The sequence below is a fragment of the Phacochoerus africanus genome, chromosome 8 (assembly GCF_016906955.1).
Source record: "Phacochoerus africanus isolate WHEZ1 chromosome 8, ROS_Pafr_v1, whole genome shotgun sequence".
NCBI lineage: Eukaryota > Metazoa > Chordata > Mammalia > Artiodactyla > Suidae > Phacochoerus > Phacochoerus africanus.
In genome coordinates this window covers 57,536,479-57,680,657 of record NC_062551.1, presented here as the reverse complement: position 1 = coordinate 57,680,657, position 144,179 = coordinate 57,536,479, and the positions used below count along the sequence as shown (strand labels likewise).

The 144,179-nt window shown below is 39.5% G+C and overlaps 1 protein-coding gene and 1 pseudogene across 1 annotated transcript; one reads left to right on the top strand and one right to left on the bottom strand.

The window, feature by feature from the left end:
• Positions 1-71,189: 71,189 nt before the first annotated feature.
• On the top strand, positions 71,190-105,438 carry LOC125133261 (vomeronasal type-1 receptor 4-like; annotated as a pseudogene).
• A 5,524-nt stretch (positions 105,439-110,962) lies between these two features.
• On the bottom strand, positions 110,963-127,543 carry LOC125132702 (zinc finger protein 664-like). Its single transcript, XM_047790345.1, has 4 exons — positions 127,378-127,543; positions 125,075-125,158; positions 123,622-123,748; positions 110,963-114,185 (listed from the first exon to the last, which is right to left on the bottom strand). The coding sequence occupies exons 2-4, from the start codon at positions 125,087-125,089 to the stop codon at positions 112,882-112,884; spliced, it is 1,446 nt and encodes a 481-aa protein (XP_047646301.1). The 5' UTR covers positions 125,090-125,158; positions 127,378-127,543; the 3' UTR covers positions 110,963-112,881.
• Between the last annotated feature and the right edge of the window lie 16,636 nt (positions 127,544-144,179).

Genomic DNA, 144,179 nt, shown 5'->3' with positions numbered 1-144,179 from the left:
TGTAGTACAGATAAAGTAGTTTAAAACCCAGGCTCTAATATTTAATAAAGGTTTAATAAAATATCTCAAAAAAGAGGAAGGGTCATATTATTTTTCTAAATAGATTTATGTGGTACATTCTATACTTTGCAAAAATATAGAAACACAGTATACAGTAAATAATAAATGATTCTTGCTCTTATGCTTACTATTCCATTAAACATGTAAAATCATGAAACACTGTCAGTTCAAAATTAAATATGAATTTTCACATTGCCTTACTTTCTCTCTGCTATTCAAAATTGTGGTTATTTTTAGCAGAGACTACAGCATCATCAGTTAAAACTGAGTTTGTTTAAAAAACGGAATTCAGGCTCCACCCCAGAACTTCTGAATCAGAATCTGCATTTTACAATATCCCCAGTGTACTGCCATGTCCATGAAAAATTGAAAGGCATATTTCTAGCTCACCATGTGCTTTCTTTTTATCATAAGGAAATGGTTTAGATTTATTATTATGTTTATTAAGTTATATTTGACTTACAGTATTTCTTCAATTTCTATTGTGCAGCAATGTGTCTCAGTCATACACAGTTCCTTATGCTATAGAGTAGGACTCCATGACCCATCCATTCCAAATACAAACGTTTGCATCCACCAACCCCAAACTCATCTATCCCACACCCTCCCTCTGTACTCTTTTCCACTGCGGTCTTTGGAAAGACCCACCAGCAGTGTAGGAGGGTTCCCTTTTACCCACACCTTCTCCAGCATTTATTGTTTGTAGACTTTTTGGAGATGGCCATTCTGGCTGGTGTAAGGTGGTACCTCATCGTAATTTTGATTTGCATTTCTCTAATAATTAGTGATGCTGAGCATTTTATGTGTTTTTTGGCCATCTGCATCATACATACATTTTTTATTTTTTTTCTGTTTTCTAAATGATTTTTATTTTTTCCATTATATCTGGTTTACAGGGTTCTGTCAACTTTCTACTATAGAGCAAAGTGACCCAGTCACACATACATGTATACATTCCTTTTCTTTCATTATCCTCCATCATGCTCCATCATAAGTGACTAGATATATTTCCCAGTGCTATACAGCAGGATCTCATTGCTTATCCATTCCTAAAGCAATAGTTTGCATCTATTAACCCCAGATTCCCAGTCCGTCCCACTCTCTCCCCCTCCCCCTTGACAACCACAAGTCTGTTTTCCAAGTCCACAAGTTTCTTTTCTGGTGAAAGGTTTATTTGTGCCATATATTAGATTCCAGATATAATGATATCATACGGTATTTGTCTTTCTCTTTCTGACTCACTTCACTTAGTATGAGAGCCTCTAGTTCCATCCATGATGCTGAAAATGGCATTATTTTGTTCTTTTTATGGCTGAGGAGTATTCCTTTGTGTATATATACCACATTTTCTTAATGTAGTCATCTGTCACTGGACATTTAGGTTTTTCCATGTCTTGGCTATTGTGAATAGTGCTGCAATGAACATACAGGTGCATGTATTATTTCAAGGAAAGTTTTGTCCAGATATATGCCCAAGAGTGGGATTGCTGGGTCATATGGTAGTTTTAGATTTAGTTTCCTAAGGCACCTCCATACTGTTTTCCTTAGTGGTATACCAATTTACATTCCCACCAACAGTGTAGGATCATACATACATTTAAATGGATAATTTATAGATATTAAAAGTGATACTGAAGAAAATGTTCATGTCAATAAAATTAAGATCATGTCTGAATAAATTTTATACATCTATTTGTGGATTATACTCTTTTAAAAATACACTAAGGTAAATAAACTGGCATATTTGTTTTGACTATTAGTTTTTGAAAATCTATCATTTGTGCTGGGCTATATATTAGAAATTGAACATTTTTGAAAAGACCTTAGTCATATGATTCTTGCAATCTTTTTTGAAAATACAAAGATGTGATAAAGGATATCATGTCTGCATTTTGATTGTAGAGTATCACATGCTATCAAAATCTAGGCTTGACTGATGTAAACTTCCACTGACAAAATGCAGTATCTGGACCACAGTGCATGTGGTCCATGTTTCAGAACCAACAACAAACAAAGAGAAACTAAAAAGAAATGGGAGTTTCCATATTAGTTGGGATGGTTTATGGACATCCCACCCTAAATACTTTCAAGACACTTATTAAAGGTAAATAGAAAAAACATGAACTTCTTAGTGCTAGCATCTCAGTAAAAACACCTGAACCCAGTAAAGCTCAAGAATTTTAGGATAAATGGATAGCAGATAAGTGAAGCACACAGAAAGACACATTATCACTGCTTGGGTACTTTTGCAAAAATAACAAAATCATTATCTAAATTTGTCATGAAAGATGTGTTTTATGCAAGTTTCAATCCACATAAAACTCCCACGTTCTGTATTCATAAGAGTTCATATAAATAGTAAGATATTTTTAATGATATAGCATGATCTATCCTATTTTTTCAGAACTTTATGAGGTATTCAAGACTAGTAAAGTCAACCTGATTATAGGCACATTTTCTTAATCTTGCTCCAAATATAATATGTTGCATCCAAATATAAATAACTACAGTTTTACCTATTTCCCTAAAATACCAACATTGAATCCCATCCCACTGGAAATCTTGGAAACCAATATATTCCCTTGTTAACATCTCACCAAGGGAATATTTTCCAAACTTGAAAGTTAGTAATTAGTTATAATTCTTCATGTTCTATGAGGAACCTGGATGCCGACAATGGAGAAAAGCCTCTGGTGCAAAGGAGAGAGTAGTTTAAATAGCTGGTCATGACCATCATAATGATAAAACAAAAAAATAAGTAGTTGGAAACAACCTCACAAAGTAAGAATATCAGAAGTAGAAAACTAAAGATTTGTATGTTCTCAATCAGAGGGACTTCGTGAGGAAAAGCAAATACAGGCCAGGATATTTACCTGAGAAGTTGCCATTTCCTCATCCTCGTCCTCCTGCCCTGGGTCATTTTCTTCTCAATACTGTCTGGAGGAACTCCATCAGCATCTTGAGACTAGAGCTTCAAAGCTGTCATCACAGCTCCTTCCACTGCTCCCACACCACCCACAAGTCCAGCTTTGAAAGATGAATTCAAAATGCTGAAAAAGCCAACATCTCCTAGACTTGCTTTCAGGAGAGAGGCAGGGGCAGGGAGCTCCTGCCCAGAGACCAAACTGAGTTTCTTCTTTGTCGTCTACAAATGATCTCTCCTCGCACAGAAGTCCTAGAATTCCACTCATACCTGGTAGGTGAGCTGCACTGATCTCCCACTTCCAAATCTATGTAGAACAGACCCCTGCTACTTCTAAAGTCTGCCCTCAACTCCGGAAATGAACCCAGGAGACTCCCTGGTTAACCCTGCCATCTCTTTAGGATCACGTGTGGCTCTTAATGCAAATAACCCTGATGATCCCTCCAAACCAAAAGACACGCCCTCCGGGAGCACACAGGTGATGGTATTTCTTAATGTTGATCACATGATCCTAATGGGAAACCTGAGGGAAACCACTCAGCCAATTTTTCCCCCTGAGGCTGTAAAATGAAACAAATTACTCTGGGATAAATATCTCTATGAAGTTATGAATCTGCCAGTTTCAGATGGGGCTCATAAATGACATAGTTAACAAGTTCCCTGTTGGTTCTGATGTTGCTCCTGAAAGACTTGTTTTTATTTACTCTAAGAGCTTTAAAATTCAGCACACCTGAGACCACTTAGTAGTATGAGCATTTGGGGCTGGTACTTCCAGAATCACAGTTTCCATCTAAACAGATAATATTCACTATGCTTCTGGATAAAAACATTTGAACTAGGATTTAATGAAAAATACTGAAATATATTAAAGATCATATAGAAAAAGCCCAGTTTTCATTATAATCAACACTGAAGACTGAAAGCTATTTCTTTATAATCAAGAAAAACTGAAGAATATACTACACACATTGACAACTTTGATTCAACACAGTACTCAATTTTCTCATAAAAATTAATAGACAAGGATAAAGGCGTCAAAACAAGAAAAAAAGCAGAAAATCTATCTTTACAGATTTTTAAAAATGTCCATTTAAAATACATTAGTTATAAACTAATTTAGAAAAAATACAAAATACAAAATCAAACAACAATTAGTAGTTTCTATAACTTCAAATAAAGTATTCTAAGAAAGATATTAAAATATATTTACATTTATCCTAGTATCAGAGAGGAGAAAATACTTAGGAGTTAACAAACTTATTGAAAGACTGTGTGATGAAAATATAAATATTGCTGGAAATAATCAGAGAAGATACAAATAAACACATTCCTTGTGCCTATACTGGAATATGGAATATTACTGTCAATTTTACATAAAGCAATCTATATAAGCAATGACTTTCAAAATCCCATTGACAATTTTAGTAAAACTTAAAAAGTCCTCCTAAAATGTATATGGAATGCCACAGGTGTGGCCCTTAAAAAATAAAATAAAATGTGAAATATTACAATACAATAAATTTTCAAAATATTATTGTAAAGACAATATAAATTTTGATTCATGACACTTCCTAATATTAAAAGATACTATAAAACTATAGTTATAAAAAAACAGAATAATGGCTCAAAGTGGAGAGCACAGATACCAGCTCTCTCATATTTATGGTGCAGTAATTTTCATCAAGGCAGCCTATACCACACAATGTGAAAAGGACAGTCTTAAATTTTGTCCTAGGAAAGTTGCATGTCCACATGTGAAAGAATGACGTGTCCCTATCTTACACATATACATGTTAACTCATATAGATAACAGGTTGAAACCTTAAAGATAAACCTGTAACTATAAATATCCTGGAAAAAACATAAGGGAAAGTTTTATGACATTTGATTTAGCAATGATTTCTGTGATATGAAACCAAAACCCCAGTCAACAAATCCAAATAGGGAGTTCCAGTTGTGGCTCACAGTTTAAGAGCCTGACAAATACCCATGAGGATGTGGGTTTGATCCTTGGTCTCACTCAGTGGGTTAAGGACCCAGCATTGCCATGAGCTGTCTTGTAGATCACAGACTTAGCTCAGATCTGATGTTGCTGTGGTGGTGATGAAGGCTGGCGGCTGCAGCTCCAGTCTGACCTCTAGCCTGTGAACCCCCATATACCACAGGTGTGGCCCTAAAAATAAAAAAGAGTCAAATGGGATCTTATCACATGTAAAATTTTGTGAACATATGAAGAAATAATCAATGGGGTGAAAAGGCAAACTGCAGACTGAAAGAAAATTTTTGCAAAACATGGACCTGATAAGTGGTTAAAGTCTATCAATACTCATACAACAACAACAAAAAAATCAAGAAACAAAAAAATAAATGGGGAAATGATTTAATAGACATTAAGTAAAATAAGATACACAAATGAGCAACAGAGATATGAAAGATGTCCCAAATCGGTAATCATTTGGTAAATAAAAAACAAAGCCATAATGAGTCACCACCTCCATCCCATTAGGACTATAGAAAATAATACGAATAATACTAATAAGATACTAAATACTTGCTATCTATATAATATAGATATAAGTATACATATAACTATATGTATACTATATGTATAACTGAAAATATTACATATACACACATACATGCACAAGCATACAAACATAATGTTGTCAAGATTGTGAATAAATTGGAATCCTTATGAATTGCTAAAGGAAATGTGAAATAGTGCAACCACTATAAAAATGGAAGTGGAGTTCCCGTCGTGGCTCAGTGGTTAACGAATCCGACTAGGAACCATGAGCTTGTGGGTTCGGTCTCTGCCCTTGCTCAGTGGGTTAACGATCTGGCGTTGCTGTGAGCTGTGGTGTGGGTTGCAGACGCAGCTCGGATCCCCTGTTGCTGTGGCTCTGGCGTAGGCCGGTGGCTACAGCTCCGATTCGACCCCTAGCTTGGGAACCTCCATATGCCGCAGGAGCGGCCCAAGAAATAGCAAAAAGACAAAATAAATAAATAAATAAATAAATAAATAAAATAAAAATGGATAATGTCAAAAAAATTATGACATTATCCAGACATCCCACTTCTAGGTACATATACAAAAGACTTCAAGGGAGGATCTGCAAGAGATATTTGCATCCCCAGACATATTGTTCCATTATTTACAAAACCAATAAATCAATGAAACAGCCCAAAGTTCATGGATGCAAGAATGGGTAAAGAAAAGGCAGTGCATACATAAAATGGATTATTATTTAGTTTGAAAAAGAAGTGCCTCTTGTCACATGATACATGAATAAAGCTTGAGGATATTATGTTGTGAAATAGAAGAGTCACAAAGGGACAGACTCTGTATGATTTCACTTCTGTAAGTAATCTAATGTAGCCAACCTCATAGGGGATAAAAGAGGGTGAATGGGGTTTTCCAGGAACTTGGAGTAGAGGGAAGTGAGAAAGTGGTATTTTAATGAGTCTTGAGTCAGTTTTACAAAGTTAAAATTTCCAAAGCTCAGTAAAACAAACACACTAAGATAACTAGCACACTGGATTATAAATTTTAAATGGTTAAGATGATAAATTTCATGTTACTTTCCCCCAGAATTACTCAAGTGACACCTAGAAATGGATAGAACATAAGCTTTTCAAAAATTACTTTTGGGAGTTCCTGTCATGGCGCAGTGGTTAACGAATCCGACTAGGAACCATGAGGTTGCGGGTTCAGTCCCTGCCCTTGCTCAGTGGGTTAACGATCTGGCGTTGCCGTGAGCTGTGGTGTAGGTTGCAGACGCGGCTCGGATCCCGTGTTGCTGTGGCTCTGGCGTAGGCCAGTGGCTACAGCTCCGATTCAACCCCTAGCCTGGGAACCTCCATATGCCGCGGGAGGGGCCCAAAGAAATAGCAAAAACACACAAAAAAAAATTACTTTCAACTCAAAAAATCCCTCTTTTACAAAAATATAAATTCATCTGTAAATAGAGGTGAAATTAAGACAGTTTTGATACCTACTCACCAAGAGAAACTAAAACACTGATCATTAACTGAGAAGATGAATAAATTACATAAATCATGAGCAATATATGGGTAATAATTAAACAAACACTCATATAGTTTTGTTGGCAACAGACCTATGGGAGATTCAAATATGAATTCAAGGCCATGTTGTCTTAAATATATTGAGCTTAAAACTGTCATTTACATTCATGGTATATAACTAAAAACAAAAATGAAATTAACTAATTTTGGGGAATCTATCATAAAAAGGAAGCAAATTGTTATGGAACTGCTAAGCAAGAAAAGAACAAATTTTATTGTTCTACATCTGAATACAACATATACATATATATATATATATAATTAAAGATAATCCTCACAAATAATGATAATTTTCAATTGTGATTGTGCACCCATAAAAAGCAAACTCTGGATCCTTAAACCACTGAGTGAGGCCCGGGATTGAAACCACATCCTCATGGACATTATGTCAGGTTTTTAAACTACTGAGTCACAAAGAGAACTCAAAACACAAACATTTTGAATCACTGATATCTGTGGCAAAACAGGAGAGTTTTACATAAAATGCAATACAATCATTCATATAAAGCTCTAATGAAAAAATCTGAATGAATAGGCATTTAAATGACAGCAATTTAATGTTACTAACATATTGCTGCTAGACATATAAAAATATCAAGCTTATAACTCACACTTTATTTTATTATTATTATTTTTTTGTCTTTTTTGCCATTTCTTGGGCTGCTCCCACAGCACATGGGATGTTCCCAGGCTAGGGGTCTAATCGGAGCTGTAGCTGCCAGCCTACGCCAGAGCCACAGCAATGTGGGATCCGAGCCGCGTCTGCAACCTACACCACAGCTCACGGCAACGCCGGATCGTTAACCCACTGAGCAAGGGCGGGGATCGAACCCACAACCTCATGGTTCCCAGTCGGATTCGTTAACCACTGCACCACGACGGGAACTCCTATAACTCACACTTTAAAACAAAAATTAAACATTCTTTATAAATAAAGGAACAAAATTAAAGTTGTAACATATGCAGAGAATTACATGTTAACTCATGTAGGAACATGTTGATGCCTTAAAGAGAAACCTGTAACTATAAATATCCTGGAAGAAAACATAGGAGAAAGTTTTGTGACATTCAACTTAGTAATTATTTCTAGAATATGAACCATTTGAAAGTAGATTATATCATGATTCAGATATATGTTGAGGGAAGTAGATGAAAAACTGATTATCTGTTGCTTGAAGTTACGAACCAAATGTTTTCATGAATACAAAGTGCCTACAAGTTATCCAACTCACTTCTTACCAAACATGAGCTCATTCCATCCTATTAGCTGTTTTGAACTGAAAATTAGAGATTACTTTGATATAAATTAATCAGAAAGTGAAAACATAGGGTACAGTGCTGGGAAGTTATAATATGAACAAGACAAACTTACAAAATAAAATAGCTATTAAGAAAAAAAAATATGACTTTAAAATATTGTGGGTGGTGTTCTAAGTTCCCCATGCCTGAATTTATTTAACAATTATGAGAGTAAATAGATATATTATTATAGCATGAGGATTTGGGCAACTACACTTAAAATGTCTAATGTTAGCTGATTCAAAATAAAGGAAATAATGAAGTAAAATTGAGGATTACATTTTATCATTTTGGTGAGCTGCTTTACATTCAGATGTAATTATTTGTTCTGAACTTTGTAGGTTCATATTTGAAGTTTTGACAGGATTGGAAAATTATAAAGGAGAAAAGGTAGTATCTACCCCCAGTATTCCTGGAATTTTGGCATGAAATTCCAGAATCTCCACAACTCCCCTCACATGCTTCTGACTGGAGGCAGAACCAGAACTTTACACAAAGGGCTTAACATAACATAGAATTATTCAGAAATATGGACAGCTTTTCCTGGGACCCAAAAGAAATGGAAAAATACACAGATAATGCAGGACCTCACAGACCAAGGGGAAGATCTGTGCTGTCACTGTGATTTTGAGTTAATCATTGAGCCAAAGGAGAACACACGGTTTCAGAGTACAAGATTCAGAAAGGCAATGTCCCTTTTTTTCAGCAACAGAAATAAACCTAAGCTCAGAAGTAATTTCTACTGAAGCAGATATTTTCCAACTATAAGGTTTGCAATCCCCTGTGATCTTTGGACCTCTCACCTGCAATCATCAGCTCCATCCATTCACACTTACCTAGGCTATTTTCTCCTTTCCATTCACACTCCAGGGATCTTTCATTTACTCTAAAAATGTGACCAGGTCTGGCTTAGATACAAGACCAGTTCATGAGGAAAAGCAACATAAGTTTTGCTGGAGATTCCCCATTGTTCAATTAAGTGTTGTACTCAGGTGAGAGAAGGCACTGTAGAATGTTAAAATAGTCTAGAAAATGATTTCCCAAAAGACTGTTTTCTGAAAGCACCTTTGCTATTAGGCAACTGTTAAAAAGTGAGGTCCTAAAACTCTACTTAAAAGAGACACATGCACCCACATGTTCATTGCAGCACTATTCACAATAGCCAAGACATGGAAACAACCCAAATGTCATCGACAGAGGATTGGATTTGGAAGATGTGGTATATAGACACAATGGAATACTACTCAGCCATAAAAAAGAATGACATAATGCCATTTGCAGCAACATGGATGGAACTAGAGAATCTCATACTGAGTGAAATGAGACAGAAAGACAAAGACAAATACCATATGATATCACTTATAACTGGAATCTAATATCCAGCACAAATGAACATCTCCTCAGAAAAGAAAATCATGGACTTGGAGAATAGACTTGGCTGCCCAACGGGAGAGGGAGGGAGTAGGAGGGATTGGGAGCTTGGGGTTATCAGACACAACTTAGAATAGATTTACAAGGAGATCCTGCTGAGTAGCATTGAGAACTATGTCTAGATACTCATATTGCAACAGAACAAAGGGTGGGGGGAAAATGTATACATGTAAGAGTAACTTGATCCCCAAGCTATATAGACGGGGGACAAAAAATCAGGTCCTGACATCCACGTCCACGTACTACTGAGTCAAAAATAAGGAGAATCTGATTTTATGGTGATGGCAACACTATTTTATACCACTGCACTTACAGAATTACTATTAATCCAATGAAGGATGTATATTACATCAAGAGAAAAGAATGCGAGAGGACAAGATGGCGGAGGAGTAGGGGGACACGCTTGCCCTCTCCCACAAACACAACAAAAAAAGCACATCTACAGAATAAATGACTCGCACAGAACAACAACCAATTGCTGGCAGAAGAACCTAAACTCCAATAACGGCAAGAAGTTCGTGACATTACTGGACAGAACAGGAGAAAAGAGGAGAGTGAGAGAAGGTGAATCTGAGCAGGACGGGTGCTCCCGAAAGGGAACTGTGAAGGAGAAAGGGATCCCGCACCCTGGAAAGTCACCTACACGGGAGAAAGATCAAATGAACCGGAGGAATCTCCAGATGCAGAGAAGAGTGTAGCAGTAAGTTGGAGTACGGAAAAGCCGATCAAGAACTGAACGGACCATCTGAACTACGGGCACAGTCACCAAAAATTGAGATGCTTGGGTGGGGGCTGGGCACCGAATCCTCAGCTCCAGAGGTTAGTCCCCGAGAAAGGGCCGGGGGATGCCTGGGTGGGGCTGGGCACCGAGACCAGAGGTTAGTCCCCGGGCTGGGGGGGCGGGACGGAGCGGAAACTGCTTGGGAGGTCTAGAAACCATTTGACAGGGCAGAGACTGCCTGGGAGACTAGAAAACAAAGCTGTCGCAGAGGAAAGGAGCAATACTCTAGGGGCGGGGAAGTGGAAAGCAGCATCAGAGGGAACCTGGGAGAAGAGCCTGGTCTGCACCCGTGCTGGGGAGGGGAGAGAAAAAGGGGTGGTCCCCATAGATACCCCCCATGCCACAGCAAGCTTACAGGCCCGCTAGCTAGCTGAAAGCTGTGCTTCCCAGTGCATCCCCTCCCCCCACCCCCACCCCCCCCTACACTCTCGCTGAACCTGGGGCTGCCTGCCATCCAGGAGGGCTGGCCTCAACAATTGCCTGAAGCCTACCACCGCAGGGGCTGTCCCTGCACAGGCCTGCTTGCCGTTTGGAGGGGCTACACTTCCGCAGAGTAGCACCAAACACCACCAGCCCCCGAGAAAAGGCCCGCAGCCCAGAAAAGCTAGAACAAGCCTAGCCAGGCCGTGAATAGATCTGCCTAATTCTCAGACGGTTTTTCTGAGTCGGGCTGCCCCAGGGAGGAGCCTCTTGGATTTCCAGCGGCCCTGCTACCCGCCCAAGCCCCCAGGGGGTGCCCTAGTGGATCAGCTGCATAGGACTGCCAGCTCCAGGCAGGACCCCCTACAGCCCAGAAAAGCTGCAACAAGCCTGGCCAAGTCGGGAAAAGATCTCAGACGGTCTTTCTGAGTCGGGCTGCCCTGGGGAGGAGCCTCTTGGGTTTCCGGTGGCCCTGCTACCCGCCCAAGCCCGCAGGGGTGCCCCACTCCCGTGGAATAGCTGCTCAGCACCACCAGCCCCCTGGAGGAGCCCCTGCAGCCCAGAAAAGCTGCAACAAGCTTGGCCAGACTGTGAAAAGATCTGCCTACATTCGTAGGCCGTCCTTCTGAGGTGGGCTGCCCTAGGGAAGAGCCTCTTAGGTTCTCAGTGACCCAGATAGCTGCTCCAGCCCCTAGGGGGTGCTGCACTCCTGAGGAACAGATGCCCAACACCGCCAACCCCTTGCAAGAATCCCACAGCCTAAAAACACCAGAGCAAGCTCTGCATGACCAAGTGAAATCTGCTACCATCGTGGTGTGGACCTCCCAGTCCTGTCTGCCCTCAGGAAGTCCTCCTTTGCTTCAAAGAAACACTGTTAGCCCCATCAACACTCCAGAAAAGCCACACTACCTCAAAAAAGATTGACCAACAACGCCAGCCCTCAGGAAATATTCCACGGCAGTGACAAGGCAAACACTGCCTGATAACGGACAGTACAACTCCCTCAGGAGAAAGAAAACAACAAGCAAGATGAAGAAGCTGAGAAACCACCCCCAGTCAAACCAACAGGAGAACTCACCTAAAACAGTCAACAATGAAACAGATCTCTGCAGTCTGACAGACCTGGAGTTCAAAAGAGAAATAGTGAAAACACTGAAGGAATTAAGAGAAGATCTGAACAGTAATGCAGACACCCTCAGAAAGGAAACTAGAAAATATGGAGGAGCCAAGAAAAGAAAAACTAGAACATTCGCTTTGCAGAGATGCAACACTAACTGGGCACGTAAAACCAGAATGTGGAGAACGAACATCCGTGTGTGGAGTAGTATGGAATCACCCAAAACACCCGGTCCAGACAGCACCATCAAAAAGCAGCTCTGGAGCTCCTAACATGGGTATAAAGCCGGCCATCTACGCATAATGGAATTCCAGAGGGTCAGAAAAGTAGGGATGGAATATTTGAGAGAAATTTCGCTGGAACGTCCCAAATCTGGTCATGGTTCAGATGCAAGCAGCAGGGGCCCCCCCCCACTGAACCCAAATAGCCCACAGGAAGACCACTCCTTAAAATGGCGCGTTGTGTTAAAGAGCGGTCCTAACGGCAGCAAGAGAAAACAGTGTACCTACCGGGAACCCCCCCTAGTTATCCGCTGTTTCTCTACCCGAAACACTCCGCCGGAGGAGATGGCCGAGATATTTAGTGCATGCACCTGCCCCCTGATCTCTATCCACCAGATATCATTTAATCGAGGGGAAATAAATTTTTTTCCACCCCCCCCACTAGAACTACGCAACACACCTCCGGTTGGATTTGAAGGGCTTCTCTAACACACCGGAAGGGAAAGGGGAAGAAGAGGGAAGAGGGAAGACTGGACTGCGGGACCGCAGTCCCTCAAAATGCCGCATACACGTTTCTCTGACTGCTTCCCACTATTAGAATAACGAGTCCTCCCCTTAAATGTGGGCAAGGGTGTTAGGAGTTAACCCTTTTTGTTTGTTTGTTTGTTGTTTCTCTTCTTATTTTATTATGAATGGTGTTTGCTTACGGACCTCGGCTAAACCCTTATGGGGGGGTTGCATACTTACACGGTCAACCACAAGCCAAAACCAAATATTGCATTTGCAAAAAATGAAAAAAAAGTACACTAAGCACATAATACAGGAGACCATCCAACCAAAAACAAGAAAGGAAGAATGGAGAACCATAGAATCAACTGGAACCGAGGTTCAAATGGCATAAAATAACTACTATCAATTATCACCTTAAATGTCAATGGACTGAACCCCAATCAAAAGACACAGAGTGGCTGAGTGGATAAAAAGGCAAAAACCTTCCATATGCTGTCTATAAGAAACTACCTTAGGACAAAAGATACATATGATTGAAAGTGAAGGGTGGGGAAAAATATTCACGCCAATAGACTTGACAGAAAAGCAGGGGTCACAACACTCATATCAGACAAAATAGACTTTAAAACAAAAGACATAAAGAAAGACAAAAGGACACTATTTATGATTACGGGATCCATCCAGGAGAAGTTACTATCGTCAACATATATGCCCCAAATATAGGAGCACCCAGACACATACAATAAATATTAACAGACATAAAGGGAGAAATTGATGGGAATACAATCATAGTAGAGACTTGAATACCCCACTCACATCAATGGACGATATCTCGACAGAAAACCAATAAAGCAACAGAGATCCTAAAGGAAACAATAGAAAAGTTAGACTTAATTAATATCTTCAGGACACTACATCCAAAAATCAGAATACACATTCTTTCAAACGCTCATGGAACATTCTCAAGAATCGACCACATATTGGGACACAAAGCTAATCTCAATAAATTTAGGAGCATAGAAATTATCTCAAGTATTTTCTCTGACCACAATGCCATGAAATTAGAAATCACCATGGGAAAAGGAAGAGAAAAAACCTACTACATGGAGACTAACAACTGCTACTAAAAAAACCAATGGGTCAATGAGGAAATCAAGAAGGAAATTAAAAACTACCTTGAGACAAATGATAATGAAGACACAAACCTCTCAAAACTCTGGGACACTGCAAAAGCAGTGCTCAGAGGGAAATTTATAGCAATACAGGCCTTTCTCAAAAAGAAGAAAGATCCCAATTGACAACTTACCCCTCACTTAAATGAATAGAAAAAGAAGAACAAAAAAAATCCTAAAGTCAGCAGAAGGAAGGAAATTAAAGATCAAAGAAAGAAATCAATAAAATAGAGACTCAAAAAACAATAGAGAAAATTATAAACCAGAGCTGGTTCTTTGAAAAGGTGAACAAAACTGACAAACCCCTGGCCAGACTCACTAAAAAGAGGGAGAAAGAACCCAAATACACAAATTATAAATGAAAAAGGAGAAATCACACGGATACAGCAGAAATACAAAAAACCATAAGAGAATACTATGAACAACTATATGGCAGCAAGTTTGACAATCTGGAAGAAATGGACAATTTTCTAGAATCTTACAGCCTGCCAAAACTGAACAGTAGAAAACAGACCAACTGAACAGAACGATCACTAGAAATGAAATTGAAGAGGTCATAAAATCACTCCCTACAAATAAAAGTCCAGGACCAGATGGCTTCACAGGTGAATTTATCAAACATATAAAGAGGAATTGGTGCCCATCCTCCTTAAACTCTTTCAAAAGGTTGAAGAAGAAGGATACTCCCAAAGACATTCTATGATGCCACCATCACCCTCACTTCCAAAACCAGACAGAGTACCACCAAAAAAGAAAAACTATCGCCCCATATCATTGATGAATATAGATGCAAAAATTCTCAACACAAATCTTAGCCAACCGAATCCAACAACATACAAAAAAATTATACACCATGACCAGGTTGGGTTCATCCCAGGTTCACAAGGATGGTTCAACATACGCAAATCAATCAGCATCATAGGCCACATTAACAAAAAGAAAAAGTCAAATCATATGATCATCTAATAGACGCAGAAAAAGCATTTGACAAAATCCAACATCCATTCATGATCAGACCCTCGCCAAAGTGGGGATAGAGGGAACATTCCTGATATAATCAAAGCCCTTATGATAAACCCAAGCAATATAATACTCAATGGGGGGAAAACTGAAAGCCTTCTCACTCAAATCTGGAACAAGACAGGGATGCCCACTCTCACCCATGTCTTCAACATAGTTTTGGAAGTCCTAGCCACAGCAATTAGACAAACAAAAGATAAAAGGCATCCATATAGGGAGACAAGAGATAAAACTTTCACTGTATGCGGATGACTGATATCTATACATAGAACCCTAGGACTCAACCCAAAAACTACTTGAACTGATTCATAAATTCAGCAAAGTAGCAGGATTAAGATTAACATTCAGAAGTCAGTTGCATTTCTCTTACCAGCAATGAAATATTAGAAAAGGAATACAAAAATATAATACCTTTTTAAATTGCACCTCACAAAATCAAATACCTCGGAATACACCTGACCAAGGAGGTAAAGGACTTATATGCCAAGAAGAAACTATAAAACATTAATCAAAGAAATAAAAGAAGATGTAAAGAAATGGAAAGATATCATGTTCCTGGATTGGGAAAATCAATATTTTAAAAATGGCCATACTACCCAAAGCAATCTACAGATTCAATGCAATCCCTATCAATTACCCAGGACATTTTTCACAGAACTACAACAAACAATCCAAACATTTTTATTGGAACCACAAAAGACCCAGAATCACCAAGCAATCCTGAAGAACAAAAACCAGCAGGAGGCATAACTCTCCCAGACTTCAAGAAATACTACAAAGCCACAGTCATCAAACAGTGTTGGTACTGGTATCAAAAACAGACAGACAACAAATGGAACAGAATAGAGAATCCGGAAATAAACCCTGACACTCTGGCACATTAATCTTTACAAGGAGGCAAGACATAAAATGGGAAAAAAAGAAGTCTATTCAGCAAGCATTGCTGGGAAACCTGGTCAGCTGCATGCAAAGCAATGAAACTAGAACACACCCTCACACCATGCCACAAAAATACACTCCAAATGGCTGAAAGACTTAAATATAAGACAGGACACCATCAAACTCCTAGAAGAAAACATGGGCAAAACACTCTCTGACATCAACATCATGAGTATTTTCTCAGATCAGTCTCCAAAGCAATAGAAATTAGAGCAAAAATAAACCCATGGGACCTCATCAAACTGAAAAGCTTTTGCACAGCAAAGGAAACCCAAAAGAAAACAAAAAGACAACTACAGAATGGGAGAAAATAGTTTCAAATGATGCAACCGACAAGGGCTTAATCTCTAGAATATATAAGCAACTTATACAACCCAACAGCAAAAAAGCCAATCAATCAATGGAGAAATGGGCAAAAGACCTGAATAGACATTTCTCCAAAGAAGATATACAGATGGCCAACAAACACATGAAAAAATGCTCAACATCGCTGTTATAAGAGAAATGCAAATCAAACTGCCATGAGATATCACCTCACACCAGTCAGAATGGCCATCATTAATAAATCCACAAATAACAAGTGCTGGAGGGGCTGTGGAGAAAAGGGAACCCTCCTGCACTGTTGGTGGGAATGTAAACTTGTACAGCCACTATGGAGAACAGTTTGGAGATACCTTAGAAATCTATACATAGAACTTCCATATGACCCTGCAATCCCACTCTTGGGCATTTATCCAGACAAAACTCTCCTTAAAAGAGACACGTGCACCCGCATGTTCATTGCAGCACTATTCACAATAGCCAGGACATGGAAACAACCCAAATGTCCATCGACAGATGATTGGATTCGGAAGAAGTGGTATATATACACAGTGGAATACTACTCAGCCATAAAAAAGAATGACATAATGCCATTTGCAGCAACATGGATGGAGCTAGAGAATCTCATCCTGAGTGAAATGAGCCAGAAAGACAAAGACAAATACCATATGATATCACTTATAACTGGAATCTAATATCCAGCACAAATGAACATCTCCTCAGAAAAGAAAATCATGGACTTGGAGAAGAGACTTGTGGCTGCCTGATGGGAGGGGGAGGGGGAGGGAGTGGGAGGGATTGGGAGCTTGGGGTTATCAGACACAACTTAGAATAGATTTACAAGGAGATCCTGCTGAATAGCATTGAGAACTTTGTCTAGATACTCATGTTGCAACAGAAGAAAGGCTGGGGGAAAAATGTAAGTGTAATGTATACATGTAAGGATAACCTGACCCCCTTGCTGTACAGTGGGAAAATAAAAAAAAATAAAATAAATAAAAAAAGAGAGAGAAGAATGCCCACAACCTCTCAGTTTTTCCTAAAAAGCTGGAATCTGAATCTCTACTGAAGGAAGCAGAAGTTTCAGGAGAACTGTAAAAATGAATGAACCCATAACCTCCACGTAGGTAAGGAATTCTGGAAGGAAGTTATTCTAACCTAAGGAGACCAGATTCCTCTCCATCTCTAACATCACATCCCTGCATAATTTCTGTCGAGTGTGTTACAGGCATTCCCACTCCTCTTAGGAGGAATCTATGGCCACATCCTGGAATGTATACAGTCCTAGAAATAAAAAGTACGGATAACATGTAGACTCAGGAAGAGTTCATTTTGTGACCCAAGATGAAATCAGAAAAATAAGAGAACGGATTTTCATTCAGGAGAATGTCTTGAACTAGGCAAAAATATAATTTTTTTGCACAGTAATATCCTCTACTCTATTTCCAGCTACTGTAAAAGAGGATGACATTGATTCACAAAACCGCTGTAGAGACACACCTGGAAGAGAAATTATAAAGTGCTGTCATAAACACAGGTGTATGCATTTTTGAGGGTTTTATTTATATCATATTGGAGGAAATGTGTATCTTTCTCAGGTGGGAAAGACATTTTGATTTAAAAGTGTATCTTTTAATTTTTAATAGATGTGCAAGTGCAAGAGGGATATTGTAAAAATGCAGGTTCTGATTGTGTAGTTCTGGGATGGGGCCTGAGTTCCTTCTTCTTAACAAGCTCATTTTTAACTAGAGATGCAGAAATTTCTGGTCCATGAATCACAATTTTGGATGGGGAGAGATAATACAATGAGGTAAGAATTTATAGTTAAATTTGACAAACATGAATTTTAACCTGTTTAATAGCACAGTAAGGATAACAGCAATAATCCTTTTTGAATGTTTACTATATACCATATGTCTTTCCAACTTTTTTTTTTACATAGTATTATATATACTACATAAGTAGTTTAAGAAAACAGTATTATTGTTCCTTACTTGATATTTTCTCAAATAGTAAATATCAGAGATTGGGTTTACTCCAGTTTACCTCATCTAGAATTTATCTAAAAGGAACAGAGAAACAATACACAAAGATAACCCTTGTTAATATTTAGAGGACTTCCTGTAACTGGGTAAAGCAACACAAACAAGAAAAAAATGGATCAGACAACATCAACATAACATGCACACAGTTATATATAAAAAGGGCAACTTTGGAGTTCCCGTTGTGGCGCAGTGGTTAACGAATCCGACTAGGAACCATGAGGTTGCGGGTTCAGTCCCTGCCCTTGCTCAGTGGGTTAACGATCCGGCGTTGCCGTCAGCTGTGGTGTAGGTTGCAGACGCGGCTCGGATCCCGCGTTGCTGTGGCTCTGGCGTAGGCCGGTGGCTACAGCTCCTATTCAACCCTTAGTCTGGGAACCTCCATATGCCGCGGGAGCGGCCCAAGAAATAGCAACAACAACAACAACAACAACAAAAAAGACAAAAGACAAAAAAAAAAAAGGGCAACTTTGTACATATTAAAAGGTATGGAGAAGAAATACACATGTCAGTGAAATCTATATTAATTTAACTGGGTAAGTCTTATGAATCTATTTTCAGAAAATAATATAGTAGGGTGAGTCCACACACAGATATAAAATCTTCTGTTTCCTTGAAAATTTTATTATTATAAAATCTTTTGTTTCTTTTGAAAATTTTATTATTTATTATTTATACAGTATTAAACCATATTTTAGAAACTGAACACTGTTGAATATATCTTAGTAATACAATTCCTATAAATTTTTGGAAAATTCAAAGTGAAAAAGAATTATACGTCTGCAACATGATTGTGGAAAATAAGGGACATGAGCAAAAATGAGGGTTCACTGATGAAAACTTCTGCTTATAAAAGCCAGTACATCTACCAAACACAGCTGAGCATTCCTACTTCAGAGACAACTACGAGGAAAAAAAAGAAAATAAAAAAAGAAACGGAGCTAAGAGTTGGAGTTCCCATTATGGATCAGTGGAAATGATTCCGACTAGTATCCATGAGGATTCAGGTTCAATCCCTGGCCTTGCTCAGTGGGTTAAGGATCCAGCATTGCCATGAACTGTGATGTAGGTTGCAGACATAGCTCAGATACTGTGGTTTTGTGGCTGTGATGTAGGCCAGTGGCTACAGCTCTGATTCAGCTGCTAGCCTGGGAACCTCCATGTGCCACAGGTGCAGTCCTAAAAAGAAAAAAAAAAAAAACAAACAAACCAAGAGCATATGTGATGGTTTACACACCTAACTCACTATATATTTCCCAGATGGTTGTTAAAGATATGTCCAAACAAATATGGACTTCATAGTGCTGGAATCTTGCAGAAAGCATGTGAACATTTTCAGATATAATAGAATAAATGGATAACAGGTGACAAGCACAAAGATGCATAGTCACTAATTGGGTGTATGTGGCAAACATGAGAAAATCATAATCTGAATCGACTCTGGAAAAATGTCATTTTAAAGCAAATTTCATTACTTTATATCTCACATACTCTATAATCCTATGACTGCGCTTAAATAGGAAGCCCTTCTTAACTCTATAGAAAAGAGTCTGACAATGAAATAACATTTTACCAAATTTTCTGAAGGAATTAAAGATCTCTAAGGTCATCCTGTTTAGATTTGCATTTTCAAAATCCTGTTCTAAACTGCTGATGTTGTATCTAGATGTAAATGGATCATTATATTTCCCCCTACTTCCTTTGACCCCAACACCCAAACCCATTCCCATGGAAGCTTGGATACCAGTGCCTTCCTGTGCTCATCTCTCACCAAGGGAGGATTTGCAATGGTTAAAATTCTTAATTCATAGTGAGAATTCCTCATGCTCTATAGGGAGCCTGGGTGCAGACAGTGGAGGAAAGATTCTGGGATAGAAGAGAGAAGCATTTTAAAGAACTGAGCTTGACTATCATGGGAATAAAAGGGGGAAAAAAGCAGTTGAAAACAATATCACTAGGCAGGAACATCAGAAGCAGAAAATTAAAGAATCGTACATTCTCAATCCATGGCATTTCAGGAGGAAAAGCAGACACTACATTTGGCCTATGACAGGACATTTACTCAAGAAGTTGCCATTTCTTCCTCTTCTTCCTCCTGCTCTGGGTGGTTTTCTCCTTGAACTTGTGTCAAGGAATCACATTAGCATCTCAGGAAAACACCTTCACCTGCTCCCAAAACACCCACAGGAAGAAAGACCTTGAAATGCTGAAAAGACCAATTTCTCCTGATCTTTCTCTCAGGAGAGATTCAGGAAAATTAAGCTTCTACATGGAGACTAAACTGCAGATGTGTTCCTTGTTGTCTACATGTGTTCTCTCCTCATAAGTATCCCAAATACTGCTGACACAGGCTGTATAGACTGTCCCACTTCAATCCCCCATAGAGTCATCCCTGTTGCCTCTCCTCAGACTAAAGATTGTCCCCAACACTCAGAAACATTCCCAGGAGACCATGCACTTAATGCTGGCATCTTGCTAGAATCAGCTGGAGCCCTTAACTGAATCAACACTGATGCTCTTAGGGGACCAATAGCCAGAATCTACAGGGAAGTCATAGGTGATGCTATTTATTAATACTTTTCATGTGATCTTAAAGGGAAAGTAGATAGGACCCACTTAGATTTTTTTCCCCCTGCGGCTTTAAAATGAATACAATCCCTTTGGGATTTGCTCCCACCCTAAGAAATTATGAATCTGGAGATTGAAAGTGGGACACATAAATGAATGAATTTTTAGCTATTTTTCCTGTTGGTGCTGAAGTTGCACCAAGACCTGTTTCAGTTGCACAAGCTACAGACATCACACAGCACAGCTGGACCTCTCAGAAGCATGAGGGTTTGGGGCTGGAACTTCTGGAAACAGAGGCTCTGTTGGCCTGCTTCCCTGTGAAGGGGCATCTCCTGGAATGTGCAATTGCCAAGTGCATATCTGTTTGGGGAAGGGAAGCTGAAATCTTCCCAAAGTGATCTTGAGCCCTTAGGTCCCCTGGCCCCCTCCCCTCAGTGGAGCCATCTGCATTCACAGGAAGATTTGCAAGGTGACCCCCCCTGCCTGCAGCTGAGGGAGCCTCCATCTTCAGAGACCAGATTTTGTAGGCATTTCCATCATGACTTTCTTTGGATAAACCAAAGGCAGCAAAGCAGGATGGATTAAAACTATTTGCTTGGAAGGAACAAAAGCCTTTGAAAAGGATGCCTTAAATGCACATTTGATGATACACAATGGATATTATCTATGATAAGTAACATGGAGCATTATCAATGAATTAACAGATGGGAGTCTGTTGTTGCTCCACTGTGACTGGTTATTTATATATTTTATCAATTATGTCGATAGAGTTTTCTCCCCTCACTATGAACTTCTATTTTATGGCATATTTAAAGTACATCGACTGAGGAAAAAAATGGGAGAATAGTTGCCTATCCATTTTTCAAATATTCTTTGACATACCTTAATCTTTTAAAATAGCTATCAAGTGTGCATGCACCAATAGCAATATATATATTTTTTAACTGTAAAGATTCTTTAAACACAAAGTTTAGTTTCATGGCAAAATTGAGAGTAAGGTACAAAACTTTCCCATATACTTCTTGTTCCCACACTGGAACAGCCTCTCTACTTATCGTCATCCCCCCTCAGATGGGTACCTTTGTTACCATTGATGAATACACACTGATATCACAAATATTTAAAGCCCACGGTTTACATTATTTTTCACTTTTAGGAATATTCAATATACAGTTTTGGATTCATCTAAAATGACATTTGTCCATCATTATAATTTCACAGGGTATATTTACATTTTTTTAGCCTCCAGATATTCCTAGCCCTAACTCTGCCAAACAATGGCAACCATTGAAATTTATACTGTCTTACACATATGCCTTCAACACACATTATATTTAAAAACCATACATTAAGTAGCCTTTTCAAATTGGCTTATTCCACATGGAAATATGCATTGAAGGAGGGTCCACATATTTTCACACCTTGAAAAGTTCATTTTATACTTACTTCTGAGTAGTATTCCATTCCAGAACGTATCAGAGTATATTTATCAACTCACATACTGAAGGACATCTTTATTTTTTTCAAATTCTGGCAATTATTATATAGTGCTATAAATATCCCTCAGGCTGCTGTGGCTGTGGGAAATATGCTGGTTGGATTTCCTTCCTCCACTTACTTGAAATACCAAGAAGTGCTCTTTCAAGTGGGCTATTTCTCTCTCAAAGGCTATCAGAGCCCTGAGGCCAACATACCCATGCCACTCCATTCAAACCCTCAATTGCCGACCCATCAGGTCATGACAGCCTTTGTCCTTTTTTTACATATACCTGCACTTATATATTTATGAATTTAGGTGTGTATATATGGAACTATTGATTTTTTCTTAATTTTTCAACTGTTATGCCTTCATTCACAAAGTCTTGCTCATTTTCTTTAAATTTTCTCTTTCCCTCTTTCTTTCTTACTTTATTGATCCCACTTGAAGCGTGCATGAGTTGTATACCAATTGATGGTTTTTAAGGCACATAGGTAACCAAACCCACCAAGCAAAAAAGACAGATCTTTTACCCGGGGAGCCAGGAGGGATCTCCATGAGAGCTTTCTTTATATCAATCTACTGACATTAATTCACCCCACCTGGCTTCTGATCAGGTCTTCATACCACAGGTATAGAGAGAACAAATGAGGCTCACATAGAAAGACAAGAACAGGAATTTCAAGAGACCTCTTGAACACAAAAGCATAGGGATTAGTGCAGCTACTCACCAAAATATCACCATTTTACTACCTTCCATGCACAACCCACAGGCACTTTATCCATATCTCAAAACAAAGACATATTGGGGTCTCAAACCTATCAGCTTGACAACTGATAACACCGAAGAACGAAACAAAACAAACAGCCCAATTGAAAAATGGGCAAAACACCTGAATAGGCATTTCCATAAACCAGATACACGGAGAGCAACAAGCACTGGCAAAAATGATCACCATCACTCATTAGGAGAGAAAAGCAAATAAAAACAACTCTGAGGTACCACCACACACCTGTCCAAATGGAAATTATTAGTAAGTCCACAAATAACAAATCCTGGAGAGGGTGTCAAGAGGAAGGTGTCTTCCTACAGTGTGAGTGGGTATTTAAATGGGTGTAACCACTATGGACAATAGGATCGAGGAAAATCTGAAAAATAAATAAAGAACCACTCTATTACCCAGCAATCCCACTCTTCAGCATATATATGGAAAACTGTTCTTTGAAAAAAGGTAAAGACCCCTCTATGTTCATTTCAGCACTATACACAATAGCCAAGACATGGAAACAAACACAGTGTCCATCGACAGATAAATGTTTAACATACACACAGTGGAATAACACTCATTTTAAAACAAGAATAAAAAAATGCCATTCACGACCACATAGATGAAACTAGACATTCCCATACAAAGTGAAATGAGTGCAGAGAGAAAGAAGAATACCATGGGATACCCTTTCTATATGCAATATAACAAATGGCACAAATGAACCCCTCTACACAGAAGAAACTCATGGACTGGAAAACAGATTTGTTGTTGCCAGATTGGAGGTGGAGTTGGTGGGAAGAACAGGGATTTGGGGGTTAATACATGCACACCCTTGCACAAGGATTTGGTAGGCCATGAGATCCTTCTTCAAACCACATGGGACTAAGTATAGTCATTTTTTTGGGAACAAGATGGAGGATGAGAAAAAGAATATGTATATACATGTATGTCTCATTAACTTGGCTGTCAAAGAGAAATTGAGTAATATATATGTTATAATTTATAAAAAATGATAAAAATAACCCAAGTTACCTGCTCATCGTTCACCAGAGAAGGAGTCCAGACTCCTGCTTCTTGAGAAAAAAAAATAGGCAAACTGTCTCCATTGTTCCTGTCAATATTTCTTGGCAATGTGACATCCAACCAGAAGTAATTACCTAGGGTGTATAAATTTATTTCTACATAAACAATTTTATTCATTTTTAAACTTACCTACTTATTTTTCGCACCAATTTGTGGCATGCAGATACTGTCTAGGGAGGAATTGAATCCACGCCACGGCTGTACAACCCCAGGCTTGTGCATAAATACCTCTAACACCGGAATTATAGTGTCTGGAGTACCTCTATTATTTTCTTATATAATCAATTTCCCTAGCTACTCTGTAGGAATGTATATATGTATTTCTTGACTTCTAGATCAATTGATCTCATTCTTTTCATTATCTATTTTTATTTATAAATTTATTTGTATGCCACCTGTGACAATGGGAGGTTGTCTGGCTAGGGTTTGATTTTCCCAACTCAGCACTTACCACAACCACAGCAATGACAGAGAGAGACTCTTAAGCCAGGCAGCCATGAGACAAACAGCTGAGAGCTTCCTTGATGGTACAAATCAACCCTGCCTAATTCATCAGACAGGCCTCCCTCCATACACTGAGTCTGTACTGAAACATAAGGCTCATCTCAAAATGCAAGAAATGTTTTTCACTAGGTCTCTTTAGGGAAAAGGACAGGAATTTTTCACAGCTGCCCATTATAATTTCAGTGAAGTCCCGCATTCATTCATCAACCTCTAAGCCTCTCTCCACATACCTAAACCCCTAATGGTAAGACACTTGAAAATTGTCAGCTCATGATTCAACACAGATGCTGTGTGGGCCTCAGCACATACATCTAGAGGAATACAGGGCATTCCAAAACCCAGCAAATCCCTCATGCATTCTGAACACACTGCCACCCAACCAGGTGGCCAATCCACAACACATCCTGAAGAGACACCTCTGTCTTCTGCCTGACATGATGCATCTTGGAGCAGAGAGTCCCAGCTGCCCAGAAAACAACTCCAAAACTCTGGGTGCTTGCTGTGGGTTCCACCCTACACACTATCATTTGCAACACTGAGCCTGCACCTGCAGCCTTGGAGCTGCACCTGGGTCCAGAAGGGACTCTGTCACCATCTTGTGAACATCTGCTCTAACAACAATTCTCAGGTTTTCCTCCTCTCTCTGGCTCTGCAGCCCCAGCAGCTGCATTGGCCATGGGCAATAAAGGGCTGCTTGGATTTATTTCCTCCACTTTCTGGAAATACCAAGAAGTGCCCTTCTAAGTGGGCTAATTATGTCTCAAAGACTTTCAGAGCCCTAAGGCAAACCTACCCCTTGCCATTCCATTCAATACTCAGCTCATGACCCATCATTTCCTGACAGCTTTCCTTTTTATATATTCTTACACTTATGTAGTTATTAAGTTGGGTGTGTATATATGTATTTTTTTCTTAATTTTCCAACTGTTATGCCTTCATTCATACAATAATGTCTTCTTTTTTCTTTCTTTTTTATTTTTTCTCTCTTTCATTCTTTCCTTCTTACTTTATTGACCCCACATGAAGTTGTATGCCATCAATGGTTTTGGAGCCACATAGGGTACCAAACCACTACAGCGCCAAAGACAAATCTTTTACCCAGGGATCCAAGAGGGATCTCCCTGACAGCTTTTTTGTATCAACCTACCAGGTTTTTTCACCAGACATGGCTTTTCATAGGGTCTTAATACCACATGTATAGAGAGAACAATGAGGCTCGCATAGATAGAAAAGGATAGAGCATCAAGAGACCTCTTGAGAGAAAAAGCACAGATGAGCGTGGCTGCTCACCAAAATATCACTGTTTTACCACCTTCCTTGCACAACCCGCAGGCACTTTTACTGGATCCCAATGCCAGGTCAGGCTTGGGTCTCAAAATTACCAGCTTGACAGGTGCTGCCACCCAAGAGTAAAACAAAACCAACAACCAATGTGAAAAATGGGCAAAGCACCTTAATAGACATTTCCCTAAGCAAGATATACAGAGGGCAACAGGCACTAGAAAAAATGATTACCATTATCCATTAGGAGAGATGTGCAAACCAAAACTACTCTGAGGTACCACCATACAACTATGTGAATGGCCATTATTAGCAAGTCTACAAATAACAATTCCCGGAGAGGGTGTTGAGAAGAGGGTGCCCTCCTACAGTGTGGGTGGGTATGTAAATTGGTACAGTCACTAGGGAAAACAGTATCAAGGCAAATCTGAAAAAAAATAATAATAAAGAACCACTCTATTACCCAGCAATCCCACTCTTGGTCATATATCTGGAAAAAATGTTCTTTGAAAAAAGTAAAAAATAAACAAATGGGAACTACTCAAACTTCAAAGGTGCTGCAAAGGAAACCCTAAACAACACAAAAAGATGACCCACAGAATGGGAGAAATCTTTGCAAGTCAATCGACTGACAAGGGATTCATCTCCAAAATTTATAAACAACTTCTGCAGCTCCATACCAAAAAAACAAACAACCCCATCCAAAAATGGGCAGAAGATCTAAACAGACAATTCTCCAAAGAAGACATACAGATGGCCGAGAAACACATGAAAAGATGTTCAGCGTCACTCATTCTTAGAGAAATGCAAATCAAAACCACGATGAGATACCACCTTATACCAGCCAGAATGGCCATCATCCAAAAGTCTACAAACAATAAGTGATGGAGAGGGTGTGGATAAAAAGGAACACTAGTACACTGTTGGGATTGTAAATTTGTGCAACCACTGTGGAAAGCGGTATGGAGATTCCTCAGAAAACTAAACAGAGAACTACCATCTGATCCAGCAATCCCACTCCTAGGCATCTATCCAGAGAAAACCATGACTCGCAAAGACACATGTACTCCAATGTTCATTGTAGCACTATTTACATTAGCCAAGACATGGAAACAACCTAAATGTCCATCGACAGAGGAGTGGATCCAGAAGATGTGGTACACAGACACAATGGAATATTACTCAGCCATCAAAAAGAATGAAATACCAGCATTTTTTGCAACACAGATGGACCTAGAAACTATCATGCTAAGTGAAGTCAGCCATACAATGAGACACCAACATCCAATGCTTTCACTGACATGTGGAATCTGAAAAAAGGACAGAATGAACTTCTTTGCAGAACAGATGCTGACTCACAGACATTGAAAAACTTATGGTCTCTTGAGGAGACAGTTTGGGGGGTGGGGGGATGTGCCTTGGCTGTGGGATGGAAATCCTGTGAAATTAGATTGTTATGATCATTATACAACTACATATGTGATAAATTCATTTGAGTAATAAAAAAAAATAAAGAAAAAAGTAAAGGCCCTGTGATGTTCATTTCAGCCCTACTCACAATATCCAAGGCACAGAACAAACACAATGTCCATCGACAGATGAATGGAATAGGTAGATGTACATATACACAATGGAAAACCATTCAGCCATCATATAAGAACAAAAAAATGCCACTCACAGCTACATAGATGGAACCAAAACCGCCCATACTAAGTGAAATAAGTGAAAGGTAAAGACAAATATCACAGGATACCCCTTATGTCTGGAATCTAATGTACGGCACAAAAGAACCTCTCTACACAAAATAAATTTGTGGACTTTAAAACAGATTTTTGGTTGCCAGATTGGAGCAGGAGTGTGTGGGAAGGACTGGGATTTGGGGGTTCATAGATGCCAACTCTTGCACTTGAAGTGCATAAGCAATGAGATCCCATTGCATAGCACAGGAACTATATCTAGTCCCTTTTTTGGAACAAGATGGGGGATAATGTGATAAAAAGAACATGTATATACATGTATGTCTGGTTCACTTTCCTGCCAAAGGGAAATTGAACACTAAATCAGCTATATTTGAAATTTTAGAAAAATGATTAAATAAAAACATCAAAATTACCTCCTCAGCAGTAACCACAGAAGGTGTCTGGGTTCAGACCCCTGCCTCTCAAGAGGAAAACAGCAAAATGATTCCATTGCACTTGTCAAGATTTCTTAGCAATGTGACATCCGACCAGAGGTATTTATCTAGGGTGTGTGAATTTATTTCTACATTAACATCTTTATTTATTTTGTTTTTACTTACCTATTTATTTTTCTGCACCCATTTGTGGCATGCAGATACTCTCTGGGCAGGAATTGAATACACGGCACTGCTGTATAACTCTAGGCTCTTACATAAAACCCTCTGCCACCTAAGGCATAGTGTCAGGAGATCCTTTCTTATTGCCTTACCTATCAATTCCCTTAGGTACTATGTAGGAATGTGTATATGTATTTCTTGACTTATCAATTGAGCTCATTCATTTCAGTGTCTATTTTTCTTTATGAATTTGTTTGGGTGCCACCTGTGATACTGGGAGGTTGTCAGGCCAGGGTTTGATTTCCCAAAGCAGTTCATAGTACAGCCACAGAAGTGAAAGAGTGAGACTCTTAAATCAGGCAGCCAAGGGGGAAACCCATGAGAGTATTCTTGATGATACCAATCAACCCTGCTTAACTCATCACACCTGGTTTCAGTCTGGCTTCCATATCCTGATGCTGGACCAAAAAGAGGGGCTAAACCTGAAGGGGAAGAAGAAAATTTCTCTAGGTCTCTTGAGCAAACAAATCACAGGAATTAGCACAGCTGCCCACCATAATACCAGCAAAGTCCCCCATTCATTCATCAGCCCATACCTCTCTCTCCACATACCTAAGCACATGACAGTCAGGGGCTTGAAAATGGCCAGCTCACCATTCAATACTGATCCTGTGTGGGTCTCAGGTCATACGTCTTGAGGAACACAAGGCACTCTGAAATCCAGTGAAACCCACATGCATTCTGAAAAAAAAACTGGCATCCAACCAGGCGGCCTATCCACATCAAATTCTGAAGGGACACATATATCCTCTGCCTGACATTAGGCATCTTGGAGCAGAGAGTCCCAGTTGCCCAGAAAACAACCACAAACCTCTGGGTGCTTGCTGTGTGTTCCACCCGACACACCATCAACTGCAACACTGAGCCTGCACCTGCAGTCTTGGAGCTGCACCTGGGTCCAGAGGGTACTCTGGTGCCATCTTGTGGATCTCTGCTCTAACAGCAACTCTCAGGTTTTCCTCCTCTCTCTGGCTCTGCAGCTCCAGTGGCTGCATTGGCCATTGGCAATATGCTCACTGGATTTTCTTCCTCCACGTTTTTGAAACACCAAGAAGTGCCCTTCCAAGTGGGCTATTTCTCTCTCAGAGACTTTCAGAGCCCTGAGGCCAACTTACTCCAAGCTACACCAATCAAACATCCATCATTTCATGACATCATTCTTCCTTTCTTTTTCTTTTTTTTTTTTGTCTTTTTTGGCATTTCTTGGGCCACTCTTGCAGCATATGGAGGTTTCCAGGCCAGGGGTTGAATCGGAGCTGTAGCCACTGGCCTACGCCAGAGCCACAGCAATGCGGGATCTGAGCCACGTCTGCAACCTGCATCACAGCTCATGGCAATGCTGGATCCTTAACCCAATGAGCAAGGCCAGGGATTGAACCCACAACCTCATGGTTCCTAGTCGGATTTGTTAACCACTGTGCCACGACAGGAACTCCCATCATTCTTCCTTTTTATATATTCCTGCACTTATGTATTTATGAAGTTAATTGTGTATACCTCTAACTACTGAATTTTTCTTAATTTTACAACTGTTATGCCTTCATTCACACAATAAAGTCTTGCTTCTTTATTTTTCTCTTTCTCATTCCCTCTTTCTTACTTTATTGACCCCACCTGCATCATGCATGAGTTGTATGTCCATTGATGGTTTTCAAGCTGCAGATGTTACCAAACCCACCACAGTGCCAAAGACAGATCTTTTACTCAGGGGTCCAAGAGGTATCTCTATCAGAGATTTCTTTATATCAATCTAACAGGCTTAATTCACCAGACCCAGTTTTTGATCAGGTCTTCACACCACGTGTATAGAGAGAACAAATGAGGCTCACATGGATAGAAAAGGACAGATTTTCAGGAGACCTCTTGAGAGGAAAAGCACAGGGATGAGCGCAGCTGCTCCCCAAAATATCACCATCTTACCACCTTCTTTCACAACCCACAGGTTTGATCTGGATCCCAAACCAGCAGAGGCCTGGGTTTTGATATTAACAGCTCGACATATGATACCACACCACAGCAAAACAAAAGCAACAACCCAACTAAAAAATGGACAAAACTCCAGAATGTATATTTCCCTACACCAGATACATAGAGAGCAACGAGCACCAGAATAATGATCAACATCACACATTAGGAGAGAGATGCAAGTCAAAACAACTCCGAGGTATCACCACATACCTGTCTGAAAGGCCATAACTAGTAAGTCTACAAACAACCAACACTGGAGAGTGTGTTGAGAAGAGGGTCCTGTGCCACAACGTGGGTGGGTATGTAAACTGGTACAACCACTAGGGACAACAGTATTGAGGTAAATCCAAAAAATAAATCTAGAACCGCTCTCTTACCCAGCAATCCCACTCTTGGTCATGTATCTGGAAAACTGTTCTTTGAAAAAAGGTAAAGGCCCCTCTATGTTCATTTCGGCACTATTCACAAGAGACAAGACATGGAAAAAAACAAAATGTCCATCGACAGATGATGGATTAGTTAGATGTTGTACAAATATACAATGGAATACAACTCAGCCATAAAATAAGAATAAAAAGTGCCATTCACTGCCACACTGATGAAACTAGAAATTCCCAAAACAAGTGATATAAGAGCGATAAAGAAAAATACCCTAGGTTACCCCTTCTATCTGCAATCTACCAAATGGTACAAATGAACCCCTCTACAGAAAAGAAACTCATGGATTGGAAAACAGTATTTAAGTTGTCAGATTGGACAGGGAGTGTGAGGGAAGGACTGGGAAATGGTTGTTAATGGATGTGAATTCTTGCACCTCAAGTGAGTAAGCAATGTGATCCTGCTGAATAGAAAACTATACCTAGCCAATTTTTGGTAAAAAATGGAGGATAATATAAGAAAAAGAATATGTATAAACATGTATATCTGGTTTACTGTTCTGGCAAAGAGAATTTGAGCACTATATGGTATCTATTATTGAAAAAAAAGATTTAAAAAATTACCATTTCATTGTTCAGCAGTGTAGGTCTCTGGGTCCATACTCCTGCACTTGGAAAAAAAAAAAAAAAGAGGGAAACTGACTCCATTGAACCTGTCAGGATTTCTTAGCAATGTGACATATGACCAGAAGTATTTACTTAGGGTGTATTGAATTATTTCTATACTAACTTATTTCTTTTTTTTTTAAACTTACCTATTTATGTTCCTGCACCCATTTGTGGCATTCAGATACTGTCTGGCCAGTTTAATCAATGCCACTTCTGTACAACCCCATGCCCTTACTAATACACACTGCCATCAGAGGTATAGGGTCAGGAGATCCCTTATTACTGCTTTATCTATCAATTCACTCAGCTGCTATGTAGGTATGTACATAAGTATTTATTGAATTATTTTTCAATAGAGCTCATTCTTCTCAATATCGTTTTTATTTATAAGAATACTTCAGTGTCACCTGCGATATTGGGATGTTCTCTGACAAGGGCGGGCTCTCCGAACGCAGGGATTACCACAGCCTCCGCAGTGAAAGTGAGAGACTCTTGAGCCAGGCAGCCATCAGGGCACACCCTCAGAGGCTTCCTGAAGATACCAATCAGCCCCGCCTAACTCAGCTGACCTGGCTTCTGTCAAACTTCCATACCCTGGCGCTGGACTCAAAAGAGAAGCTCATCTCTCAAGGCCAGAAGGAAATAGCACTAAGTCCATGGAGGGGGAAAAAAAAAAAAAAAAAGCACAGGGATGGCACTGCTGCCAGCCTGAATGCCCCCACTCTCCCACATTCATGCATCAGCACCAGCCTCACTCTCTCCACATCCCGAAAACCTGGCCAGGCAGGGCTTCGGAAATGGCCAGCTCACGATTCAACACAGAGACTCTGTGGACCTCGGCTCCAGCCTCTGGACGAACACAAGGCATGGAGAAACCCAGGGAATCCCTCAAGTACTCCAAGCACACTGCCACCCCACCAGACTGCCTCTCCACCAAGGAGTGTGGAAGAGACACCTAGAGTCCTCTGCCTGACATCAGGCATCTTGGGGCCGAGAGTCCCCCGTGCCCAGAAAACAACCTCAAACCTCTGGCTGCTGGCTGTGGCTGCTGCCCAACCCAGCCGCCACCACACGCCTGAGCATATGCGCCTGCCGCCTCAGAGCTGCACCTGGGGCCAGAAGGCACTCTGGCGCCGTCTTGTGGACATCTGCTCTAACAGCACCTCTCAGGGTTTCCTCCTCTGGCTGGCTCAGCAACACCTGGGCTGCACTGGCCCTGGGCAATAGGTTGGCTCCATATTATTCTTTCTCCTTATGGAACTATCAACAAGTGCCCTTCCCAGTGGGTTCTTTCCCTCTCCCTCTCCAAGGCCACCCTAACCTAAGCCACACCGTTCAAACACTAAGCTCCAGACCCATTATGTCAGGACAGCATTTTTCCGTTTTGTCTTTTAATAAATACCTGTTTTTCTTTATTTCTGAATATAGGTTTTTATGTATTAAGCTATGAATTTTTTCTTTATTTTCCAAAATCATTCCTTCATTCATAAAGTCTTGCTTCTTTAATTTTTTTAATTTTTTACCTTTTTTCCTTTTTCCTCATTCTTCCTTGCTTAATTTACTCCACATGGCACATGTATGAGCTCTCTGCCCAGCAATGTTTTTCAAGCCACATGTATCATGAAACCCATGAAAGGTACCAAGACAGGTCTTTTACCCAGGGACCCAAGAGGAACCTCTCTGAGAAGTTACTTTATATAGTTTCTTTATATATATATATATATATATATATATATATCTTCCTTAATTCACTCACCATTTCTTAAATCAGGTTTTCATATCAGCTGTATTTTGGTGAGAAATAAATGAGGGTCACATGGAAAGCTAAACAGGGAATTTCAGGTGACATCTTGAGAGAAAATGCAGCTGCTCATCAAAATATCACCATTTTACCACTTTCTATGTACAAACCATTGGAACTTCTTCCAGATAACAAAGCCCAGGTCAGCGTGGGGTTTCAAAATTACCAGCCCAACAGCTGATACCACCCAACAGGAAAAAAACCCAACAACCCAATTAAAAAATGGACAAAGATCTGTATAGACATTTTCCTAAACCAGATATACAGTCAGCAAATAGAACCAGAAAAATGATCAACCATTACTCATTAGGAGAGAAATGCAAATCACATCTAGGGTGAGGTACCACCTCAACCCTGTCCAAAGCATCATCGTTAGTAAGTCTACAAATAACAAATCATTGAGAGGGTGTGGAGAAAGGGGGCTGCTCTAAAGTGAGCGCAGGTATGAAAAATGGTGCAACAGCTATGGACCAGAGGATTGAGGTCTGCCTGAAAAAAATTTTAGAACCACAATGTGATCCAGCACTCACACTGTTTAGCATATATCATGAAAATGTTTCTTGAAAATTTTTAAATGTCCTGCTATGTTCATGCAGGACTACTCAGAAAAGCAATACATGGAAACCAACTAAATCTCCAGTGATAGATGATAGGATTAGAAGGTTTTGTACATATACACAATGGAATAATACTCAGCCTAAATAAAAAACAAAAAAAAATGCTTTTTGTAGCCACAGAGAAAGTAATGGAAATGCTCATACGAAGTGAGGTAAGTCCAAAAGAGAAAGAGGAATAACATAGGTACCCCTTGTATTGAGAATCTAACAAATGGCACTAATGAAACTCTGTGCAGAAAAGAAATTCATGGACTGGAAAACAGATTTGTGGGGGCCAGATTGGAGGGGGAGAGTATAGGAATGACTGGGATTTGTGGTGTAATAGATCCGAACTCTTGCACTTCCTGTGATTAAGCAATGAGATCCTGCTCTATAGCACAGGGAATGACATCTACTCATTTCGTTTTTGGAATAAGATAGAGGATAATTGAGGAAAAAGATATGTATATGCAAGAACGACAGGATCACTTTGCTGTTAAAGGGAAATTGACATCATAAATTAGGTTTAAAGATAATAAAAAATGATAAAAATAAACCCATAATTGCCTGTTCAGCGTTCACCAGAGAATGCATCTGGGTCCAGATTCCTGTGACTCGAGAAAAACAAAAGAAAACAAAACAAAACAGGCAAAATGACTCCATTGAACCTGTCAAGTTTTCTTAGCAATGTAACACCTGACCAGATGTAATTACCTAGTGTGTATAAATTATTTATATAATCACATTTTTAGTATTTTTTTTTACTTGTACATTATGTGTCTGCACCAATTTTTGGCATGCAGATACTGTCTGCCCAGGTCTTGAATCCATGCCATGGCTGGACACACCCCAGGTGCACAGTGAAAACCCCCTGCCACCTGAGGTATTGTGTCGGGTGAGCCTTTATCATTGCCTTCTCTATCAACTCCCTTAACTACACTTTAGGAATATATGTATGTATGTACTGACTTATCAATTGAGCTCATTCTTTTCAATATCTGTTTTTATTTATATATATATATATTTGGGTGTCACTTGTGACATTGGGATGTTGTCTGGCCAGGATTGGAGCTCCCCGTGCAGCTCTTACCACAGCTACAGCAGTGACAGAGAGACTCTTAAGCCAGGCAGCTATGAGGGAACTCCCTCAGAGCTTTCCTGAAGATACCAATCAACCCTGCCTAATTCATCAGACCTGGATTCAGTCAAGCCTCCACAAGCTGGTGCCTAACTGAAAAGAGAGGCTCATCTCAAAAGGCAAGAAGGAAATTTCACTAGGACTCTGGAGCAAAAAAAGCACAGGGATTATTACAGCTGCCCAGCCTGATGCCCCCACAGTCCCCCATTCATTCATCATCACCATTCTCTCTCGCCACATACCTGTCACCACAACAGGATGGAGTTTGAAAATGGGCCAGCTCATCATTCAACAGAGATGCTGGCTGTACTCCAGTGTTTCAATAAGTATAAATTTCCAAGTTGAAATCTTTCATATTTTCCCACATGCACTTTTGGGAACACATCTTCCACGCTGGGCTTCTTTGGCCTCAAAATCTGGCTGCCATGAATGGACACCACTGAAAGATAATGCCCAAAATTCAATTGTTTCACATACTATTCTCAGTGAATTACTAAACATTTTTATATAATGTTGGTGAAACTTTATATAGATGAAGATTTAAAAAGAGAGGTATCCACTATAATTGGAAGGGAATGTAGAGACAATGTAAGTTACTCCATAGATGTAAAACCAGAGGAATACACTGTAAATACACTGACAAAGTGAATGTATTGAAAATCAAATGAATTCTTCAAAAGGTACTAACTATGTGCCCATTAGTTTAAAGGAATACAAAAAAAAATCACAACAATGCCTTAACTCTTTAGACAGAAAAGTAAATTTATAAAAATTCCAAATAAAGAAATACCCTGGGCTTGATGAATTAACTGTATAATTCTGGCAATATTTCAAGAAAAATTAACACCAACTCTCAACAACAATTTCCCTAGTGTGAAGAGAAGCATAATTTCAAATCCCTTCCTATACAACCTGTGCTCACCCAATACTAAAGCCATGGACAATACAAATTAAAAAAAAAAAAACAACCCATACACAGAGTGACAAAATGATAAGGCAGTATGTGATGTATATTGATGCACATCTTTAATAAAATGATAGAAAAAAATCTAGAAGCACATAAAATGTATTATGCATCATGAAATATTCAGCATGTTTTGGAGAATTCAAAGGCCTTTCAACAAATGAATTTTTTGGAGAAAATTGAAAGAACACTGTAAACCAAATGCACCAGAAAAAAAAATCACTTTAAAATAAATACTGAGAGAAAATAAACAGATTGAAAGTCATACCACACAATTATCAAATGATACAGAAAAATAAACGATACACATATTCTGTCATAATAAAAACACACAAAATTGGACTTGACAAAATATTAAAAGGTAATAAAGGCCCTATATGAAAAGAATTTTTACACTTAAGAAGAGGGATTGTGCGGTTTTTTCTCTATATTCAAATTTGTTAAAAGTGCACACTCTACAACTCTGAGTCAAATTAGTACTGGTTTTTCTACAGAGATGAAGCAAGGGAAAAAACATAACACAAAGAAGAAAGGAAAGAGTAAGATAGCCTTTCAAAAAACAAAGAATTTTATGAAAAAATCTTAAGCATCCCAATGAAAGAACTAATCAGCAGAGAAATCATAAACAAACTAGGCAAAACTCAGAATAAATAAGCAAATATTACTTGTGTTCTATACACTAACTGAAAATCCAGGAAGGATATTAAGAATATGTTTTCATGCATATTTCTCATTAAAGAGAACCAATATTAGGAGTTAACATAAATGAAGGCAATAAATGATTTCTATGATAAAAAATGATTAATATTGTAGGAAGTAACGAGAGAATATTAAACTATGTAAATCCTATTTCTGGACAGGAATATTTAAGATCATTAATGGTCAACAGGATTTGGGCTGATCAATCACTTTCAAAGCAATCTCAAAGTCCCAATGACAGTTTTTGGCAAGAATCAAATAGCTGCTTCTAAAATGTATGTGGATCAGCACAAAACACCACATATCCAAAACAATCATAGAAAGAAGGTACAAATGTAAAGGCATGATAACACAGAAACACATACATACATATGCATGTAATATATTCAGGTATGATAGCAATCATATGAAGACACTGGAATATTTTTGCTTTCTTAAAGAAAATTAAGAGTATATAACCTATAATACCTAGGGATAAACCTACCTAAAGAACAAAAGATGAACACTCTGAAAAGTGTAAGATGCTCATGATAAAAATCAAAGATGACACAAACAAATGGAATGATATACCATGTTCTGGGTAAGAAGAGTCAATATGGTCAAATGACTACTTTATTGAAGGCAATATACACATTCAGTGCAATCACTTATCAAGATACAAAGGACATCCTTCACAGAACCAGAACAAAGCTTTTAAAATTTGTGTGGAATCACAAAAGACCTCAAATAGCCAAAGCCATCATGGAAAAGAAGAACACAATGGAGGAATCGAGCTCCCGAACCTCAGAATATAGTACAAAGCTACAGTCAGCACAACAGTATGGTACTGACACAAAAACAGAAATATCAATCAATGGAACAGGAGAGAGAGACAGCAATAAACCCAACACACCTGGGGTCAACTAATCTATGACAAAGGAGGCAAGAACATACCGTGGAAGACAGTCCCTTCAATGAGTCCTGATCAGAAAACTGGACAGCTATATATACACGAGAGAAAGTGGAACACTCCCTAACACCATACTCAAAAATAAACTCAAAATGGATGAAAGACATAAATATAATGCCAGCTATTTTAAAACTCCCATAGGAAAACAAAGGCAGAATAGTCTGTGACAAAAATCATAGCAATATCTCTCTTGATCCATCCCCTAAAATAAGGTCAATAGAAACCAAAACAAACTAATGGGACCTAATTAAACTCAAAAGCTTTGCACCAAAAAGGAAACCATTGAAAAGAGGAAAAGAAAACCCATCGCATGGGACAGAATCTTTGCAAATGATGCAACAGACAAGGGCCTAAACTCCAAAATATATAAAAAACTCATAACTGAAAAACAAAAACAAAAACCCAAACAAACCCAAACCAAACAGCCCAATGGAAAAATGGGCAGAAGATCTAAATAGATATTTCTCCAATGAAAACTTACAGTTAGCCAGTAGGCATATGAAAAAATGAGGGTGTGGAGAAAAGGGGGCCCTCCTTCACTGTTGGGTGGAATGTAAATTGGTACAAGCATGATGGTAAACAGTATGGAGCTTCCTCCAAAAACTAAATATAGAATGGCCATGTGATCCAACAATCTCATTCCTGGGCATATATCCAGACAAAACTACAAATCAAAAATTCATGCACCACTACAGTCACTGAAGCACCATTCACAATAGCCAAAACATGAAAACAACCTAAATATCCATCAACAGATAAATGGATTAAGAAGAAGTGGTACATATACACAATGGAATAATATTCAGTCATAAAAAGGACAAAATAAGGCCATGTGCAGCAACATGGAGGCAGCTAGATGTTCTCCTACTAAGTGAAGTAAGTCAGAAAGAGCAAGATAAATACCTAATGATATCACTTACATGTGGAAAATGAGATATGGCACAAATGATCCCATCTCCAAAAGAGAAATGGATCCTGGACATGGAGAGAAGACTTGTGGTTGCCAGGAAGAGTCAGGATGCAGTGAGCTGAATGGGGATTTGGGAGTTAGTAGGTGTACACTGCTCCATTTGGAAAGGATAAGCAATGGGGGTCCTAGTGTACAGCACTGGGCATGATCTCCAAACTCCCTGGGTTAGAACATAATGGAAGACAGTTATAAAGAAAAAAAAAATAATGCACATGTGTATATGACTGGGTCAATTTGTTGTACAACAGATATTTAAATACCACAGTAAGTCAAAGATATATTAATTAAAATAAAAAAATCTCTGAAATAGAATTTTTTAATTCACATAAATACTTTTCAATTCATTAAACTTTTTCTCACATCAAATAGGAATTCATTGAAAAGCATTCATGAATTGAAAGTTAATTCTGACTCTTTACCAAGGCATTAAATGCAAACACTGATCCCTAACAAAGAAGGCAAATAAATTAGGTAATTCACGAACAGAGTAGGTATAATAATTAAACCAATCACATGATTTTATTGGCAGTCCACATATGGGAGATGAAAATGTGAGTTCAACACAATGTTTTCTTAATTGTACTGACTTAAAATCATCATTTACATTCATGAAATGTAGGTAAAAATAATAAAATTATCATTTACATTCATGAAATATAGGTAAAAATAAGCAAAATTAATTAACTTGAGGGAACCCAACAAAAAGAAGGAATCAAATGGACATGGAAGTACTATAAAAGAGAAATATTATTGCCCCAAATCTGAACACAACACACTATGTGCTATTATAAAAGAATCATTCTCAATAATGATAATTTTCAGTTGTGACTCTGAACACATAAAAATCAACCATTCTAGTCACTTCCACATGTTTCAGGGCAGAAACTTTTTTAAATGCTTTAAAAAATTTGTATAAAACTCTGATAAAATCACATGAAGGAGCATTTAAGTGAGAGTAGACAAACTTGACATCTTGTTAACAACTGCTGATAACATAAACACAATAACAAGTGTGTAATTCATAGTTTACAACAATGATATAACGTCATTATAATAAGAGAAAAACCTGAATATTGTTGAACATATAGATAATCACTGATACATACTCAAAAAATTTAAGATAAATTACACCATATTTCAAATACAAGTTGATGGAAGGGAAAAACCTAACAATAATTTTTGGAATGAAATTATCTTATAATTGTGAACAGAATGTTTTCATCAATAAAGGCTGCCTATGAGTTATCTAACTCACTTCTTACCTACCATACGCTCATCCAAGGAACTCATCTTAGCTCTTTTCAATCTAAAATCCTGGATGATTTGATAGGCCCTGATCAGAATGTGACAACCTCTGAGACAAGGATTTACACTCTCATGGAGAATGAGAAAGATAATCGCAGGAGCTAAAGGAGAACACATGGAGGATTTAACAGTGAACAATCAGGTAGCACATGTCCCTCTACACCAGCAAAGGAACAAACTTAGCCCCCTCAAACATACACACACAATTCTAGTGAAGCAGATCTTCCCACGCCACACTGCAAGCTCTGAAAATCTCTCTGGTCTTTGCACCTCTCCTCTGTGTCATGGCTTCACCCACAATCACATACCTGGGTGCATGGCTCTTGCCTCCACTCTGGTCACACTCCAGGGATCCTTCATTTGCTCCAAAAAGATGACCACGTCTGGCTTAGAGGCAACAAGACCTGTTCATTCAAAAAGGAAACCAAAGTTTAGCTGGAAAACCTCCCATTTCCAATCCAATATTGTACTCAGGTGACAAGAGAAGGCACTGTAGAATGTTCAAAATGTCTAGAGAAGGATTGCTCCAGATAATGCATTGAAAGCACCTCTACTCCATTAGGCAACAGTGAAAAATATGACCCTGGGATACACTACCCAAGTAATACCGCATCAAAAACACCCATGGAAATCCCATTTGAAGAGGTGGGAAGCAGTGTTTTCTCTCTCTCAACTGCTACAATTACCACTAAGTGAGAGTGAAAGAAGCAGATTACCTTAAGAAAGAGGAAAATTAGGATCATGGTGAATCATCCCAAAGCCTTTGTTTCTCAACTTACGATGCCTTTTCCTTTTTCTCTTTCCCCAACACAGGGATCTGAAAGTCTTGGTTGGAAGTAGGTTCCAGCAGATGTTCCACTAACGAAGGAACCAAAACCCTCTGGGTGGATAAGGAGTTACGCAAGGAAGTGATCCTCACCCAAGGAGACCAGGTTCCCATAGGTCTCCAACATCACATCCCTGTACAATTTCCGGTGACCTAGGTCCAGGCATTCCCACTCCTCTTGAGAGAAATCAATGGCCACATCCTGGAATGTCAACAGTCCCTGAAATAGAAAGGACATTTCCCAAGGGCCCATGGGAACAGGGCAGCTTGTGACCCAAGAGGAAAACTCAGAGTTAAGAGAACAGGTCACATTTAGGGGAGTCTATGCGTTCATCTGGGAAAAGAAACGTGGAAACAGTAAGATTCACAACCAGATGTCTAACTCCAAGCAAATGAATGACTAATGATCCATCAAACCACTCTAGAGATGAGAATTCTGTGGTAGACAAATCATAACCTGATGCCACAGCCATGGGCATGGGCATTTTTCAGCATGGTCCTTCTATCATACAGGACAAATCGTGTGCATTTCTAAGATGAAATGTCATGATGTGATCGAGGTGTATTTTTCCATTTCTCATTGGTATTAATCAAACAGGGGATATTGTAAAAAAATGTAAGTTCTGATTCAGGAGTTCTGGAATGGAGTCAGATCATAACTAGTGAGGCCAAATCCTTTGGTCCATGAACCAAAATTTCATATAGAGTAGGCAAAGGGACAAATACACAGTTCATTTTGAACTGAAAATGTTTCACAGATTCTACACATTTAATAGGAACCATAAGTACATCCTTTCTGAATATTACTATATAGTCTTTATAGAATTTTTCACATATTTGAATGAACCACGTGAATTATTTAAGAAAAGATGACTCTCACTTTGTAATATTGCGTCAAACATTCATTAAAAATTAGCATTGGTTCTACTCCACTTTACTTGAAATAACATTTATGTAAAATGAACACATCCTGATTCACAGAGACATTCTCGGTGAAGCTTTATAGCAGTCTCTGGAACTGAAAAATAGTAGAAAGCAAAAAAGCAAAGTGATCATTTATTTTTGCCATTTCATGTACACATAGTTAAGTGAGCTCTTTTTACATATTTAAAGTGATGTTGAAGAAAACATTCAGGTCTTTGGTATCAAAGACACTTAGTTGTGTCTATTAATATTCATGTACAATAATTGAGAGCACTTGGGCTTGAATCTTTTATTTCTTTGAATCTGTAACATTTCTGCTATGCTAGATTTAAATAAAACTGAACAGAAACATAGGTCAGTCATAGTATTCTTGTAAACTTTTTGGGAAATAAAAAAAGGGGGGATAAAGATGAGCATATCTGTGACAGGAGTGTGGAGGAGAATGGAATCATCAAACCTAGAAATCACCTGAAGTGGTGAGCATCAGGAGTAAGGCATCAGGAAATGAAGCACAAAGCCAGAAAAAATATCACTGCTTGTGTGCCTCAAACAGTGCATTTAACTTGTAAAGCTTTCCAAGAAAATAATGAAATAATAAATAAATAGTAATGTATCTTTATCAATATAGGAAAGAGACTACCCAACATTTTTGCTTGTTTTGTTTCTAGAACTCTGAGGCATCCAAGACCACTAAGTTGGTATTTATAGGTACATTTTTGAAATCCTATCCAGAAAGCTGATAATGATCCAAATATAAGCTTAACACTACATTATATCTCTCTTACCTAAATAGCCCAAACCCAACTCTATATCCACCATGCATTCCTGGGTTCATCTCTCACAAAGGGAGTATTACCAATACTTACAAATCATTAATTCATTTTGAGAATTTTTCATTCTGTATAAGAAGCCCTGAGGCAGTCTATTGAGGAAAGATGGTACAAAAGAGAATTATCTCTAAAATATAGCTCTTGGAGTTCCCATACTGGCTCGGTGGTTAATGAATCTGACTAGGAACCATGAGGTTGCAGGTTCAATCCCTGGCCTTGCTCAGTGGGTTAAGTATCCAGCGTTGCTGAGCTGTGGTGTAGGTCACAGAGGAAGCTCAGATCCCACGTTGCCATGGCTCAGGCATAGTCTGGCAGCTACAGCTCTGATTTGACCCCTAGCCTGGGACCTCCATATGCCAAGAGTGTGACCCTAGCAAAGACAAAAAATAAAAATTAAAAAAATAAAAAAATATGGCTCTTGACTATCTAAAGAATAAATGGGGGAGACAGGAGAGAAGTACTTGGAAAAAACTTCACTAAGCAGGATCACACCAAATAGAGAATGAGTTTTTCGGGGTCTCAATCCAAGGTATTTTAAGAGGAAAAGCAGGCACAAGCTTCTGAAGCAAACAGAAACATTACCTTGGAATCTGCCATTTCCTCCTCTTTTTCCTCCTGCTCGATTCCTTTTCTCATCAGTGTTATGTTGAGAAATCACATCAAAATCTTGATTATATACCTTCGAATGGTATCAACACGGATCCTTCATTGCCTCCCAAAACATTCGCAGGTGGAAAGATATGGAAATGCTGAAAAGGCCACTTCTCCAGTGCTTTGCCTCAAGAGAGGCCCAGGAACAATCTCCTCCTACATGGAGACCACACTGCTTAGTTTTCTCTGTTGTCTGCACAAGGTCTTTCCTCACATAGATGTCCCAGCAGTCTCCTAACATGGGCTGGGTGGGCTGCACTGACTTTCCCTTGCAAGCAAAAACACAGCAGACACTGCTGCCTCTCCTTGCATGAAAACCTTGGCTGACCTCTCTGAAACATACCAAAAGCCTAAGTATTTAACCCTGGCCTCGGCTCAGAATCACCTGGAGCACCTATTTAAAAGACCACTGATGCTCCCCCAGACCGATAAACAGGTGCTGTGGGAAGGGGTCAGGTGAGGATGTTTATTCATACTGGTCTTCTGCCCCTAAGGGGAAACCAGAAGAAAAACTCTGTGCCTAACTTATTTTTTTCTGGAGATGTACAGTGAATAAGAGAAGCTGTCCACTTTAAGAAGTCTGCATCTCCAGGTGTGTGGTGGCGCCCCCAAATGACAAATTTAACAGAGTCCATCTTGGGGCTGTCTCTTCTACAATACCTGTATTCATGGTTATGGTACTAGAGATATCACACCCAGCACACCTGACCTCTGAGAGTGTGTGGGAATTTGGGGCTGGAACTTCTGGAAAGACAGGTTCCTTCAGCCTGATTCCCTGGAGAGGGGCTCTTCCTGGAATGGGGGTTGTCCTGTCACTGCCTAATGCATAAAAATTTGGGGAAGGGGACCTTTGAGGTGTGTGATTGTCAGGACTCACATGGGGGCTCTGAGAGGCTTTTCTCTCAGAAATCTTCCCCAAATTTACCCTGAGTCCTTAGGTCCTTTCACCTTCTTCCCTCCCTATACCACCTGTACTCACAGAATATTGTGCAGTGGGACCAGTTGTCTGCAGGTGAGGGTGCTTCCATCTTCAGAGACCAGGGGCTTGAAGTGCTTTCCACTGAAGCACTCTTGGCAAAGAAGCCGAAGACCACAATGGAGGATGGGTTATATTTGGGCACTGAGAAGGGACAAAACCTATTGTGTATGATGCCATCAATGTACACTTATTAATCAACAACCTTAACTGTGTTCTCTTAATTCATGTCACATTACAAGTGAATGAACACATGAGAATATCGTTGTTGTTGTTGCTCAACATTGTACATTATTTGTTTCTATTTTTTTTGAATTATGGGCTACCAATTGTTTTCCCTGCCCCCCTGCAGTTGTATTTTCTCAAACCTAACAACTGTAATAAATAAGGGAAAATTAATGAGAAACACATCCATTTTGATCATATTATTTAAGATCACAGAATTTTTAAAATATTAAGTTGCATGTGCCAATACAAAAGCATTTTTAAGTTTGTTTTTTTGTTTGTTTTTTGGGGGATTTTTTTTTAAACAAATGGTTTATATTCACAGCAAATGAGAGTACGGTAAAGAGTTTTCCTATATACACTCTCACATAGGAATCCCTTACCATCATCCCCACCAGAGTGGTACATTTCTTAACATCGATGAATCTAGAGTGATATTAAATATTTAAACGCCGCAGTTTCTTTTCTTTCACCTTTAGGGATATGCTTTCTATAAGTCCAGGTTAATGTATAATAGCATGCATCAATCGTTACAATATTAAGCAGATTAATTTTATTATCCTGAAAATCATCTAGACTCAGAATACCCATAGCCCCACATTTGCCAATCACAGGCAAATACTGGTATTTTTTCTTGTCTTCTACATTAGCCTACAAAATGTCATCTTGTTAAAATCATAGTTTTGTAGCATTTTCAGATTGTTTTCTTTCGCTTAGCCATATATATATATATAATGACAATCAATGTATTTTATATCTTGATAGGTTTAAACATTTAGTGCTGAATAGCATTCCATTCCCAGAATATACCATACAATACTTATCAATTTACCTACTGAAAGCACACCTTTTTTACTTCCAGGTTTTGATATTAGGACAGATTTTCTATAAATATCCATGCACATTATTTTGTGTGCAAATATGATTTACACTCTGTTCACTAAACATCAAGGACAACACTTGCTAGAGTCTGTAATATGTTTAATACTGTAAAAATTTCCAATCTCTCTTCCAGTGAAGACTTTTTTTTCTTTTTTGGATTCCAAGTGGCAATGAGAGTTCTCATGGCTCCACATCCACCACAGCATTTGATATTGTCAGTGTTCTCAACTGTGGCTGTTCTAAGAGGCATATAGTGGTATGTAATTGCAGTTTTAACTTGCATTTCTCTTTTGACAGATCATGGGGCTTATCTTTCCATATAGCTATATGCCCAGATTCTATCTTCCTTGGTGGGGTATCTGTTAAATATATTAGCCCATTTTTTTACATTTCAGTTTCTTCTTTTCTTATTTTTTTCTTCCTGCCCAATTTGTCTTTTATTTTATTTACTCTCCTTGTCTAATTGCATAGCATAATTTTCTTGTACAATATTGAAAATATTTGGGGAAAGGGGACAACCTTGCTTCCTACATGAACTTAGGGGTAAAATTTCTTCATTCTTATCATTCAGTGTGAGATATGCCTTAAGTTTTTGTATCTCTATTTAACAAAATGAACTAGAACACTTTTTTCATTTTTACGGAAAAAAAAAAGACTCAATTTGCAGAATAAATATTGAGTAAGAACAGAGCTAGATGAATCAATCTTCCTGATTTCACATTATACTATGAATGTACATTCATTAAAAGAGTATGGTACTGACATAAAAACAGACATCTAGATTAATGGAACAAGAGAGAAACCCAGAAACAGACCCATGCAGGTACAGTCAATGGATATTTAACAATGAAGATGAGAAAAGACAGTCTTTTCAATAACTGGTGCTAGGAAAACTGGACAGCTCCATGTAAGAGAATACAATGAGTATGTCCTCTAACACCATGTACAAAAATAAACTCAAAATAGATGAAAGGCATAAATGAAAGACTGGATACTCTAAAACTCTCAGAGGAAAACATCAGCAGAACACTCTTTCACAGAAAACATGGCAATAGTTTTTGAATCCATCTCTTAGAGTAATGGAAATAAAAATAAAAATAAACAAATGAGACTTTAAACATAAAGGATTTTGCATAAAAATTATAAAAAGAGATAAAATGAAAAGTTAGCCTTTGGACAGGGAGAAAATATTAGCAAATAATGTTACCAACAAGGGATAAAATCTCCAAATTATATAAAGAGCACATAAGGCTTAATATCAAAAAAAAATTGCCCAGTCAAAAATTGGGCAGAAGGCCTTATTTATCCAAAGAAGATATACAGATAGCCAATAGGCACATGAAAAGATGCTCCACATCACTATTAGGAAAAGAAAATGAAAACAGCATTGTGATATCACCACACCAAACTGAATGGTCACCTCAAAGAAGTCTACAGATAATCAGTGCTGGAGAGGATATGGAGAAAAGGGAACCCTCTTATAGTGCTGGTGGGAATGTAGTCTGGTACAGCTACTATGTACAGCTCTATCAAGGGATCTTAAAAATTAAAAATAGAGTTACCATATGATCCTACAATCTCACTCCTGAACGTATATCCAGAGAAAACTCTAATATGAAAAAATACATTCACTTCTATGTTCATAGGAGCACTATTTACAATAGCAAGACATAGAATCAAATTAAATGCCCAATGACAGATAAATATATAAAGATGTAGTATATAGGAGTTCCCATCATGGCTCAGTGGTTAATGAATCCAACTAGGAACCATGAGGTTGTGGGTTTGATCCCTGGCCTTGCTCAGTGGGTTAAGGATCCAGCATTGCCATGAGCTGTGGTGTAGTTTGCAGACACAGCTTGGATCTGGTGTGTTGCTGTGGCTGTGGCCTAGGCCAGCAGCTTCAGCTCTGATTAAACCCCTAGCCTGGGAATCTCCATATGCTGCCGATGCAGCCCTAGAAAAAGACAAAAAAAAAAAAAGATGTAGTATATAAATACAAGGGAATATTATTCAGCCATTAAAAAGAATGAAATAATACCATTTCCAGTACCATGAATGAACCTAGCAATTATTTGATAAAGTGAAACAAATCAAAGACAAATAATCATGATATCACTCTATGTGGAATCTAAAAAAAAATGTATATATGAAATGATTTACAAAACTTAAATAGACTCACAGAAATAGATATCAAACCCATTATTATCAAATTGTAAAGAATGTGGGGAGAATGGTAAAAACAATTTGGGATTGTCACACAGCCACAACCCATGTGAAAATTACTGTGGAGAAAATTATGGTGATTCCTTCAAAAACTAAATATAGACTTACAATATCATCCAGAAATCCCACTCTTAGGCATATGTCTGGACAAAACCATAATTTTTTTAAGTGGTTTTTTTTTTTGTCTTTTTGCTATTTCTCTGGGCCACTCTCGCGGCATATGGAGGTTCCCAGACTAGGGGTTGAATCGGAGCTGTAGCCACTGGCCTATGCCAGAGCCACAGCAACGCGGGATCCGAGCCGCGTCTGCAACCTACACCACAGCTCATGGCAACGCCGGATTGTTAACCCACTGAGCAAGGGTAGGGACCGAACCCGCAACCTCATGGTTCCTAGTCGGATTCGTTAACCACTGCGCCACGACGGGAACTCCCTAAACCATAATTTGAACACACACATGAACTATAATATTCATTACAGCAGTATTTACAATAACCAGAGAAGGAAGCATTCTGAAGGTCCATTGACAGAGGAATGGATAAAGAAGATATGGTAAATATTTACAATGCACTATTACCCAGCCACAAAAATAGAATGAAATAGTGACATTGAAAGAAATATAAATGGAGATAGAGATTATCATAGGAAATGATGTACGTCAGATAAAGATAAATATCATATGATATCACTTATATGAGGAATATTTTTTATTAAAGTAGATTTGATTTATAATGTGCCAAATTCTGCTGTACAGCAAAGTGATCCACTCATATATATATGATAGTGATATACAATAATATACAATATCAATGATCATTAATGATTTAATGATCATTAATGACAATATATGATATATAATAATATTATACTTTTTTTCTCATATTATGTTCCATCATGTTCTATGCCAAGATATTGGACAGAGTTCCCTGTTCTAATGGAAAAAAGAATTTTTATAAAACAGAAACAAATTCAATTTCAAATTCAAACTGAGGGTACCGGGGGGAAATCATGATGGGGAGAGATATATTAGGACCATGAGAATAACATAAACACACTACTTTATAAAATAGACAATTAATAAGCACATACTCTAGAGTACAAGAAAATGTACTTAAGAGTTTGTAAAAACTTAATTGGGGAAAATGAATGGATATGTGTGTGTGTAACTGATTCACTTAGCTGTCCACCTGAAACAACATTTTAAATTCAATGCACTCCATTAAAATTTTTAAATAAAATTTTTAAAAGAACCAATCAAACAAAAACAAAAACAAAAAACAAAACCCCTCTCCATCACACTGCCACTAATTTAGGCCTGAAAAAAAATTATAATAACCTCTGACTAATAACAGGATCAGTTCCTCAGTGTTGCCCAGAGTACTGTGAAATCAGGAAAGTGAAGTTGATTTGCCACATCCTCAAAATTCCACATATGCCATGTCTCCATCTCTGTCGTTTGTGCATCAGAGGACACCACCACTAGCCACCTAAGACCTTGAAGTGATAAAAGGGAGCATCCAGGCACTTTCCATCACACATTTCCAAGGAGCTCTCCATATTTGTTTCAAGTCATATACTCCTAAAAATAACAGCAACACCATAGTTTACTGCTCTTCACATCTCTCTCAGTCCTTACTGCCTGAATTAAAACTACAATCTGTGGACATGTTCCACTCTTATCTCAATTACATGATTGGAATATTACTTTGAAATGTGATAAGTGGCCTCAAGCCCTTCAATTAAAATTAAATTCTCATTGCTTTAGAAAAATACAAAAGCACTCATTAAAATGCAAAATGTCCTGCATGGATGACACAAGGTGAGAACACCATAGTCATAGCCCAGACAAAGAAGGATCATGACTGTGAATCAAATGTACCAAAATAAGAAAATAAAATAAGTACAAAAACTGGCAGTAATTAGGAAGTGAAACAAGTATATTTCCCTCCTAAACCCAGAAAGTCATTTGTGTAAAAAGAGAACAGGTATCCTCTCTCCTAATGAAGAATTCATGGAATGCTTCCTCCTGTGTATTCTTTGCCTCTGACTTCACATTATTGCATTGCTATTGGAGTATTGTTCCTATAACAAATCTATTATACACTATTCATCTTCACCTGTGTCTATGCACTTCCTATAATTGCCTAAACAGATGCATGAATTACGAATTTCCCAGGGTTTCTCATGGTTGCTTTATGAAAGAAACACGATTAACTTTGATGAAGTCATGTAGGAGTGTAAGATACAATGAACAAAAAGCATTGTCAAAGTGATCTTCTGCAATTTACAATGAGGAAATGAAATGTATTAATTAAACAAAATCAATTTCATATGCCCACTGGAGAATAATTCTCATCTTGAAGTTCCTTCCTACCAACATTAAATGAAATAAAAAACTATTCCCAAAATCCTTGAGCAGATGATATACATAATAGTTTATGAGTTTTGAACTAATAAAACATAAAGGAAATTTTTCATAATTAATAGGCTAGTAAACAAGATGGGTTCTGCATGGGGAGACTCTACAAACAAGGGTCATGACATCTGGGAGAAATGAATTCAATGAAAATACACAAAATAGATTTACTTTTCAAATCTGTATGGTTTTAGTAAATCAGCAAAATTTTTGAAATTACCAGTGTTGGGGACATGGCTCGGATCGTCAATGTTGAAAAATGAGACACATGAACATGGGGAGATCTCAACAAGGGTCTTTACTTCTGCAGAAGGGCACAGGTAGTCCAAAAAGCACACCTGCCAAACAAAGGACCCTCCCCTATTTATCCCTAATGCAGATGACTTACCTGTCCCCTTCCCATAGGTCAGGTCAGGGCACACATTCTTCCCAGTTGACTAATTTGAAACAAATTTTTACTGGGAGAAGAGAGAAAGAGGAGGGGGGGGTCGCAGGAAGGCAAACAGAAGTAAAATGGAGTAACCAAGATTTCCTTTGATAGAAAAGACATTACGTTACTTTCCACACCAGTTTGGAATTAATATTTCTAAATTCCTTGAAAGAAGTGTACAAACATACACACACATGCTCTTCCTTCTCTAGGTTTCCTATTCCTTAAGAATATCTTCATGTACAATTTGCCTTTGATGTATTTCAAAGCCATAAAAAACGCTATACCATAAGCCAAGACAAAGAACACGTACAAAGAAATACATAAGATGTGTATATAATTTTTTTCACAAGCACGGCTTCTCATTAAATTGATTGTGAATTTGTTAAATTTACATTAGTTACAATGAGGCCCAGCAGTGCATGGAGAGTCTCAGATCTACATAAGACCACAAATGGAAATTGTAGGAGGGGGGTTTATGACTCACAGGTTCTTAGAGAATTAAGGTCAAGACGTGGGGGCTCACTGAGGGAGCCCAAGGCAAGAACGAGGCAGAGAAATTGGCAGGCCTTTATAAATAACAAGAGGTGAACTGCTGTGGGCTTGGTTATCCAAACCAAGATTTTGTTAAGCTCTGTGTGGGTGTCATGGAAGGGGTGCATTTGAGGTTGAACCTGGGATTAAGGAAGACTGTTCATCTCAAGCAAAGTTGTCACATAGTACATGTGCTCAGAGGACTGACAATCTGATGTCATTTCAAGGTGCCTGCCAGCTCCCAGCTACACAAAACTAATGTAGCAACATCATGGAGCCATACAAGTAAACACTCAACAATAACATTTAATGTTTATTATAATCACCACAATGCCCCAGTAGTTACAGAAAGGAAGATAATATATGATACACAAATTATGGAAAACACATTAACACATAATTTGAGGTTTAAGGCCAGTAAGAAAACTAATTACTACTGATGATATCTGAATACACTACCAAATAGTTTAGTGTCACCATCTGTCCCCTACAATTTTATTTGTTTTAGGGTCACACCCACATCATATGGAAGTTCCTAGGCTAGGGATTGAATCAGAGCTGTAGCCGTTGGCCTAAACCACAGCCACAGCAACATGGGATCTGAGCTGTGTCTGTGACCTACCCCACAACTCATGGCAATGCCAGATCCTTAAACCACGGAGTGAGGCCAGGGATCAAACCCAAATCCTCATGGATCCTAGTTGGGTTTGTTAACCACTGAGACATGAAGAGAACTCCCCTACAATTTTAAATGAGGTGGGAGAGGTTAATGATGTTGGTGGATAACACTTCCTTCATTACACATCAATTTAACACTTAATAATCACTCAGCCTTGTTAATTAACGTATCTTAACTTCACATATAGTCTAAAAAATACCTTTTACATACAGGCCAATTTCACTGATGAACATCGATGCAAAAATCCTCAACAAAATACTAGCAAACCAAATCCAACAATCCATTAAAAGGATTGTACATCATGATCAAGTGGGATTTATCCCAGGGATGCAAGGGTTCTTCAATATCCACAAATCCATCAGTGTGATACACCACATTAACAAACTGAAGAATAAAAACCATATGATCTTCTCAAAAGATGCGGAAAAAGCCTTTGACAAAATCCAACACCCATTTCTGATAAAAACCTTTCAGAGAGTGGGCATAACGGGAACCTACCTCAACATGATAAAGGCCATATACGACAAATCCACAGCGAACATCATTCTCAATGGTGAAAAGATGAAAGAATTCCCGCTGAGATCAGGAACAAGACAAGGATGTTGGCTCTCGCCACTACTCTTCAACATAGTTCTGGAAGTCCTAGCCACAGCAATCAGAGAAGTAAAAGAAATAAAAGGAATCCAAATTGGAAAGGAAGAAGTAAAACTATCCCTATTTGCAGATGACATGATACTATATCTAGAGAATTCTAGAGACTCTACCAGAAAACTGTTAGAGCTCATCCACGAATTTGGCAAAGTTGCAGGATACAAAATCAATACACATAAATTGACAGCATTTCTATACACAAACAATGAAAGAGCAGAAAGAGAAATTAGGGAAGCAATCCCATTTACCATTGCATCCAAAAGAATAAAATACCTAAGGAGTAAACCTACCTAAAGAGACAAAAGACCTGTACTCTGAAAACTATAAGACACTGATGAAAGAAATCAAAGATGACACAAACAGATGGAAAGATATACCATGCTCGTAGATTGGAAGAGTTAATATTATCAAAATGACTATACTACCTAAGGCAATCCTTATAAAATTACCAAGGACATTTTTCACAGAACTCAAACAAAATGTTTTAAAGGTTGTTTTGAAGCACAAAAGACCCAGAATAGCCAAAGACATCCTGAAAAAGAAAAATGGAGCTGGAGGAATCAGGCTCCCGGACTTCAGGCTATACTACAAAGCAACAATCATCAAAACTGCATGGTACTGGCACAAAGACAGACATATAGATCAGTGGAATAGGATAGAAAGCCCAGAATTAAACCCACACACCTACAGCCAACTCATCTATGACAAAGGAGGCAAGAATATACAATGGAGAAAAGACATCTTGTTCAATAAGTGCTGCTGGGAAAACTGGACAGCCACATGGAAAAGAATGAAATTAGAACACTCCCAAACACCATACACAAAAATCAACTCAAAATGGACTAAAGACCTAGATATAAGACCAGACACTATAAAAACTCTTAGAGGAAAACATAGGCCTAACACTCTCTGACATAAACAACAGCAACATCTCAGATCCACCTATCAGAGTATTGACAACAAAAACAAAAATAAACAAATGGAACCTAATCAAACTTCAAAGTTTCTGCACAGCAAAGGAAACTCTAAACAAAACAAAAAGACAACCCAAAGAATGGGAGAAAATCTTTGCAAGTGAATTGACTGACAAGGGATTAATCTCCAAAATTTATAAACAACTTCTGCAACTCAATACCAAAAAAACAAACAACTCCATCAAAAAATGGGCAGAAGATCTAAACAGACAATTCTCCAAAGAAGACATACAGATGGCCAAAAAACACATGAAAAGGTGTTCAACATCATGCATAATTAGAGAAATGCAAATCAAACCCACAATGAGGTACCACCTTACACCAGCCAGAATGGCCATCATCAAAAAGTCGACAAACAATAGGAGTTCCCATCATGGCTCAGTGGCTAACGAATCTGACTAGGAACCATGAGGTTGTGGGTTCAATCCCTGGCCTCGCTCAATGGGTTAAGGATCTGGCATTGCCATGAGCCGTGGTGTAGGTTGCAGACGTGGCTCAGATTCCATGTTGCTGTGGCTCTGGCATAGGCTGGTGGCTATAGCTCTGATTAGACTCCTAGCCTGGGAACCTCCATATGCCATGGAAGCAGCCCTAGAAAAGGCAAAAAAGACCAAAAAAAAAGTCAATAAACCATAAGTGCTGGAGAGGGTGTGGAGAAAAGGGAACCCTATTACACTGTTGGTGGAAATGTTAACTGGTGCAACCACTGTGGAAAACAATATGGAGGGTCCTCAAAAAACTAAACATAGAACTACCATTTGATCCAGCAATCCCACTCCTGGGCATCTATCCAGAGAAAACCATGACTCACAAAGACACATATACTCCAATTTTCATTGCAACACTATCTGCAATAGCCAAGATATGGAAACAACCTAAATGTCCAACGACAGAGGAGTGGATCCAGAAGATGTGGTACATACACACAATGGATTATTACTCAGCCATTAAAAGGAATGCAATACTGGCATTTTTAGCAACATGGATGGACCTAGAAATCATCATGCTAAGTGAAGTCAGTCAGCGATGATACAATGAGACACCAACATCCAATGCTTTCACTGACATGTGGGATCTGAAAAAAGGACAGAATGAACTTCTTTGCAGAACAGATACTGACTCACAGATTTTGAAAAACTTACGGTTTCCAAAGGAGACAGCTCGGGGGTTGGGGGGATGCACTGGGGCTGTGGGATGGAAATCCTATAAAATTAGATTGTGATGATCATTGTACAACTACAAATGTAATAAACTCATTTTTAAAAAAAATACGTGGGTGGGATAAAAGAAAAGACAAGGAAATATTGGAAGCCTGAGTGTTAGGCTGGGGAATGTGTCTTATATCTGCACTGATTTATTTATTTAAGAGAAGGAATGGATGCACAAATGGCATAACATTTATCTTGTTAAATCTAGATTGTCTGTCCATGTGTATCTGGGGTTTTTTTGGGGGGGAAGGATGTTTGAATTATTGCACAATAAAAAAACATAATAAAGAATATTGGATTCAGGTTTAAAACAAAAAAGAAGGAAGATAATGAAAATACTTAAGGAATTAAGGCTTAACATCAAATAATTAAGAGCAGAGAGAAAAAGTAATGCAGATTCCTTTAGAAAGGAACTAGGAAATATAAGGAGGAACATAGAAAAATTAGAAAATTCATTTGCAGAGATGCAAACTGAGCTAAAGGCAATAAAGAGCAGAAAGAATAATACAGAGGAATGAATTAGTGACTTGGAAGACAGAGTAATGGAAATCACCCAATCAGGACAGCAGACAGAAAACCAAATGAAAAAACATGACAGCAATATAAGAGATCTATGGAATAATACAAGCAGGCCGATATATGCATAATAGGAATTCCAGAAGGAGAAGAAAAAGAAAGGGGGATTGAAAATATATTTGAAGAAATTGTGTCTGAAGACTTTTCAAATCTAGAGGAAACATATCAAGATACAGGAAGCACAGAGGGCCCCAAACATGGTGAGCCCAAATAGGCCCACACCAAGACATATTGTAATAAAAATGGCAAAAGTTAAGGTTAAAAAGAGGATTCTGAAGGCAACAAGAGAAAAACCAAGTGCTAATTATAAGGGAACCCCCATATGGCTATCAGCTAATTTCTCTACAGAAGCACTACAGGCCAGAAGGGAGTGGAAAGATATATTTACATCCTGAAAGGAAAAAACTTGCACCCTAGAATACTCTATCCAGCAAGAATATCATTTAAAATAGAAGGGGAAATAAAGAATTTTTCCAACAAACAAAAGCTAAAAGATTACAGTAATACTAAACCCATTCTACAAGATGTACTGAATGAGCTTCTCTAAATAAAAAAGAAGTAAGAAGAAATAGGATGGAGGAAACCACCGTTGGAAAGCAATCACTTAAATAAGCCAGCATATAGATCTAAAAAATGGGGGGAAAAAACTACTGTAAAAGCAATGATAAACATGAGGAACAGCAAAAGGATACACATGAAGATGTTAACAAAAGACTACAAAATCATAGAATGAGGGGGAGGAAAGTAAGAAAATATAGAGTCATTTTTCTTTTTCTTTTTTCCTTTTTTTAAAAAATAATGTGTTTGAGCCTATATCAGTCTAAAGCAAGCAGATATAGGAAGGGGTTAACATAATTAAAAAACAGGGCAACCACAAATCAAAAAATCTGAACATTACATTCACAAAAACTACAAAGAAGAGTACTCAAATATAAAATAAATGGAAATCATCCAAACCCCCCCCCCAAAAAAGAGAAGAAAGGACAAACAGAATCAACTGGAAAACAAGGTTTAAAATGGCAATAAATACATATCTATCAATAATTACCTTAAATGTCAATGGGCTGAATGCTCCAATCAAGACACAGAGTGGCTGATTGGATAAAAAAGCAAAAACCTTCAATCTTCTGTCTACAAGAAACTCACCTTAGGGCAAAGGACACATATAGATTGAAAGTGAGGGGGTGGGAAAAGGTATTTAATGTCAATGGACAAGACAGGAAAGCAGGAGTTGCATTACTCGTATCAGACAAAAAAGACTTCAAAATGAAAGCCATAAAGAAAGACAAAGAAGAACACTATTTAATGGTTAAAGGATCCATTCAATAAGAGGATATTATAATTGTCAATATATATAACCCTAATATAGAAGCACCCAGATACTTATGACAAATACTAACAGACATAAAAGGAGAAATTGATGGGAATTCAATCATAGTAGGAGACTTTAAGAGCCTACTCACATCAATGGACTGATCCTCTAGACAGAAAATAAATAAAGCAACAGAGATCCTAAATGACACAATAGAAAAATTAGACTTAATTGACATTTTCAGGACATTACATCCAAAAAAATCAGAATACACAGTCAACTCAAGTGCACATGGAACATTCTCAAGGATTGATCATGTACTGGGGCACAAAGCTAATCTTAATAAATTTAAGAATATAGAAATTATTTCAAGTATCTTCTCTGACCACCATGGCATGAAACTAGAAATCAACTACAGGAAAAGAAATGAGAAAAAACTTACTACATGGAGACTAAACAACATGCTACTGAAAAACCAATTCGGCAAAGAGGCAAGATGGCAGAAGAGTAGGGGGACACACTCGCCTTCGCCAACAAACACAACAAAAAAACACATCTACACAGAAAATGACTCACACAGGACATCAACTGAAGGCTGGCGGAAGAACTTAACCTCCAAAAATGGCAAGAATCTCTTCCCATAACTGGGTAAAACAAGAGAAAAGAGGAGAGAGAGAGAAGGGGAATCAGGACTGGACTAGCACTCCTGAGAGGGAGATGTGAAGGAGAAAGAGAACCCACACCCTGGAAAGTCACCTAATGGACGGAAAGATCAACCAAGTTGGAGGGATCTCCAGATGCTAAAAAAAGCACAGCAGCAGGTCTGAGAACTGAAAAGCAGAGTGAGAGCCACACAGATCATTTAAACCACTGGCACAGACACCAAAGACTGAGACGCTCAGGTGGGGGTTGGGCTCTGAGACCTAGGCTCTGGAGGTTAGTCCCTGGGAGTGGGCTGGAGTTGGCTGTGTGGAGACAGCCTAAACCAGGAAGCAGTGCCTCCTGGGCAGAGGGAGCAATACACTAAGGGCTGGGGAGTGGAAAGCCACAACAGTGGGAAACCAGGAGAGGGTCTGGACCCAAAGGAGAGACAAGGTCCAGTGTTGGGGAGGGGAGAGGAGGAGGGGTGGGCCACCCTAGAATACTCCTTGCACCCCAGCGTGCATGCTTGCCTGTCAGCCAGCAGATTCAAGATACAGGAACACAGAGAGCCCCAAACAAGTTGAACCCAAATAGACCCACACAAAGACATGTTATAATAAAAATGCCAAAAGTTAATGATAAAGAGAGGATCCTAAAGGCAGCAAGAGAAAAGCAAAGTGTCAATTATAAGGGAACCCCCATAAAGCTATCAGCTGATTTCTCTATGGAAACACTACAGGCCATGAGGGAATGGCAAGAGATATTTAAAGTGCTGAAAGGAAAAAATCTGCAATCTAGAATAATCTATCCAGCAAGAATATAATTTAAAATAGAAGGGGAAATAAAACCACATGATATGTCAATAGGTGCAGAAAAAGCATTTGACAAAGTAGAACATCCATTTATGATAAAAACTCTCACCAAAGTGGGAGATAGAGGGAACATTCCTTAACATAAAGCAATGTATGACAAACCCACGGCAAATATAATACTTGATGGAGAAAAGCTGAAAACCTTCCCGCTAAAATCTGGAAGAAGACAAGGATGCTCACTCTCACCACTGCTATTCAACATAGTATTGGAAGTCCTAGCCACAGCAATTAGACAAACAAAAGAAATAAAAGGTATCCAAATAGGAAGAGAAGAGATAAAACTGTCACTGTATGCAGATGACATGATACTATATATAGAAAACCCTAAGGACTCAATCCAAAAACAAATTGAACTGATCAAAAAAATCAGCAAAAAAGCAGGATATAAGATTAACATTGAGAAATCAGTCACATTTCTGTATACTAACAATGAAACTTTAGAAAAGGAATGCAAAAACTCAATACCTTTTAAAATTGCATCCCAAAAAATCAAATACCTGGGAATACACCTGACTAAGAAGGCAAAGGACTTAGATAGTCAAGACATAGAAACAACCCGAATGTCCATCGACAAATGAATGGATTAGGAAGATCTGGTATATATACACAATGGAATACTACTCAGCCATAGAAAAGAATGACATAATGCCATTTGCAGCAACATGGATGGAACTAGAGACTCTCAAACTAAGTGAAGTTAATCAGAAAAAGAAAGACAAATAGCATAGGATCTCACTTATATCTGGAATCTAATATATGGCACGAATGAACCTTTCCACAGAAAAGAAAATCATGGACATGGAGAACCGTCTTGTGGTTGCCAAGAGAGAGGGGGAGGGGGTATGAGGGGACTGGGAATTTGGGGTTAATAGATGCAAACTATTGCCTTTGGAATGGATAAGCAATGGGATCCTGCTGCATAGCACTGGGAAATATGTCTGGTCACTTGTGATGGAGCATGATCATGTGAGAAAAAAGAAAGTATACATGTATGTGTCACCTCGCTGTGCAGTAGAAAATTGACAGAACACTGTAAATCAGCTATAGTGGAAAAAATAAAAATCATTATTTTAAAAAGAAATAAATGTGAGAGCTGTATAACACTCATTTTGGCTTTCAAATAAACTCAAATAATGTCAAGATAAATAAGGATACAATGATAATAATTGTACTTGTCTGAATATCACCCATTTTATCCTGTGATCTAGAAAGAACATCAGTCTTTATGTTTTATCTATGGATTACTTTCTATACTATTCTAGGTTAGAGCAATTCTAGAAAAGAGTTACTGACTGGGGGCTTTCTCATATGTATTCCCTGTATTAATATATATTTTTTGGTTTTTGATTAAATAATTGTCTGTATTTTTATATCATTCGAGTATCTTTCCAGTAAGAACAGTCTAGTGATTTTTAAACTGTATATTTAGGACAAACCATTTTCACCACTTATTATATTTATAGGGTTTCTCTCCAGTATGTACTCTCTGATGTCTAGATAGGCCATAGCTCTGAGTAAAGGCTTTACACCATACTTATATTTGTAAGGTTTCTCTCCAGTGTGAATTCACTGATGGAGAGTAAGTTTAAAGAATACTTAAAAGCCTTACCACAGTCTGTATATATTTGTAAGGCTTCTGTGCAGTGTAAATTACCTGATGTTGAATAAGATTTGAGCTACTTCTAAATGCTTTCCACATTTTTTATATTCATGTAGTTTTTCCCCAGTATGAATTCCCTGGTGTTAAATTAGGCTTGAATGCCAGATAAAGGCTATATCACATTCTGTACATTTGTAAGGTTTCTCCCCAGTGTGAATTTGTGATATTTAGTAATATTTGAGCTATGATTAAAGGCTTTGCCACATTCTGTACATTTGTAAGGCTTCTCTGCAGTATGAATTATCAAATGTTTTGTAATATTTGAGCAAATTCTAAAGGCTTTGCCACATTCTTTACTTTTATAAGATTCTCCCCAGTATGAATTCTGTGATGGTCAATAAGGCTGGCAGGCCAGTTAAAGGCTTTGCCATATTCTTTACATTTGTATAGTTTATCCCCACTATGAGTTCTATGATGTTAAGTTAGGCTTACATGCCAGATAAAGGCTTTACCACATTCAGTACCTTTATAAGGTTTCTCCCCAGTATGAAATTGCTGATGTTCACTAAGGCTTGCAGTTCTGTTAAAGGCTTTGTCACATTCCTTATATTTATAACATTTCTCTCCAGTGAAATGTGTGGATTTTCCTCGTCTACTTAGAGCTGATGATTTGTTAAAGACTTTTCCACATTTATTACACTTATAACATTTCTGTCCAGTATGAATACTCTGATGTTGGCTGAGGTTTGAAGAACGGTTAAAAACTCCTCTGTCTTTATGACAATTATGAGTCTTCTCTCCAATATGACTACTCTCACAGAAAGTAGGATTTGAACTTTGATAATAGACAGTCCTACATTTTTCCCTTCTATAATTGTTCTCTGAAAATTGAGTTCCCTGATGTTTCATAAGACTTGAGTCTTGGTCAACGTCATGCCCAGATTCATTGCATGAATAACTTCCTCCTCTGTTATAAATATACTTGTACCTATTGAAAGTGGAGCTCTTGCTTAAGACTTTGCTTGTTTTATTACATATGCCAAGCTCTGCCACACTAACTATTCCACCATATGTATTAAACAATATTCGTTGGATAAATTCTCTTTGATTACTCTCTTTTTAAAAGGGAGAAGATATGTGGGGTTGGTTGAATGATAATAGACCTTTTCATAAGGATCCCTCAAATTGATTACATTGAGATAGTCTTCATTTTTCAGTTCCTCATTTTCAGATATGTTAGAATGTTTAATGGAGGCTTCTGTTCAGAATGTTTTGAAGGACTATTTGCAGTACTAACTAGATGACTATCCAGATGTTCCAAATTTCGTTTTAGAGAGCTTGTATGTTTCAAAAATGATGTGTGTCTCTGTTGACAAACATTTTTTTTCTGCAAATGTTAATGACTTAAATTGGTGATTTTCCAAATTTGATTCATATCCTTGATTTCCTTTGGCACTAATATTTGCCTTACAGGAAACCGACCCGCTGCGGTAATGTTCACAATTATATTCTTTCTGCCTGTCATAGTCCCTTGTGTACTCCCAGTCTTTCACTGAGAATACATTTCAAAGGCAAAATAATTAATATTTTCCCAGATGAACTGTTGGGAGTAGATCTTCTAAGCTGGGCTTTTTTGGCATCAAACACTGGTTGTCATGAGCAGACACAGCTGAAATATATTACCAAAAAATAAATTATTTCACATACTATTCTCTGTGAATATACTAAGTGGTTTTATAGGACATTGATGAAACCTTAACTAGATTAAGAATAAAACAGAAAAGAATCACCCAAAATCAAAACTGAAAGAAGAGACCCTGTAAATTACTCCATAGATATGAAAGCAATTATAGGAATTCACTATGAATACAGCAACAAACTGGATGCCTTGAAAAAAAAGCATGAATTTCTAGAAAGATACAAACTACACAAACATTAGAATGAAGGAATACAAAAAAAACCCACACACAACAAACCTACAACTCTTTAGACTGAAAAATTATTTTATAAGAATTCTCAACAAAGAAATTTCTTAGACTTGAATTAACTGTATAATTCTGGCAACACTTCAAGAAAAAATAATACCAATTCTCAATGCCTATTTCTAAAGTGTGAAGAGAAGCATAAGTTATCAAAGCAGGTCCTGTGAGAGCAGTGTTAACCCAATATTAAAGCCAAAGAAAGACAATAAAAAGTAAAAAAAACAAAAACAAGCACACAACACACACACACACACGCACGCAAAACTATAAGCCAGTATGTGATATATACTGGTGAAAAAGTCTTAAATAAAACAGTAGAAAAATAAATTTAGAAACACACACAAAGCATTGTTCATCATGAAAATTCAGCATGTCTTGGAGAATTCAAAGGTGTTTCAACATATGAATTTTTTTTTAATATTGAGAGCAAATACACAGAATGAAAATGGTACCACACAATTATATCAAATGATTCAGATGAAGGAACAATAATCCTTATTCACAATATCCAAGACATGGAAACAACCTAAATGTCCATCAACAGATGAATGGATTAAGAAGATGTGGTATATACACACAATGGAATACTACTCAGCCATAAAAAAGAAAAAAATAATGCCATTTGCAGCAACACAGATGCAACTAGAGATTCTCATACTAAGAAAGAGAAAGAAAAATACCATATGATATCACATATCTGTAATTTGATATATAGCACAAATGAACCTTTCCACAGAAAAGAAACCCATGGACTTGGAGAACAGACTTGTGGTTGTGAAGGGGGAGGGGAAGAGGGTGGGATGGACTGGGAGTTTGGTGTTGATAGTTGCAAACTATTGCATTTGGAGTGGATAAGCAATGAGATCCTGCTATATAGCCCAGGGAACTATATCTTGTCACTTATGATGGAATATGATGGCGGATAATATGAGAAAAAAAATATATATATAATAGTAAATCAACTATAATGGAAAAAATTAAAATCTTAATAAAAAATAAAACAAAAAAATGAACAATACCCCTTATCCTATCATGATAAATAAACCAAAATTGGAACTGACAAAATATCAAAAGGTAACAAAGATAGTATATGAAAAGAACAGTGTTTTCCTTATGCTCAACAGGGAAAGACCGAAAGTTTTTTCTCCATATTCAAAACGATGTTAAGAATGCACACCCTCATTCACACACTCAAGGAAAGGTTCTATCCCTTTCCTCACTCAGTGGGTTAAGGATCTGGCATTGCTGTGAGCTGTGGTGTAGTTTGCAGACATGGCTTGGATCCTGCATTGCTATGGCTGTGGTGTAGGCTGGCAGCTGCAGCTCTGATTTGACCCCTAGCCTGGGAACTTCCGTGTGCTGCAGGTGTGGCCCTAAAAAGTACAATAAAAATAAAATAAAATGTTAGTATAGTTGACTTACAGTATTGTGACAAACTCTGTACAGCATAGTTACCCAGCCATATATACACATATATACATTATTTTTCTCACATTATCCCCCAGCATGGTCTATCCCAAGACACTGGATATAGTTCCCTGTGCTATGCAATAGAACTCCAGTGCCCACTCTTTCTAGACATAATAGTTTGCATCTACCAACCTCAAACTCCCCACCCATCCCACTTCCTCCCCTCTCCCTGTTGGCAACCACAAGTCTGTTATCTACTTCTGTGAATCAGCCAAGTAGATGCAACTAGAGATTTGCAAACTAAGCAAAGTCAAGTCAGAAAGAGAAAGACAAGTACCATATGATAGCACTTACATGTGGAATATAAAATAAAGCTTTACTCTTAATTGACATTGACTTAAAGAGTTAATCTTTATACACAAATAGTATTTTATCATTTTGATCTTAAAATCTAACAATCTACAGTACAATGTCAGGGCATAATATGTAAAACTAAATATAGGAGTGAATTATTTGGAAATCCAGCTGTCTTGAATTATTAGGGTAACAAAGTGGTTATGGCCACAGTATTTCTACCAGTCCAGCCACTGCATCCCTAAGTAGGATGTGCATTACATAAAAGAAATACCACACAATGCCACATCACATAGTTGTGAATATTAAAAAGTGCATCATATGTACAATGTTCATACCAGTGATACATTCAAAGTGTTATTTAAATATTAAAATGATCAAAAATCGGAGACCTCAACATAGTAAAACAATGTAAGTATTTTTGAAAAGGAATTAACAGTAAACATAGAATATTGTATTGCAATTGACATGATACATGTAATTCATGCCTCAAATTCCCAGGTAGGACTGGCAGGCCATGAAGAGAAATATCAGTCCCCTGGAACTGGCAGCATGGCCTCCAGAAATATGGCAATAGGAATGATCTTTTTATTGCAGAATGTAGTTGGAATCCTGGGGAATTTCCTTTTTCTTTACCCCTATATCTTTGTTCACTACACTGGACACAAGTTAAGGTCAACAGATTTCATTCTTCAACACTTGACCATAGCCAACTCCTTGGTTATTCTCTCTAAAGGGATCACCAATACAATGGCAGCATTTGGGTGGGCCCATTTTCTCAGTGATAGTGGATGCAAACTCGTTTTCTATGTTCACAGAGTGGGCAGGGGTGTGTCCGTTGGTACCACCTGCCTCCTGGGCATCTTCTGGTTCATCACAGTTAGCCATATGAACTCCATGTGGACAGAAATTAATGTAAAAATTCCCAGGTATATTGGGTCCTCCAAAATGCCGTTCTGGATGCTATGCATGTTAATAAATTTATTTCCTCCTCTATATATACCTGGCAAATGGAGTAGCAAAAACATTACAAACAGAAAAGATTTTGGATACTATTCTGCTGTGTTTCAGGACAAAATTACACAAACTCACTATTTATGTCATTGTTATTATTCCCTGATATTTTATGTTTGAGGTTTCTGCCCTGGACCAGCAGCTCCATGGTTTTCATCCTATTCAGGCATAAGCAGCAGGTCAGGTATATTCATAGGACAAGTACTCCTGCAAATCAGCCCCTGAGACTAGAGGTTCCCAGAGCATCCTTGTCCTGGTGAGCACCTTTGTATCCTTTTATACCATCTCCTCCATCTTTCACCTGTGTTTAGCTGTTTCCAGTAATCCCAACTTGTGGTTTGTGAATGTCTCTGTACTAACTGATGCATGTTTCCCAATGGTCAGCCCCTACATTCTAATGAGCCGTGAGTCTGGAGTGTCTTTGCCCTTCTCTGCCTGGATAAGAAATATAAAATCCTCTACAAGTATTGGAAAAGTGTAAATTGGATATTTTTTTCAATATTCAGTTTTTCATTCACTCATCCCTCTCCCAGCCCTAAGCAGGATTTTGAAGCTGTCACATGGGTGAGCAGTAAGACCCAGATAGCTTGACTTTTTCCCCAGGAGTAAAAAAGAAACTGTTATAATGACTATAGGGGAAAGGTTATACTTTTATTATCTAGACATTTACATAATTGTTATTAATGCCTATAACAGAGAAGTTCAGACACTTTGGAAATAATAAAACAGCATGTTCTTAAACAATCTAGAGATTATGGAGAAATATTTAAATATGCTACTTCAATCTGACAAATCAAAATTTCCAAATGTTAACTCGGCATGAGATTTTATGAGAAATTTCATCAAAAAGAAAGAGCATATGCCAAGATCATTCAGGAAACTGGGGCAAAACCAACTGACCCAGGGAAAAGTGAATTAGTCTGGGATCAAGCTGATGACATATTCAGGATCATGTCACAGAGAAACTGAGGACTAAGTTATGGACTTTACACATCAGAACCTAGAAATGATATTCATTTGAAATATAAATGAATATTAGGGGGAGATTACCATATTTTTAAAATTTTGATGTAGAGAATAAGTGTATTGCACTGGTTTGTGGCAAAGGAGAACTCAAAAAGGTGTTTTTACTAATTTTTAAAAGATATCAGGTCAGATTCAAAATTTTTTTAAACATGTAGGAATAAACTTCATGGATTCTGGATCACTAAAAGTAAATTTTTTGTATAGTGATTATGATAGTTGTCTATATTGGTAATGTAACTATGGGTTTTTAGGGTACATTCCCATGATTTCAAAGTGAAAAATAAGTTTATGGTGAAAGTTTACATTACATTGAAGAAGGGATAAACAATCATTAGTAGAGGAGAAGTTACAAATCCATTTTGGTTTTGGAAAGCTTGTGGATTGTAGATTTCTATGGGAGGAAAGTGAATATTTCCTCAATATCTGAAATATTTTAACATAGTAAAATGTTTAAAGTGTCTATGTAAAATGTTTAAAAGCTGATTTAAAATATTAAGCATTCAAAAATTAGACAAAACGACTTGACAGATATATATTTCAAAACCTTTGGCATAAAAGCGAAGGAACAATGGTTTTGCAAGCTCGGGAGCTAAGACTATTTCTTACAACATTTTTCTCAGTTGTTAACTAGCAAAGACAAATACAACTTTCCATTATGATGTGACAGAACACTAAAGAAACTGTTAGTGTTTGGGAGAAGCCCTTTCCTTTCCTTCACCTTTTTTTTTTTTTTGTCTTTTTGTTGTTGTTGTTATTGTTGTTGTTGTTGCTATTTCTTGGGCCGCTCCCGCGGCATATGGAGGTTCCCAGGCTAGGGGTCGAATCGGAGCTGTAGCCACCGGCCTACGCCAGAGCCACAGCAACGCGGGATCCGAGCCGCGTCTGCAACCTACACCACAGCTCACAGCAACGCCAGATTGTTAACCCACTGAGCAAGGGCAGGGACCAAACCCGCAACCTCATGGTTCCTATTCGGATTCGTTAACCACTGCGCCACGACGGGAACTCCTCCTTCACCTCTTGAAGCAATGTCTCTCCTGGAGAGGAGCAGATAATGCTGAGGTCTGAAACAAGAAGAATGGATAGAAAAGCTTGTTTGTTCCAATGTGCGTGCCTGAGAAATTCTTCCACCAGAGATTCAGTTCCTCCCTAAAATTCAGACCACTGAAATGCACCATGAATACTGTGAGCAGAATTGGAATCAAATGAATAACCTAAGAAAGATTTTCTTTGACAAAACAATTAAAATGATGGAAATGATGCTGATAGTTGACATTAGCCTAATTTGCACAACTCAAATTAGGCAAACTCATTTAGAAATTAGATAAGATGGACATTTGGTGGGAAAAATAATTTCACAATATTGACCAAAGTTATAAGAGAGATTCTCTCTTGCAGTATTGTAGAAAACAGAAGGAAAGTTACAAAAGTGTCTCACAAAATAAAGGCCAGACTTTAACTTTTAACAGGCAGACTTTACCACTTTTTAAATATCAGAGAAGTCAGTTCTGCTTATTCAGTTGAAAGTATTAAACATTTACAACAGTTTTCACACTGATTTATTTTTTTGTCTTTTGTCCTTTTAGGGCCACACCCACAGCATATGGAGGTTCCCAGGCTAGGGGTCTAATTGGTGGTGTTGCTGCTGGCCTACGCCACAGCCACAGCAGCACGGGGTCCGAGCCACATCTGTGACCCACACAGCTCACCACAATGCCGGATCCTTAACCCACTGAGGGAGGCCATGGATTGAACCCGCAACCTCATCGTTCCTAGTTGGATTTATTTCTGCTGCACCACGACAGGAACTCCCCTCACACTGATTTTTAATTGAATGTCCACTAAGCTTTCTCTTATAATTAATGAAGAAATATAAATTGAGTGAATCAATCTTTCACATCTCAACCAAATCCACATTCCCCTTGTCCTATATCCAAAGCCACCACAGTTTACAAGGCATAGATTGAGCCATAACAGTGGATAACACATGTTTTATACACAAATACTCACACCAGACACACAAACAGGCAAATCACACACATGTATGGACACATCCACATGCACTCACATACATACACTCAGTCACACACATGGTTACATATCTCTCACACACTCCACTCTCCCCATACATATTCATGCACACACTCACAGACACTCTTACAGAAGCTTACAACAACAGAAATTCACAGAGCTATGCTCAGGTTTATAAAGCCGTATTCAAACAATCACCATAAGTCAGCATAGCTCAAAAAGGTATTACTACAGTACTCTGGTTACCTGAACATAGAGGCCCCTTCCACCATTCATGGAACATCCAACACTACAACAACCCATACAGAAATTGTTTCCAATGCATAGAATTTTAAAAGTATAGTTGGTCCTCCCTATCTGCAGATTTGATTGTAGTTTGTTGAATCTCTAGATGCAGAACCCGTGGTTAGCATGGGCCAACTCTACTATGCCATTTTATGTAAAGGACTTGAGCGTCCCAGGATTCTGGTATACATTGGGGTCCTGGAACCAATCCCCTGTGGATACTGAGATACCACTTTAGGTTGGGAGAGTCCAAGTGTTTGGACAATGACAGGGTGTGGGTGAAGAAGATGACAGAGTGAAAAAAAGATGGCACAGGGAAAAGGGACATAAGGATAAATTGGAACTGCAGAAACTAGGTTCCACAGGGTAACAGAGCACAGGGCAAGAGGTTACCAAGGATCTATAGCAAATTGCTGTAACAAACTACCACAAACTGAGTGGCTTAGAACTACAGAAATGTATTCTTTCACAATTCTGAAAGCAACAAGACTAAAATTGAGTTGCTGTCAGGGCCATGCTCTGTCTTAGGGCTCTAGGGGTGAGTCTTGGCTCTTTTGGACTCCATGTGCAGGTCAGTATTCTTGGCCTCCCTTGGCTTACAGATTCATCATTCTAGTGTCTGCCTCCATCATCAAGGTGATCCCTATATGCCTGTGTGTCCCAATTTCCCTCTTCTTTGAAGGATCCCAGTCATTGAATTAGGACCTATTCTAATCCAGTATGACCTCATTTCAACTTGAGCATGTCTGAAAAGACCCTAATTCCAAATGAGTTTATGGCTACAGATACTACAGGTTAGGATTTTAACATATTTATTTATTTTTATATGATTTTTATTTTTTCCATTATAGTCAATTTACAATGTTCTGTCAATTTCTACTGTACATCAAAGTGACCCAGTCATATATACATTCTTTTCCTCACATTATCCTCCATTATGTTCCATCACAAGTGATTAGATATAGTTCCCTGTGCTATACAGCAGGACCTCATTGCTTTTCCACTCCAAATGCAATAATTTGCATCTACTAACCCCAAACTCCCAGTCCATCCCACTTCCTTCCCTTCCCCCTTGGCAACCACAAGTCTGTTCTCCAAGTCCATGAGTTTCTTTTCTGTGGAAAGGTTCCTTTGTGCCATATATTAGATTCCAGATATAAGTGAAATCATATGGTATATGTCTTCCTCTTTCTGACTTACTACACTTAGTATGAGAGTCTCCAGTTCCATCCATGTTGTTGCAAATAGCCTTATTTTGTTCTTTTTAATGGCTGAGTCGTAATAATGTATTTATTTGAGAGGCATGATTTGATATACTACAGGGCTAAAAAGCACAAAAGAGTTAAATGTCTCTAAGGGATTGAAGTGCACTGCAGGGTTTAAGGGTAAAGGGGTGAAGAGTGTGTTGAGGGGTTGAGGGTGTGAAGATGGTCAAGGGAATGAGGGGGACAATGGAGATGAGGAGTTAATTGGCAAAAAAGGGTGCAAGACAAGGTTGGATAAAAGATACAGAAATATTAATGTCTATGCAGGTTTAGAGGACACAGAGGTGGAAAAGGGATAATTGGTTGTGAATGGAGTCCCATTTAGTTTTCTAAACAGAGATAAAGCCTGGTACATAACGGACACGGGCAGTTAAAGTGGTGGAGGAAGATGAAGGGAGTTCCATCATTTCCTGTTTCATGGAGGCCACTCCATTTCAGTGGTCCCCATGAAATAAAAGGCTCAGTAGAAATTGTTAGGAATTGTAGGGTTTGGGGTCATGGCTACAGCATTATAGGAAAGCTGTGGATCTTGACATTATGGTGGGCACATATGATGGAAGTTGGACATAGAAGACACAGAAATGGGCTGAACTCACTGGAGTAGGGGGAGGATAAATATCAAGGGAGGATATAGGGTTCAGAAGTAATGGAAGGTCAGAAAGGTTGGGCTGAGGGCTCAGGAGACAAAAAGACAATGGTTTCTTGGGGATGGAGGTCTAAAGTACACAGGATGGAGGTGGAGATCACTACAGGAGTCCAGAATGGCCATTTGGAAGGGAAGAATGAGACCCGGGATGTGGTTCAAGGTCACTAGGGCGGAGAGGTTGACATCACAATGGGGGTTAACATAGGAGATGGGAAGAGACAGAGTTAAGGCATGGAGATTGTGGGAGGCTGATTGGAGGTCACCTACTTATTTTCCCAATCATTAATTTTCTGACCTGCATTTGATTCACAAATTACTTGTGAATAGTTTTTCACTGTAGCCTTGAGGCAGTAATTCCATTTCTATAAAATATTCCTAGCAATCCCTTTACTTGAACATACTGTAGAGGACCCCAGTAGAATTTTGAATGAGAAGAGAGCCAAAAATTCCTTCTCCTTTTTGAGGATACCACTACCAAGGTGTGACCATGGAAGGGTCATGTGAAAATCATGAGAAGGAAATGAATTCTGGCAATAAGCTGAATGGCCCCAGAAATGGATTTTTACCTAGAAGCTGCAAATAAGAGCTTAAGAGCTATGTTTGCTAAAACCTCGATTTCAACCTTGTGAGGTTGTAAGGTGCTAAATACTATCTTATGACAGTGGTAGAGAACTACTTTATGGAGGATAAAGTTTGATTTTGAAAAAATAATTTATAAAATAAGTATAAAGTAACAGCATTAAAGTTCCCATTAATAACTCCACAATCTATAATAATTTAATCTACAGATGAAACAGCCTTACCACTCTGAGATGTATTCTCCTTCTTGCACTATTTCAGAGTGTATCTCAAACTGCAACTGAAATTTCATAATATATACACAAATGAAGGAAACCAGAATATGTCATTCCAAAATATGCCTGGTTGACATAAAATTATCTTGAGTTGAACTCAACTATGATGCAATAAATGCAGTAAAATTTCTCCCTATGCTGCCCAGACATGAGAAATAAATATTCCTTTTTCTGAAGACAGATTCATCAGCCCAGAGATGGCGCCAGGGTAACATGCAAACAGACTTTGTTAGGATAAGCACTATCTAAACTGCCTCTAGCCCAAACCCCTTTGTCTTGCCAATTCTTCTAAAATTTATTATTTTTCTAAAAGGTATAAAAGCTTTCTGTTCTGGTCACTTCTCTTTGGTTTTCATTTTCTTGTGAAAACTCCATGTACAGGTAAAAATTTAATAAAAAGTGTATTCTTTCCTCCTGTTAATTTGTCTTCCACTAGTTTAATTCTTAGGTTCAGCCAGAGACCCAAAGAGGGTAAAGAATTTCCCAAAACACATACGCAAAAATATTATTTTCATGGTTCAACAGTCTTACAAATATTGTCATAGCAAATTATCAAATTGCTTTCCTTAAGCAATGATAAATTAAGGTGATATTTTCACACCAGAATAAATGGATCTACTGCATTTCCTAAACCACAAATTCCATGGTAATTATGAATAAAACATATCTATTGAAGCATTTCCCATTTACACATTTACAGAGTTGAATGTGCATGTTTACTGCTATCATATATATGTATCATAAAATATAGACCATTTGTTTGTGCATATATGGATTTCAGGGTGTTTCTAGGTTCCAGATCCTGCATCACCATGACTGAACACACTCACTGTGGGTGAATGACTGCGAAAATCTCCTTGCAAATGGGTAGAAAGCCTAACATTCCACCAAATATGATTCTACATCGCCCCACTTTTCATCTCACCTGGTGCATTTATGCTACCCCCACACAGGTAGTCTATGCAAAGAGGGACCGCAACCACTTCCCCCTGATTGGCGTGGGCCCCCCTACAATATACTGGCACATACGTCCCTCGTTTGACCAGACTTCACCAGTAGTAATCGCTCAGCATGGCGCATGCACAGAGTTCCCCGCCACCGTCACATCCTGCACATGCGCACAAAGTGCTTCTGACACCGCCCCTCCCAGGATCAAAGCCTGAAGCCACTAGCTCTTCCCAGTCTCGTTTCCAGACTACCAGCTTTGACTCCTGCCTCAAGCCCACACGCCTTATTTCAGACGTAAGCTGGGATGACAGTCTGTAACAAAGAAGAGTCCTCCCTCCAACCTGCCTTGTTACCCCCAGGGTACTGGACAACCTCTCACATTTATGCCTTTTCCATTTGCACAGATCTTCATGTATTCACACTCGAGTAATGCAGGTGAACCCTTCAAGGGTCTGAATCCAGCACCTCCAACAAAACAGATGATCCCAGAGCAGACTGGCGATCAGGGACTGGTCACCCAGAGCTGCCCCTGTATAATATAAAAGCATAAGGTGCCCATTGGTTCCTCCTCTAGTGTGGGCCTCTGATGTCCCCAGATTCCTAATACTTCAGGCCCAACACGGGGGAACAGCTCAACTGCCCTAGAATTTGCTCCAGAAATAAGGCTCTGTCGCTGAGCGGGACCCTTTGAGGCCTTCCCAGAACAGACCTCAAACTGTGTCCTCTGCCTGCCTTTTTGTCTATAGGAAAACTTTAATCAAGGAATCAATTTAATCAGAGTCATGAGAAAATACAGAGAAAAATAAATCACTCATGTAAGACAAAATAATAGTAGGTTAGCCATTCAACAAAGTCAAAAACATAGTTTTTTCTCAAGTACTATCAATAATATTCTGAGCCATGTCCTTGGAGCATTTTGGCAGGTGCTGAAGCTCCTACCAGGTGGGAAAAGTTAACTGGATGCTGCCCAAAAGCAGGTAGATCCCAGACTGTTTGGAACTAGAAGGTTGATGATGCTGACTCCAAATGACCTCACCACCCACCGATCAGGAAAAATGTCCATGAGCTGATCACACCCTGCTCCTCCAACACTCTAAGACTCCTCACTAACCCCTGGGGGGCGGGGGGCGCACAGTCATTGAGGCGCTAGCCTGCTGTGTTCCCTGTCTGCCTGGAAATTAAAGCTACTTGTTGCTTCCTCCAATTCTGCCTCCACGTTTCTGTTCGGCCTTGGAGTACAGAAGTAGCAGATTTTGGCAACAGTCCCTCTGTCTAATGGAGTTTGCAGAGCCTAATACAAAATCTCCAATTCAGTTTCTATTGAAAAAGACCTCAGACCAAGAAGTAGCCCTGTCTTTGCTCTGCCCTGATCGCCCCTTCCCTGCTCAGAACCACTCAGAGAACAAAGTTCTGGGTACTTCCACTTTGTCTCAGAGCTGGGATTCACAATTCCCTGGCACTAGGCTTTGGTAAGGAATAGAAACTTAAAGGACCAAGTCTTGACTAATTTAGAACCTTTATTAAATTTACTTAAGTAGAACCTTTATCTCCAGTAAACAAAGGTGAAAGCCTTAACTTTCCAAAGCAAACTACAGCAAAGAGGAGCTAAGATGAAAGGGGAGCTTCCCGATTAAATTTAATGATTTCTGCATATCTTTCAGTAAATTTGTCTAAGCTCCTTATGAAGGACAAAAGGAAGAATATTAACCCTATAGTAGAGGAAGCTGGCAAAGAGCATCTGAACCAAATAAACAACAGCAGCTGTGATGGGACAAACTGATATCAAGTGCCTGATGTTTGCTGAAAGACACTCTATTACTGTTACTGTACTGTTAGCAAAAGAAAAGAAAAGAAATTGAACTTCATAATATGGATCTCATCCTGAGAAAACAGCAGTTTTATGCAAAATTTAAGCTGCAGCTAGGTCCCATGTCCTATAATCTTTAGTGTTTTTTTTTTCTTTTTTGGCCACACCTACAGTAAATGAAAGCTTCTGGGTCAGGGATTGGAATGGTAACACCACAGAGACAAGCCAGATCATAAACCCACCACACCACAGTGGGAACTCCACTTTACTGTGTTTTTTTGTTTGTTTCTTTTTTCTTTTTAGGGCCACACCTGCGGTTCATGGAGGTTCCCAGGCTAGGGGTCTTATTGGAGCTGTAGCCGCTGGCCTACACCAGAGCCACAGCAATTCCAGATCTGAGCCTTGTCTGCAACCTGCACCACAGCTCATGGCAATGCTGGATCCTTAACCCACTGAGCAAGGCCAGGGATTGAACCCGCAACCACATGGTTGCTAGTCGGATTTGTTTCCACTGAGCCACGATGGGAACTCCCACTTTACTGTATTTTAAATAGAAGTCTTTCTTTAATGTTCTAGAGAGAAAGCCTTTCTTTCTGTTTCAGAACTTTCCGAGATAGTCCAGGCTACATAACTATGCTGTTGTGCATTTTCTTAATCCTGGCTTACACAGAGCCGATAAAGGAATCATATGGAACCCAAACACGAAATTTTTTTTAAACTGATATCCCAAAATCTAACCCCATCCTCAATAAAAATATTGGATTCAATGCCTTCTTCTGTTGCTCTGTTAATGGGACAGATCAAGAGAAAATTTTCAGCAGTTGCACCCATGCCCGCAGCATATGGAGGTTCCCAGGTTAGGAGTTGAATCAGAGCTACAGCTGCCAGCCTCACCACAGCCACAGCAGTGGTCTGCAACCTAAACCACAGCTTATGGCAACACCAGATCCTTAACCAACTGAGCAGGCCGGGGATTGAACCTGCAACCTCAGAGTTTCTAGTCAAGTTCATTAACCACTGAGCCATGAAGGGAACCCCTGCACCTCATCTTAATTCAAGGTGTGGGTTCTTCCTTCCATGTAGGAAGCCTGGATTGAGAGAATGGAGAAGCTATGGGAGAGAGGAGAGAATTACTCTGAAGAACTAACTTCAAGTATCATTAAAATAAAATTTTTTAAAATAGCTGAAAACACTCAGAAGACAGGAACATTCAGAAGTAGAGAAATAAGCATTTGTAACATCGAAATGCATGGCATTTCAGAAGGAAAAGATGACATAGCCTCTGACCTGGGACCTAAGAACCTGCCATTTCTTTCTCCTCCTCCTTCTCTGGGTTTCTCTCGTATAGAGAAGTCATATTGCATCTTGAGAATATACCTTTGAGCCACCAGCAAAACCTCTTTACCTGATAACACCTCACCCACAGGCAGGACTTTGCAGAAAAAGAGTTCCCATTGTGGCTCAGTGGTAATGAACCTGACTAGTATTCATGAGGACTTGGGTTCCATCCCAGACAGGGCCCAGATTCTGCATTGCTGTGGCTGTGGCATAGGCTGGCAGCTATAGCTCCAAATTCATCCCCTAGCCTGGGAACTTCCATGTACTGCATCGCTGCCCTAAAATACAAATAGAAATACAACAAAATGCAGAAAAGCCCAAATTTTCCAGTCCTTTGTCACCGTAGAGGTTTAGAAACATGAATTCCTACTTGAGACCAGCATGTGAGTTTCTCCTCCCCTGTCATCAAGGGCTCTCCCCATGCACATCGGCCCACGAATTCCACTACAGCAATGGGAAACATCACCACACTCACCTGCCCTTTCCTGGCTCCTGTAGAGCAGATCCTGTTACCTCCCCTTGGACAAATGCCTGCAAGCAATGCTCATAAGTTACCAGAGAGTGCTCGTGCTCAACCTGATCTCGCCTTAGAATTACTTGGAGCACTTAATTAAGACAACATGAATGTTCTGCCCAGATGAATATGTTGAGTAGAGCACAGGTAAAGATCATTTTTAAAACTCCACTTAAGATCTTAATTGAAAGCCTGGGCCAAGAAATGCTTATCTACACCTTGCTTCTCAAGCTTTAATGTACATATGAATCACTTGTGTTTTGTTCCCCACGCTAAAAAACTGTGATTCTACAGGTTTGAAGTGGGGCCTTATGAGGTGGCATCTTAACAAGTTCCATGTTAGTGCTGATGTTGGACCACCTAGACCCATTATAAGTTGCACTAAGCTGGAGAAAGTGTAGATAACACACCTGAGCTCCTTACACCCACTATATCATCCCAGCACAGCACTGTGGGTTCTCAGTGAAGACTAGCAATCACTGTCCTAAAACAGCCCATTCTCTGCTGGCCCTTTAAAGTTTAAAGAAACCTTGAGATGGCAGCAATGTCGGAGCAAGTCTGTATTTGGAAAATAAAGTCAATATAGCATCAAAGCAGTGTTTATTGAGCATTTACTATGTACTCATAAGTAGGTTACAGTGCACAGTGCTGGGAACCTCGCATGCATTTATGTGAATTAATGCTCATAAATCTTTATGGTTGGGTACTAGGTGTCCTATATTTTCCCCAAGGCTGTTTCTGTTTCTTCCACTCCTTCCTAGCTTGAAACCAAGCAGGACTCTGTGGGGCTTCTGGGCACAGAAGCCTTTCAACATCCCCTATTTCTTATTTGCAAGGAATAGACTTCAGCCTCCATGACCTTCCCTGAGTTCCAAAGGGTAGGTTCAAACAGTTGCTAATCAGGAAAGGGAGGGCATGCAGAGTCCAGGGAGGAGCAGTCAAGAAACAACAGTGAGGTGCAGCCACTGTGGAAAACAATATGGAGGGTCCTCAAAAAACTAAACATAGAACTACCATTTGATCCAACAATCCCACTCCTGGGCATCTATCCAGAGAAAACCATGACTCGCAAAGACACATGTACTCCAATGTTCATTGCAGCACTATTTGTAATAGCCAAGACATGAAAACAACCTAAATGTTCATCGACAGAGGAGTGGATCAAGAAGATGTGGTGCATGTACACAATGGAATATTACTCATCCATTAAAAGGAATGAAATACCAGCATTTTTAGCAACATGGATGGACCTAGAAATTATCATGCTAAGTGAAGTCAGTCAGCCATACAATGAGACACCAACATCCAATGCTTTCACTGACATGTGGGATCTGAAAAAAGGACAGAATGAACTTCTTTGCAGAACAGATACTGACTCAAAGACTTTGGAAAACTTATGGTCTCCAAAGGAGACAGTTTGGGGGGTGGGGGGATGCGCTGGGGTTATGGGATGAAAATCCTATAAAATTAGATTGTGGTGATCATTGTACAACTACAAATGTAATAAATTCATTGAGTAATAAAAAAAGAAAGAAACAACAGTGAAGGAGTTCCCTGGTGGCTCGACAGGTTAAGGATCTGCATTGACTCTGTGGTTCTCATTACAGCTGTGGAGCGTGTTCATCCCTGGGCCAGGAACTTCCACGTGTATTGGGCACAGCCAAAAAAATAAAGGAAAAACCATAATGACAATTAAAGTAGACAAACTATTTAAGAAACTTCCCTATACACACACACAAACACACACATACATTCACATTAATGGCCTTCAGTTCAAAAATAATCCACATATAAATGGGCATATTTGGGGGTTATGTATTCTGCTCGCCCTCAAATGAGTTTCAAAATTTTTAATGAATCCATATATGTTCAAAATGCAAGAATGGCTCAACCTAAGAAAACCAATCAATGCTAATGCACACCATTAACAGAATAAAAAGGGAAAAGACATAATGACATTTGAGGTAGAAAAACTATAAGAAAATTCAGTATTCTTCCATGTTAAACCCTCCATACACACACACACACTCACAACATTCAACAAACTCGAAACTGAGCAAAAATACCTGGGAGATAATTAAAAATGTATGTATTGACTTCTGCTCCCAATTGCTGGCACAGAGCACCTGTCATTTCCTTAGTGATAAAAACACTGGGAGCATCTCTTGTTCTAACACTTGGTCTTTGACCCTGTCCTTGACGCTGAGCCCTGAAACCCTTGTAAATTCCTAAGTGAAAACGGCACTAGGAGCACCTATTTTTTTCTAATGAGATGACTCTAAAAGGGCTTCCGGCTGGCTGCTGGAGGGGGGCTAATCACCAGAAAGACCAAGCCATGATTAAAAGCTTGGAATTTTCAGCCCCACTCTCCATCATCCTGAGAGGAAAGAGGAACTGGAAATGAAGCTGATAATTTATCATGCCTACAGGATAAAGCCTGCAAAAAATCCCAAGAGTAGGAGAGTTCCCTTGTGGTTCAGCGTGTTCAGTATCCAGCATGGTCACTGAAGCAGCTTGGGTCACTGCTGTGGCACAGGCTCAGTCCCTGGCCTGGGAACTTCCACCGCTGTGGGCACAGCCAAAAAAAAAAAAAAAATCCCAAGAGTAGAGAGTTTGGAGGTCTTCTGGGTTGGTTAACATGGAAATTTAGGAAGAATGGCACATGCAGAGAAAGCATGGAAGCTCCATTCCAGTTTCCCATTCCTTGTCCTGTGAATTTCTGCCATCTGGCTGTTCCTAAGTTAAATTATTTCATAATCAACTGGCTCCCTCTTGAGTAAACGGGTTTCCTGAGGTCTGATCTAGCAAAGTAAATGAACCCAGGTAAAGGATCATGGGAACCTCTGATTTTATAGCCAGTTGCTCAGAACAACAGGTAAACAAGTGAGCTTAAAACTGGCATTCTGAGTTGAGGGGGATTTTTGGAACCTCCAATTTGTAGCTAGTGAGTCAAAAGCACAGGTAACAATCCTGAAAATGGTGTCTGAATTGGAGGGCAGTCTTGTGGAATTGATCCATCTGGGTAGATAGTGTCAGAATTGAGCGGTTGTAGTACACCCAGCTAGCATCTGGGGAATCACTGTGTAGTGTGGGGGAACCCTCCCTCCACACATCGGAATCGGTGTCAGTGCCTTTGACTACTTGAATATAATTAAGGTCATATATGAACAATCCACAACTAAGAAATAATCAATGATAGAAAAAAAAACTGAGGGGTTCCCATTGTGGCTCAGCAGTAACAATGCTGTATCCCTGAGGACATGGGTTCAATCCCTGGCCTCACTCAGTGGGTTAAGGATCCAATGTTGCTGAAAGCTGTGGCATAGGTCACAGATGCAGCTCTGATCACACATTGCTGTGGCTGTGGGGTAGGACAGCAGCTGCAGCTCCAATTCAACCCCTAGCCTGGGAACCTCCATATACCTCAGGTACAGCCCTAAAATGCAAAAAACAAAAAGACCAAAAAAAAAAAAAAAAACTGAAAGCTTTTCCATCTAAGATCAGGAACAAGAAAGTGGTGCCTATTTTCACCATTTGTATTTGACATAGGGCCAGAAATTCTAGCCAGAACACCCATGCAAGAAAAAGACAAAAAGATACAAATTGGAAAGTAAAACTATCTCTGTGCACAGATGACATGATTTTATATGAAGAGAACCCTAAAAATTACACACACACACACACACACACACACACACACACCCTGTTAGAATAAACTAGTTCAGCAAAGATGCAGGATATAAAATCAACATAGAAAATCAATTGTGTTTCTATACACTAATGAAAAAGTGAGTTGGAGTTCCCACTGTGGTGCAGTGGGTTAAGAATCTGACTACAGCAGCTGGGGTCACTGCAGAGGCACAGATTTGATCCCCAGCCCGGTGTGATGGGTTAAAGGATCTGGCATTGCTGCAGCTGTGGTGTAGGTGGCATCTGTGGCTCAGGTTCAGTTCCTGGCCTGGGAACTTCCATGTGCCATGGGTGTAGCCAAGAAAATAAATAAGTTAAAAAACAATTTAACTTATAATAGGATCAAAAAGAATAAAATGGCTAGCAATTATCTTAACCAAGGAGGTAAAAGACTTGCACACTAAAAACACCAGAATGTTACTAAGTCAAATTTTTAAAAATACATATACATGGAAAGAAACCCTGCATTCACAGATGGGAGACTTAATATCATTAAGATGTAAAGAATTATTAAAATGATAATAATTTCTCTGCAATATTTATCAATTTCCCTAGGATGTTTTTTGCAGAAGTATAAAAACCCATTACAAAGTTAATATGGACTCTCAAGGGATCCCAACTAGTCAAAATAATTGTGAGAATGACAAAGTAGTAGAATTATAGTTGCTAATTTCAAAACTTACCATAAAAGTACAATAATTAAAACAGGGTACTATTGGGGTGAAAAAGCAAACATATGGACTAATAAAATAGAATAGAAAAATCAGAGATAAACCCTCACATATTTAAACAAAAAGATTTGTGACAAAGTGCAAAGACCATTTGATGTAGAAGAGTCTTTTCAACAAATGGTTCCAGTAAAACTGCATATCTACATTCAAAAGAATAAAATTGGACCTCTACCTTACACTTTATACCAAAATTAACACAAAATGTATCGAAGACCTAAATAGGACCTCAAACAATAAAATTCCTAGGTGAAAACATAAAGGAAAAGCTTTGCAAATTGGATTTGCCATTTATCTCCTGGATATGACACCAAAAGCACAAGCAGAAATAGACTGATTGATGATAGCTAGATGGATGGATGGATGGATGGATGGATGGATGGATGGATGGATGGATGGATAGATAGATAGATAGATAGATAGATAGATAGACAGACAGATAGATAGATAAATGATAGGTAGTAGATAGAAAGATAGGATTTCATTTAAAAATTTTGCACGTGAAAGAATATAGTGAAAATATAGCTCATAAAGTGGGAGAAAATATTTGCAAGTCATATATCTGATGAAGGATTAATATCCAGAACATAAAGAATTCTTACAATTCAGTGAAAAAATCAAACAGCCCAATTTTTAAGAGGATAAAAGAGAGTTCCCTCATGGCTCGTGGGTTAAGCATCCAGCATTTTCATTGCTGTGGCTCTGGTTATTGCTATGGCAAGGGTTCAACCTAGTACAGGAACTTCTGCATGCCATGGGGGTGGCCAAAAAAAAAAAAAAAAAAAGACAAAGGACTTAAATAGATACCTCTCCAAAGATACAAAAGTGAATACTAAACACATAAAAAGATATGCTACATTACTAATCATTAGAGAAATGTAAATCAAAACCACAATGAGACACAACTTCACACTCATTAGGATGGCTATTACTTTTAAAAAATTCTGCTACTAATAAGTGTTAGCAAAGATTAGAACCCATGTCCGTTTCTGGTGAGAATGTAAAATGATGCACCATGTTGAAAGATACTATGATTGTCTCTCAAAAATATAAACATATAATTACCATATGAAAATGTTTGATTGCTTTTCAACTAAAAAAAAATGACCATATGATTCAGCGATTCCACTTCTAGGTATATATCTAAAAGAATATATACCTAAAATATTCAATCTATAAGAATTGAAAGAGATTCAGACATTTGCACATGCGTTTTCATTGTAGCGATATTCATAGCATACAAAAGATTTAAAAAACCCAAATGTCCATGGAGAGATTACACACCCACCCCCCCCACACACACACACCCACACCCACACCTGTACACACAATGGAATGTTATTCAGCCTTTAAAAGGAAAAAAAATTCTGGAGTTCCCATCCTGGCTCAGTGGTTAACGAACCTGACTAGTATCCAAGAGGACACAGGTTTGATCCCTGGCCTTGTTCACTGGGTTAAGGATCCAGCATGGCTGTGAGCGGTGATGTGGGTTGCAGACACAGCTCGGATCCTGAGTTGCTGTGGCTGTGGTGTAGGCCAGCAGCTGAAGCTCCGATTTGACCTCTAGCCTGGGAACCTCCATATGCCACAGATGCAGCCTTAAAAAGAAAAAAGACAAAAATAAATAAATAAATATAAATGGACAAAAAATTCTGAAACATGCTACAGGGGTAAACCTTAAAGACAGTGAACTAAGTAAAATAAACCAGAAAAAAAAAGACAAGTATTCTACGCTTCCACTTATATCAGGTGCCAAGAACTGTCAAATCCACGAAGACAGAAAATGGGAGAGTAGTTACCATGTGATAAAATGGGGGGAAAGGGAGTCAACGTTTAATGGGTACAGGGTTTCGGTTTGAGATGCAGCTCTACAGTGATAATGATTGGAAAACAGTGCAAGTGCACTTGATAACACTGAATTTACACTCCAAAAGAGTTATGTCAGTAAATGTTATGCAATGTATATTTTAGTACAATTTTTTTTTAATGACACAGACTTTCGCTTATAGCCATGATGGAGTAACAGAGTACAGATTTACCTTCTTCTGGAAACTACAAACACAAAGAGAAATAACACATGCCACAATGGTATTCAAGAAACTAGACATCAAGCAATGAAGGAAAATGATCCTTGAGAAATAGGAACCAAGGATGTGAGCCCCACCCCCAGATTATCCCCCAAGAAGAAGTTCAGCAGGTGAGCTAAAGAAATCATGGCAATGCAACCATATCTGACCTAATAATCTTTTGATCTTCCCAGATTTGACAATATATTTTATTTGGTTTTTCTTTTCCTTTACTACGGCATTGCATAAACTTTTTTCCCTCTTTTAAAGTTTTATTGACGTAGAGTCAATTTACAATGTTGTGATGGTTTCCTTTGGACAAAAAAGTGATTCGGTTACACCTGTACACACATTTCTTTCTCATTCAGATTCTTTTCCTACAGAGACCATCACAGACTATTGGACAGAGTTCTCTGTGCTATATATCAGGGCCCCACTGACCAGTCATTCCATATACCTCAGTGTGCATATGCTAATCCCAAACCCCTAGCCATCCCTCCCCACCCACAACCTGTTCCCTTTGGTAACCGTAAGTCTGTCAGTTTCTGTTCTGCAAATAAGTTAATTTATATCCTTCTTAAAATTCCACGTATAAGTGATCCCATATTATGTTTGTCTTTCACTAACTTCGCTTAATATGATCATCTCTAGGTCCATCCCTGTTGCTACAAATGGCATTATTTCATTCTTTTTTATGGCTCATATTCCATTGAATATAGGTAGCACATCTTCTGTCGATGGACTTTAGGTTGCGCAAACTTACTTCTGAAATAATATACTATAATTCAATGTCTGCCATTCCCAAGCAGTTAAAATTTTTAACATATACACATTTAACAATAAACACTACTTTCTGAACGTTTATAATTTTTATAGATATCTAAATAGACTGTTTCATGGAGCATTTTTCCTTTGCTCTCAAATACTTGTTTCTTAACTATATTTCCATGTTGACGTATGTATCTCTAGTTCATGGAGTTTCACCACTGTTTATTGTTTGTGAGGCTGTGCTGGTGAATATTTTGCTTTCACTAGTGAGGCTGCAACAAATGTTCCTGGGCACATCCTGCTGCTGTGAACAGTGAGGAGTAGAAGTGCTGGATTGCCAATTTTGTGCATCTTCAAGTTTAGTCCATATACCACGTCTGTCCTCCAAGGTGATTAAATCAATAACACCTCTGCTCTCACTGAGGGAGCATCTCAGTCTCCCTACGTCAAGCACACACTGGGTAGCGTGTGCATTTTTATAAACTGTATGTGTGTGACATACTATTGTTGATTTCATCTGCATTCATTTTATTATTAATGCCATTTATATTGCCATTTATTATTCTCCACATGACATAGTACTGATTTATGAATAATCAGGTCATACTCATTTTTCCATTATTTGTGGGTTGTCTTCCTTTTAGGAGTGGTAGAAAATTTTTTAAAGTCTAATCTGAACACTACTTTTTTCTCTGAGTGTTCAGCATTGTAAATATATCCTTCTATTTTTGTAGCTGGCTGCCACTTCTATTTTCAAACATCATTTAGTAACTTAAATGTTATAGTTTTTACCATGTCCTATGTGGTCTGCATTTTATATCTTCTCTTTTTTGGGGCCCATTCCTGCAGAATATGGAATTTCCTGGGCCAGGGAAAAAACCTAAGCCACAGCAGTGACCTGGGCTGTTGCAGTGACAATACCAGGTCCCTGACCAACTGCGCCACATGGGAAATCCCTGTATTTTATATATTCTTAAAGAAATTGTCTTCCACCCTGAAATAATAAAATGTTTATTCTAAATTTTCTATTGAATGTTTTTCTGTATTTCTATTTTCTGTGTGTTGTTCTGTCTAATTGGAACTTAGCCACATATATTATTTAAGGTAGGGATATAATGAAAGTTGTATCCATCTATGACTTTTTTTGTCTTTTTTTAGGGCCGCACCTGCGGCATATGGGAGTTCCCAGGCTAGGGGTCAGATTGGAGCTGTAGCCATTGGCCTATGCACAGCCACAGCAATGTGGGATCCGAGCTGCATCTATGACCTATACCACAGCTCACAGCAATGCTGGATCCTTAACCCACTGAGCGAGGTCAGGGATCGAACCTGCATCCTCATGGATATTAGTCAGATTCGTTTCCACGGAGCCACAATGGGAACGCCCATCTATGATTATTGAATGACCCCTATTTCTTTACCAATGAGCAAATCCACCTCAGACATTTCAGTATTATATGTGAAAGTTGGCTTAGGGGATAAATGTTCTGGTTCATTAATCTCAGGGTAAATATTATTGCATCACTAACTTCATTTTGCTATACTTCATTACAAAAATCATAGTGTCTGCTAGGAGAAGTCCTTACATACTGCTTTATTTTTTTACTTTTATTTTCTCTATTTTTGGCACTTTGGTTTTATCAGTTAATTTTCCAACTTTTTTTTATATTCTCATTAAAATGTGTTGGTATTTTGATTGAAGCCTACTGAATCACACATTAGTTTGGCAATAATTTACATTGTTAAAATGTATTTCCCTTTTTTATAATTTGTTATTGTTATTTCCCCAATACAATTTTTTTTCTGAGACTAGGTTTGTGATTTGTCTAAATACAGGTAGTCAGGGCTGGAATATGGGTTGCCTTTTTAAAATGTTTGTGTTTTCCATTGCACTATACTCTCATAACTCTTTTGTGGTCTTTAAATAAATATATGATAGGAATAAACATGTTCATATTTGAAATTTGTTTTATGTGTGAGTGTATAAATTTTTCATTTTTTAAAAATATTTGGTCTTGGAGTTCCCATCATGGCTCAGGTGTTAATGAACGCGACTATCATCCATGAAGACACAGGTTCGATCCCTGGCCTTGCTCAGTGGGTTAAGGTTCAGGCATTGCTGTGAGCTGTGGTGTAGGTTGCAGACACTGCTCGGATCCCACGTTGCTGCGGCTCTGGCATAGGCCGGCGGCTACAACTCCGATTGGACCCCTATCCTGTGAACCTCCATATGCCATGGGTGTGGCCCTAAAAAGAAAAAAAGACCAAAAAAAATAAAATAAAATATTTGGTCTTTTTATCAGTATTACTTGTGAATAAAAATTGAAAAGTCTTAATAAAATATAGATACACCAGACATTTTTTTCATGACCAAACTGGATATATGGGTCAATATTTAAATAGCAACAGATATAATCACACCTTTTTTGCCAGTGGTACTCACCATAGAACGTATCATATAATATTAGGCTTTGCTCTGAGCTATGGTATTTGACATTTTAAGAAGTAATAAAATATTTAGAATAGGATCTAAATTATTCCACATTGATGAACATAAAATGATCTAATTGTTTTAGAAAAATAGAGATTTGAATATGAGATTTGAAAGATAATAAAACACAAACAAGTATAAAAAATGGAATTTGGAGTCAGGAAATCTTGTGCATTTTATATATTGAAATAGGAGAAACACAAGGCTAAGCCTGAAAAATGGCATTCGAATTTTATAAACAATAGAAAATGTCACAAGAAACATTTGATCCTGGAAAGTGCTGAAATCCTTATTTTTTCTACTGTCTGAATCCCTCAAGTGTAAAGTTAGATTTCTCCTGAAGTCTCCTTTCCTATTTACTTCAGGAAGGAAGCTTGTCCTACCTTGGCCAACAGACCACAATTAATTTCAGGAGAGAGCTAATTACTATCTCCATTAAACACATCCAAACTCAATACCAGACAAATAATTATACTTCAGCAAATGTCATTTAGTTCCATTTTTAATACAGAGATGAAGGATTAAGTTAGCTCCATCAAATTCATTACCACATACATAGACCTTTTACTGAAATAACTGTACTAATTATGGAAACTTCTCCGTAATTTGTATAGAGCATATTGAACATTAGATTAATTTCTAAACTAGTCTTCAAGAACATAAAAATTAGACTTTATTACTACCTGGAAGAAATCCCAACAATCAATGGGGGTTACATTAAAATACGTAAGCAGGAGTTCCCTTCATGGCTCAATGGTTAATGAATCTGACTAGCATCCATAAGGATGCAGGTTTGATCCCTGACCTTGCTCAGTGGGTTAAGGATCTGGTGTTGCCATGAGCTGTGGTGTAGGTCGCTGCTGGAGACCCCTGAACTGCCGAACTCTGTAGAAGGCAAACGTGGCTCACATGCAAAAGCACCACAAGCTAAGGAATGCTGATGCAGAGTTCTAAGGTACAGGGTCTCCTTCAAAGACAAGATAAGGGAGTTATACATTAACCAGGAGCAGCTGCACTATCCCCTAGAGGGATGTACCTGTAACTAGTTTCTTTTTTATTCAGTAAGAGATGGCTTTGTCATTGCCTGCACCTGATTTTGCTCTTTTCCCTACATCACCTTCCCTCATAAAAGTCATGAGGGCTAAAGCCTAGGCACCTTTGTCCTGCAGAACAGAGTGCCTCCTGGTCCGCCACTTTCTAAATGTAAAAGAGTCTTGTGTGTTTTGTCATACACGCCGCCCCTCTTTCAGGATCTCCCTTTGCCCTGCAGCGCGGGACATGAAAGGTCGCAGACCTGTCTCAGATCCTGCGTTGCTATGGCTGTGGTGTAGGCTGGCAGGTACAGCTCTGATTAGACCCTTAGCCTGGGACTCTTCATATGCCGCAGGTGCAGCACCCCCCCAAAAAAAAATACGTAAGCAATGAGGTCCTTCAGTGTAGCACAGGGAACTATATCCGATCTCTTGGGATAGAACATGATGGAAGAGAATATAAGAAAAAGAATGTATATCTATGTATGACTGGGTCATTCAGCTGTCAGAAGAAATTGACACAACACAGTAAATCAACTGTACTCTAATAAAAATAACTTTTTAAAAATATGTTAGGAGCAGTTAGCGATTGGTTTGGGGTCTCAGACCTCCATTCTCACTTCACAAGCTCAGCCTGGGCGTCACGGATGTGATACTTTCCTACATGGGCCTGGCACTGAACCAGCCTCTATTCCAGAAAAGTCCCTTTTCCAGAGATGAAGACTGATGCAGACACAGATGCTGGTGCATTCCATTTCCGTTCCATGATTATTCCATTCTATATTCTGAGTAGAAAATACTCACCTGACTCCTTTCTTCTGCCAGGACAGTGGACTCCGTGTGACAGTCACAATGCCCTCTGCTTGTCTGAGAAGGAAGCAGCCAGACCATGAGATAAGGGATTGTAATTCTGTGACCTCACGCCCCCAACGAAATACAGTTATCACTCTACCGGTACATTCAATGACACTGCACAATTAGGCATTTGAGACTATGTCTTCAAAAGTTCTTCCCCAGTTCTCAATTCCCAGAAATGATTAGATGTTTCTACCTAGCATCTCCAAAAAGACAGGGTAAGTGTTTGGGAGAAGTTTTTCATTTTCAATAACACCTGGAGGCTGGCAGCCTCTCACATGGTGAAAACAGAAAAATTTGAGATTTGACAGAAAGAGATTAGCAATGAAACACACATATTTAACTGGATCTTGTACTTCCCTGAGATGCTCATTCCCAAAATATAACTGCATTTATGCTCAACAAAATAAGGAAGATTATAAGTAGAGGTATGGAAGGATACAAAGGGCTAGAGATGGAATTTGTGAGAAAAGAGGTGTGAAAGGAAGAATATGATGCAATGAACTTAGATAAGAAATCATAGAGAAGATTTGAACAAAGTGAAAATTTATAGGAAAGTCCAGCGGACATGGATATTTTCTAGTAATACATATTTATTTTATCATTTTCAATTTAAAAGAATAAAAAGTCCAAACTGATCCCTGTCCACAAAAAAAGCAATATTTTAAAGCAATGCTCTCATAAAAACAGCACCAGATGATAAAATTTATTAGTATTATTCTACAACTCTTAAGTATGAAATAAGCCCATGCTACTTAGGCCATTCAGAAGTATTAAAGAATGATGCTTGGGAGGTCCCGTCATGGCTCAGTGGTTAACGAATCTGACTAGGAAGGAAGAGGTTGTAGGTTCAATCCCTGGCCTCACTCAGTCGGTTAAGGATCCAGCATTGCTGTGAGCTCTGGTGTAGGTCGCAGACATGGCTCAGATCTGGCATTGTTGTGGCTGTGGCGTAGGCCGGCAGCTGTAGCTCTGATTAGACCCATAGCCTGGAAACCTCCATTTGCTGTGGGTGTGGCCCTAAAAAGACAGAAAAAAAAAAAGAATAATGCTTCCAAAGGCAGGAGGCAGTTCCTGTCACGGCTCAGGGTAATGAACCAACTAGTATCCATGAAGACGTGGGTTCTATCCCTGGCCTCATTCAGTGGGTTAAGGATCCAGTGTTGCTGTGAGCTGTGGTGCAGGTCAGAGACATGGCTCCGATCCCACATTGCTGTGGCTGTGGTGTAAGCTGGCAGCTACACCTCTGATTCAGCCCCTAGCCTGGGAGCTCCCATAAGCCACAGGTGTGGCCCTAAAAAGCTAAAAAATTAAAACAAAGAATAATGCTTCCAAATAAATTCTTAAAAATTTTACAAAGATTGCCATGAATATTTGACAAATATCACATATATCCAGGGATCCAAAATTATTGGATATAATATTTACAAATATTGCTATTCATAAAAGACAATATCATAATCAAATGCAGCTTATACCAGGAATGCTATGGTTTAATTATTAGGAAATGCATTAATACAATTATGCTTCAAATGTTAGAGAAAGACATACAGTTATATTGATAGTGGCCAATAGTTTCTGGCAGAATTCTATAGGTGATAATAACAAAAAAAGCCAATAAAATATTACTTACGATGCTGTTAAATTGATCAGTGTTGCTGAGTTCTACAGCTGATACTCCACCCACAGAGAAATAGTAGATTAATTTCCACTAAAGTCACTGGGAAAGAAAACAAGAAGGTCCACATTGCTTCAAATGTTTACCACTTGATTGGAGGCACTAGTGAAGGCAATTAATCACATAAAGTAAAGGGATAAATTCATATCTGCTTGCAGAATATATGAATATACAAATATTGTAAAACCTATACACATATATAATCCAAAAGTATTAATTTATGTTTTATTTTAAAATAAAAAAATAAAATATTAAAATAAAGTATTAATATACAGTGCACAAGTCTTCACACATACAGAGTCTACTCAGTTAAAAGTTATTATAAGGAGTTCCCTGATGGAGCAGCTGGTTAAAGACCTGGCATTGTCATGCAGCAGCTCAGGCCACTGCTGGGGAGCCAGTTGGATCTCTGGCCAGGGAACTTCCAAATGCCATGGTGTGGCCAAAAAATGTTTTTTAAGTTATTGTGAAAAGGAGCCACAATTAATAAAAGTATAAAATAAGATAAAAAGGAACCTAACAGGAAGTGTGGAAAGCCTATATGTAAAAAATTACCAAGCGTTTCATATGCCACACACACACATATATTTGAAGAAAGTGAAAACTGAAATAATATTGTGAATATTGTGAACAAAGATAAGGTAAACCCAATATACATAATACCAGAACTTTCTTTGGGAGATTTTATTGAACAAGCAAAAAAAAAATGTATTCAGGGAACTCTGGGGGAAAAAATGAGGAAAACCAGTTTCACCAGACATTAAATCATATTACACAGCCTCTGTAGATAAAATAGTGTGTTATCTGCATACATCTCACTGACAGATGATAGGAAAATAAATTTCAGAAGCTAAAGGAGCTCTTCTCCTTTCTTTGGCATAGCCAAAGGAAAAAAAAATTAACCAATGTGACTGGGAACCATGAGGTTTGCGGGTTCGATCCCTGGCCTCGCTCAGTGGGTTAAGGATCCCACGTTGCCGTGAGCTGTGGTGTAGGTCGCAGAAGCAGCTCGGATCCCACGTTGCTGTGGCTCTGATATAGGCTGGCGGCTACAGCTCCGATTCGACCCCTAGCCTGGGAACCTCCATATGCTGCAGGAGCAGCCCAAGAAATGGCAAAAAGACCAAAAAAAAAAAAGGAATGTCCATATGTGTATGACTGTGTCCCTCTGCTGTACAGCAGAAATTGGCACAACATTGTAAGTCAACTATAATTTTTAAAAAAGGGAGAGGGGAGATAGAGCTGAGAGTCCTTGGAGATCTAGGCAGATAGAGTTCAAAGAACAGACTACCAGGCAGGAGAAATCTACATATAGACAGAACCCCAGAAGTCTGCAGAAGGTTCTCTGAAGCCCTTCAGGAAGCGTACTAACTATACAAATGTGAGGAAACTAGCTCAGACTACAGGAAAAAAAAAAAAAAAAAAAAAAACACAACAGGATTAGAGAAAATAGTGCCTGGAGTTCACACAGGGCCAGGAACAGTACCTATTCTAAACAACTAGACTTGAAAAAAATCAAAATGCATGGGGTCTTGAGTAAATTGAGTAAAAAGGCCTCGTCTCTGTACTGAGGAACAATTATTCCTAAATTGAGCTCTCCTTGAGCCCCGACAAATAGATTTTAAATGTAAAATCTACAAGTGTCAAATTGTTTACAAGTAACTTCATTGCATCACAGAACAAATAATTCAAGAATATTTATGGGCATACAAAAACGCAGAGTACAACCAGGTAAAACAATGTACAGCATCCAATCAGAGATTACTAGGCATTTGAAAGACAAGAAAACCTGACACGTTAAGGGTATTTCCTAGGTCAGGAATGACCTACATCTAACAGGTATTAGAATTTGCAGAAGTAGACATTAAAAGTTATTATACTGATATTCTTACATTTTCAAAAGGGCATGTAGAGACATTAACCTATTCTTTAAAAAAACTTTTTTTTTTTTTTTGCCATGTCCATGGCATGTGGAAGTTTCCTGGCCAGGGATCAAACTCACACCATAGCAGCAATCCAAGTCACTGCAGTGACACTATGGGATCCTTAACCTGCTGCCCCACAAAGGAACTCCTCAAATTGAAATTTTAGATATGAAAACCACAACTTTCTGAGATGCAAATTACTCTAGATGAGGTTAATGGGCAATTGGCATTGCAGAAGGAAAAAAAATTAGTAAACTGAAGGCACAGTAGTAAAAACTATGCAAAACAAAATCAAAGAAAAATAATCCAAAAAAATAAAATGAACTGCAGTGAGATATTGGAAAATGAGTATATAGTAATTGCATTCCCTAATGGAGACAGCAGCATCAGGGGATATAAAGAAAAAAAATACCAGTTTTCCTTGCCTATGTAGAAAACAAAAACAAAAACACAGTTCTTCTCTAGCGTGTCTTTCTTTGTCCTATGTGCCTTCTTTACCTAACAGAGAACACCTCTCTTCTGATGGTTCTGGTCACCAAATGTCTCCGTAACAACAAGCGTATCTCCAACACCAACTGGGTGTCCTAAGTTTAACTCAATTTTGACACTATCTACTTGCAGAGAGTGTCAGAAACCATAGGATAAGGGCTGAGTCCCAGAAGACTACTCTCCACATTTCAGATGCCAGTCAAAAGTAATTGGTCTGATTTGGCTACAAAATTTCCCATGATGCCCTTCTTAGGTTCAACTAATTTGCTACAGTGGCTCACAGAACTCAGGGAAACACTTTTGCCAGTTTACTAGAGGACATGATAAAGGATACAGATGAACAGCCTGATAAAGAATATGTAGGCTGAGGTTGGGAGACTCCCGAGTGCAGGAGCTTCTATTCTCATTGAGCTGGGGTATATTACCCTCCCAGGGTGGGTGTGTCTGCCAACCTGGAAGCTCCCTAAACCTCTACTATTAGGATTTTAGGGAGGCTTCCTCATGTGAGCGTGATCAGTTATTAATTCCATCTTTAGCTCCTTGTCTTTTCTAGTGGATGGATGGTAAAGCAGAAAAGTCCAAGCTTCTCATTATGGCTTGGTCTTTCTAGTAACCAGACTGCAGCCTGGAGCCACCCAGGAGCCCACCTGCAATCTCCTCAAGAGAGCAAATGATGGTTCTTAGTGCTCTTATCACTGAGGTATTCATAAGGACCCCAATGTCAGGGATGAACTCAAAGACAAATATTTATGCTTTTATCACTCAGAGATTTACAAGCGTTTTATACACTCTGTGCCAGGAACGCTGGGCAATGTATTTTCTATTATTTCACAGAGGAACTCTTAAAAAATCTTTGAATAAATTCAGGTTGAAAACATTCCAAATCTAATATAAACTATAAGCTCAGATTCAAGGAGTTCAATAAGTATAAGGAAAAAAAATCCAAACTGATCCCAACTTATAAGAAAATATATTTTTTGAAAAAAATCTAAAAATGAGCCAACGAAAATACTTGTAACATACAGAAGTGCAGGGACGAAGATGGAGTGCTCAAATTCATACTGGAAATAACGCAAGTGAGAAATGGTAATAGCATTCAAGAATTGAAAGAGCATAACTATGCAAATAGAATTCTATACCCCCCAAATTTTTGCAAAAATGAAGGTGGAAACTTTCAATTTCCATTTTGCACATAACTTCCAGTTTCTTTTTTTGCATGTGTAGCTTTGAGGCATTTTATTATAAAAAGCCAGTTCTCACATACATAAATGAATAAGAACTTAAAATTCCTCATACATTTACTTCTTTTTTTTTTTTTTTGTCATTTTGCCTTTTCTAGGGCCGCTTCACAGGCATATGGAGGTTCCCAGGCTAGGGGTCTAAACCAAGCTGTAGCCACTGGCCTATGCTAGAGCCACTGCAACGCGGGATCCCAGCCATGCCTGCGACCTACACCACAGCTCACGACAACGCCGGATCCCCAACCCACTGAGCAAGGCCAGGATTCAAACCCGCAACCTCATGGTTCCTAGTCAGATTCGTTAACCACCGAGCCATGACAGGAACTCCCAGGATTTCCTTCTTTTTAAAGGCGGAATAATATTCCCATTTCCTATATCCATTCACCCTTCCATGAATGTTTGTCTGCATATCTTGGCTATTGTGAATACTGCTGCAGAACATGGTAGTGCAGATATCTTTTTGAGCTCCTGATTTTTATTTTGTTGTTGGTTTTTTTTTGGTTTGTTTTTTTGTTTGTTTGTTTGTTTGTTTTGGCTATGCCTATGTCATGCAGAGGTTTCTGGGCCAGGGATCGAACCTCACCGCAGCAGTGACCTGAGCCACTTCAGTAACAATGCTGGGTTCTTAACTGTTAGGTCACCAGGGAAATCCCTGAGTTCCTGTTTCAATTTCTTTTGAATATTATATGATAGTTCTGTTTGTAATTTTTGAAGATCAACCTCCCTATGCTGTTTCACAAATGGGCTGTACCAATTTGCATGCCGATCAGCTGTGTACAAAGGTTGTCTTTTCCTTACAATCTCATCTACATTTATCTTTTTTCTTTTCCTTTTTTTTTTTTTTTTTTGGCTGCACTCATAGCATGTGGAAGTTCCCAGGCCAGGGACTGAACCTGTGCTGTAGTTGCAACCTGCACCACACCTGCAACTCTGGATCACCCACTGCATGGGGGCCAGGGGTCAACCCTCACCTCTCAGTGATCCAAGTCTCAGTAGTCAGATTCTTAACCAACCGCACCATAGCAGGAACTCCCTATACATTCTAATTTTTGTTTTCCGTCATGGTCTATCCCAGAAGATTAGATATAGTTCCCTGTGCTGTAGAGTAGGACCTCATTGCTTAACCATTCTAAATGTAATAGTTTGCATCCACAAACCCCAGACTCCCAGTCCATCCCACTCCCTCCCCTCCTCCTTGGCAACCACAGTACTGTTCTCTACGTCTGTGAGTCTGTTTCTGTTCTGTAGAGAGGTTCATTTGTGCCATATTTTAGATTCCACACACAAGTGATAGCATATGCTATTTGTCTTTCTCTTTCTGACTTACTTAGTATGACAATATCTAATTTCATCCATGTTGCTGCAAATGGCATTCTTTCTTTTTTATGGCTGAGTGCTATTCCATTGTATATATGCACCACATCTTCTTAATCCATTCATCTCTCGGTGGACATTGAGGTTGTTTCCATGTTTTTGCTGTTGTGAATAGTGCTTCAATGAACATAGGGGTGCATGTATCTTTTTGAATTATAGCTTTGTCTGGATACATACCCAGGAGTGGGATTTCAGGATCATATGGTAGTTCTATTTTTAGTTTTCTGAGGAATCTCCATACTATTTTCCGTAGTGGTTGTACCCATTTACATTCCCTGAGATAAACTACTACAAGTGTTTTATTAGGTCAGTTTCCCATGACAATAGAAATAAAAACAAAAATAAACAAATGGGACCTAATCAAACTTACGAGCTTTTACAGAGCAAAAGAAACCACTGGGGGGAAAAAAAAAGACAGCTTACAGAATGGGAGAAAATAGTTGCAAATGATGCAACCAACAAGGGCTTAATCTCCAAAATAGACAAACTACTCATACAACTGAACAACAACAAAAACCAAACAACCCAACTGAAAAATGGGCAGGAAATCTAAATAGACATTTCTCTGAAGAAGACATATGGATGGCCAGTAGGCAAATGAAAGATGCCCAACATTTCTAATTATTAGAGAAATGCAATCAAAACTACAATGAGGTACCACCTGACACTGGTCAGAATGGCCATCATTAGTAAGTCTACAAATAACAAATGCTGGAGAAGGTGTGGAGAAAAGGGAACCCTTCTATACAGTTGGGAATGTAATTTGGTACAAGCATTATTCTGTTCTCAGTATCTATGTACTTATCTGTGTTGCTTTGTTTTTTTGTTTGTTTGGTTTTTTTTTGTTTTTTGTTTTTTTGCCACTTTGTGCAAAAACTTTATGTTGGATCTCAATTTCCAGACCGAGAATTGAACCCAGGCCCCAGCAGTGAATGCACAGAGTCCTAAACACTAAACCATCAGTGAACTCCCTCTTTGCCCATATGTTAATCATGTTTTTTTTCTCCTATTGAGTTGGGTGAGTTTCTTATACATTTTGTATTAGAACTGCTTATCAGACATATTTTGCAAATATTTTCTGCCATTCAGCAGGTTGCCTTTTTATTTTCTTGGTTCCTTCACTGTGAAGACACTTTTTATTTTGATATAGTCCCACTTGTTATTTCCACTTTTGTTGCCTTTGCTCTTACTGTCACATGCGGCTAGTTCCTGCAGTTTCTCCTCAGGAGTTTCTGCTCTGGCAAGCTGGGATTTTCTTCTTTGTCCACCTGCCTCTGTTCTGGGGAAACAGTTTGGCCTGTTACATTAGTTCTCCAATGAAATTAAGAAAATAGGCTGATTTTAATTTTTTCAGCTTTTTTTTTCTTGATTTGTGGATGGTCATGATGACTTCCAAAATGAAAAAATGGAAAATGAGGAACTTCCAGTTCCCATTTCGCAATAGCCTTCAGTGGGTGGCTGTTACAGAGATGGAGTTGAATCCGGAGTGACAAAATGAAAAGCAGCATTAATGCTAGGTGTAAGCTTTACTGCCAATAAAAGAAAAATAAGAGGTGCACATTGTTGAATTGTTTTTAAGTCATCCAGACAAGGGAGGATATCCTTATACAGCAGCCAAAATCAAGGAAGCTAAAGATTTACTAGGTCAAGCTAAAAAATGAAGTAAACGTGGAGTTCTGTTGTGGCACAGTGGTTAACGAATCCAACTAGGAACCATGAAGTTGCGGGTTCGGTCCCTGCCCTTGCTCAGTGGGTTAAGGATCTGGCGTTGCCGTGAGCTGTGGTGTAGGTCGCAGACGCGGCTCGGACCCCGCATTGCTGTGGCTGTGGTGAAGGCCGGCGGCTACAGCTCTGATTCGACACCTAGCCTGGGAACCTCCATATGCTGCAGGAGTGGCCCAAGAAATGGCAAAAAGACAAATAAAAATAAAAATAAAAAGAAGGAAATCCTGCCACATGCAACAAAATAGATAAATCTGAATGACATTATGCTAAATGAAATAAGCCAGAGAAAGACAAGCACAGTATGGTATCATTTATATGTGGAATCGAATTTTTTTCTAAGTTTTTCTTTTAGAAACAGAGAGCAAAATGATGTTTGCCAAAGGATAGAGGGTGGGGTAATGGGGAGAGGCTGGTCAAAGCGTACCAACATTTGGTGGCAGAATGAGAAATTTCTGAGGCTCTCAGTAATGTATATCTCGTTGTATGCAATATCTCGTTAACAATATCTCGTTGTATATTTAAATTGCTAAGAGCATAAATTTTAAGCATTCTGACGGGAAACAAAGAACAAAGTAACTCAGTGAAGTAATGGATGTGTTAATTAACTTTATTGTGGATATCCTTTCACTGTTTTATATATATATATATATATATATATATATATAATCACCAAGTTGTACACTTTTCATACATATTATGATTTTTGTTTTCAATATTACCTCAATATAACTGGGGGAAAAAAACAAAATTATAGTCTTGGTGGACCTGATAGGGCTTTAAATAAAAGGAGAGTGATGTATGTCCATATTGGAAAAATCCTAAACATTCAATTCTCCCAAAATTAAAATGGAATTCATTTAATTTCTATCAAAATCTCAAAAAAGTTTCTCTTGGAGCATTAGAACATCTTAACGATGTTCTCTTAGCACACTAAAAGGTGGTTAAAAACTTAACAAACAAGTGCACGGGGACAAAAACATGGAAGAGAAATAAGTCTGAAGAGCTACCACACTGTGAGGCACTCACCCCACCACATACCAGCAAATGCTTTCATAAACAATAATAAAGAGAAGGCAGTCATGGGGTAAGAATAAACACAGAACTCAATAAGGTGGAATATGTAGCCCCTAAATATTTACGTATAACAAATGTTGAAATGTGAGAGGAGGCTAAACAGTAAGTTAATCAATGTATCATAGATGGAAACATATTTAAGGAAATTTCCACTTATTCATTTACCTATTACTGTCTCTGATGTACATGAGTAAATACCTGATCCTCTAATTTAAATTTTCAATTCTGCCTTGCCGTATTTTATTTTCTTGGAAAATATTACCATATTTTGGTACTAGCACTGTAAATAAGGTGACTTTCATCACATCAAGACACAGGCAGAGCCTGGACAGGGATGCCCTGTCAGCTCTTGTCATCACTGGGTGCCAGGTACCAGGAAACAGCCTCACCTGCCAGACCCACCATGGTCACAACCTACACCTGGTATTCCAAAAAAGGAAAGAAGAGTTGTGGCATTCTTCCTGTGGTGATTTACTTGTAGGTTCAATTTCAAAGTTTTCAGGGTTATTTGATATAAACCAGGTTTTGCCTCATGATCTCGAATTAGAATCAATGACTAAGTTGTGATGTAACTGTAAATGAGGGAAATGAAGAATGAGGGAATTAATCAGGATCATATAAATGGGTCAAAGATAGCCCCTCTGGCTCCCTTGTTCCTTACTTTCCCCAAGTAGGTTTGGAATATTAGCCCAAAGCCCAATGACACCAAGCTCAAATTCTTGCACATTCAACTTCTTTAAGTTGAACGTATATTTAGCCCAAATATACGTTTTTTAATTAAGAATTTTTATTCATTAAAAGACATCATTACGGGAGTAAAACTGCAAGTCACAAGCTAGGAGAAAATATTCATAACATCTAAGTCCAAAGGACTCATATCCAGAATCATCATAGAAATCCCTAAGAAAAAGACGACTGGAATAGTTTAAACTTTAAAAATAGTAATGGGCAACAGACTGGGAACGGGCACTTCATTTAAAAAAAAAATGATATCCAAATAGTCAATAATCACATGAAAAAGTGCTTCCATACCATCGTTACAAAGAAATGCAAATTAAAACCATAGTGAGATACCACTGCCTGCCCATCAGAATGGCTAAAAAAAATTTTTTTCTTTTTAGGGTCGCACCAGCAGCATCTGGAGGTTCCCCAGCTAGGGGTTGAATCAGAGCTACAGCTGCTGGCTTGCACCACAGCTACAGCGGTATCTGCAACCTACACCACAGCTCACGGCACCCACCAGATCCTTAAGCCACGGAGGGAGGCCAGGGATCGAACCTCATGGTTCCTAGTCGGATTCGTTTCTGCTGCACCACAGTGGGAACTCCAGAATGGCTAAAATTTAAAAGACTGACAAGAACAACTGTGGGAGAAAATGTGGAACAAGTGTAATTCCCATACATTCTGATGGGAATAGCACCACTCCAAGAAACTGTTAGGCAGTACCTACCAAGACCATGCTTAACTGTGATCCAGCAATTCCACCCCTAGGTACATTCCTAAGAGAAATAAATGTGCATGTCCACCAAACAACATTTATGCAAGAATGTTCACATCAGCTTTATTCAAAACACTCCAAATCTGAAATAACCCAAACGTCCACCAACAGTAGAAAGGGTGTCGGCGACTGCTAAGCCTTTTATATGCATCATTTTACTTATTATTTAATCCTGAGAACACTTCAAGGTCAATACTACTGTTCCATTTTGAAAATAAAGAAACTAAGGCTCCGAGTTCCTGGCATGGCTCAGCGGCAGTGAATCCAGCCAGCATCCATGAGGACACAGGCTTGATCCCCGGCCCTGCCCAGTGCACCAAGGACCAAATATACCTTTTTCAGCCATTTAAAGCTGGCTATTTTGGCACAGAGAACACTACCCAATTTCTATGATACTCTATATGGGAAAAGACTCTGAAAAAGAAATGATGAGTGAATATGTCTAAGTGAATCACTTTAGGGTAAGGCAAAAATTATCACAACATTGTACATCAAATATATGTCAAGAAAACTTTAAAAAATGAAAAAAAATAAAGCTGGCTATGTTAGGTACACTGAAAACCACTCCCAACATCTGCTCAGCATACATCAGACAAATCCCGTACCTACAGTAGAACTCAAAACTGCAGCTACAATACACAGCCATCTAATCCAGAGGTTCCCTATCTTGCTTCTGATCAGCACGGTCTAACCACAAAAGACTCCTCCCTAATTTCTGTTCTCCCGTAGGAGGTCCCTTATCCTAGATTCCTTGTGGGAGTCAACCACTTGCCACCATCTCTGGAAGGTTTCTTGCTGGGAGGGACTCATGCAACCCTGTCCAAGTACCACCCAGGACACACCCAGCCGGGTGTGTGTTCCTGCCTCTTTTGTGATCAACCTCAAACCCTCGGATTTACAACCCATGCCCTCCAATCCGCCGAAAGGACTCCAACCATTCCATCCTCCACTCCACCCCTCCCTCCTCCTTTATCTCCTTTAGTGACTCCCATCTTCCTCTTGTGGGAGTTCAAACCATACCTAAGACCTTCGCATGTCACCCCACATTCACCAGACATTTCTAGACTTCTGTGTTGGACTTCAGTTCCATCTCACACCCCCTTTGACCTTTATTCCGCCATGGAACCTGTACCCCTGAGAAGTGCAGAACTTTCTGCATGTAATGACTCTGTCCAAAATTCCTGCCTGAGACATGAATAAACTCTAGAATAGCACCCATCTGCATAATGCCATGTCCCTAGGATGACCCTACATTTACCCCTCCCTACCCTCCTGAAAAGTCTCAAAGCTGCTAAGAATTTCACATATATTCTAGCCAGCCCCTAATGACTGGAGACCCCCTTCTAAGTGCACTTACCTACAGGGATTATGGCTGTGAAGATGTATCTTGTCTTCCTCAAGCACGGGAGAGGGATTCCTTCAATATGTAATCATTGCGAAGGATAGTGCCTCTGTCTCTCAGTGTCTTTGGGAGGGTGAGATGCTAATTCCAGTAACTGCCGGCTTGTGAACACTACTGGCCTAATGGCATTGACAATGACCCACCCTTGGTGATGTTTCCCTTCTCTGACTCTACCAAGACTTCACTCACCCTCTTCCCTCATTCTCCCTTTAAAACACCCTCTGCATTTTACACATATTGGAAGGGAGCTCAGCTCTTTTGTTAATGAATAAAATCGGTTTTCACCACTTTAAGGTCTGGCTGACATTCGTCTGATGTCCCCATTCCAGGGATACCAGTCAAAGCTTTCTGTCTTCCAGCATCCTTCACCCTCTGGGCCCTCCTGAAACAGAGCGGGACCATAGGGTTCTCCCCACACTATGTCCTCCACCTGCCTTTTCTCTATAGAAAAACTTTCGCCAAAGGTTAGAGAAGTGGGAAAATTACGGAAGCAAAGGAAAATAGTCAAACAAGGCCAAATAATCATAGCTTAGTCATTTAGCGAAGTCAAGGGCCTTTAGTTCCTCCTCAAGGGCTATAGATAATATTCGGAGTCATACCCTGTGAGCTGTCTTGCAGATACTGCAGCCCGCTGCCCGGTGGAAGAAGTTAACTATGTAACGATCACAGTGTAGCCCTGACATCAGCTGCCACGATTGCAAGGACTCGCCTCAAGGAAATGGGAGCAAACCCACTCTGGAACTGAAGCTTAACTGTAGGTAAAACAATCAAGGACTTAGAGAACAGACTTGTGGTTGCCAAGGGGAGGGGGAGGGAGCGGGATGGACTGGGAATCTGGGGTTAATAGGTGCAAACTGTCGCCTTTGGAATGATGAACAATAAGATTCTGCTGTACAGCACTGGGAACTATGTCTAGACATGATGGAGCATGAGGGAGGAGAAGGTGAGAAAAAAAATGTATATATGTGTGTGTGACGGGGTCCCTTTGCTGTACAGTAGAAAAATGGAAAGAACATTGTAAACCATCGATAATGGAAAAAATAAAAATCATTTAAAAAATACATACATAAAAATTTTAAAAGAATAAGAGAAAAATCATTGAATGGGTATTTCTGATCATACTTTAGATTGTAAAATGACTTAAAAGTACTCTTTTATTGTTGATTTTTAAAGAAAATTATCATATCTGGACTAAAAGCAGAAAAAAAAGCAGAAGTTGTAGGTCACATAGAAAAATAAGTGCTGGAGTTCCCGTCGTGGCGCAGTGGTTAACGAATGCGACTGGGAATCATGAGGTTTGCAGGTTCGATACCTGGCCTTGCTCAGTGGGCTAAGGATCCGGCGTTGCCATGAGCTGTGGTGTAGGTTGCAGACACGGCTCGGACCCCGAGTTGCTGTGGTTCTGGTGCAGGCCGGCGGCTACAGCTCTGATTCGATCCCTAGCCTGGGAACCTCCATATGCTGCGGGAGCGGCCCTAGAAAAGGCAAAAAGACAAAAAAAAAAAAAGAAGAAAGAAAAGAAAAAGAAGTGCTACTGGAGTTCCCCTCGTGGCTCAGTGGTTAACGAATCCGACTAGGAACTATGAGGTTTCGGGTCTGATCCCTGGCCTTGCTCAGTGGGTTAAGGATCCGGCATTGCCTTGAGCTGTGGTGTAGGTTGCAGATGTGGTTCAGATCCCACAGTGGTGTGGCTCTGGGTCTGGCCAGCAGCTACAGCTCCGATTAGACCCCTAGCCTGGGAATCTCCATGTGCCGCAGGTGCAACCCTAAAAAGACAAAAAAAGAAAAAAGAAAAAGAAGTGCTATTATAAAAATAAAAAGCTGTTTCACATTTTAAAAAACAATCAAGGAGTTCCCACTGTGGCTCAGTGGTTAACGAATCTGACCAGGAACCATGAGGTTACGGGTCTGATCCCTGGCCTTGCTCAGTGGGTTAAGGATCTGGCATTGCCGTGAGCTGTGGTGTAGGTCGCAGATGCGGCTCAGATCCCACATTGGTGTGGCTCTGGCTCTGGCCAGCAGCTACAGCTCTGATTAGACCCCTGGCCTGGGAATCTCCATGTGCCAGAGAAATGTGCGGCCCTAGAAAATGCAAAAAGAAAAAAAACATTGAGATGATGCTCAGATCATTGAATGACCAACTTCGAGATAACTGTCGGAGCTGACTGTGCTGTTTCTGCAAGTAGCCCCCTCCTCCTGCATATGAAAGCTCTTGGCCACTGAGTGTCAGTGGGTAAAGTTGGCCTTTAGATAGGAGTCCCCCCACCCCCCACCACTCCCTAACTGCCGGCATCCAAAGTGAAACAAACTTTCCTTTCCACCAAACTTGCCCCTTTATTGGCTTTAGAGCAGCAAGCAGCCAGACCCCACTTCAGTAATACTCTCACTTTCACGTATGTTCCTAAATCATCAGGCATCTTCAGCATCCCCATGACATAGGCTGGCTGTATGGGTTTGATTTTTTGAATAAAAAGGAGATGAGGTGTTTGCATGAGGATGCATCATACTAAGTGCGGAGCAATGCAAGTCTGGGGATGAGTGTGGTTTGTGGCAGGTGTTTGAGGATGTATGTGACTAAGCATGTGAGTGGGCGTGACTGTAATTTTGATTGAGTGTGAATGCGTGAGTGGCTTTGCAACTGTGGGTGTATCAGTGTGCGGTGTTGGGTGGCTGGTTGTGTATAATAGGGAAAATCCACCATTATGGATCTAGTACCGTCCGTACTTACTGAGAGACATTAGATAATGGACCTGGATCAAATGTAATTTGTGTGTAGAAAAACCAAAGATTGGATTTGAAGTCACGTGTTATATTTCTTGAATAATTACAAGAGTAATCAGGGTTCATTACAGAAAATCCGGCAAAAAACAGGGAGAGAGGTCAATGACAACCGCTCAATGCTTTTATTTGTACGGGGCTCATAAGCTTCTCCCTTTTTATTGTCATTATTCTATCTAGATCTCCTATCACCACTGAGTATTCAACATCAGTAAAGTGTATTTTCCTACAGAATTTCCATACCATCTAGAGTTCCAAATTAACTGTCAACAAGTGCTTGACTTCATGGACTTCCTTCTACTGTATCTCTTCAAAAATTTTTCCTGGGTATTTTGCTTGTTTCCATTTCTTAGCTCATTAAATTATGATGGGGCTCGCTGGTGTGAAAATTAGGAAAAAATTCACTTTTATGTTGAAAAAATCTCTTGGGAAACAGGATCCATGAGACACATGTGCTGCACGGTCCCTCCCTCACATGTCACACCTCAGCACCCTGTCTGCTCCCCAAATCATCAAAAAGTCAGAGCTGTGGAGCTCCCTTGTGGCACAGCAGGTTAAGGGTCGGGCATTGTCACTGACCAGAAACCTCCACAGGCTGTGGGCAGGGCTGAAAAAAGGGGGAAGGGTATGTAAGAAGTGTTCTCAAACACTGCAGTGGTCTCTTTGGAGATGCTAATTAGAAACTTACCATTGATTTTAGTAATTAGCAACTGGGCAAAAGCTGTTCAGAAATGCTCTCAGCACTATCAATGCCAGTAGAGATGAAATAGTTGAACTTCTATGGGAAGGTGAGCTCACAGAATCACTAACCCATATATCAGGGTCTGGCTCCCTCCCTCCCACAAACATGCTGGATTCGTGACATGCACGCTGAGCTCACTGTCCAGAGAGAGAGACAGAATCCGGTGAGTGTTTTCTATTTTAGCCTGGCAGGCAGAGTCTGCCAGGGAAATAGGCATATTGGAAGTCAGTTAGTGATCATATTGGAAACAGAGATTCTTTGGGGGTCTGAGAAACCCCACAGGAAGGAGAAATCGTTCCTGAGGCATCGACTGAAGTGTTAAAGAGAAATGGGAGTTCTAGATGTCCCAAATCACTCAAGGTCTCCAGATGGGACTGCGAGTAATCTTTACCGCCAGGGGTTGTTGAAGTTTAATACAAACGATAATAAAACCTGATTTTTCAGGTGCTTAAGGACTGGGGTTCTGAACTTGATCCCTTTCAGCCTACTTTACCAGGATCACAGACACTATCTGCTCTATCTCACAGTTTAGAGCAGGACATGAGATTGTTCATTATTCCTGTGATAGGTGCTATTATAATTTACTTCCTGGCTGGCATGAAGGCAAACACATTTTCTCTTATCATCCTAATATAGAGCAATTCTTGAATTCATTCAGCCCATCTTCGTCACAGGGCAGGACTCTGCAGTATTATCTTGCAATCAGTGCATCTACATTTTCTTAAGGTCTCTAAATTCTCAATTTTTTCCTTTGTTTGTTTTTTATGGCCACACCCGCAGCATATGGAAGTTCCCAGGCCAGGGATCAAATCCAAGCCACAGCTGCAACCTATGCCACAGCTGCAGAGACAACACCGAATCCTTAACCCACTGCGCCAAGCCAGGAATCAAACACTCGCTTCCTCAGCAACTGGAACTGCTGCAGTCAGGTTCTTAACCCACTGTGCCACAGAGGGAACTCCTCTAAGTCCTTGTTTGTAATTGATACTGTCTTAGAGAATAAATTTTTACAATTAAATTGAAGCTTGTAAGCAAGTTTTAAAATAACACATCAGCAATATAAAATAAAATATAAAATAAAATCACAAGGTATCAAAACAAAACGTACACCTGAATTATTCAAAGAATTCAATTAACTTAACAAGCTTTTTAGTATAGCATGGCAATCCCCCATCTTAAAATTAGGCACAGCCAAAAGGACCTGCTATATAGCACAGGGAAATCTACTCAGTATTCTGTAATATCCGATATGGGAACATTATATTTAACTGATTCACTTTGCTGTACACACGAAACTAATACACGTGTCAACTACATTCCAATAAAAATTTTAAAAAAAAGAACCAAACCTAATGAAACGTTGATTTCAGACATCTGGCCTCTAGAACTGTGAGGCAATAGACTTCAGTTGTTCAAGCCCCTTGCCAAAAAAAAAAAAAAAGGCACAGCCAAATTAAAATCTCCATTTTGCCCCTAAGCAAGGTCTATTTTCAATACCCATCCTCTCTGTGTCTTTATTTTCCTCATCTTTACAAGGAAAGTAGTACTAGTGTCTGCCTCATGGGTTTGTGAGGAAAAGAAAAATTGTCCCAAATACTTTCATAACAGTTGTTCAAACATGGACAGCATTTTGTTGTTGTGGTTGTTGCTTTCTTTTTAGGGCCACATCTATGGCATACTGGAAGTTCCCAAGCTAGGGGTCAAATCAGAGCTGCAGCTGTCAGCCTACACCACAGCCACAGCAACATGGGGTCTGAGCCAAGTCTGCGACCTACACCACAGCTCACGGCACCACCAGATCCTTAATCCACTGATCGGGGCCAGGGATGGAACCCCAATCCTCATGGATACTAGTTGGGTTCATTACCACTGAGCCACAAGGGGAATGCCAATGGACAGGGTTCCTAAAGGTTGTATGTTCAAATCCTGAAAGCAGATTAATAAAACTATCACTACATCTACAGGGAACGCATGGTAAGTGGAGAGGATGTTATCTTTCAGGTGCCACGGTAAATGCAGCACAGGCATCTCATTCCCACGCAGGAGCCTCTGGCTTTGAGGACAAGTATCAGTCACAGAAAACTAGCCAAGTGGCCTCCAGGGACGTGGCACCAGGGGTGACCGTCTTCCCCCAGATGGTATTCGGAGTCCTCAGAAACGTCTCTCTTCTCTACCATTACCTCTTCCTTGACTGCGCTGAGTGCAGGTTAAGGTCTACACACCTGATTCTCAAGCACGCGACTGTGGCCAACGCCTTAGTCATCTTCTCCAAAGGCGACCCCCCAACAATGGCAGCTTTGGGTTGGCAAGATTTCCTCAATGACATCTGATGCAAACTTGTTTTCTACAGTCACAGAGTGGGCAGGGGTGTGTCCACTGGCAGTACTTTTGCCTGCTGAGTGTCTTCCAGGCCCTTCACCAGCAGCCTCGAGAACTCCAGGGAGGCACAACTGAAAGTGAAAGCCCCCAAGCACACTGGTTCCTTTATTTGCTCGTGCTGGATCCTGCAAATGCTAGTAAACATCTTTTTTTTTTTTTTTTGTCACTTTGCCTTTTCTAGGGCCACTCCTGCGGCATATGGAGGTTCCCAGGCTAGGGGTTGAATCGAAGCTGTTGCCACTGGCCTACACAGTCACAGCAACATGGGATCCGAGCCATGTCTGCAACCTACACCACAGCTCACGGCAACGCCGGATCCATAACCCAATGAGCAAGGCCAGGGATCGAACCCCAACCTCATGGTTCCTAGTTGGATTCCTTAACCGCTGCGCCACAACAGGAACACCTAAACATCACTTTTCTGATGTGTGTGACTGGCAAATGGAGCAAGAGAAACATCACAAGGCCAAAGGAGTTCGGGTTCTATGCCGGGGCAGGTCACGACACGATCACACGATCACTACATGCCGCCTTCCTGTCGTTCCCTGATGTGTCCTGTTTGGGAGTCATGATCTGGTCCAGCGGTTCCATGGTTTTCACACAGGCACAAGCAGAGGGTCCCACACATTCACAAGGACAGTCTTTCCCCCAGGTTCCTCCCTGAGGCCAGAGCAACCCGGAGAATCCTTACCCTCGGAAGCACCTTTGCAACACTGTACTCTCTCTCCTCCACCTTCCAAATCGGTCTTGCTCTTTTTAACAAGCCTGTTGGTTGCTAGTGAACATCTCTGTTGGTGGCAGCCTGGTTCCCAGCGGTCAATCCCTTTCTTCTCCTGAGCCGTGACATCAAGGGATTCAGGCTCTGCTTTTTCTGTATAAGGGATCCAGAGCCTCCTGACCTTATCAGAAATAAAGTTGGTTTTGTACCATGCTCAGTTGTCTCTTCACTCATCGTCAGAGTTGTAAACACAATAATGAGAGAGTCACATCACAACAGTATACAAGACAGAGTGAGATTCTGCCCCATAATAAATAAAAGTACCAGTGACCATAAATAAAAGATTATGTACTTACATAATTACTTATGCAATTAAACTGTATTAATGTTTGTAGTGGAGTAGTTTTGAATTAATAGATTTTTTTTCTTTTTGCTTTTTTTTAGGGCTGCACCTGCAGCATATGGAAGTTACCAGGCCAGGAGTCGAATCAGAGCTGCAGATGCCAGCCTACACCACAGCCACAGCAATGCCAGATCCAAGCCGCTTCTGTGACCTACACCACAGCTCACGGCCATGCCGGATCCTTAATCCACTGAGCAAGGCCAGCGAGTGAACCCATGGATGCTAGTCGGGTTCGTTACTGCTGAGCCATGATGGGAACTCCAGAATCAATAAATTTTAAAGAAAGTAGATCCTGATACAATCTGGACACCAGGAGGATGTCTTTAGGTGCATACATTTCAATTTCACATCATGAACTTACCCAGAAATTAACTAAACATGGAATTTCTGGAAAAGTTTCACAAAAAAAAAAAAAAAAAGGAATATCATGTGTAATGGTCATCCAAGAAACTGAAGGAAAAAACATTCTTAGGGAGTAATGAAACAGCATGAGGTGAAGCTAGAATGGAAATCAGTTTCAGACGGCAGGTGTATTGGGGGCCAAGTTATGACATTTGTACGTTACATCATTATGAAGATGGTAGTCGTCTGAAGAATAATTATACAAAGACAACATTTTTTTTCATGTAGAATTGGCCAGAGTCAATGGAGTGGGAAAGAGAGAGAGCATTAAGATGTTTCAGACAATTGAAAAAACAAACCAACCAACATGAGGTGAGCAAGAGAATTTTAAAAGCCATGACATCTGGGATAAAATGGCACAGGTTTTGGCACCCAGAGAAGATAGATTTTTCTGCATAAGGTGAGAATGCCAATTGGCCATCCTGGACTCTCGTATTAAATTTTTCTGCATAAGGTGAGAATGCCAATTGGCCATCCTGGACTCTCGTATTAAATAGATTTTTCTGCATAAGGTGAGAATGCCAATTGGCCATCCTGGACTCTCGGTGGTGCTTTTCACTAAACCAAGAGCAGTGGAGGAATATTTAGTTAGAGGAAGAAAGTCATGAATCCTAAGGTTCACATGGAGTTAACGACAGGTGGATTGCCACAGAAACAAAATAGTTATGTCTCAGAGAGAGGAAATAATTTAATAGAGCTATCTCTATGAAGTATTAAAGATGCGACCATTTTAAAAGCTAAGAATTACTTTGACATAATGGATATTGACATATTGAACCTTGCGGATGGAAAATAGATAAATTTTTAGCTCAGAAGACACTGTCATGTATTACCCTACATTAGGCCATAAACCAAGATGGAGTTCACACACATGCACACAGATATATATATATATACATACACACACAATAGTACTATGTATAATACACTGACAATAGTAATTATACTAACAATATACTTTAAAGTCTTTTATAATGGTCATGCTGTGAGAAGTATATTTTATTATTTTCCTTTAATCCAAATGTTTTAACTATCACTTTAAAAAAATCCAAGTGAATAGTCCAACCATGTTGGACCCAGAGGAGGAGATGGCGAGGGTGGAATAGGAGAACGCCGAGTTCACCTCCTCCCACGAACACATCAAAAGCCCATCTACATGTGGAACAATCCTCATGCAAAACTAAGTGGAAACTAGCCAAGGGACTCCTGTACAACCCAGGCTGTAAAGAAAGATGTATGCAGAGTCAAGTAGGAAGGAAGGAGATGCATCAGGCTGGGACCTCCGCCATAGGAGAGGAGCAGGGATATCACAGGCTCAGACGTCCTCCCAGGGGAGTGAAGGTTCAAACCACTTAATGGGAACAGCAGCCCTGGGGTCCAACCCCAGGAAGACAAGTCTCCTTGGCTAGCTTGAAAACCAGTGGGACTTATAGGAGGGCTGCAAGAAACAGACTCCATTTGTAAAGAGCACTCATGCTTTCTTTGTACCAAGAACAAGGTGGCGGAAGCAGATCGAAGCTGCCCGGAGCTCTGCTGGTTTCCCAGGACCATTCCAGTGAATGGCCCATCCCGCACCATGCGGCCACCCCAGTCTCTCTAATTCCAGCGCAGCTCCCCACTAGGGCAAAGCCTGCCATTGCAGGGGGGAGGGTGCACTTGAGGGGCAAAGAGCAGGCTCGGCCCAGGCACTTCTCTCCTGAACAGTGGAGAGGGCAGTGAATAGTGGCACTCAGAGGGGCAACTATTAGGAGCTGTCTAGAACTGACATGCTGGGCACATCCCAGCACACTCCAGCCCACACCTGGCACCTGCTCTGACCTGTCTTGCTGCAACACTGCTGCCCTTTGGGGTAAAGGTGCTGTTGCCAAGAGGGTAGAGAGCACACACTTAGAGAAAACAAACCAGCTCAGACCCAGCTTCTGCTCCAGCACCTTGGGACCAGACCCCACCCTTAATGAGGCAGCGATGGCCACTGAGCAGAAGGAAAGCTCCTGCTCACTCCTGGCTCTGGCTCCATCCCTTCCATCTCCAGCCACTCTTGCCATGAAAGTGACAGCTGCTAACACATCCTGGGGAAGAGGTGACCCATGCTTATACTTGCTTCGGATCCAGGTCTCCCACCAAAGCCTCTGGGCACATACCACTGCACAGAGATGCTCCCACACACACACCCTCCAAGACCAGGACAGGCTACTGATTCACCTAATTTCACTGAAACAAAGGAAGTTAAAGGAAGACAGAGAAATTAGTTTCAAATGAAAGAAAAAGAAAACCTGAAAAAACAACTAATGAAAGAGAAATAATTTACCAGCTAAAGAGTTCAAAGCATTAGGAATAAGAATGCTAACTGAACTTGGGGGAAAAGATAGATGAACACAGGGAGGATTTTAACAAGGAGCAGAAAATACAATTTAAAAAAAAATTGGTCAGAGCTGAAGAATAAAATAAACAAAAACCTCACTAGAAGGAATTAATAGCAGACTAGGTGATAGAGAAGAAAGCATATGTGATCTACAAGATAGAATGATGGTACTCATCTAATCAGAACAGCAAAAACAAAAGTTTAAAATTCAGGACAGTTTAAGGGACCTCTGGGACAACATTAAACTTACTAACATTTACATTACAGGGGTCAGAGTTCCCATTGTGGCTCAGTGGTTAACGAATCTGACCATGAACCATGAGGTTGAGGGTTCGATCCCTGACCTCGCTCAGTAGGTTAAGGATCCAGCGTTGCCATGAGCTGTGGTGTGGGTTGCAGATGCGGCTCGGATCCTGCGTTACTGTGGTTCTGGCATAGGCTGGTGGCTATAGCTCTGATTAGACCCCTAGCCTGGGAACCTCCATATGCCGAGGCAGCAGCCCAAATGGCAAAAAAAAAAAAAAAAAAAGGCGGCCCATGGCCTTCATGAGACTTACAGAGAATTAGAGACAACACAGGTCTGTCTCTGTGCTTGACTCTGCTATTTAGAGTCTCTAGTAAAGCAAGGCAGCCTCTATTTAGAAGACCCCCTTGGGATTTGGATTCAGGTTTGACACAACAGGCCAACTCCTTCTGAAGTTAATGATTAACTTGCTATTGAGCATTTGCAGGAACTGAAGCCTGAACCAGAGGCCCTGTGACAGACATACAGGTCTGAAATTTCCATTTTGTTGTGACTCCACAACTCAGAAGGTAGAAAGGTTCCCAAGAGCTGTGTCCAATGAGGATGTTGCTGGCCTCAGCAACACCATGGTTTGCAAGAATAAGCTGTGTCTGTGGCTCAAAGCAACACCCCAGCACCAAGAGCCTTTGTTCAGCTAAGCATCTAATGATGGATTACAGCTCAGCTGACTGGACTAAGACAAGAAAACTGGGCTGGGTGGATGTTTAACCTGAATGCCAGATGTCCAGAAATGAAAAATGTGGTTGCTTTACTCGGTGCTGGGAATCCAAGATCTTGACTACTGCCCATCCCATGGTAGAGCTGATTGACCTGCCACCTGGACAACTGTACGTGGCACATTAAGTACATCTCTTTGGGTCGGAAGTTACAGAAACAAATCTTTGCTGCTGATTTAACTGTCTGGGTCACTTATTTAGAATCTCAAGGTAAGGGCATGTTCTTTGAAGACATCAATCGCGTTGCTAAGCCAGTCACAGACTTCACGTCTCACTTGTGTGCCCTCCCGGAGGCTGGCGCTTTGGTCTCCTCACTACCCCACCCACCCCCAGAAAACCCTTGATGTTAGGAAGACAGACCAGTTTACATGGAGTGAAGGTAGGCACAGACAGGCAATAAGGGAGGCTGAGAGGAGAATGGCTTTGTATGCTCTTATGAAACTGAGAATTCCCTGAATTAGGAGAGCCACATACCCTTTAACTATAATAGGAAGGCACCCAAGTACCATGCCTTCTATTTACCAAGTAATTTCACAGGAAGCTCTCTTGTGAGCCCTCACAATATTCAACTGAGATGTGCAGGGCAGACGCATCTCAAAAGGGGCAATCTGAGATTTACGAAGGCTAACTTGTCAGGACCCACGAGTTCTGCCATGAAACCCAAACAACAATCCTCACACTACACCAGAACCATCTTCGTACTCCTATTCTTGCTTCATCTTGTATAAAACTCAAAGAATCTCCACAATTGCCACTTCTGGAAGTGCATTTTTTTAATTTCAGGAACTGTGACATCCACCAACGTATCTACGTAAGTCTCCTTAAGCATTAGGAACGCCTGTGCCCTGTTCGGAGAGTGCAGGGACCCAACGATAGAGAACTACAGAAAACTGGTCTTCCTGTGAGAGGACACACTCCAACCATAAGGTAGGATCTGTTCTTGTATATCTTCCTCCATGGTCAGTCTCCTGAGAACCCCTGCCTGACATGACCAAGTTTCTGATTGATCCCCGCTTTTAAGACGAAAGCTTTATTGATTCAGAGTTGAGAAGAATCACAATGGTGCTTCTAGACTGCAGTCTTCCACTTTCTTCACAAGATCTGCTCACTTCATGCAGGATTGGTTCCAAAACGAGCATCCACCAATCCACAACACAGCAAACACTTTCAACACCCAGTGGTTCTACCCCTACGCTCTTGACGCAGGAGTTCTTGGAAGCAGACCTGTATCATATAGAATGTAGGCAGTATCTACATTTACGACACTCATGAAACATGCAGACAAGAGGTGATGAGCAGACAGTCAGTCCTAAGTACTCAGACTCAGGTATCATATCCTTTATTCTCATGTAAACAAAGCACTGGATTTGAGTTTTATAAAAGCCACAGCAAACCACATTCCCTTTAACTTTTTATTTTGAAATAATTACAGATGCACAGGAAAGCACAAAGGCAGTAGAGGTCCTTAAAAGCTTCATCTAGTTTTCTCTGATAGTTACATCTTACATAAATTCACTCTGTGAACACAGTAAACAAATGTGCATCTAAAATCACTGAGAAAATATTTCTACCTAAAAGCTATCACTGGCCTGGAGATTCTTACAAAGATGAAGAAACACATGTTTGAATATCAAATCTGTGGACCTTAACCTTCACCTAGTGAAGGAAAGGAAGATACAAAATGGAAAGAGAACACTTCCCTAAGATTCTAATCTTGGTCTATGATAAGAAGACCATTTCTACTGCTAACTAGAGGCCATCAGTTCATTCCCAATGACCAACATTTCTCTTCTGGGGGATGCTACAGAAGTTACACACTAGTTACACTTACCATTTCAACTGAAATTCAATATTCTCCACTACTGTTAGTTCCAACTAAGAAACATTTACTTTTTACCTTCATGAAGAGCCTTCTAAGAGTTGAATACATAACACTGAAAAACTCTTACAATATTAAGAATCACTGCTATGAAGCTCAGTAACATCCTCATTCTTCACAAATCTTGGGAGGTGGAACTACAGCTATTTTTATTCTAAAGAGGAAAACTTAAGCACAGGGAGTTCAGTGATTTCACTAAATTCACACCTTGGTGAGCAGCAGAGACGGTGACTTAGGATTTAACCATTACAATAAAGCAGGATAGCTATGTTCTAATTATCTAGGTCTATATTGTTGTTTTCATAACTGCAGCGTGTTTGTTTTTCGGTTTTTGTTTTGTTTTTTTTTTTTGGCTGTGCCCACGTCATGTGGAAGGTCCCAGGACAGGGATCAAACCAATGCCACAGCAGTAACCAGAGCCACAGCAGTAACCAGAGCCACAGCGGTGACAACACCAGATTCTTAACCCACTGAGCCACCAGCAAACTCTTGTCTTCATGTTTTCGATTAGTGGTATGTTATTTTATAATTTTAGCCATGACACGTTTCCATTTATGAGTAGATTTTTCTATATGCCAATACTAATTACACACCAACATTTGAGATCATAATAGAATGCAGATGCTCGGACTGCAACAGAGAACAAAAGGAACCTGGCCTGTGACCAATTTAGATTTAATGACTTTAAGACTAGTTCAACATCATGGTAGCAGAGGGACTCTTCATACCATGAAAAAAGAGGGTGGTAACTAAAACTGGAATTACTGAACAGTCTCATGACGCCTGAAGGATGGTACATAAAACACTCCTATGCAATTACAGCAAAGCTGTAGGATGCAAGGTTAACGCACCAAAGTTAACTCCTTTCCCACTTCCCAGCAATGAATACGTGGAAGTGAAAATTAAAGACGAATCATCTTTTACATTGGGATTGGGGGGAAAAAAGTTCCTTTGAGGATGTGTTTCATCATGGCAACACGAGAGGTCTGTGACAAGATGACATCATTAACTGATTTTGAACCTCAGACTGGAAGTCACTTAAAATGCAGCCTTATAAAGAAATCTAAAACTATTTTAACAACTGTTAGTAAGTGGGCCTTTCCACAGATGTCCTTGATCCTTTGACCCCACCCCATCTCCTGCACTTTAAATGATTTGCACTTTTAATTACTCTGAAGACTGTAGTATGATTTGATTAACTTTCAAAAAGGACTAGACTTAGTTCTCCCTGTGTAGAATCCCGATACATGGGACATTCCTAAATCTGCTTAAACAATTTACCTCACTCACTATACCTGTAAGAGTTTTCTGCATTATGAAATCTTCGGTGATCCTGAGGCCGGGGCATTTCCTGAAGGCCCTACCATAGGCTTTTGTGAGTTTTTTTCCAATACAAATTCTCTCCTCCCTCCACATGTGAGCGCCTTTAATAAAAACCTTACCCCACACTCGACGTCTTTTTCTTCGCTCTGTGTATATTCTGGTGTCTATTGAGGCTAGAGTACTGCTTAAAGGCTTTGCCACATGCGTAACATTTGAAGGGCTTCTCCCCAGTATGAATCCTCTGATGAACTATGAGACTTGAATTCTGACTAAAGGCCTTGCCACATACATCACATTTATATGGCTTCTCTCCAGTGTGAATTTTCCTGTGTTGAATAAGGTTGGAACTCCCGGTGAAGGCTTTGCCACACTCGCTACATTTGTAAGGTTTTTCTCCAGTGTGAATTCTTTCATGACCCCAAAGGTGTGAACGAGTGGTGAAACCTTTACCACATTCACTACACTTATAAGGCTTCTCTCCAGTATGGATTCTCTTATGCTGAGCAAGATTTGAATGCTCAGAAAACGCTTTGCCACACTCATCACATTTGTAAGGCCTCTCTCCAGTATGAGTTCGCTCGTGACCCCAAAGGTGAGAACGTATCATAAAGTCCTTACCACATACATTACATTTATATGGTTTCTCTCCAGTATGAATCCTCTGGTGCCTTGTGAGGTTTGAGAATCTGTTAAAGGTTTTGCCACAATCATTACACTCGTAAGGTCTCTCCTCAGAGTGAATCCTTTGGTGATTAGCTAAGACTGATAAATGGCTAAAAGTCTTCCCACAATCATTACACTTGTGTGGTTTTTCTGTACTGTGTGTTTTCTGACGTCGTTGTGTATGCAATGAAACATGCATAAAAGCCTCCCCTTTTTTATTACAAGTGTTGGTTTTGACACCAGAAGGAATTATTTGAGGTGGTAAGAATGAGGAACGATTTTTGATAGACTTCTCAACTTGATTACATTCATAAACTTTCTCTTTGGTTTGAAAAATCTGCAGTTCACCTAGCTGTGAATGCAAGCTTACTCCAAGCCTATTTCCCAAACATTGCAAAGATTTGTTTCCTGAAGAGCCTATGTCATTTCTTAGTTCCTCATTCACACATGACTGGTGATGAGACATACTTCTTACAGAAACATTCTGCTTTACAGGAAAATTATTCTGGAATTTACGATGTTGATTTCTTCTACCTGTGAGATTTTTGCAAGAGGCTGTATTCACTCTTTTGTCACTTTTTTCTTCACACTGCCACTGATTCTCGAACTGGTGCATATTCTGTTGGACCTCCCTGAAGTCAGAATCATCAAAGTTATGACTTACAGGTCTTTCAAAACCCCGTGTCTGAAATAATTCTCCATTATTAATGTCCTCTTTTGGTGATAATTCTTTGATCGCACATCTGGGAGATATACCTGTAAGATATAAATAATCACAGGCCTCCTATTAACCACAGTTGGGAGAGAGATATTTTCTGCTGAAAAATATATCACACCAAAAGTGTTCAACAATCATGACCAACAGACTTATCAAGCTTCCCAACCATAGTCTGCAAATATTTACAAACACAAATGAAAAATGATTCCTCTATAAAGAAAGGGTGATTACAGGCAATTCAAATTATTTCCAGGGGTACCTAATTTTCAAATGCTCTGTTATCCAAAGTTACAACAGCCCTGAAAGAAGAATTTTTTTTTTCCACAAGCATCCTAAGGCATACACCAACTCATGAGAGTCATACAGCTGTCTCACATTTTAAAAATAAAAAGTAGATAAGCAAGTTAATTATTGAGTACTCGTACACAACATTAAAGCAACATTTAAGAATAATACTGAGGGAGTTCCCTGGTGGTCTAGTGGTTAGGACACAGTGCTCTCACCACTGCAGCCCAGGTACAATCTCTGGTCTGGGAACTAAGATTCCACACCAAGCCAGTGCATGTCACAGGAAAAAAAAAAAAAAAAAAGAATAACAAATATTACTCTGAATACTTGCTACACAACTATATCCATGCACAACAGGCACACTGCAACATAAACAATTAGTATACCGTGCTTATATTACAGATGTTAAAAAATGGCAATCAATATTTTTAGCAGGTTGAGACAAATCCAGCCATAAATAATAAGCATTTATATCTGTGAAATAAATAAATGTGAAATCCATAGAGTATACATATATATTCACCTATAAGGATAAAAGAAAGGACATATCTCAGAAGGAGCATGCAACAGGAGAGCTCAAAAACATGTTGAAAACCACTGATTTTGAAATCAGAGGGCCAGGGAAGTATATAATGTTACAGAAATTAATAGTGGGGAAATGTGACATCAAAAAATGACAAAGCAGGGAGCTTCAAATGTACTCCCTGTATGAAACAAGAAATGAATTCACAAAAACCATCAAAATCAACTTTATAAGAACTCTGGAAATTAACCAGAGATCTTCAGTGACCAGGAACACTCTTCACCAAGAAAACAGGAGCTGTTTTTATTTACTTTGGCCCATCCCTGTTCCTCCGCTAAGCAGTGGCCTTGAAGATGGCAGCCCACAATTTGGTACAGGTTTCCAGAACCAGAAGTAACAGAACTGACCTTATAAAGAATTTTGGCTGGTGTTTTGTTTTGGTTTAATCTGCTTGGTGGAGCCCTGAAGGACTGACTCAAAGTACTTGCTTTTATTGGTCTGCCTCAAAACTATACCTATGTGGAAGTGCTAACCTGAGGGCTTGGGATGTGTTAGCCCCCGTTACCTTGGGCAAGGGGTAACAACTGAGGCAAACATCGGTCAAAGTGAAAACCCTGAGAAAAAAATCAGGAAGTGATTTGCACTAGGGAATAACAGCTCTGAAAATCTCCCTCGGGAGTTCCCATTGTGGCACAGAGGAAATGAATCAGACTAGGAACATGAGGTTGCAGATTCGATCCCTGGCCTTGCTCAGTGGGTTAAGGATCCAGCATTGCCCTGAGCTGTGGTGTAGGTCACAGACTCTGCTGGGATCCCCAAGTTGCTGCGGATGTGGCACAGTCGGCAGCTGTAGCTCCGATTGACCCCTAGCCTGGGAACTCCATATGCTGCAGGCGCAGCCCTAAAAAGCAAAAAAAAAAAAGAGAGAGAGAGAGAGAGAGAGAGAAGAGACCTGAGAAGCTCCTAGGCCCTTACCTCCAGCTGACCATCAGATTCTCTGCAAGTAGGAAATGAAGGCTAAGGCAGAACTGTGAGGTCTTTGCCTAAGTATTTAAGGCATGTTCCAACACACAGAGCTCATCTACAAGGGTAAGGTGGTTTTGCTTTCGTTCCAGATGTTTAAAGGAAATCTGTCAAATCACTAACTAACCAATAAGCCAACAAAACCTTAAGTGACCACACATAGCAATGAAAACACATCACACAAAATTAGTTGAGAGAAATAAAGAAACACACAACAGTAATAATCACAAGAAACAAAAAGTCAAGTAGGGGAGGAGGGGATTATAATTTTCCAAAGTTTGACTGTATTCAAAATATCCCATTTTTTTAAACAAAAAATTAGAGCAAGCAAAGCAACAATAAAGTATGACTCATACAGAAAACCGAATAATAGCATAAACTGTCCATAATGGAGCCCAAACTTCAGACTTACTAAACAAACACTTTAGATCAACTATTTAAGCTAAAGGAATGAAGAATAAAGAACTAGTGAAAATAAGTAAAACAATGCCTAAACAAATAAGAGAATAATAATAATTATAAGCAAGTGATAGAGATTATAAAAAGAAACTAAACAGAAATTCTGGAACTGAAAAGTAAAATTACCAAAATGAAATATTTCCTAGAGAGGGTAACATGAGATATGATCACGCAGAAGAGAGAATCAGCAAACCTGTCGGAGGATTCGTTGAAATTACCCAGTCCAAGGAGCAGAACAAAAAAGATTACATATAAATGAACAGAGTCTAGGAAACTGGTAAAGAAGACAAAGTATATTGGAATAAATATGGTCAAAACATTCTTGAATGTGAATAAAGACACGAATCTACATAGCTAAGAACTGAATGAACCACCTGTAGGAAAACTCAAAGAGATCCACACCGTGACAAATTATAATCAAACTGTTAAAAGACAAAGGGAAGGAAGCCAGCAAGAAGGTATTCATCATATACAAAAGAGCCACACTAAGATTAAAAGCAAAAGATTCTTAGACACTAAGATTCTTAGCCAAAACCATGGAGTCCAGAGATAATGGGATGACAAAGTGTTGATAGAGGGGGAAAAAAAAAAAAAACTGTCAACCAATTCTATCTCCAACAAAACCATTATTTAAAAATGAGGGCGAAATTAAGATTTTCAAGGTAAAAGATGAAGGATTTCCTTTTGACTAGACCCACCCTATATGAAACAAAAGAGAGAACACTTCTTTAGTTCATTCTCTGAGGCCAGCATTATTCTGATACCAAAGCCAAACAAAAACACAAGAAAAGAAATTATAGACTAATATCCTTTATGAATACAGATAAAAAAATCAACAAAATACTAGCCAATTGAATATATAGCACACTGAGATTACACATCATAGGAGTTCCTATTGTAGCACAGGAGAAATGAATACGACTAAGAACCACGAGGTTGCGGGTTCAATCCCTGGCCTTGTTCAGGGGGTTAAGGATCCGGTGTTGCTTTGAGCTGTGGTGTAGGTAGCAGATGCAGCTCGGATCTGGCGTTGCTGTGGCTGTGGTGTAGGCCAGCAGCTGTAGTAGCTACAACTGACCCCTAGCCTGGGAACCTCCATATGCCATGGATGTGGCCCTAAAAAGAAAAAAGAAAAAAAAAAGATTACACATCATAAACAAGGGGGCCTTATTCCCTTACTTCAAGGATAGTTTGTTCAACATTTAAAAACCTATCAATGTAATAAGCTACACAGTAACAAGAAGGTGGGAAAAAAAAAAAAAACCTATAATCATTCTCACGGTAGGCAGAAGACACATGTGAAAAAAATCCAGAAACCTTTCATAATAAAAACACTCAGCATATCAGAGTTCCCACTGTGGTGCAGTGGGTTAAGAATCTGTAGCAGCTCAGGTCTCTGTGGAGGCAAAGGTTCAATACCCAGCCCAGCACAGTGGGTTAAAGGATCTATCATTGCCACAGCTGAAGTTCAGATTCAATCTCTGGCCCAGGAACTTTCAAATACTGCAGGTGCAACCATATTAAAAACAAAACAAAACACTCAGCATATTAAAAAAAGAAGTGAACTTTCTTAACCTGATAATTTATGAAAAACCCACCGCTAATATCATACACAGTCAACGGCGAAAGAATAAAAGCTTTCTGCCTAAGATAAAAACATAAGATATGGATGCCCACTTTCACCACTGTTATCCAGTTATCCAACACTGTACTGGAAGTTCTACTCGAAGGAGATTAGGCAAGAAAAAGAAATTAAAAGTACACAAACTGTAGAAGAAAAAGGAAAATTATCTCTATGTAGAGATGACACAATCCTATATAATGAAAATCCCACAGAACACACACACAAAACCCACTAGTCATAAATCTTCCCAGCAGAGTTGCACAGTATCAACACATGAAAATCATTTTATTTCTAAATGCCAATAATGAACAATATGAAAAGGAAATTTAGAAAATAATTCCATGTATAACATCCAAAGAATTAAACACCTAGGAATAAATTTAAGCAAGGAGGTGAAAGACATACAGACTGAAAACTACAAAACACTGCTGGTAGAAATTAAAGACCTAAATAAATGCAAAAATAGTCCACGTTCATGGATTGGAAGATTTCGGGTTTTGTTTTTTTTTTTTTGCCATTTCTTGGGCCACTGCCGCGGCATATGGAGGTTCCCAGGCTAGGGGTCTAATCGGAGCTGCAGCCGCTGGCCTACACCACAGTCACAGCAACGTGGGATCCTTAACCTACTGAGCAAGGCCAGGGATCGAACCTGCAACCTCATGGTTCCTAGTCAGATTCGTTAACCACCGAGCCATGACGGGAACTTCGATTTCGTATTTTTAAGATGATAATATTCACCAATATGGTCTATAGATTCTATGTAAACACCAGAAAAATTCCAAGAACATCTTTTGGAAAAATGGAAGAGATGATCAAATTCGTATTGCAAAGTGCCCTGAATAGTCAAATTAATACTGAAAAGGATATGAGGAGTTTCCCTTATGGCTCAGCAGAAATCAATCTGACCAGTACCCATGAGAACACACGTTTGATCCCTGGCCTCGCTCAGTGTGTTAAGGATCCAGCATTGTCATGAGCCGAGGTGTAGGTCACAGATGTGGCTTGGATCTAGCAATGCTATGGCTGTGGCATAGACCTGCAGCTACAGCTCTGATTCGACCCCTAACCTGGGAACCTCCTATGCCGTGGGAGCACCCCAAAAAGACAAAAAAGAAAAAAGAAAAGGATATGACATACGCAGAATAGATAAATTCAGAGAGAGAGAGAAGATGCAGACTGGGAGTTTCCAGGGACTGGGGCCTGAGGAAAAAGTAGAGAAAGTACTTGATGGGGAATGAATGCTAACTTGGAGCAATGAAAATACTGGGGAACAAGAAAGAAATGGTAGTTGTATAGCTGGTAAATGCACTAAATGCTACTGAACTGTTCACTTTAAAATGGTTAATTTTACATTATGTGAATTTCACCATAATTGTTTTTAATAACTAACTATATAAGTGATTCATTTCACATTTTAAAAATACATTTACTAATGTTGATATGTTAAAATTTTAAGGCTAATTCTCTTTAGAGTATACAAAAATAACTGTCTTTTTTGCTGACCTCTTCCAATTATCTGAAGTTCGTTATCTGTGGGTCTATTAACAATCCCTCACATGAAAGACATGAGGTGAGGAGTGCTCATGAGTAGACATGCTGTTACCATCAATTTATTTAAAAAGTTAACATGCACTTGCTGAAATTTAACAAATTCTAACTTGAGAAAGATCATCAGGACAACATAAATAACAACCTCTTAAGAGGCATATGACCAAGAGAAAGGAATGACTTCCAATCAATAAAGATGGTATTCTCAGCAGCATTTCAGTGCAGAGACAGTTTCTGGCAGTTCCAGGGGATCCACAGAGGTGGCTGGGCAGAGGTGATCAGCAGTGGAAGAAGCCACCGACAGCCAGAGAACAACAGGAGAGAACACTGATATGCATGAACCAGGACAAGGTGAAATGTACACAGAATCAGCTTCAGGGGAAGCCGGGAAACAAAAGAATGTTCGGGAGTTAATCAAAAAGTGCCATTTCCAGAACTTCAGAAATTTTGTGAAAAACAGTCCTAAGTAACAGTGACGAGGTTCATCGAGTACAAGACACTGGCCAGGTTTCCTACAAAATGACACGGTACAATAAAGCGTTTGAGCCAAAATACAGAAAGCCTGTAAAATTCACATAAAAGCCAGAAAGCTATGTTTAGAAAACTTACACTATACTACAGAAAAATAAAGGTATCTTATATAAACAAATTATGGCCCAAAAATTTAACTGCATTTCTGGGATGAAGACAGTCTAAGTTAATAACAAAAGCATTCTCTGAAGATATACAATATTCCCAATTTTAAAAATCCAAATTGCTTAAAGAGGAAAGTATTTGTTAATAAGTAGGTACTAAATCAAGCAAAACACTAAAAAACAAACAAACAAACACCTGTGATCATTGCAGGTTCACAAAACCCCGTAAGTTAGAGTTTTGGGGAAAACTCCTGATGAGCCATAACCCTCCACACTCAAGAAGGAAATCTTATAAAATATATAAACAGCATTCGTCCCTTACCCCAAAAGCTTCGCAAAGCACAGCTATAAAACAGAGAACACTATGCAAGCCATCAAAAAAATGTAACCAATGATTATATAAATGAAAAGCAAATTCATTTATAATACACAGAAATGTGCAATATGAAAGCAACAGTGTTTTAGGAGTTCCCATGGTGGTGCGACAGGATGGGTGGCATCTTGGGGAGCACTGGGATGCAGGTTTGATACTGGGCCCCGCACAATGGGTTAAGGATCCAACATTGCTGCAGCTGCAGTTTAAGTTGAGTCGGTGACTCAGATGTGATCCATGGCCTGGGAACTCCATATGCCCCAGAGCAGACAAAAAAAGAAAAAAGAAAAAGAAAGTAACTGTGTTTTAAACAAAACAAACAGGGTAGAATTCGATAATGTAGGACTCACATAACTTCATAAATCCCCTCAAGAAGCATCAAAATCCTCTCTGTTGAGGAATTAACAATGGCACGCACAGGTAACGAACACTGCGGTGGGAACACAGTCTAGTCAAGGGTCTCACCGACGCGGGGTTCAGAAGTTGGCAATTTTCTCCCAGGAATAAATCCCAACACTCGAGACGGCCCCAAATCAAAGAGGATGATCATTAGGGTACTTAATCAACTCAGCCGTGCTGCCCTTGAGAGACACTTGGGTGACGATTCACAAAAACCAGAAGGACAACTGGAACGAGTGCCAGGCTCTTGTGACACTATCTCAGCAGCCTGGCACCTGCGGGCCACATTACTCAGTTACTTCAGCGGGCACTTCCCACACAGTGGGATGATACGGTAACATCTAAATCAAAGCCTTCTCCACTCAGAATTTTCTTTTACCCAGTTAAACTCCCCATGGGAGACATCACCAGAAGTGGTCCAGCACCGAAGGCGTGGGTTATCACGGCAGAAAACAGAGGGCGACATTTCAGACACCGAGTAGGTGTATTTCAAAAGCAAGCTACACGTGCAAAAATCATAAAAACTCAAAAAAATACGCAGTCAAGTAGAGCCTAAGTTTTGGCATATCCCCACACTAAGCAGGAGCAGCAAGAGGGAGAAAGATAAAGGATAGGAGAGTAAAACAAGGGGTTCAGACTTGGCAGGGTGCTGACATGCGTCCTGGGCCCATAAACCCCAGGCTGTGCCTGAGATGTGGTCCCCACGAAGGACTGGGGATCGAAGAAAGGTTCTCCCTTGGAGTTGCTGTGTGGCTCAGCAGGTTAAGGACCCAGTGCTGTCACCGCAGCAGCTCACATCACTGCTGTGGCACAGGTTCAATCCCTGGCCCTGCAACTTCTACATGCCATGGGTGTGGCGAAAAGAAGGTGGAGGGGGGGAGGTTCTTTCTGTCCACTGCATTTCCAGTGCTGCTGAGTAACAATCTCGAAAGAGTCACGCTATTCCCATTGCACATGCTGCTCCCGGCGACAAAAGCAGAAACGAAGAAGGCTGAGGCACCTCAACAGGCAGAGAGGGCTTGAGACAGGCCCAGCCACTCACCTGGGGCCCCAGATGCAATGGACGAGCAGCCAACAGCCCAGGTTCCAATACCCAAAAGAAGGCCCTTCAAGTACACAAAATAGGATGGAAGTTGGGAGACACGAGCTAGGACCAGGGGGACCTGAGCTCTGGCATGTGTGGAATGAGAACCAAGTACAGCAAGAGAAGCCACCCCCCAAAGTCAAAATACCAACAGCGTCACAGAGGGCAGATAACAGAATGTTGCGGGTCAGGATGAAGACTCTGTCTTTGCGAGGAGCTGGAAGGCCAGCGGGATGGGAGGAAACCTTGAGGCAAATGAGTAAGAGAAGAGGGAGAACCATTTCCTTCAAGAGCTCACAGCAGTTAACTTTTGTTTTCCCAAAGACCTCCCACATTCAGGAAGAAGTTCCTAAAAAATACTGGATGAAACAGCCACCTCTTTGCCACCTGCATTCCTGTGTTCCCATCTTTGATATATTCCCACCCACCTGCTATTTTTTTCCCCCACAACTTTCACCTCACCCTTCAGAAGCCAGGGCTCTTTCTCTCTCCCTTGCTCCAAACTGGAAATAATATTACGTCAGCAAGAAAGATTCCCAGAGTTCCCATCGTGGCTCAGTGGTAACAAATCTGACTATTATTATCCATGAGAATGTGGGTTCGATCCCTGGCTTCGCTCAGTGGGTTAAAGATCTGGCAATGCCATGAGCTGTGGTACAGGGTGCAGTCAAGGCTCGGATCCTGCACTGCTGTGGCTGCGGTGTAGGCTGGCAGCTGCAGCTCTGATTCGACCCTTAGCCTAAGAACTTCCATATGCCACAGGTGCAGCCCTAAAAGCAAGAAAGAAAGAAGGAAGGAAGATTCCCAACTGCAGGAAAAAAGGTAAATGATGTGCTGTGGCTTTTCCATAATACAATCCCAGCCCTTTGTTCAGCTGAGGGAGACATTACAGAGATAGAATATTTCACAAATTTGTTCAATGACCGTCTTCTTCCAAACGCTTAAAGAATATTTTGAGGAGTTCCCATTGTGGCTCATTGGTAACAAATCCGACTAGGAACCATGAGGTTGTGGGTTCGATCCCTGGTCTTGTTCAGTGGGTTGGGGATCCGGCATTGCCGAAAGCTGTGGTGTAGGTAGCAGATGTGGCTCAGATCCTGTGTTGCTCTGGCGTAGGCCAGCTGCTACAGCTCCGATTAGAACCCTAGCTTGGGAACCTCCATATGCTGCGGGGAGCAGCCCTAGAAAAGGCAAACACACACACACACACACACACACACACACACACACACACACACACACACGAGTATTTTCTGAGTATACAGATATGTAGCTCTCTTCTAAGAACTACAAAATCAAAAGTGCAGGAATAAAACCAGGCAGATATTTTAAGGTTTTGCCGTAAGGTCTGGTGCTTAGTCAACTTCCAGAACCACTATCACCTAACAGGAAGTGGGCAGATCTTCCGAAGCAAAGGGAGATTTAAATTCTAGACACTTTGTAGTTTCTCATTTCTGAATCAAAGATATCAAAGACATCCAAGGGCAGATCCCAACTTCAGAGGGAAGTTACCCTCACCCACGGAGAGCAGGTTCCCGTAGGTCTCCAGCATCACGTCCCAGAACAAGGCCCTCTGGGCAGGGTCCAGGCAGTCCCACTCCTCCTGGGAGAATTCAATGGCCACATCTTTGAATGTCAATGGTGCCTGAAATGAAAAAAAATTTTTACCAAGAGCCTGGAAGGAGAGCCTTATCTTCACACAAAATGAGAAGAGGAGGGAGGTGTCAGGGTCAATTATACAGAATTACGTATGCTGACAGAGCCACAAAAGAGAATTCTGAGCAAGTAATACATCTCTAATTTTATTATATTTTTCTATCAAAGGATGTCAAATCCACTAAATTACGGAAGAACTCTGAACGCAAGAAAAAATATACGTACAATTGAAAAAAATCCAACAGGGTCATCTATATGCAAATCTGAGATATTAGACACCAAATGGTAATTTCCCAATGAGGGAGAGTAAGGTCTTTAAGGATGACGAAGTTCACATTAGCTTTAAAGCAAGGTGAGAACTGAAAAAAAATGATGACAGTTACAGCAATAACTAAAAGTACTGTGGGGTAAGCATTATTCTAAACTTCTGTTAAGTATTAGCTCATATACCAACATAGCATCCAATTAGAGAAAAACTTGTCCCCACCTCACAGGAGACCCAACTCTGTCACGGAGATGCTAAGAAACTCGTCTCAGGTGAAACAGTTAATAAACGGCAGGGCCATCACCTGAATAAGGTTGTGTGGCCTTAGAATACAACCTACAGCATCCGTATGATGACACACTTGTTTCCTAACAGAGAAAACCTGCAGCAAGTTCAAGGCTGAAAATATGGAGCTAACTGAAGGTCAATCATACACACGTAGAGACACACACAATGAGTTACTACTCTTACTGCTCATAACTCACTGACATGGGAGGAAAGACAAAAAATTAAGGACATGGAAAAGCACATAAGGCATACTTTCAAAGCTAAAATAAACCGAAGACAATATGATGATGTTTTACACACCAGGGGCTCCTGCTCACACAGCCAAGGGTGTGCATACAAACATAAACACTGAAATTCACCGAAATAAAAGAGGCAGTATCTAAGCGACATGTTTAAAAACTGTATCTTCATTTTCTATTCCCTTTTACTTGTGCATTTCAGCATTATGGGTACAACGACCCTGTATAAAGTATACTAAACTAAATTCAGATGGTCAACATTGGTCTATAGTAGCCGAGTTATTTTAAAACACTGCAAAGACTGAAAAAACCACATTAAAAATTTAACTTCGAGCTCCATAAATATAGTACATAAAAACACCAAAGAGAATCTACATGGCAATGAGAGAAGGTGGAGGGAAGACCCTGGGGTGGGTGCAAGCAAACCTGTTAGGCGGCTTGCTTGAGAGCGAGAGATTATCAAATCTGAAATGGCATTTCAGGACGGAGAGGACTGACCAATAAACCAAGAATAAGATTTTACCTGAGAAAGTGTCATTCCTGACTCTTTTTTTTCTTTCCTCTTTGTCCTCTTCAGGGCTTCCTTCTCAGTCTTGAGATGTCGATCCTGAGTGTCAAAATATGCTATTTAATACTCCGGATCAACACTCCCATTTCCTGTGCCACAACCACACACACAGGGAAGACCTCACCATGCGGAATAGACAGTCCTCTGCTGCTCACTGTCCCAGGACGGATTAAGGGACAATACATTCCCACAGGGAAACTAACAAGTGAGGTTTCTGACCCCTTGCATCAGAACACACTCCCCTCCTGGCTAAACCCACACACAAGCTGCAGCAGCGGGACTCTAGTAAAGACTCTCTTCCCCTTGAAGTCACAGACCCCATCCTGACCAAACTCCACGCAGAAGATAATCCCTCTCATCTCTCTCGGGATTAGGGGCTGGTTTCAGTTCTCAGAAACAGAGGAGCCAGAGCCTTGGTGTTCAATACTGAATACAGACTGGACTACTTGGGGCTATTTTAACATCACTGAGGCTGAGCCCCATTCAGTCCTGACCTAGAGGAAAATCTATGGAAACAGGGTATAAAAGAGGTATCTGCAAAACGCCTCAGCAATTCAATGTGAAGTCAGGACTGAGAACCATTCAGAGGGGTCAACCCTGGCACAACTTCCACCCTGTGGCCCTGCTCTCTCCTGGGGCAGTATCTGCACAGTGGAAGGAGAAGGAGCAAAGGGAAACATGCAGAGCGGGCATTACAGGCTAGGGCTGGGATAGGAGTGTGGCTGGAAAGTCAAATGAGAGGGTCAGAAAAGGCCCCAATGAGCATGGGGGCAGGTGTGTTATTAGAATTGGCTGAAGAAGGGTTGCAAATGGAAGCTACCCTGATTAGCAAATAACTGTAAAATACACAAGCCTTATAAACAGGAGTTTTGCAACTGCCATTCTCATCTCTAAAACTGAAGCAAATAAGCGAATTTTGCATTAAATTGATAATAAAGCCACAAGTCAATGTATCACAACCTAATCAGCCATTTCCCATCAACTCACCACTCATCCAGAATCAGGTTCTCCTTCTTTCACTCTAGTACATATTTCTAGTAATCTGTCTCCCTTTCCTTGCTTCTCTCCATTGTTTTTCCTTTTCTGTTTCCTCTCTCACCCCGCCTACTCTTTCTCCCTTTTCCCTGTTCCTTTCCTTACACCTGTTTTGCACAAGTCCTGAAACCTATTTCAATTTCTGCCTCTCCTTCTCCCCACTCTGGTCCCAATCTCCATACATATTTGCCTTTTCCTGCCCCCATTTCTGTGTTCCCTCTGCTCTTCACTACACTGTCTTTCCTCTTACATCCCCTCTGCCCAGACTCACTGGCCCCCCCAACTGGCTTGGCGCTCTCACTCTGCCATCGTTCAGTTCCTGCGCTCAGCTCCCCTAGCCTTTTTATCCTAACCATTTTGTCTGAGGTGCCTTGACCCGTGTGGTCCCCACTTCTGCTCATCAAGGGCCCCTTTTCCTAATTTGCTCCCCTTCGTCTTTGTGGAGCTCCTCCTCCTCCTCTACGCATCTCTATTTTCTTACCTCCTCTTATTACTACTCTCGCTTTGTCTCCTTGCAAGTCTTTCAGCCATCTTCTATTTTGCCTTCTCTTTGGGGGCCACCTCAATGATTTTTTTTTCTCCCTTTCACTCGTCTATTTGTCCTCACTCATCCTCTGTCTCTTTCTCCTGATCCTCCTCACCCCCGCCTCCTGCCGCATTCCCGGCTTCCACCTTTGCAATCATCATCACACAAAGCCCCTGATCCCACGAGGAGGTGACGACGTGGTCTTGGGACCCCTCGAGTTCTGCAATCCTAAATCCTACCGTACTGAAAAGTGTGCTCTTCCAGGACACTGGATCTCTTGGGGGGGGGGGCGGGGGGGCGGGGGTCCTGCAGAATACGAGGGCCAGGGAGAGAATGCGGGCCTCTATAGGGGCCAAAAGAGGCGAGCATTGGGGCAGAAGCGTAAAGCTTTAGAAACTATCTCAAAAGTCCAGGGAGCTCCTTTGTGACGCAGTTTCTATCCCTGGAACTTCCACATGCTTCAGCCACCACCACCGCCCCGCCACCCCCCCCCCCCAAAAGAAAGAAGTCTATCTCCCAGGACTTTAAAAGGCAGCGAGGATTGGGAGAGGTGGTCGGTGAAGGGTTTTACAGGAAAAAGCGGCAGGCGGGTCTAATGGCCCGAAGGCCTTAGATTTTAACCGAAAACGAAGACCAACCCCCGACCCAAGAGCAAAGCGGTCACGCTTGGGCATCTCACCGGGACTCCTGAACTTACCGAAGGTAGGAGGCGTGGGTGCCGGAATTTTAACGTCCGTAGCAACCCCAAGACCCCAGGTGTGTAAGACTGTGGACTGTGAAACCCAGGTTTAAACTTAAAAGGCCGAAACCAAAGCCCGCCACACGACCTTACACCCGCAGAAGCCTCTTCCGGTCTGCGAGGCTGCGCGTGCGCACTGCTTCCCGGGAATCCCGGGGGCGGGGCCCAAGCAGAGATCCACCGGAAATGGGCCTGGATGGGGCCAGGCCTGGGCGCGGGCAGTGGGGGGGGCGGGGCCTGGGCTCCCCTCAGCGCTTCGCGGGGGCGGAGCTTCTTCTGAGTTTGGATCAATTTGAATTTATCTCAGGAGCTCGGCTGATCTTTGCTTTTTTTTTTTTTTTTTAAGGACTGCACTACCAGCATATGCAAGTTCCCGGGCTAGGGGTCGAACAGGATCTGCAGCTGCTGGCCTACGCCACAGTCCCAGCAACTCGGGATTGGAGCTGCGACAATGACCTACACCACAGCTCGCTTACACCACAGCTACCACAGCTCACAGCAAGCCGGGATCCCCGGCCCACTGAGCGAGGCCAGGGATCAAACCGCATCCTCATAGATACTAGTGGGATTAGTTTCCGCGGCACCACAGGTAACACTCTCTTTGCCTATTTTAAACTGACCTTGCAATTTAAGGTGTAAACTTAGAGTTGTGTGGGCCACTTGCTGAAAGCAGGTGTAAACGTTTTTTTGTTTTCAGCTGCAACATGGAATCCAAGCGGCATCTTAGACTTACACCGCAGCTTGTGGCAACGCAGGATTCTTCACCTACTCTGTGATCCACCTCACACACTTGAGAACACCATATCAGGTTTTTAACCGGCTGAGCCACAACAGGTACTCCTGAGAATAGGTTTCATCAAATCATTTTTGCAAAGGAGAGAAGATGCCTATCCTGCTTGAGTGACAAGGGTAACTCTGAGGTCAGGGAACACTAACCTGCATCTGGAGTCAACGTAGGGCGATGGGTGGATCCTCAACTAGAATTTAATTTAAGCAATATAATTAAGGAAGGAGTGCAACTGTCTGTGCCCAAAATGCAAACTGGAATGTTAAATGCAAAACGCTACCGGTGGGAAATGGGCCCACCGCACGGGCATCTATCAAAACATCATATCCACTTCCATTTCCCACTCATCCTGTGCTCAATCCGTGGTCAGTTCCAGAAACTTTTATAGGGACAAGCCTGGATAGTGCGAGGTAAAGGAATGAGGCATGTAATGATTTAGGTCACCAGCCACTACTTTAAAAAAATTAAAAAGCAAAAATCGATATAAACTGTGTTGCTCATTTTAGTACTTGCTGTTCTATTCCACACCTGAGGTGAATAAAATCAGATACCTTTGAGAGAAACTGTTATGTTGTTATAATTTGTCAGTAATTTCTGAATAGCCTTTTTAATTCACTTTACATTTATCCAAAGGTCACTAGGAAGAATATTAATAAAAATACTGTTTTTATATTTTAGCCCTTTTATTTTCTGTTTCTCAATGTTCAGATATATTTCTCAGGTAAAGATAACAAATCCTGTATGTGCTCTTTAGAAGACTACTGAATTTGTTTTCACCTTAACAAGAGGGATGTCGGAGTGCCCCTTTTGGCTCAGCAGGTTAAGGACCCAATGTAGTCTCTGTGAAGATATGATTCAATCCCTGGCCGCTCAGTGGGTTAAGGATCCAGCATTGCCACAAGCTGTAGCATAGGCTGCAGATGCAGCTCCAATTCGACCCATAGCCTGGGAACTTCCATATGCCACAGGTCCAGCCATAAAAAGAAAAAAAAAAAAAAAGGGTGGGGTGTCTACATTAGTTGACATAAACCCTAAAGGAAACAAAACTAGATTCGTCAAATTTCCAATGGTTTCATTTATACATTCAATGATATTTAAGGCAATATGAATGAGTTAATATTCACCATGAAATGTTTCAAATCCCTACATGTAGAGACTTCTCTCCAGAAGAATTTTTTTAATGCAACAGGAGCATTTTGAATAAAAAGCCTTTTAACATATTAAGTTTGTAGGGTTTCACTACAGTATACATTATATGATGTTTCATAAATTTTAAGCATTGGTTATAATTTTTCAGGGTTCATTACATTTGAATTAACTAATATTTAGTAAGGCCTAGCAAACATTACCCATAAATTTGAAAGATTTCACTCTCAAAATAGTATTCTGGTGATCTCTCAAGGATTGAATTTTGGATGAGAACTTTGCCACACATGTAATTTTTTTTAAGTTTAAGATTGTTTGGCATTTATTTACTGATGTTTAGTAATTGCTGCCTTTAGTGACCACGTATAAATAAGAATACCTTCAGCTTGCCAGCATTAGTCATAATTCTCTCAAAACTTCTGCAATCTTTTTGGGTTTTGCCTTTATCAACTTTTTCCTTCTCTCTTCTCCTTGGAACACATTTTCAATGCCTACTTGAAACTGTATCTACCAAACTGCAATTCTCAGACCCCAAATAAAGCTCTTCTTTGCAGCTCTGCTGTGAATTTTGTTGGACACCTTCCACAGAAACTGGAAGACAGGGATGCTATCTTCTTTGATGTTTCCATGTCAAAGAGAAGACTCTTTAAGTCCTTGGAAGATATTCTTGGCTTATAATGCTGATAAAAGATCTGCCTTATTTCCAAAAGGATTTCTATACATGTCAAAGGAAGGAGAAAGTACAGGTTTTCTAAAGCACTAGAAAAAAACATGGGGAAGGATCTCTTCCCTTATTTTCAAAAGGGAGTCTCATTTTTTAATTTATAACTGTTTCTATATTGTTGAGTATTTTTTCCTACTTAAATCTCTTTCCTGACCTCCAAGACACATCCCTTTTGCTGTTCAAAGCCCTTACCAGAAAGATAGTTTCATGCCCCTCAAACTCTCTGTCTTGCTCCTCTAGGCTCTTTAAGGGCAGTGCCTGCTGCCATGCCCCAAGTGCAGCCCTGGACACTGCATCCTCTCCCTGGGCCTGGAATTCTGTAGCTCCCATTTCCTCCTTTAGAGTTCCCATCCTCAAGCTCTCCTGGGTAGGGACCTGCCTCTCCCCAGAATTCACCTTGGCAGCCACTGCTGTCAGTAGTCCCCTGACCCCTATGCTGAGAAAGGCGACAGGTTCCTCTTCTGTGATACTCTTCTGTGAGTTTGTGTCTGTTCCACATTCAATACTGTGCCTTTAAGGGGGAAAAAATGTCTGTGCTCAACCACTGAAGAAAAGTTTTCTCCCAAGGCAGTGGGCTTTTCTTTGATGGGAGATTTTTGATAACTGACTCCATCTCCTTACTTGTCATTACTCTGTTCAGATTTTTATTTGTGATTCAGTCATGGTTGTTTATTTCTAGAAATTTATTTTTTCTAGGTTATCCAATTTGTTGGATTGTTTCACAGTTAATGATCTTTTTAATTTTTGTTATCTGTTGTAATATCTCCTATTTCATTTCTGATTGAGTCTTTTTTTTTTTTGTCTTTTTGCCTTTTCTATGGCCGCACCCGCAGCACATGGAGGTTCCCAGGCTAGGGGTCCATTCAGAGTTGTAGCCACCGACCTACACCAGAACCACAGCAATGCAGGATCCGAGCCACGTCTGCGACCTACACCACAGCTCAGGGCAACACCAGATCCTTAACCCACTGAGCAAGGCCAGGGATCAAACCCACAACCTTATGGTTCCTAGTCAGATTCGTTAACCACTGAGCCATGACAGGAACTCTGAGTCTTTTTTTCTTAGTGTAGCTAAAATTTTTATCAACTTTACCTTTTCAAAAACCAGACCTTAGTTTCCTTAATCTTTTTTTTTTCCTGGCCTGTTTTATTCCCGTGATTTTTGATATTTCCTTCCTTCTACTTCAGCTTAGTTTTTTTCTTCTTTATCTTAGTCCCTTAAGCAATAAAGTTAGGTGGGTTTTTTTGCGTTTTTTTGGTTTTTTGGTTTGTTTGTTTTTTTTTTTTTTGTCTTTTTAGGGCCACACCTGTGGCACATGGAGGTTCCCAGGCTAGGGGTCCAATTGGAGCTGCAGCTGCCAGCCGACACCACAGCAACGCCATATCTGAGCCACATTTATAACCTACACCACAGCCCACAGCAATGCCAGATCCCTAACTCACTGATTGAGGTCAGGGATCAAACCCACAACCTCATGGTTCCTAGTCGGATTCATTTCTGCCGCGCCACAACAGGAACTCCTGGGGTTATTTTGGGGGGTTTTTTTTGTTTGTTTGTTTTAACATGGGCATTTATTGTTATCAATTTCCCTCTTAGAATTGATTTTGCTGCATCCCATAAGGTTTAGCATGATGTATTTTCATTTTCGCTTTTTCAAGATATAAATTTCTCCTTTGAGCTCCTCTTTGACCTATTAGCTGCTGAGGAGCATGTTAATTTCCCTATCTTTGTAAATTTACCCCTTTTTTGCCTTTTTAGGGCCACATCTGAGGCATATGGAGGATCCCAGGCTAGGGGTCAAATCGGAGCTACAGCTGCCGGCCTACACGACAGCCACAGCAACATGGGATGGAGCTGCATCTGTCACCTACATCAGAGCTCACGGTAATTCTAAACTCTTAACCCACTGAGAAAGGCCAGGGGTCGAACCTGAATCCTGATGCATCCTAGTCATGTTCATTAACCACTAAGCCATGACAGGAACTCCAAATTTACCATTTTTAATCGTTTTTCTCGTGTTAAGACACTGTGGTTGGAAAAGACTCTTGGTGCTTCAATGTCAAGTGCATATATATTACAACTGTTACATCCTCTTGATAAAATGACTCCATCATTATATAATGAACTTGTCTCTTATTACAACTTTTGATTTACAGTTTTTGTCCAATATAACTAAAACCACTCCTGCTCTTTTGTTTCCACTGCATGGAGTATCTTTTTCTAGCTCTTCACTTTAAGCCTACACGTATCCTTAAATCTGAAAGTCTGAAGAGAGTCTCTTGTAACCAGCATGCAATCAGGTCTTTTTTTTTTTTTTAAACCCATCCAGCCATTCTATTTCTTTTGATTAGAAAATCCAATGCATTTACATCCAGAGTAATTATTGATAGGTAAAGACTTAGTAATGCCATCTTATCAGTTTCTTTTCTGGCTGTTTTGTAGTTCCCTTGTTCCTTTCTCTCTTGCTGACTTCCTTTAGGAATTGGTGGCTTTCTATAGTAGCATGCTTTAATTCCCTTTTCATTTTTTGTCTACCTACTGTAGGTTTTTGCCTTGTGGTTACATAACCACAAAAGGCTTACATAAACCATCTCATACATAAAAGTCTATTTTACACTGATAACTTTGCACAAAAAAATTTACCCTTTAATACTCCCTCACATGTTTTTGATGTCACAACTTAACTCTTTAGCTAGTATGTTCATTAACAAATACTGTACTTACAGTTTTAATACTTTTGCCTTTTAACTTTTATACTTGAGCTAAGTGGTAACATACCACTATATTACAATATTAGAGTATGCTGAATTTAACTATATACTTAACTTTACTAGTGTGTTTTCTATTTTTATGTTACTAATTGGCTTTCTTCAGTTGAAAGATCATTAAGGATATCTGGACATTGACCTTTAAACTGAAGAAAGCCAGTATGTCCAGGTATCCTTAAAATACTTTTTCTTGTGAGTGAGCCATGCTTTCACGGTTTTGCTTTTTTGTTTTTTGCATTCCTCAAATCTTTGTTAAAAATTGGTGTTTTAAATATAATATCGAACTCTGGAAATCACAGCTTCTTCTTCTTCTTTAGGGTTTTTGCTGCTTGTGGACTATAATTGGTTTATTGATTTTTCCAAACTAAGTTTGTAATGACCATCTTATATATGATCAATGTAGTCTTTTTCCATTAGCTCAGTAATCATATTGTGGTTTGACACAGATTTCATTGAATGCCTGGAGAAGAAAGTTGAAAAAGGAAGGAGAGAGAAAGGGAGGGAGGATGGAAATAAGGAAATAAAAAAAAAGAATAGAGAGAGGGAAAGAGAGAGAGAGAGAGAGAAGGAAGGAAGGAAGGAAGGAAGGAAGGAAGGAAGGAGAAGAAGAAGAAAGAAAGAAAGAAAAGAAGAAAGAAAGAAAGAAAAGAAAGAAGAAAGAAAGAAAGAAAGAAAGAAAGAAAGAAAGAAAAAAAGAAAAAGAAAGAAAGAAAGAAAAGGAAGGAAGAAAGAGAGGGGAAGGAAGAGAGAAAGAAGGGAGAGAGGGAGGGAGGAAAGAAAGATGGGACAATTGGATATCTAGATGCAAAGGAATAAAGCTGAACCCCTACCTCCCATCCTATACAAAAGTTAACTCAAAACAGGTCACAGTACTTAATGCAAGAACTATAAGTATAAAATACCTGGAAGAAAACATACGTATAAATCTTTCAGCCACTGGGGTTAGGTAATAGTTTCTTAGATATTCCACCAAAAGTGCAAGCAACCACTCCCCAAAATAAAGTTTCATCAAAATTTAAAACTTGTGTCAAAGGACACTATCAAGAAAGTTAAAAAAAAAAGACAATCCACAAAACAGGAAGCAATATTTGTAAATAATATCTGATAAGGAGATTATTTATTATATCTAGTATATATAAAGAATTCTTAAAACAATCTAAAAAAGACAAATAACTTAAAATTTGTATAATCTTTGAATAGATATTTCTCCAAACAAGATACACCAATGACCCACAAACACATGAAAAGATGCTCAAGATCATTAGTCATTACAAAAGGCAAATCAAAACCACAACAAGATAACCACTTCATACCTGCCAGGACAGAAAATAACTGTTGGAGAAATGGAGAAATTGAAACACGTGTGCATTACCGGTGGGAACACAAACTGGTGTCACTGTTTTAGAAAAGTCTGGCAGTTCCTAAAGAGATAAAAATTGAACTATCATACTCTGATGACAGTAATTCTAACCCAAGAAAATATGTCACACATGTGACACATGAAAATACATGTCAAAAAAAAAAAAAAAAACCTGGAGTTCCCGTCGTGGCGCAGTGGTTAACGAATCCGACTAGGAACCATGAGGTTGCAGGTTCGGTCCCTGCCCTTGCTCAGTGGGTTAACGATCCGGCGTTGCCGTGAGCTGTGGTGTAGGTTGCAGACTCGGCTCAGATCCCGCGTTGCTGTGGCTCTGGCATAGGCCGGTGGCTGCAGCTCCGATTAGACCCCTAGCCTGGGAACCTCCATATGCCGAGGGAGCGGCCCAAGAAATAGCAACAACAACAACAACAACGACAAAAAAGACAAAAAAAAAAACCTATAAATGAACAGTCAAACAAGCATTTAAATAGCCAAGGAATGGAAGAGTTCAAAAAGCTTGACACAATGAAGAATTATTCAGCCATAAAAAAGGAATCAAGTAATGATACATGTTACAACATGGATGAGCCTTGAAAATATTTTCACTGAAAGACGGTAGGCACAGAGACCACATACAGTGTGACTTCATTTATATGAAATATCCAGTAAAGGGGCAGAAATTACACTGGTGGTTTCCAAAGGGGTGGGAGTGAAGAATGCTAAAGGGTATGGGGTTTCTTTTGGGGGTGATGAAAATGTTCTGCATTTAGTGCTGACAGTTTCACCAAACTGAATATACAAAACCCACTTACTTGTCAAGGAGTCAGTTTTATGTCATGTGAATTATATAGAGACTGAACAAAAATCTAATATATACACTGAATTCAGGAAAACACTCCAATCTACTGACTCTGCCTGGAAGACCTTGGCAATAAAGAGCTCAGTATTCACTGGAACAATAAAATCAAGGGATAACTAATCATAATGGCAAGAAGGGATATAATCAGAGATAATTTTAAGGTAAAATAAGCAAAATTTTAACCAGAATGCCAGTGTGACTTTCAGATACCAACAGGTCTCCTGCCTCCACATTACAAGATTTCACTTCATCAACCTGTATTATTCCAGTTCTTTCCCTGAACTAAAGACACTCTTCACATTCACAGAGCATCTGCTTTGTACCTAACATTGTTATATAAGCATTATTTTATATTGTAAAAGTTTCAAAACAATCAATTTGTCTAGGTATCCTCCAAATGTTTTACTGACCACAGAGATAGAATGCAAACTAGATAAATAACGTAAACTAGATAAAAAAATATGTGAAGAAAAAAGTGGTATGGAAAAATTTTATGAGAACATAAAAATAAACTTTAAAACAGTTGAAAAACAACCATGAACCTAAAGCTGATAACCATAATCTCAAATTGAGATTTTTATAGCTTTGGAAAACTTGGTCTCCCAATAAATTACTAAATCACATTTACTGTCTGATAAAACATTTCTACACATTACTTTCATAAAATTACCACAAAAATACCATAGGTAATTTATCTGAACAGTATTTAAACAATTATATTGTATAAAAGGTCTTATATGTCCAGAAGAAAGTAACATATAGTGTTTTTTGTTTGTTTTTGCTGGGGGGGGGGTGGCTGCACCCAAGGCAGGTGTAAGTTCCCAGGCAGGGATCACACCCATGCCACAGCCATAACCCAAGCCACAGCACTGACAACACTGGATCCTTAACCTACTGAGCCCCAGAGAACTCCAGAATGTTACCAGCATGAGGAAAATTGTGGTCTTTGCCAACCAAGGAGTGAGAAACTTCAAGCATAAACATTTAGTGTTGCATTAGTCTGACTTCATTTTTTATTGTTTGACCACTAACAGCTTTCCAGTCTCCCACACCTCTCTGTGGTCTACCCAACATCAAGGCGCAATAATTAGAAAACCCGAGGTTCCTTTCTTCGGCAATAGTGGAAAATTTAAACCACATTTAGGTACCCTCTCTTCACCCCCATCCCCTAACCACCACAAAAACCAACAAAACTGAAGTAAAGGGTTCCTAATACATTAATCATGATGACTTAGATCAGAGTTTCACATCTATGATATGCCACTCAACCTTCCAATCAAATTTATACTATATTGTATTATGTTCTTGCTCTTCCAAGAAACTTTAAACATGACTCTCACCTAATGAAATACACTCTTTCATCTGAGTAAACCCTTCCCAGAGACCTTCATGGTGACATATGAAACAACACTAATGAAGGTTTAACATAAATAGATTTCAAAACTCAGGGTAAAAATCATCAAAATGGAGCCTTTTCAAGAAACTTCAAATAATAAATGAGGATCAAAGGACTTTTCCACAGGTATCCTTATAACTTTGACAGTTTTTATGATTTTGATTTTTCATTAATAAACAGAATTTAACTTGAGTAACTTTTTTTTAATGGCCACACTCACAGCATATGGAAGTTCCTGAGCCAAGGATTGAATCCAAGCCTCAGCTGCGACCTACACCACAGCTGCAGCAACAGGATCCTTTAACCCACTACACCGGGCCAGGGATCAACCCCACACCTCCACAGCCACCAGAGCAGCTGCAGTTGGATTTGTAACCAACTGTGCCACAGCGGGAACTCCGAATTTGAATAACTTTTGATAAGAACTTACTTTCCTCTAGTATGAATCATCTGATGTATATATAGCCTGTTGTGAGAAAATGGTTAATTTATCATATACATTACTTCTAAGATTTCTCTTCAGTATAAATCTTACTGCGAATCCTATGGTCTGACCATTGTCTAAAGGCCTAGCCACATCCATCTGTATGCTTCTCTCTCATACAAAATGTCTCAGGACCCAAAAAGTATCATGTGATAAAAGCTTAACACATTCATTACATTTATAAGGTTTTTCTCCCATAGGAATTCTAACATTACATAAGGCTTGATCTTTAGACAAATGACCTGCCATATTCATTATGTTTATATGGTTTCTTTCAAAGATGTATATTCTGTTGCCTAGTTAAGTGTAAGCCCTAAAGGCTTTGCCAAATACATGACTTTTGTATGGTTTCCGTTCAGCATGGACTCTTTCAATGTTGAGTCAGGCTTCAATCTGCATTAAAGGTTCTGCCACACATATTTGTGAGGTTTCTCTCCACTACGAATTATCTGATGATCTCCAATGCAGGATCTTTGGATAAAAGCACTGCCACATATATTAACCCAGGTGAAATCACAGGCCCACCCATCAGTAAACAGGCTGCCTAAAGACCCCTCAGGCACACAGCTGCTTCTAATCTCACCCAGAGGCAAAGCCCCACCCACCAGCAGGATAGGAATCTGCCCCACCTATCAGTGGACAGGCACCAGTCTCTCCCATCAGGAAGCCTACAGCAAACCCCCATACCAACTTCAGCAACAAGGGGGGAAGACACCAGAAGTAAGAGAGGCTACAACTCTATTGTCTGCAAAAAGGGCACCACACCAAAAACCTTTAAAAATGAAAAAACAGAGAACTATAGCTCAGATAAAGGAGAAAGAAAAAACCCCAGAAAAACAGCTAAGTGATCAGAGGATTTTCAGCCTCCAGGAAAAAGACTTTAGACTGTTGATGCTGAAGATGATGCGAGACATTGGAAATAAACTGGAGGCAAAGATTGGTAATTTACAGGAAACACTGAGCAAAGAGATTCGACATTTAAAACTTAAGCAAGAAGAGATGCAAAATACAATAACTGAAATAAAAATTCATTAGAAGCAGCCAACAGCAGAATACAGGAGACAGAAGAACAAACAAGCAAGGTGGAGGACAGATTAGTAGAAATTATGGATGCAGAACAGAAAAGAGAAAAAAGATTGAAAAGAAATAAAGAGACTCTCAGAGAACTCTGGGACAACGTTAAACTCACCAACATCCGTATTATAGGGGTGCCAGAAGGAGAAGAGAGGGAGAAAGGGACAGAAAAAATATTCCAAGAGATAACAGCCAAAAAATTCCCTAACATGGGAAACAAACCACTCACTCAAATCCAGGAAGCACAATGAGTACCATATAAAATAAACCCAAGGAGGAACACCCTGAGACACATATTTATCAAAATGACCAAAATTAAAGACAAAAAGAAAATACTGAAAGCAGCTCAGGAAAAGAAACAATTAACATACAAGGGAACCCTGATAAGATTATCAGAAGATTTTTTAACAGAAACTTTGCAGGTCAGAAGGGATATACGTAATGTGATGAAAGGAAAAAACCTCCAACCAAGATTACTTTACCCAGCAAGGCTCTCATTCAGATTTGAAGGAGAAATCAAAAGCTTCACAGATAAGCAAAAGCTAAGAGAATTCAGCAACACTAAACCAGCTTTACAACAAATACTAAAGGAACTTCTCTAGGCAGAAGAGCAAAGTCACAACCAGAAACAAAAATACCACAAGTGACAAGGCTGACCAGTAAAGGTATATATACAGTAAAGATATGGAATCATCCACACACAATTATGCTACCAAAATCAGAGATCATGAGAAGAGGAGGGTACAAATGAAGGACACTGGACTTGCAATTAAGAGACCAACAACTTAAAACAATCATATATATATATATATATACACATATATATATATACACACATATATATACACATATATACACACATATATATACACATATATACACACATATATATACACATATATACACACACATATATATATACATATATATATATATACACACACACATACACACACACATACACACACACACACACACAGACTCCTATATCAAAGCTTCAAGGCAACTGCAAACCAAAAATCTACAATTAATACACAAACAAATAAGAAAAATCAACTCAAATACAACACTAAAGATAGTCATCAAACCAGAAGAGAGAACAAGAGAAGAAGGAAAGAAAAAAGAGTAACAAAAACAAATCCAAAACAGTTAATAAAATGGCAATAAGAACATATATCAAAAATTACCTTAAATGTTAATGGACTACCTAAATGCCCCAACAAAAAGACATACTGGCTTAATGGATACAAAAACAAGTCCCATATATATGCCGTCTTCAAGAAGACCCACTTCACTTCTAGGGACACATACAAAGTGAAACTGAGAGAATGGAAGAAAATATTCCATGCAAACAGGAATCAAAGGAAAGCCAGAGTAACAATACTGATATTAGACAAAACAGACCTTAAAATGAAGAATATTTTAAGAGACAAGGAAGGACACTACATCATGATCAAAGCATCAATCCAAGAAGATATAAGAATTTTAAATATCTATGCAACCCAACATAGGATCACCACAATATATAAGGTGACTGCTAACAACCTTAAAAGGAGAAATCAACAGTAACACAATAATAGTTGGGGACTTTAACACCCCACTTACAGCAATGGACAGATCATCCAGATAGAAAATCAGTGAGGAAACACAGGCCGTGAATGAAGCACTAGACCAGATATACATCCGAAAGCAACAGAATACACATTCTTCTCAAGTGCACATGAAATATTCTCTAAGATTGATCACATCCTGGGCTACAAATCAAGCCTTGGTAACTTTAAGAAAAGTGAAATCATATCAAGCATCTTTTCCGACCACAATGCTATACAACTGGAAATCAACAACAAGAAAAAAACTGCAAAAACCACAAACACGTGGAGACTAAACAACATGCTACTAAACAACCAATGGATCACTGAAGAAATCAAAGAGGAAATTAAAAAATAAATAGAAGCAAATGACAACAAAGATATACGACACTCCAAAACTTATGGGATGCAGCAAAAGCCGTTCTAAGAGGAAAGTTTATAGGAATACAAGCCTACCTCAGGAAACAAGAAAAAGCTCAAATAAACAACATAAATTTACATCTAAAGCAGCTACAGAGAGAACAGACAAGACCTAAAGTTAGGAGAAGGAAAGAAATCATAAAGATCAGAGCAGAAATCAATGAAATAGAAATGAAGAAAACCACAGAAAAGATCAATGAAACAAAAAACTGGTTCTTTGAAAAGATCAAAAAAATTGGATAAACCTTTAGCCAGACTTATCAAGAAAAAAAGAAAGGACTCAAATCAATAAAATTAAAAATGAAAAAGGAGAAGTAACAACAGACATCACAGAAATACAAAGGATCATAAGAGACTACTATATGCAACTATATGCCAATAAAATGGAAAACCTAGAAGAAATGGACAAATTCTTAGAAAAGTATAATCTTCCAAGACTAAACCAAGATGAAATAGAAAAGATGAATGGACCAATCACAAGTACTGAAATTGAAACTGTGATTTAAAAACTTCCAACAAACAAAAGTACGGGACCAGATGGCTTCACAGGTGCATTCTATCAAACATTCAGAGAAGAGCTAACACCTATCCTTCTGAAACTATTCCAAAAAATTGCAGAGGAAGGGACACTCCCAAACTCATTCTATGAGGTCACCATCAGCCTGATACCAAAACCAGACAAAGATACCACAAAAAAAGAAAATTACAGGCCGATTTCACTGATGAACATTGATGCAAAAATCCTCAAGAAAATACTAGCAAACCAAATCCAACAATCCATTAAAAGGATTGTACATCATGATCAAGTGGGATTTATCCCAGGGATGCAAGAATTCTTCCATATCCACAAATCCATCAGTGTGATACACCACATTAACAAACTGAAGAATAAAAGCTATATGATCCTCTCAATAAACATGGAAAAAGCCTTTGACAAAACCCAACACCCATTTCTGATTAAAAACCCTTCAGAGAGTTGGCATAGAGGGAACCTACCTCAACCCAATAAAGGCCATATATGACAAACCCACAGCAAACATCATTCTCAATGGTGAAAAGCTGAAAGAATTCCCACTGAAATCAGTAACAGGACAAGGATGCCTGCTCTCACCCCTACTATTCAACAGTTTTGGAAGTCCTAGCCACAGCAATCAGAGAAGTAAAAGAAATAAAAGGAATCCAAATTGGAAAGGAAGAAGTAAAACTATCCCTATTTGCAGATGACATGATACTATATCTAGAGAATCCTAGAGACTCTACCAGAAAACTGTTAGAGCTCATCCACGAATTTGGCAAAGTTGCAGGATACAAAATCAATACACAGAAATCAACGGCATTTCTATATACTAACAATGAAAGATCAGAAAGAGAAATTAGGGAAACAATCCCATTTACCATCACATCAACAAAACAAAACAGAATAAACCTACCTAAAAAGACAAAAGACCTGTTCTCTGAAAACTATAAGACACTGATGAAAGAAATCAAAGATGACACAAACAGATGGAAAGACAAACCATGCTCTTGGATTGGAAGAGTCAATATTATCAAAATGACTATACTACCCAAGGCAATCTACAGATTCAATGCAATCTCTATCAAAGTACCAAGGACATTTTTCACAGAACTCAAACAAAATGTTTTAAAGGTTGTTTGGAAGCACAAAAGACCCAGAATAGCCAAAGACATCCTGAAAAAGAAAAATGGAGCTGGAGGAATCAGGCTCCCGGACTTCAGGCTATACCACAAAGCTACAGTCATCAAATCTGTATGGTACTGGCACAAAGACAGAAATACAGATCAGTGGAACAGGATAGAAAGCCCAGAATTCAACCCACGCACATACAGTCAACTAATCTATGACAAAAGAGGCAAGAATATACAATGGAGAAAAGACAGCCTGTTCAATAAGTGCTGCTGGTAAAACTGGACATGGAAAAGAATGAAATTAGAACACTTCCTAACACCATACGCAAAAATAAGCTCCAAATGGATTAAAGACTTAAATATAAGACCAGATACTATAAAACTCTGAGAGGAAAACATAGGCCCAACACTCTCTGACATAAAAGACAGCAACATCTTCTCAGATCTACTTCTTACAATAAGGACAATAAAAACAAAAATAAATGGGACCTAATTAAACTTAAAAGTTTCTGCACAGCAAAGGAAACTCTAAACAAAACAAAAAGACAACCCACAGAATGGGAGAAAATGCAAATGAATTGAATGACAAGGGATTAATCTCCAAAATTTATCAACACCTCCTACAGCTCCATACCAAAGAAACAAACAACCCCATTAAAAAATGGGCAGAAGATCTAAACAGACAATTCTCCAAAGAAGACATACAGATGGCAAAAAAAAAAACACACAAAAAGATGTTCAACATCACTCATTATTAGAGAAATGCAAATCAAAACCTCTCTGAGGTACCACCTTACACCAGCCAGAATGGCCATCATCAAAAAGTCTACAAACAATAAGTGCTGGAGAGGGTGTGGAGAAAAAAGAATCCTATCACACTGTTGGTGGGAATGTAAATTGGTGTAAACACTGTGGAAAACAGTATGGAGATTCCTCAGAACACTAAAAATAGAACTACCATTTGACCCAGCAATCCCACTCCTGGGCATCTATCCAGAGAAAACTATGATTCGAAAAGACACATGTATTCCAATGTTCATTGCAGCACTATATACAATAGCCAAGACATGGAAACAACCTAAATGTCCATCAACAGAGGAGTGGATCAAGAAGATGTGGTACATACACAGAATGGAATATTACTCAGCCATTAAAATGAATGAAATACCAGCATTTGAGCATGGATGGACCTAGAAATTATCATGCTAAGTGAAGTCAGTCAGACAATGAAACACCAACATCAAATGCTACCACTTACATGTGGAATCTAAAAAAAGGACACAATAAACTTCTTTGCGGAACAGATACTGACTCACGGACTTTGAAAAATTGATGGTTTCCAAATGAGATAGGTTGGGGACTGGAGGGATCCACTGAGGGTTTGGGATGGAAATGCTGTAAAATTTGATTGTGGTGATTGTTGTACACCTATAAATGTAATACAATTCATTAAGTAATTTAAAAAAGAAATTATTGGATAATTTAAAAGTGTTATTAATCAAGAGAATTCCAGCAAACATCATGATCAGCAGTAAATAATGGAAGAAGCACTTCTGCTGAAGATGAGGCTGACACAAGGGATATGATGTGCCATTCACCATTGCACATAATGCCTGAATTAGGACCAGCAGAAGATGGAAAAGAAGGAAACCTAAAAATAGAGTCCAAGAGTTGGAAATGCTATTATTCAAATGATATAATGGCAAATAGAAATAGGCATTTTAATCATAAGAACTAATAACTATTCACTGAAAACAATTTTTCTTCCTTAGTAACATAATTTAAAAACAAGAATCAGTCTGCATTTCCATTAGCAAGTATACCACAGCACCTATTTACAATACCTTTCTAGACCTATGTGAAGAAAATACAAAACTTTACTAAAGATCATAAAGTCTGAAAATCACAAGAAGATGTGCTGACATAAATACCTCAGTGATTGCAAATTCAGAGCAATTCAAACTCAAAAGAAACATAGTTATTTCAAATAAAAGCCTCTGTTGTATCTAGGAGAATCAGCATAATTTGAGGAGGGAAAAAACACTAACAGAAGGAACTGCCAAATTAAAAATGAAACTATGACTGCATATACTATCTAAAACTTTCACATGAATGAAATAAAATGGTTTCAATGCTGTGTAATAAATAATATGGCAGGCTGTTATTATCCCCAGTTTCTAGAAGTTAACCTCTCAACTTCTGGAATTTCCTTTGTAATTGCTAAGAGTCTTTATTACTCATGGTGGGCCCTGATAATTTATGCTAACAAGATGACTTATGGTGGGCCCCTAGTTTGATAATGGGATGACTCAGGTTGGCCATTTCACAATGCTAACCATGTAACTAGAGGTTTGGTATTTTGAGCCAGGAGATATCAGCCTGTCCTCTGGGCTGGGAAGGATGCCAGAGATTCTTATCAATCATGACTAAAACTCCAATAAAAACTCTGGACTTCAAAGCTTAAGTAAAGCTTCTTTGGTTGGGGACACTGAGTTTTGTCACAGT

Coding starts and splice junctions, on each gene's coding strand:
- LOC125132702 (XM_047790345.1), bottom strand. Junction 114,186..123,621: donor CGGGAACCTGCTCTCCGTGG/GTGAGGGTAACT, acceptor TATATCTTACAG/GTATATCTCCCAGATGTGCG.